This window comes from Manis javanica, chromosome 4 (assembly GCF_040802235.1).
Source record: "Manis javanica isolate MJ-LG chromosome 4, MJ_LKY, whole genome shotgun sequence".
NCBI classification, from domain to species: domain Eukaryota; kingdom Metazoa; phylum Chordata; class Mammalia; order Pholidota; family Manidae; genus Manis; species Manis javanica.
The window spans coordinates 126,688,590-126,832,768 of NC_133159.1; the positions used below are offsets into that span (position 1 = coordinate 126,688,590).

Consider the following 144,179-nt stretch of genomic DNA (forward strand, 5'->3'; position numbering starts at 1 on the left):
GGAACAAACTAGAGAATGCAGACATTAACCCAGACATATATGGTCAATTAATATTTAATAAAGGAGCCATGGACATACAATGGTGAAATGACAGTCTCTTCAACAGATGGTGCTGGCAAAATTGGACAGCTACATGTAGGAGAATGAAACTGGACCATTGTCTAACCCCATATACAAAAGTAAACTTGGATCAAAGACCTGAATGTAAGTCATGAAACCATTAAACTCTTGGAAAAAAACATAGGCAAAAACGTCTTAGACATAAACATGAGTGACCTCTTCTTGAACATATCTCCCTGAGCAAGGAAAACAACAGCAAAAATAAACAAGTGGGACTATATTAAGCTGAAAAGCTTCTGTACAGCAAAAGACACCATCAATAGAACAAAAAGGAACCCTACAGTATGGGAGAATATATTTGAAAATGACACATCTGATAAAGGCTTGACGTCCAGAATATATAAAGAGTTCACACGCCTCAACAAACAAAAAACAAATAACCCAATTAAAAAATGGGGAGAGGAAGTGAACAGATGGTTCTCCAAAAAAGATATACAGATGGCCAACAGACACATGAAAAGATGCTCCACATCGCTAATTATCAGAGAAATGCAAATCAAAACTACAATGAGGTATCACCTCACACCAGTAAGGATGGCTGCCATCCAAAAGACATATAACAACAAATGTTGGCGAGGCTGTGGAGAAAGGGGAACCCTCCTACACTGCTGGTGGGAATGTAAATTAGTTCAACCATTGTGGAAAGCAGTATGGAGGTACATCAAAATGCTCAAAACAGACATACCATTTGACCCAGGAATTGCACTCCTAGGAATTTACCCTAAGAATGCAGCAATCAAGTATGAGAAAGACCAGTGCACCCCTATGTTTATCGCAGCACTATTTACAATTGGAAGCAACATAAATGTCCATCGATAGATGAATGGATAAAGAAGATGTGGTACATATACACAATGGAATACTACTCAGCCATAAGAAAAGGGCAAATCCTACCATTTGCAGCAACATGGATGGAGCTGGAGGGTATTATGCTCAGTGAAACAAGCCAAGTGAAGAAAGAGAAATACCAAATGATTTCACTCATCTGTGGAATATAAGAACAAAGGAAAAACTGAAGGAAGAAAACAGCAGCAAAATCACAGAACCCAAGAATGGACTAACAGGTACCAAAGGGAAAGGGACTGGGGAGGATGGGTGGGTAGGGAGGGATAAGGGGGGGAAGAAGAAAGGGAGTATTATGATTAGCATGCATAATGTGGGGGGTGGGAGAAAGGGGAGGGCTGTGTAACACAGAGAAGACAAGTAGTGATTCTACAACATTTTGCTATGCTGATGGACAGTGACTGAAATGGGGTATGTCGGGGGGACTTGGTGTAGGGGAGAGCCTAGTAAACATAATATTCTTCATGTAATTGTAGATTAATGATAACAAAAAAAAAGAGAAAGGAAAGGGGGATTACTCCTTGATAGGATAAAACTAACTGCAAATCAACAATTAATGCATGCTTTACATATCCTTAATTTTGATCTTTTAAAGGGTGTCAGATGATCAGCTGTGGAAGTACATTTTTCTGATAATATTCCTTTCTCTTAAAAAAAAAAAAGCAGTTCCTGTGTGGTGAACTCCAATAGGTTCTTCACAATGGTATAAATGTCATATCAAAGTGTGGGCAAAGGGTTTGTTTGTGTTTATACAGAGGATCAAAGCCTAATTTGGCTACCCAGAAAACGAATTAAGATACGATATGAAGAACTTCCAACATCAACATCCTCTGGAAGAGTCATTCCAGAAGATGATCGTCAAAAAACTTCAACAAAGATCCTGGCGCTGTTGCAGTTGTAACTGCATTCATCCCACTGGTTCCTGGACTTGCCATTGGAATGAAGAAGGAGATATCTAAGTTGGCCTGTGCATACAGTAAAACAACAAATTTGACTGGATCTATACTGTCAGAACTCAACCAAGAATTAGGAGAAGTGCAAGTGGCAGTGCTCCAAAATCATGCGACTATAGACTATCTAGTGTTAAAAGAACATATGGGATGTGAACAGTTCCCAGGAATGTGTTGTTTTAATTTTTCTGATTTTCCTCAAACTATTCAAATTCAGTTAGACAATATCCATCATATCATTGATAAGTTTTTGCAAATGCCTAGGGTACCTAACTGGTTTTCTTGGTTTCACTGGATATGGCTGGTAATTGTAGGTCTGCTTTTGTTATGTAGCTGTATTCCCATTATGTTAATGTGTGTATGCAATTTAATTAGTAGTTTAAAACCTATACATGCTGAAGTTACTCTACAAGAAGATATGTTAAAGAAATATTCAATCTTCCCATGTTTTCTTCCATCTGCTACCTCTATAGATTTTCTTCTTACTTCCTAATTACAAGCCTTAAATAGAATTCAGCCTCATATCGAATTCACCGAGTATCATAATTCCTCCATGTGGTAAAGATACCTCAAGACAAATGCTGGGCATAGAAGCCACAGGGCATAAATCTGCAAAGAAGTAAAAAGCTAACCTTTTGAACGAATATGGCTTCTCTCTCACTTACCAACTTTACATTTCCCTGTATGGCCCTGGAAGATGACTGGTTAGCCAGAGATGGGTAAGATTCCTCAAGGGAGGAACAACCTAAGACAGGCACAGTCACAGGGGGGCGATCAGGTGAGAAATTGGGGATCAACAGAGGTGAGGCTTAGAACCTCACCTCCCCTGTTTTGAGAGAAATCTTCTGCTTCCGTGGATGTTTTGTTGCCCTTGTCTAGCTTGGATTAATACTTAGTCTATAGGCACAGACCTGATCATCTACATTTGCCCTCTTACAGCACTATATTATGTTTTCTACCTTTATCTTGCATCTACCTACCACTTCAGCATTTTATTTCAAAAAATAATAATAATAATAAGGGAGAAATGTGGGATTCACATATAAATCAAGTATAAAAATCAAACGAATAAAAAAAATCTTATTTGGCAAATGTATTTTTTGAAAGAAGAAAAAACAATCCTCAATTGCTTCCTTTAGGAATCTCACTATAGTCATTATAGCAATGGCTGACAACTGAGTACCTGATCTGGGCCAGGTTCTACACTAAGAGCTTTACATTTTAAACTTCACAAGGATCCTGTGAGGTAGGATCTTCAACAACTCACCACTACACTCAAAAATAACATCATTTGCATGTATGTATATATTTGTGTGTGTATGTATGTGTGTATCACACACATATATAAAACAAGAGCAGGTATACAATACATAATTAAGAGAACAGGAGGTAAGCTGACAAGGAAAACTGGATCCTGGTCCCAGCTTTGCCACATTTCCCCTCTCTTCCTTCCATATTGTCATCTATGAAAGGAGATGCCAAGTCTGGCTCTGTGGTTCCAGAACATACCTATGCAAATCAATAATAAGGTACAATACACTTCCTGCCAAGTGTGGAGTATAAATGGTAAATACTTTCGGAGTTTGAACATGAGAGAAATTACCATTGGCTGAGGCACTCAGACCTGACAAGGCTGCATCCAGGGGTTAGTTACATCTTGGGCTGAACCACGAGGTTAAAGCAGACCTCTCATTCCCACAGGAAGGAGGAGCAAATTCTATACTCTGCAGAGGTACAGGGAGCCAGCAAAGCTGAAAGGAAGGTGCCTTGCACATTTGACTGGTGCCCAGAGCAGAAGCATAAGGCAAAAGACAGTAGGGATGAACGGAATCTGGTTCTGCAGAGTCTTCAACACGAGAATAACGTTAGGCTTTTTAAAGAGAACTTTAGAGCTGTATGGGATACTTTTGTATGCAAAGTGAGGCCTTGGAGATGTTATATGAAGTATTGAAGGCCAAAATCCCAGATGTCTTACCTGATCCTCATGTTCTCACTTTAGCCCTAAAGAACAGTGGTTCTGAAGCTTTGCTATACATTGGGATCACTGAAGAATCTTTAAAAAACAAAATAAAACATAAAACTATTCTTGGCTCCCACCCCCAAGCACTCTTGACTAAACTGGTATGGGGTTTGCCCTGGACGTGAGCTGTGTGAGCTCCTCAGGTAATTCCAGTCTGTAGCAAAGTCTGACAACCACTGGCCTAGTGGTAATGGACAACCTCATCATAGTATTAAGCACACAAGCGCCTAAAGTACTAGTTCAGGAAAATTAACGTGAATTCCATTTACCTAAATAGTTGGGAATGAGAGTAGAGGGGCAGGGAACTAGTAGAAGACTTGTACAGCTGTTCAATTCCATAACTAGTCACCAGTATTTACTATCTGTAAGTCAGAAGGCAAAAAGGACGGGACTATAGCAGAAAAAAACACAGTATAAAAGAGACATTAGGAACATTTAAAAGAAAAAAACAAACAAAATCAGTGAATAATCTGATGTGAGGAGTGAAGAAAGAGTGGATTATTAGAGTTTTCAGGCCTGTAGGACAAAGAGGATGGTGATGCCATGACAGAAACCCAGAAACTAGAAAGCGGAGCAGAAAATAAGTGTCCAGACTATGAACTGGGTCTCTGTTTGATCACAAAAACACTGGCTGTACATTATATTGACATATATGTATATATAAGATTTACTTTAAAAATACACTTAAAAAGATGTAGAAGGCAGAGTGGAAACAAGAATGGCAGAATATTGAACATTATGAAAATTGGGTGATGAGCATAAAATGGCCTATTATACTATTCCACTTGGTATTTTTTTACATTCCATAATATATACTTTCTAATATAAAGAACTCCCACCCCAAAAAGCCCAACTGGAATAGAAAACTGTTAAGGTTTAACTTATTAAATTTTTCCAGAAATAGTCCATCAACAAATAAGTTGTCCTAGCAGTAAAGCTAATTAACTTTAGCAAAGAATCAGACAGTAAGCACTTGCTATTTCTATAAAAAGTGAACTGACCACTTACTTTGATAAGCTATTAAAACAGTAAGAGCTATATTACATTTCTAAACATCAGAACACTAATAAGCATCATTGACTTATGATTTTCAATAGAATGAAGGCAAAGCTGTAGTCCAGTCTGTTTTTTAAAGGTTTCCCAAAGTCTCAGTCCATACTCTTTTTTACCTTCCTGACCACCAACTGACTAGGCAAGTTCGTAGATGCTAGCGTAGCAGATGTGCACACTGTTTCACTTTCAACAGTCAAAAAGAAAAACAGTGAGTCAAACTACTTGAGAGTTAACAGGAAAAATTATAAATGCTTTTTCAGCATTAACTTTGGAAGAGGCTTGGGATCCAGTGGTAGCTTCCACCAGTCTAAATGAATAGCGTGGTACCTCTCCCTTACCTCTGAGCTTTATTTCCTACCTCCTGTGTAAAGGGAGGGAGTTAGCTTCCAGGAGGTGGAGGGCAACTTAGCAAGGGCCTTAAAAATGTTCATACGATTGGACCCCAAATTCCACTTCTAGGAAGTGAGCCAAAGAAATAAGGTATGAAACAAAGGGGCAGTCTTTGCAACAGTTAAAAAACAAACAAAAATACCCTAATATTACAAGAGGTATAAAGAGGGGAATAATTTAAAAAATATGGCCATTTGTATGATGCACTACTATGCACCATAAAAAGTCATGTTGTCAGGAAATGATTTGGAAGAAGGTTTACTGTTTTGTAAAGCATATATATGCATATATACAGACATATTATCTAAAGCAATAAATTCATTAAAAACCAGTAGTGGTAATTATTCCAAACGACAGCGTTAAAGATGGGTTTTTCTTCCCTCTCCAAATATTCAGTATTTTCTAAATTTTCTATCCATGTGTATAGATAGTTAAAATTATGAAGGAAAAAATTCGTGTTAAACCAATTAAGCCATTGACCCAGGTTAACCTAGATCCCCAGACAATGCTATCTTCGACCGTGCAATCCATTCTCATACACATATTGTCTGCAACTTAAAAAATTATAAATTATATTACAAACACCAACATAAGACATACACTCCAACAAGAACTTTATAAAACTGTTATATGTTTCCAATTATTAAACAAAAATCTCAAGACTGATATGGGATAACAATAGGTTCCCTGGGACCAGAACTTGTGTATTTCATCATTACTCCTTGGCACTTAATTTTTGAATAAATGACCTTTCTGGCAGTTATTGTTTTACTGCATAAGTTGCTGCCCTAGAAATAATCTTCATGATACTGACTCAGTTAACTATAAAAAGCCTTATTAAAAAATGCGTAATTTCTCTGCCAAAGTCCTACAACTTTTTTGAAGGGTCCAGAAGATCTAGGTCCTAGCGCCAACTGGTTACTAACGGGCTTGCTTGACCATGAATTCTCAACTTCGTTTTCTCCACCAGTGAAATAACGGGTTCACCAGATAGGCTGGCATTCCACAAAAAGGTTACTTGTTTTCACAGGAGTCCAGGGAAGCCTGCCCCAGCCAGCTCCACAAGCAGGATGGGCGGGAAATCACCGCGGCGAGATGCAGCCGATATGGGCTGGAGAAATGTTCAGAGATTCGCCACTTAGCCTCCGCTTCCCGGGAACACACTGTCCTTCCCAGGCCACACCTGCAAGTACCCAAGGGTGGCGGGATGGGGCAAGGTCCCCCTCAGCAGGGAAAGGGTCCTCGCCGTTCTTCCCTTCATCCCGAAAGTCCTCTAGCCCCAAAACCTAGCGTTCGCCCAGTCCCAGGAAGCCCGGCCTCCCCCAAGGGATCTGCGAGCGCGGCGGCCCTCACCCGGGGCTCCCCAGGAGTCCGGGGCCATCCTGCAGTCTCCGCCCACTCCCCGGACACTTCCTGTTCGCAGCAGCTGAATACGGCGCCCCGCGCGGCTCAAAATCCGCGATTAGGCCCGTGAGCGACCGGAACCTGGTTTGCAAAGTAAATATACACTAAGGCCTCAAAACTGTGATAAAGAAAGGAAACCGGACCCCCATGGAACATTAAGTTGGAGCGGACTGCTCCCACTAAGAGATGTGAACAGCTGGGTGCAATGAAAGGAAAACGGGTGTTGAACAAAACCTAAGCATTTTCCTGAGAAAGTGAGAGCATCTCAAGATGCTTAAAATTTACCAAATTTTACTTGTTACTCTAGCAGTTTAAGTTTTATCCTGCTTAAAACAGAAAAAAAAAAACAAAAAACCTGGACTGTAGCGATACACAACTGTATGGATCTACCAAAACTCACTTAAATGAATTTTGATATGTAGATTATACCTCAATAAAGCTTTAAAAAACTTCGGCTTCAAACGGAGACCCAAAGAAGTACACTATATATTATTTGCTAGCAGCCTCCCCTTAAGTGCCATTAAATGGTGCTTTATTATATAGTTACCAAAAAGGTGACGGACTCTTTAGATACAGAAGGAGGGAATTTATTCTGTGCATTTAGCACCTGTTAAATTTCCAGAGAAATAGGAAGGAAAAACCCCCTGCTTTTGGTGAACGCAACTCCGAACTCCTCAGGAGCGCAGGCGTGGAGCTGGCGCGCATGCGCAAAACCGTTACCATAACGACCTAAAGACGCTGCACGGGAGGCTGAGGAAAGTGAACTTAGTCTCCGCGTGATGGAGAAACAAATTTCGCCCGATGCAAACGTGGCCGATCTGGAGCTAGAGGCCGTCATCGGCTTCAATGGTGAGGCTTCGAACAGAACCTCGGGATCTTGTGACACAATCAGGAGCAGTAAGACACCGGGTGCCACCTGGAAGGCAGTGTGGGACACTGGCATGAGCACGAGCTAGGGCCAAGCACAGGGGGCGCAGACAGCCTCTCCAGGACAAAGTCTCAGAGTCACCTCCTTGCCCCGAGCCTCAAGGAGTGGGATGGTTTTTGCCAGCACCTAAAAGGAGCCAAATGCCTCCTCTCAGGGCTGGAAGGATGAATACGGAAGGTTGTGGCCCTTATCCCATTAGGTCAGCTCTCCCGTAGCTCTATTTCCTACGCAGCTCGCAAACCTTCCCGCCCTTTCGAAACCACTAGGTTATGGAGTCTGTATCTGCCGCTGGGACCAACTAACTTCCAAAATAGCAGCTGACGTATCACTGAGAAAGGGCGGGGGAGGGAACGTGTATTTGAGCAACCGTTTGAGAAGGTCTTGTCCTCTAACCCGAAGAAAGGATTCTAACCGTCGATTTCAGGCGATGATAGGAGGTGAAGGGGACGCCAGGGGTAGCTGGAGGGGAAAGATGCTTTGTTCAGAGGAGGTTTGGTTGGTCTGCTCAAATTTTATTTATGCTGCGCATTTGAACATCAAGGGGGAAAAAGGCTGTTTGGTTTTTTTGTGTTTTTTTAGAAGAATGAAAACAAGTATTTCGGTATTTCAGAACGAGCAAACTTTTTAAAAAGTTCATTGTGATTCCTGAAAGCTATAAAATTTTAATAATGTATATGTCGATTAATCAATGACTAAAAATGCTTTAAGCACATTCTGGGACTTAGCTCTTGACTCTGTTTACTTTAGTAGTCTCTAATAGAAAGTGGGCACTTAGTACAACTGAGATATTAGCCATCTTTACAGCTGTTTACCAGACCATTGGTAAAGGAAGTGAGTGACTGATAGTGAGTGCAAATGGGGCACACTGGTTACCAGGGTGGAACCTCAAACAGCTCTGCAACTGCACTCATGCTGTTTTGTAGAGCTCCTAGCATAAATATATGGTATACTGTATCGTGATGTCTTCCATGGCAATTACTAATGATCTTGATCTTTTAAAATGTTCCAAATTAATTAAACTGTTCATACTTTGTTGGTTTTGTGACAATTGATATTATTTCATATAATCAAATATACAGTTGTATGTACATGCTCAATACTTAACTATGCACTGAGAATACAGGGGTAACTACGTACATAAGAAGGGGAGTATAGAAAATTGGAAAAATACAGTGAAACCAAAAGAAAAATCAGCCATTGTTACATTTCCCAAATATATCACTGTTAAACTTTTGGTGTGATCGTTTCAACTATGTATTTACATATAAATATTTCTTATACAGTCTTATGAAGGCTTCAGATGAACAACATTGTGGTTTCAAAATTCACCCAGATTATCAAATCCCCCCCCATTGCAGTCACTGTCTATCAGTGTACTAAGATGCTATAGAGTCATTACTTCTCTGTGCTGTACTGCCTTCCTAAGACCTACCCATATTGTGATTGCCAATTATATTGCCCATTAATCCCTCCCCAACACCTTTCCTATGGTAATTGCTAGTTCCTTCTCAGAGTCTGTGAGTCTGCTGCTATATTTGTTACTTCAGCTTTGCTTTGTTTTTATACTCCACGAATGAGTGAAGTTCATTGGGTACTTGTCTTTATCTGCCTGGCTTATTTCACTATGCATAATACCCTCTAGATCCATCCATGTTGTTGCAAATGGTAGGATTTCTTTTTATGGCTGAAAAATATTCCATTGTGTATATGTACCACATCTTCTTCATTCATCTATTGATAAAAACTTTAGGCGTTTCCATATCTTGGCTATTGTAAATAGTGCAGCCATAAATATAGGGGAGCATATGTCTTTTTGAATCAGGGATCTTGTTTTCTTCAGATAAATTCCTAGGAGTGGAATTCCTGGGTCAAATGGTGTTTCTATTTTTTTGTTTTTTGAGAAACCTCCATATTGCTTTCCACAATGATTGAGTGAATTTACATTCCCACGAACAATGTAGGAAGGGTTCCACCTTCTACGCATCCTCGCCAGCATTTGTTGTTTTCTTTTGGATGTTGGCTGTCCTAACTGATGTGAGGTGATATCTCATTGTCTTTTTAATTTGCATTTCCCTGTTGATTAGCGATGTGCAGCATCTTTTCATGTACCTGTTGGCCACCCAAATTTCTTCTTTGGAGAAGTGTCTGTTCATATCCTCTGCCCATTTTTTAATTAGATGATTTGGTTTTTGGATATTGAGGCACGTAGATTCTTTATATAATTTGGATGTTAACCCCTTATTGGATAAGTCATTTATGAATATGTTCTCTCATTCTGTAGGATGCCTTTTTGTTTTGCTGATGGTGTCCTTTGCTGTACAGAAGCTTTTTAGTTTAATGTAGTCCCACTTCCTCATTTTTTATTTTGTTTCCCTTGCCTGAGGAGATGTGATCAGGAAAATGTTTATATTCAATAGATTTTTGCCTATGTTCTCTTCTAGAGCTTTATGATTTCATGACTTACATTCAGGTCTTTGATCCATTTCGAGTTTACTTTTGTGTATGGAGTTACACAGTTATCCAGTTTCATTCTCTTATATGTAGTTGTCCAGTTTTGCCAACACCAGTTGTTGAAGAGGCTGTCATTTCCCCATTGTATATCCATGGCTCCTTTATCATATGTTAATTGGCCATATATGCTTGAGTTTATATCTGGGCTCTCTATTCTGTTCCATTGATCTATGGGTCGGTTCTTGTGCCAGTACAAATTGTTTTGATTACTGTGGCTTTGTAGTAGAGCTTGAAGTTAGGGAGGGTAATCTCTCCTGCTTCATTCTTTCTTCTCAGAATTGCTTTCACTATTCGGGGTCTTTTGTGGTTCCATATGAATTTTAGAACTATTTGTTCTAGTTTGTTGCAGAATGCTGTTGGTATTTTGATAGGGATTGCATTGAATCTGTAGATTGCTAGGCAGGATGACCATTTGACAATATTAATTCTTCCTATCCATGAGGACAGAATGTATTTCCACTTATTGGTGTCTACTTTAATTTCTCTCATGAGTGTCTTGTAGGTTTCATGGTATAAGTTTTTCACCTCCTTGGTTAGGTTTATTCCTAGGTATTTTACTCTTTTTGAATCAATTGTAAATGGAGTTTGCATGATTTCTCTTTCTGCTAATTTGTTGTTAGTATATAGGAATGCAACAGATGTCTGTGTATTAATTTTGTATCCTGCAACTTTGCTGAGTTCAGTTATTAGTTCTAATAGTTTTTTGGTGGAGTGTTTAGGGTTTTCTATGTATAATACCAAGTAGTCTGCAAGCAGTGACAGTTTAACTTCTTCCTTACTAATTTGGATGCCTTTTATTTCTTTGTGTTGTCTGATTGCTGTGACTAGGACCTCCAGTACTATGTTGAATGACAGTGGTGAGAGTGGGCATCTTTGTCTTATTCCCTATCTTAGAGGAAAAACTTTCAGCTTTTTGCTGTTAAGTATGATATTGGCTATTTTGTTGTCATATATGGCCTTTATTATGCTCAGGTACACACCCTCTATACCCATTTTGTTGAGCATTTTTGTCATGAATGGATGGTGAATTTTGTCAAATACTTTTTCAGAGTTTATTGAGATGATCATGTGGTTTTTGTCCTTCTTTTTGTTGGTGTGCTATATGATGTTGATTGATTTTTTAATATTGTACCATCCTTGCATCCCTGGAATAAATCCCACTTGGTCATGATGGATAATATTTTGATGTATTTTTGAATTTCATTTTGATAATATTTTGTTGAGTATTTTTGAATCTATGTTCATAAGGTATATTGGTCTATAATTTTCTTTTTTTGTGGTGGCTTTGTCTGATTTTGATATTAGAGTGATGCTGCTGACCTCATAGAATGAGTTTGAAGTATTTCCTCCTCTTCTACTTTTTGGAATACTTTAAGGAGGATGGGTATTAGGTCTTCTCAAAATGTTTGACAAAATTCAGCAGTGAAGCCATCTGGTCCAGGAATTTTGTTCTTAGGTAGTTTTCTAATAACCAGTTCAATTTCATTGCTGGTAATTGTATGTTCTCATTTTCTGTTTCTTCCTGGATCAGTCTTGGAAGGTTATACTTTTCTAGAAAGTTGTTCATTTCTTCTACATTGTCCAACTTTTTGGCATATAATTTTTCATAGTATTCTGTAATAATTCTTTATATTTCTATGGTGTCTATTGTGATTTTTCCTTTTTCATTTCTGATTCTGTTTATGTGTGTACACTCTCTTTTTTTCTTGATAAGTCTGGCCAGGGATTTATCTATTTTGTTTATTTTCTCAAAGAACCAGCTCCTGCTTTCATTGATTCTTTCTGTTTTTATTCTTCCCAATTTTATTTATTTATCCTTTGATCTTTATTATATCCCTCCTTCTACTGACTTTGGAGCTCATTGTTCTTCTTTTTCTAGTTTAATTGTGAGTTTAGACTGTTCATTTGGAATTGCTCTTCTCTTTTGAGGAAAGCCTGTACTGATATATACTTTCCTCTTCAAACTTCCTTTGCTGTATCCCACAGGTTTTGGGCTGTTAAGCTGTTTTAATTTCTCTTCATATATTAATTGATCTCTGTTTTAATTTCGTTATTGATCCATTGATTATTTAAGAGCATGTTGTTAAGCCTCCATGTGTTTGTAGGCTTTTTTTGTTGTCTTTGAATTATTTATTTCCAGTTTTATACCTTTGTGGTCTGAGAAGCTGGTTGGCACAATTTCAATATTTTTGAAATTACTGAGGCTCTTTTTGTGGCCTAGTATGTGATGTACTCTTGAAAACATGCCATGTACACTTGAGGAGAATGTATATCCTGCTGCTTTTTGGAGGAATAGTCTGTAGATGTCTGTTAGGTCCATCTTTTCTAATGTATTGTTCAGTGCTCTGTCTCCTTACCTGTTTTCTGTTTGGTTGATCTGTCTATGGGTGTAACTGGTGTGTTAGTCTCCAAAAATGAATGTGTTGCATTCTGTTTCTCCCTTTAATCCCATTAATATTTGTTTCACATATTTAGGTGCTCCTATATTGGTTGCATAGATATTTATAATGGTTATATCCTCTTTTTTAGACTGACACCTTTATCATTATATAATGTCCTTTGTCTCTTGTTACTTTCTTTGTTTTGAAATCTATTTTGTCTCATATAAATACTGCTACTCCTGCTTTTTTCTCCCTATTGCATGAAATATCTTTTTCCACCCCTTCACTTTTAGTTTTTGTATGTCTTTGGATCTGAAGTGAGTCTCTTGTAAGTAGCATATAGACAGGTCTTGGTTTTTTACCCATTCTGCAGCTCTTTTGATTGGTGCATTCAGTCCATTCACATTTAGGGTGATTATCCATAGATATGTACTTATTGCCATTGCAAGCTTTAGATTTGTGGTTACCAAAGGTTCAAAAATAGCTCCTTACTATCGTAGTCTCTTAAATTACTTTATTAGTCTATTTTAAACACAATTGAAAGGTTTTTTTCTCCCCTTCTTCTTCCTCCTCCACTCTTTATTTATTAGGTGTCATATTCTGTACTCTTTGTGTATACCTTGACTAACTTTGTGAGTAGTTTATTTAATTTTGCATTTGCTTAGTAATAAATTAGTCTACTACCTTTACTGTAGGTTCATTTTCTCTGGTGACAACTATTTAGCCTTAGGATCATTTCCATCTAGAGCAGTCCCTTTTAGAGATCTTATAGAAATGGCTTGGTGGTGATGAATTCCATCAATGTTTGCTTATATGGAAATTGTTTAATCCCTGCTTCAAATTTAAATGATAATCTTGTCTGGTAGAGTATTGTTGGTTGAAGGCCCTTCTGTTTCATTAAATTAAATATATCATGCCACTCCCTTCTGGCCTGTAAAGTTTCTGCTCATAGCCTGGGGGGGTTTCCTTTTTAAGTGATCTTTTTTGTCTCTGGCTGCTTTCAGTACTCTCTCCTTGTCCTTGTTCTTTGCCATTTTAATTATGATATGTCTTGGTGTTGTCTTTCGAGGGTTCCTTTTGTTGCATGATCTTTGTGCTTTCATGACCTGAGTGTCTATTTCCTTTGATTGGGGAAGTTTTCAATAATTATGTCCTCAAAGACACTTTCTATCCCTTTGTCTCTCTCTTCTTCTTCCAGTACCCTTATAATGTGAATGTTGTTCCATTTGTATTGGTCACACAGCTATCTTATTATTTTTTCATTCCTAGAGATCCTGTTTCTCTCTGTTCCTCAGCTTCTTTGTTTCCTTGTTCTCTAATTTCTATTTCATTTACAGTCTCCTGTTCCTCATCTAATCTACTTTTAAATCCCCCCATTGTATGTTTCACTTCAGATACTGTATTCTTCAGCTTTGGTTGGCTTTTTTTGAGGATGTCTCTCTTTGTTGGAAGTCCTCCCTGAGATCTTGAATACTTTTCTGTAAATCTGTTTATGACTTTTATTTTGAAGTCATTACCATGAAGATTGGTGATTTCAGTTTCACTGAGCCCTCTTTCTGTTGTCTTTCTTGAATTTTTGTTTGGACCAAATTCCTCTCTCTTCATTTTTTTTTTTAGTGTTTCTAATGGGGTAATAGATTTGTGTAGGAGGCTTCTAGTACTCAGAAGCTCAATTTTCTGTGTGGGAGCCCCAGCTGTTGGTATGCAGTGAGTATGGTACCTGTCTGCCTTGCTCATAGTGTTCTGATTTCAGGTGGGTTGTGTGGGCCATCAGCTGATCACAGGAGCAGGGAGAATAATACTCTATGGAGCTGATGGGCAGAGCTGCCCTCACTCTGTCCTGCAGCAATGGCCGGGCGGAGACCGCAAGTGGGACCTGTGCCTGTGGGGAGGAAATTGCTCCTGGGGCTGGGCTGCTCATGCGCGATGGGCTGCAGGGCTGGAGCTGTTGTGGGCTGAGCTTCCCTCCAGGCAGCCTGCTGTGATGGTGGTGGCTGGTGAACAGGACCAGTGCCTGCCAGGAAGAAAGAGCTCCCAGGGATGGCTCTTGCATACATCTCCCCAGCTGGTCCAAAATAAGGCTGAGCAGGCTGGGTGTTCTCATCCTGCCTATCTGGAAATAAAGTGTGATTTCACTGCCAGCCAGCAGGCCATGTGCCACTTCAAGGAGTCTCTAGGCTGAGTTGCTAGAGAGGAGGATGGAGCATCTGAAGCTCCTGATGGCTCCTAACCTGTTGGGCTGAGGAGGGCATGCTGGGGAGGTATTGTTCACCTGACCTTTCTCCTAAACAGAGAGCACTGGGCAATCCTTGCCCTTCTGGCACCCCTCTCACTGCTGGGAAGTCTTTTCAAACTGGCTGCTCTGCTTTCCTTCTCAGGGGGGCCTGTAGAGTGACTTATCTCCACAGGTGGCTGGGTTCTCAGCCTCCCTGACTGTTCCACCTGTCTGTGTTGTCCAGCCTCACCAATCACCAAGGCACTGTGCAGTGTGGGCTTATGTTCCTGGAGCTGATCTCCAGGGCCACATGTACAGGGTCCTGGGCGTCTACTCCCTCTCTGCTCCGTTCCTCTTCCTCCCACCTATGGTTGGGGTCAGGGGAGGAATTGGATCCCACTTGATCATGGCTTTGTCACGTTATCCCTTTTTGTAGGGTCTTCTCTTCTTTCCCAGATGTAGGTGATCAGTTTTTCAGTCTTCAGGTTGATTTCAGGCCTAGTTGCATTTGCTTTATTTTTGTGTTCTATGTGATTTTGGTAGGAGGTTTTTGCCTCGCCTTCCTACACCACCATCTTTGTTCCACAACATTCCATATAAATATTTTAAAAATAAAAGTGGACTCATGCTATATATATATTCTCTTATAATCAGACTTTTTCCCAGTGCTGTATGTATGCTCTCATAATCAGACTTTTTTCCACTTAACAATATGCTTATAAATATTTTTTAGTGGTACATATACTCTATGCCATGATTTTGAACATAATACTTTAATATAATATTCTGTTGCATAGATATGTGACCATTTATTTAAACAATGCCTTGTTCTTAAGAATTTAGCATAATTTCCATTGTTTTGCATTTATTTTTAGATGATACAAAGAGCATCTGCATAGCCAAACCTTAACTCTAACTGTCTCCTTTAGGATAAAGTCTGAATTCCTCTTAAAGACTTTTAATAAGCCTCCAAATGCTATAATATATGCAACAGAAATGTGTACTAATGTGGAAATATTTATAGTAGCATTATTTCACATAGCTAAAAACTACAACCCAAATTTCCATCAAAAGTAGAAAGGACAAAGAAATTGTGTTATATTCATACAATAGAGTACTCTGCAGCAATGACAAAAAAAATGACCTACTGCTACATGCAACAGTGTGAATGGAGCTCCCCGACATAACATTGAATGAAAAGATTCAGACACAAAAGAATACCTACCATATAATCCCATTCATATGAACTTCTAAAATGAGGAAAATTAATTTATGGGAATAGAAGTCAAAACAGCAATCACCCTTTGGGAGATGTAGACTGGGAGAAGGCACATGGGAAATGGCTGGGTTGTGGTAGTAATCTACTTCTTGGTCTGGGCTATCATTAAATTGGTGTGTTGGTATTAATAAGTTTTCTGTATTTTTGTCTTCAGTGAAAAATGTTTACTTAAAAATGCTATAGTCCTCATTAAAGAGAATAAGCAAAACGTTATGAAAGTTTGGGAGAAAGATTCTATTCTAGGCTTGAGTGAGGTCAAGGAAGGGTCAATTCAAGTAATCTTTAAAGCTGGGTAGAAGTCAGTGGGTAAAGACTGAGGAGCAGAATATTCCGAGTAGCAAGAATAGTGTGAACACAGGAAGAAGGTGGAGAATGTGGGGCCTGATTGGGGAATGGCAAAAATGGCCTCGGTTTCAGAGACCGGCAGGATTACATAGGAAAGAGGGCTTGAAATTTGATTTCAGAGGCCTTAAAACCAGGTGTGGAGAAAATGGAAATTTCTGACCAGGATTCCCCTGGCCTTAATAGCACCTATTGTATATACATTTATATAAGAGCCTGTTCACACATCTATGGGGCCCTTACTGGGGACAGAGAGGCTCCTCAGTCTTGGGAGTATTGGCCTAGGGGAGAGGCGGAAAGAAACACCCATTTTCTCAGGTCCTCAGTTCCTTGCACATAATTGGTCAGGCATCTGCCAGTCCTCAGAGGCCCACTCACAGAGCTCCTCCCAGTGCTAGGGGCGGGGAAGTAGAGGGCCCTGAGAGCGGGGAGAGAGTGGTCTGAACAGGAGCCGTGAGAATGGGAGAGAGCCAAAAAGGCAAGTGTGGAGGGAGAACTAGGAGAGAATGGCGGCTGGCAGAGGGAAGCCGTGGAACCCCGGAGCTAGGAGAGGAGTAAGCCTGTGCTGGAGAGCAGGAAGGAGCAGTGCCCGAGCGAATGAACGTGGCATGAACCCCTCCTGATGCCCCAGCTTCCTGCCATTGCCTTTATTCTGTCTCACCAGATTTATAGGGAACTTGCCCTGGGTGGGGAATGTCCTCCTCCTGGATCAGTACAAGGTAATCGTGTTTATTTTTCATGTGGAAACAAATGAGGAGCAAAAACAAAGCCCCTTTTATCATTGTGACACTAGAACACTCATTGTAGTTATGCAAGTTTATGAATTTTAACTTGAGAGTATAAATATATAACTGTACTTTATTCTTCTAGGTATTGTCTTTTGACAGGAATTTTTTATTTAATCAAACCAAATATAGTTGTGTTGCCTATGAAAACATTATAAAACTGTAGTTCCTAAGAGTTTGTAATGACACAAGAATAGCCACATTAATCAATTAACTGGAGTAAATAAGCCCATGATTTTCCTATTTTGCAGAGTCCCTAAACTGAAAACAGCAACAATAACTATATATAAAAAATGTGTACATTAACAAAGTAATAAACATACTATATATATCTATACTATATATAAACAACTTATATTATATACTATACTATATAAACATTATATACAAAACAATTTGCATGTTTTATCTTACATAAATAGCAGCATATTGTGCACATGTTGAAACCTGCTTTTTTCACCTGACATTATTTGTGCAATGTATCGATGTTGATTCATGTTGATTAATTCATGCTAACCCCACTATTCCCTTGTGTATACATGCCAATATTAGTTATCTATTTCCCTCTTGATGCCTTTTAGTTTATTTCTAACTTTTTGCTAATATAAACAATGCCACAGTGCACACCGGAGTAGAGGCCCACGAGTGCAATTACAAGTATTTCCCTAGGTTATATACCAAAGTGGGGAATGGCTGGATCCTAGTGTATGTGCATATTCAACCATACTCAATATGAACACGTTGTTTTCCAGAGCAATTCTACCAGTTTACCCTCCCATGAATCAGAGTATGTTCCATCCACTTCACATCACCACCAGTGCTGGGTGTTGCCAGCCTTTTTAAATTTAGTCATTATGATGGAGATGAAGGGGTGTCTCATTTTGGATTAATTTGCATTTCCCATTGGTTACTTGTGAAGTTGCATATCTTTCATATGTTTATTAGCTTTTGAATTTCCTCCATCATAAATTGCCTGTTCATATCCTTTGCTCATTTTTCTGTTGGGCAGTTTGTGTGTTTCATATTTCTTTGCAATAGTACTTTGTGTACCCTGAATATAATCCTTCATCTGTTATATTGCTAGTATCTCTGGTTTGGATTTTTCTTTTCATTTTCTCTTTTGTCATTAGAAGTCTTTAATTTTTAACATAAGTGCTTGAATATATTAGCCTTTCTGTTAGGATTTGCTCTTTCATGTCATGTTTAGGAAGTAATTAATTACTTACTACAACGTGTATATACATCAAGTCTTGTTTTTCTCATTGATATCCTTGGTCTACCTGGAGTATATTGTTTTAGGATGGTGTGAAATAGGGATCTAACTTGACTTTTTCCATATGGATAGCCATGTGATTGTTTATAAGGAGACTGCAATTTAAAAAAAATATATATATATACATACATTTTTTTAAGTAGGAAAAGATCACTTCCACCCAAACGCAACCTTAGTATTATGAGAACTTAGTATATAAAAAGGGAATGATCACAATTAAAATGAAAGAAATCATTTATTCACTAAATACATTGGCCTTTTGAGCAAAAAAAGAAATCTGTTTAGCTACTAGAATCACATTATGCACCAAAATAAACTCCAGAGGGAGTTAAATACAGAAGATGAATTCATTAAAAGACCAGGAGACTATATTAATACATATTTATGACTCTTTTGATGTGATGGAATAGGAAATAGCAATAAAAAGGATTTAAAAATACCCAGGAATAAATATAATAATACATGTAGGAGCTCTTTATGAAGAAAAATTGAAAATGCTACTGGGAAACATAAAAGGAAATTTCATGGAGAAACTTACCCTGGTTTAGAAAGGAGATATAATGTAGTATATAAAAGTTATTTTGCCTGAAATTAATCTATACATTTAATACTATTCCACTAAAAATGACTTTTAACCAATCAAACTGACTTTAAAGTTTATACTATAAAATAAGTAGGAATAACCAAAAGATTTCTGACCAAAGATGAGTGATAAGGGGGAACTTATGTCTATTGCATATTAAAATATTACTTTATTTTATTACAAATTATTAGAAAATAATTACACATTACAAAGGTTTGTAATTCTGGCGATGATTCTTGGCAAACAGCTGAAGGATGGGGTCCTGGAAGACCCCACTGGAAGAGGTCCTGAGTTTCTTCAGAGTGCCAGGTGGTGACTGAGAACTGAAACCAAGTTTTTATCTTAACCAAACTTTTGCCTGAGATAGTAAATTCACGTTCTCCTGATGCCATGCACTCACCTCGTCAGGATGCTTGGGATCAAGCCTCCTGTGTTTCTTAGGATTACAAGAATTGGCACTAGGGCCTTGCCTTCCCACTCCAGTGTCAGCATCACTTGGAAGCGTGTCAGAAATGCAGAATCACAGTCCCGTTCCAGACCTAAAATCAGAGTCTACACTTTAACTGGATACACTGGGGGGTTTATGGTCATTAAAGTTTGTGAAGTGATCTACAAGACCTAACTTCCTGTCGGGAGACTAAAATTACCTGTTAACCCCAAACATAAGCACTTATTTTAGTTGAATTAGGACTTTTTTTCAAAAGTTTTATCTTCTGTACTCAGTTTTTGTAAAATTTACCAGCCACTTCTGCACCCTAGTATTATTATTTTTAATTTCTCTCTTGTAGGACATGTGCCCACTGGTCTGAAATGCCATCCTGACCAAGAACATCTGGTTTACCCTCTGGGCTGCACAGTCCTCATTCAGGCAATAAATACTCAAGAACAGAATTTCCTGCATGGACACGGCAACAACATCTCCTGTGTGACCATCTCCAAGAGTGGGACGTACGTTGCCTCTGGACAAGTCACATTCATGGGCTTCAAGGTGAAAACACTGAAAATAGCTCTTAGTGAAGGGATTTAGAGGTGCCTCCCTAGAAAAGCCACCGGCTTCGGGCTGGCTCTGTGCTGCCTCCTGTTTTGACTCTTCCTCCTCCTCTTCTGCTCGGCTTCTCCTTGAACTGATTCCTTTCTCAGGCTGAGAATGAAGGAATCTGGTGTTCGTACACCCGATACTGCAGCTTGTGGCTGATAATGCCCGGTCCCTGCTTAAAACTCTTTCTGTTTTGTTCCTGTCATATTTGTAAGCCATGTTCTAATTTCTAGAAAAGTGATGTTCCTGGTTCCTTTTCACTGAGAGAGGTAGCGATCTCCTCAAAGCCTGTCTATGATCTGACCGTGTGTTCTTGCCTCCAGGCAGATATCATTTTGTGGGATTATAAGAAAAGGGAGCTGATTGCTCGGCTGTCACTTCACAAGGGCAAAATTGAAGATTTGACCATTTCACCCAATGATTTGTACTTGGTATCACTAGGAGGCCCAGACGATGGAAGGTAATGAGCAAAACTTACTTACGTATTTTACATCAGGCATATTTCTAGATGTATCAGGTCCTCTCCTCACCTCGAACATTCCCTCTTGGCCCATCTATATTTGAGTGGGTGTTGTGTGAAAAGCCAATGCAGAAAATACCATAGAATAGCAGTTTTGCAGTCTGGCTGTGCACTCCACTGGGGAGCTTCAGGAAATGACTGATACCTGACTGCACCTTCAGAGAGTTTGATTTGATCGGCCTGGGCTTTAGGAGTTTAAAAGCTTCCCCAGTGATTCTAATATGCAGCTAAATTTGAGAAACTTTGCTGTAAACAAAAGATGACATCATCATCATCATCAAAGACAACAGCTAATTTTGGGGGAGCGCTTACCATGCAATGGATGTGTGTTGAGCACTTTAACTGCGCTATCTCATTTAAGCCTCACGACTCCGTGAGCTGTGGTGGCCGTGACAGGTGTGGAGCTTATGTCACCAGCTGGTAAGTAGCAGAGCTGGGAGACAAACCCTGGCACTGTGATCCAGCGGTAGCACTTTTACCTTGCCTTGCCAAGACATGAACTTTGCCCTCAAGTAACTCACAGTCATGTTTAGTAGGCAGAGAATACATACAAATGAAACTGGAGGAGTGGAGGGGAGTTTTCAAAAGTGTTTTATTAGGGAGAACAATCAATGCAGCATATATTCCTATGTAAATGCTAAAGGAACATAGTCTGCTTAAAGAAAATTGGGGGGTGTTGAGAAAAACATTCTAAAGAAAGTTTCCTTTCTGAAACTTTCCTGTATTAGAAAAATGCAATATAGTCATCCCTGAGTAGTCACGGCGGACAGGAATATGGGGTTCTGCGAATTAGTTTTGGACAATTAGAAATCAACCCTGAATCTGTGGGCAAGTACATTCTATGCAAACCACCTGGCTTCTACACAGAGAGAGAGAAACAGAAGGGATGCAGTGGATATTCTACAGTTTGCATGTGCATATATATATATTTTATTAAGGTATCACTGATACACACTTTTATGAAGGTTTCACATGGAAAACATTGTAGTTACTACTTTCACCCATATTATGAAATCCCCTCACGCACCCCTTTGCAGTCACTGTCCATCAGCATAGTTAGATGCCATAGACTCACTACATGTCTTCTCTGTGCTATACTGCCTTCCCCATGACCATTTTGTTGAGAATTTTTATCATGAATGGATGTTGAATTTTGTCGATTGGATCATCTATGGAGATGATCATGTGGTTTTTCTCCTTCTTTTCACTGACGTAGTGGATGATGTTGATGGATTTTCGAATATTGTACCATCCTTGCATCCCTGGAATAAATCCTACTTGATCATGATGGATGATCTTTTTGATGTATTTTTGAATTTGGTTTGCTAATATTTTGTTGAGTATTTTTGCATCTATGTTCATCAGGGATATTGGTCTATAATTTCCTGAGGTAGGCCTGTATTACAATATATTTCCCTCTAAGCATGGCCTTCACTGCATCCCACAGATTTTACAATGTTTAATTATTGTTGTCATTTGTCTCCATATATTGTTTGAATTTTTATTTGGTCATTGATCCATTGATTGTTTAGGAGCATGTTGTTAAGTCTCAATTTGTTTGTGAGCTTTTTGTTTTCTTTGCATAATTTATTTCTAGTTTCATACCTTTGTGGTCTAAAAAGCTGATTAGTATAATTTCAATCTAAAAATTTTTTAAAATTATTTTGGTATCATTAATATCCACTTACATGAGCAACATTGTGGTTACTAGATTCCCTCCATTATCAAGTCTCCACCACATACCCCATTACAGTCACTGTCCATCAGCATAGTAAGATGCTATAGAATCACTACTTGTCTTCTCTGTGTTATACTGCCTTCCCCGTGCCACCCCCCTACATTATTTGTGCTAACCATAATGCCCCTTCAATCTTTTTTAATTTACTGAGGCTCTTGCCCTAGTATATGATCTATTCTTGAAAATGTTCCATGTGCACTTGAGAAGAATGTGTATCCTGCTGCTTTTGGGTGGAGTGTTCTGTAGATGTCTATTAGAACCATCTGTTCTAATGTGTTGTTCAGTACTTCTGTGTCCTTACTTATTTTCTGTCTCATTGATCTGTCCTTTGGAGTGAGTGATATGTTGAAGTCTCCTAAAATGAATGCATTGCATTCTGTTTCCCCCTTTAATTCTGTTAGTATTTGTTTCACCTTTGTAGGTGCTCCTTTGTTAGGTGCATATTTATAATGGTTGTATCCTCTTGTTGGACTGACCCCTTTATCATTATATAATGTCCTTCTTTGTCTCTTGTGACTTTCTTTGTTTTGAAGTCTATTTTGTCTGATACAAGTACTGCAACTCCTACTTTTTTCTCACTATTAGTTGCATTAAATATCTTTTTCCATCCCTTCACTTTTAGTCTGTGTATGTCTTTGGGTTTGAAGTGAGTCTCTTGTAGGCATCATATAAATGGGTCTTGTTTTTTTATCCATTCAGTGACTCTGTGTCTTTTGATGGTTCATTCAGACCATTTACATTTAGGGTGATTATTGATAGATTTGTACTTACTGCCATTGCAGGTTTTAGATTCATGGTTACCAAAGGTTCAAGGGTAACTTCCTTCCTATCTAACATTCTAACTTACCTCACTTAGTATGCTATTACAAGCACAATCTAAACATTATTTTTTTTATTTCCTACTTTTTCTTCCTCCTCCATTCTTTATATATTAGGTACCATATTCTGTACTCTTCGTCTGACTGACTTTGGGGGTAGTTGATTTAATTTTTCATATTTTGATTAGTTAATTGTTCTACTTTCCTTACTTTGGTTTTATTTTCCCTGGTGACAGCTACTTAGCCTTAGGAACTTTCCATCTAGAACAGTCTCTCCAAAATACACTGTAGAGACAGATTGTGGGAGGGAAATTCTCTCAACTTTTGCTTATCTGGAAACTGTTTAATCCCTCCACATTTAAATTGTAATGTTGCTGGGTAGAGTATTCTTGGTTCAACGCCCTTCTGTTTCACTGCATTCAATATTTTATGCCACTCCCTTCTGGCCTGTAAGGTTTCTTTTGAGAAGTCTGATGATAGCCTGATGGATTTTCCTTTATATGTTATCTTTTTTCTCTCTCTGGCTGCTTTTAATCCTCTGTCCTTATCCTTGATCTTTGCCATTTTAATTATTATTTGCCTTGGTGTTGTTTTCCTTGGGTCCCTTGTGTTGGGATATCTGTGCACTGCTATGGCCTGAGAGACTATCTCCTTCCCCAGATTTGGGAAGTTTTCAGCAATTACCTCCTCAAAGACACTTTCTATCCCTTTTTCTCTCTATTTCTCTTCTGGTACTCCTATAATGTGAATATTGTTCCATTTGGATTGTTTGCACAGTTCTCTCAATATTCTTTCATTCTTAGAGATCCTTTTTTATCTCTGTGCCTCAACTTCTTTGTGTACCTGTTCTCTAATTTCTGTTTCATTTACTGACTCCTCTACATCATCTAATCTGCTTTAAAATCTTTCCATAGTATGTTTTACTTTGGATACTGTATTTTACAAAAATTTCTATCTCATTCTTGAGTTCCTCACTGAGTTCTTGAATATTTTTCTATAACTCCATGAGCATGTTTATGATTTTTATTTTTAAGTATCTTTCAGGAAGATTGGTGAGTTCAGTTTCACTTGGCCCTGTTTCTGGTGCTTGTGGGATTTTGGTTTGAACCAGGGTCTTTGACGTTTCATATTGGTACATGGCACCCTCTAGTGCCCAGAAGCTCTACTCTCTGGAGATGCCCAGCCCCTGGAGCAATGGTGGTGGTTGCAGGCGAGCAGTGCTGGTGCCTGCCAGGAGAAAAGACCTCTTTCCTGCTTCCCCATTGTAGTGCCTGCCTCCACTGTCAGGGCCAGTGGGCTGAGTGTGCAGGGAGGAGCCTCTATGCTAGGCACTTGTAGCTGCCATAGGCAGGGCCACCCTTTGGCTGGTCTGGTGCAATGGCAGGGGCAGCTGGTTTGCAAGCCGATGCCAGCCATGAGGAAAGAGCAGCAAGCAGGCTGCCTATCATGGTGGGAGTCCTCATAGCTGAATTTCCAGCCATGGGGATGGAGCGCCTGAAGCTCCTGAAAGTTCCCAACCTCCTGGGCTGAGTGTGCCAGGATGATTTTGTCCTCCTGTCCTGTCTCCTGAGCATCAAGCTCTGTGCAATCCTTGCTCCTTTTGCAGCACTCTCACTGTTAGGAAGTCTCTCAGACTGCCCACCTTTCTTTTGTCCCAGAGTGGCTGGTTGTGGGTGCCTGTTCTCCACAAGTGACTGGAATCACAGTCTCTCCAAGTATTCCACCTGTCTTAGTATTCCAATCCCGCTAATCTCCAGAGCACCATATAATGTAGGTTTGTGCTCCCAGAGCAGATCTCCAGGGATGGGTGTTCAGCAGTCCCAGGACTCTCCCCGCTCCATTTCTCTTCCTCCCACCAGTGACTGGTGTGGGGGAAGGGCTTGGATCCCACCGGATCAGGGCTTTGGTACTTTACCCTTTTCTGGTGAGGTCTGCTCTGTTCCCCAGGTGTAGACAGTCCGCTACAGCCTTCTTTTCTGTTGCTCTTTCAGGATTAGTTGTTTGGTGTATTTTCATATTATATGTGGTTTTGGAGGAGGTTTCTGTCTCACCTCTTACACTGCCATCTTTAAGCCTATCTTCCCATATATTTTTTAATATATTGTAATCTATGTATGAAAGTTTTTTGCATTAATGTTATCACACTACTAATGTTGTAATACTATCTGCTTTTTGATCAACTTTATACCAAGAACATTGTCTATACATTATGTATACATAGAGACATATATCTCACTCTTTGCAATGGCTGCAAGGTATTCCATTACATGGCTGAGCTACAATTTGTTTAGCTAACTCTATGTCTGTGCCTTTTATTTATCTTTAAATTTTAAACTTGTTTTTGAAAAATTAAAGCTATACCTACCTTTACATGGTTAATAAAGAGCTATGAAGAGTTCTATTCTCAGGAGGTAATTGGAATCCTTTTTTATAGCTTTATTGAGATCTATTTCACATACAATGAAATACCCTTAAGGTGTACAGTTAAGTAGGTTTTAGTATAGTGATTAGTTGATTGGGGTTTTGGGCTTTTTTTTCCCAGAATCCTTCCTTAAGGAAATGTTGTGTTGTGCCACCATCACTACAATCAATTTTAGAACATATTCAACACCCCAGAAAGAACTGTCATGCCCATTAGCAGTCACTCCCCATGCCTGTTCCATCACTACACATCCCAGCCCCAGGCAACCCTAATCGACTTTATGTCTCTGTAGATTTGCGTGCTCTTGACATTTCACCTTAATGGAATCACACAATAAATATGTGGCCTTTTGTGGCTTCTTTCACTTAGCATAATGTTTTCAAAGTTCATCTATATTGTGCTATTTATCAGTAGTTCATACTTTTTTATTGTCAAATAATATTCTACTGTATGAATTTACCACATTTTCTTTATCTATCAGTTGTTGTGTTTTGGAGTCTTTTCTACTTGTTGGTTATTTTTAGTGATGCTGCTGTGGAGAAAGTGGATGTTCCTATGTCCAGGATCCTCACCTGGCCCTAAACTACTTGATGATGTAATTGGCCTACTGCTAGGCTAATGCTCCCACACCCATAGGCAAGGAGCTATTATCGACTAAGTCACTATATAAAGAGCTCCGCCCAGTGCTCCAGACAGAGGCAGAGACGGAAGTGGATTACAGACCTGCAGACTGCTGGATACAGACATGATTCTACTGCTTGACTTACCACCATGAGAATAAAGCTGGATAAACCCTTTTACCCCAAGAATGTTCCATTGTCATTTCCTGATCTCACTGAATCCATAGTGAACTTGTCCAAAGCTGAAACTCTAGTACATTCATGTACTAGATTTTGTGCAGATGAATGTTTTCATTTTTCTTAGGTATAAAGTGTTTGGTTTTAAGAGCCTTTTTTCAATTCACCTAGTTTTCATAACTTTTTAAGTGATATGCCTCCCCCTTTTTTCCACTTTAGATGGTATCTATCAATTTCCTACTAAGAAAAAAGAATTTATGGCTCTTACACTACCTACTGTGCCCCCCATTTCTACTGATCTTGGTTATACCTTGATTTTAGACCACCCATGTATTATATTCCACATGTAGAAAAATTTGGGAAATACAAAGGTGGCATGTTTTTACATTAGCAAGGTTTGTAACATTTGCATTCTTTATCTTTAATATTTTTATTCAGATGTTAACACAACACCCTCTCCCCAGCATTTTTGGTGTTATTATCCAAACACCATTCACCTTAGGACTTAGTGTATGTCTGCACCCAGACAGAAGGAAGTGGAACCTAAAGCAGTGCTTCTCAATGCGTGGTTCCCAGACCAGCAGCAGCAGCAGCATACTTGGGACATTTTAGAAAAGCAAATTCTTAGGCCTTCCCCCAGAGCTGCTGAATCAGAAGCTCTGGGAACAGGTCCTAGCTGTCTGTTCAACATGCCCTCCAAGTGATTCTGATACACATTCAAATTTGAGAACACTATCTTATGTATCCTCTTTATTTCATTTTTTTCTGAAGTATTCCCCAAGGTAATTTTTACACAAGATGAATGGGTGGTAAACTTTTATGCCTCAAATATCTGAAAATACTTTTATTTTCATATCTGACTTGATTGATGGGCTCACTGGTTTCTAGCCTCATGATCAAAGTTCCTTGAAAACTTTTTAAGTCTCACCACTTTTTATCGTCTAATATCCAGTGTGATTGAGGAGATGTCTGGGGGGTGGGTGTTAATGTAATTCTTTCATTTCTTTGTAAGTCACCTGTTTTTTTCTTTATAGAACCACTAAAAGAGCTGCTTCTTATTTTGAAAGCCTTCCTTACCCTCCTTACCCTGACTTTTCTGTCCGCCTCGTTTCGGCAGTGTGGTGGTGTGGAGCATAGCCAAGAGAGAAGCCATCTGCGGCAGTCCTGCAGCGTGCCTCAATGTTGGGGACGCCACAACAGTGATCTTCTCGAGGTGCCGGGACGAGATGTTTGTTACTGCTGGCAAGTGTGTGTCTGCAGTCAGGGTTTTCAGAACTCACAAGTCACTATATTTGCTTGTGCAGAAACCACAGTCATTCTAATTTGGGGGCACGTGTTTTTAGTCCTAGAGAAATATATACCTTACATTATAATTTTCATGATTTTGTAGTCTTTACAGATCCTTTCAACTGCAAGTCTCTTAAATATGGTTATTTGAAAATTCTATGCTTCCTGCTGAAAAGGTTCTGTTTATCTGCTAAATTCGTTTCAGGTTCATATCTGTTTGTTACTGATAACACATAGCCTGCAATCCATGCTCATCAAGTAATTTGCACAGCTGCACAGATTCACTTACTGGATGATGTTTCTTACCACCTGTTCTTGATTTAGGTCTCATGAAATGATAGGTCACAGATGAACTGTGACAGGAAGTTTCAGATGTTTGACTATTAGCCTTATGAGATAATTTCCAGTAGAGTCAGCTTTAACCAGCTAATGGGGCCCAAGCTGAGGGTCTGAACAGAGGCCAGCATCTGTCTAACAGAAGAAATTAATTTACAGATTCACCAATCAGAGCCCTGCTTGGAGTTTGAAGGGAAAGTTAAGCCTGTTCTCTTTTATATCATATACCAGTTCAAAAGTAAAAAATCTGTGCATGTAGGGTTGAGATATATGCTGGTGGGACTGGCCTTTTCACCCCATCTGTGTGTCCTGTCTGTGAAAGGCACACATTGGTGGCCACTTTTCCAGCCAGAATAAAGAATTTGTGCTGCTCTATATCTGTACTGTTTCCTGTCCCCACCTTATGATATGCAGCATACATTTGTTCTGTGGCTAATTGAGGAAGGATTTCTCCAGAGGCCATGAAACTACCTGGCTATCATGAAAGCCAGTTAGGGAGCAGATGCTATTAGGCCAGTACTCTGATCCTAAAGCAGCTGACCATGTCCTACCCTGTTGGGAGGCCACTGGTGACCAGGAAACTCTTAAGCTCTTTCAAGGTTCAGCTGCCTTCAGCTGCAGAGCAGTTTCACAAGGCCTTTGTTTTATGGGGGTCTATCCACTCCTCAGCAGCTGCTTAAGCAGCAGGCATCAGTTCATTCTGATAGCCATGGACAAGATTTCTCCAGGCGTCAAAACTTGAATATAAGTTAAAAAAATTGTTTTAGGAAAATTTCTATACTGCGTCTGCTTTAATTTCATGTGACACTGATAACTGAGAAAATGTAAGCACCATTACATAACATTTCTGGTATGGTGCCCACATGCCCTGGTTGACCATATGGCCCCAATTTCAGGGATCCCATTATGTTGTGTCCCCCATGAGATAACCTGCAAACTCCAGTATCTTAGCAGCCAAATGATGTTTGCCAGGAAGGACATGGAAAAGCTGATTTTTTTGGAAAGTACTCAAAATAAGTATGTATATAAGATATATGTGTGCATTCAGATAAAGAATTCAAAATACTTATTGAGCACTTACTTTGAGTGTAACTCTGGAGGCTAAAGAAAAAAAGGAAAACTGAACTTAATTGATACATTGTTTAATTAGCCTTTTCTGCCTTAGGATATTAGCTGAAGTCTTTGTGATATTGACTGTAACATTTTTCTACAATTATTAATTCAGATTAACTCAACATACCATGATTAAGTACCAATTATATACCAAGTCTTGTGTTAGGTGCTGATTTTGACTCTTAGTTGCTTAGTTTCATTTATCCTTCCTTGAATGAAGTGCTTCCCTTTTAAAAATGTCCTCACAACTCAATACCTTAAAAGCAACATACTTCATGAACCCGGGTTTGTTTTTCATTTGTTTATTTGTTTACATTTATGTTGGTTCATATTACAGTAGAGAGTATTCACTTTAAAGTGAGAGAAAGGTAGGTGTGAATCCCTGCCGTGCTGTGTGTAGGCTCTGTGTTTTCTCATTTGGAGACTGGGGATCCATAAAATCTGCCCCATCCAGTGGTTGTGAGGACTGAGTGGAAGATTGTAGGCAGAGTGCTAGGCCATCACAAACCCTCAAAAATACCTAGTTCTGTTCAACTTGTTCTTCAAGAGAATACAGAAAACAGAGATGAGAGGAAGCAGCTATTCAATGGATATCCATTTGATTGTGAGTTTTTTTGCAGTGGAACAATTCGAGTATGGGAACTGGATCTCCCAAATAGGAAAATCTGGCCAACTGAGTGCCAAACAGGACAGATGAAAAGAATTGCCATGAGTATTACAGTAAGTATTACTTTAAGTGTTATTGTAAGTAACGATATTAGTACAAGGTCCTAACATAACTGACCAAGGCATGTGTGTGTATGTGTGTACATACATGTGTACATGTGCCTTGGGTGGGGGAGTAGGGAAGTGAGGTCTGGACACATGGGATGTTAATTGAGAGGCACAAGTGAGGGAGAGTCTTACTTCCAGGACTAACTTCAGAAGTTAGAAAGGAGCTGCCCAGACACAGCCCTGGGACTGTCTTCTTTTACTGGAACTGGACTGTCATTAGACACTGGGAACCTGCCTCACCTAGAGGGAAGCAGTGTAGCCAGTGGGTACTCAGAGGCCACAGCACATCCCTATGCCACTTAGGTTATTTCTGCCACTGGAAATGAAGTGTCTAAAATAAAACTCATTGTTGAAATGCAGCCTCTTGTGTAAAGAGGAATTAGTCATGTGTTTTTAATGTGGACTAAAACATTCATACATATAACTCCATTTTCCATTGACTTGTTCCTTCTGTTTAATGCATAATCATTTTATGAATATAGACTTTGGAAAATGAGATAAAGCGAATGCATAATGTCTCTGGAAGAGCACACCTTCATCTGGGGAACCCTTTGGAGGTGTCTCAGGAATTGAACTGGCAGGGTATGCATACACATCAGACACAAATAGGCGTCAAGTGAAATGCACAGGCTAGTAGGAGTCCAATATTTCCTCCAGGTCTGAGTCTAGCCCTGATTCTGCTCCCTCAGAGTTTTTCTTACCAATCTTTGAGTCTGAGGAAGTGAAAGTAGCCGTGAGCACCTTTGTAGGTCTTCATGGGGTTTCAGAGAAAGTTCTTCCCATCCCTGATCAGGGGCTCATGGCATCACTGGGGAAACCCAGTCTTCAGGTTGCTTTATTCTCTCTGATCCCCAGATGGCCAGTGATGACAGTTTTTTCTACATTGGCACCACAACTGGAGATATTCTGAAAATGAACCCAAGGACTAAACTGCTGGTAGACACTGGGCCTGTGAAGGACAAATTCAGTCTGGTGAGTAGACAACATCACATCAAATTCTGCTCTGGCCTCTTGTTATCTAGTGATTTCTTGCCTCCGTTGGTAGCATAGACTTACATTAAGAAAAAGTTCATGGTGTATCCAAAGCCCAAAACCACCAGGGGCATTGACTGGTTCCCTAAGCCCTTGTCTCTTGTTATATTCAGGACAGAGGTATTCCTAAGGTGTCCTCAGTTAGGGAATCAGAACTACACCTTTTCCCACATCTGCAAAGCATAGGCCTGTGGCTTTGTGATTTGTACCTACATTGGGTCCAGCATTTGGGCAGGCTTGTTGCCATGTGTATGAGGACTGTGATCTTTGATCTGCAAGACTGTCTATATGTATATATATATATATATGTATATATAAATTTTTTTCTAATCTTAGATTAGAAATAACTATATCTTATGTTTTAGCCTCAACCACTGTTTTATCATGAATAAGACCTAAACATTTTCAATTGTTTCTATTTGCAGAATTCCTAATGATTCTAGTTAAAAGTTCTATAAAAGACTGACATTTAAACCAAAATAAAAAGCCTATGATCAAAGGGTGAGTTTTCTGAATAAGTGCTTCTATTTTTAGTACCTCCAGAGAATTACAAGGGTTGGTTCTACTAAACTTTGAATCTGAAAGCTGTGCTAGGGTCTGCACCTGCCTCTCTCAGGTATGGTAATAGAACAGGTGGATCCAACTAAGCTTAGATACTTTCCTACTTAGAAGATATTCCCAAGAAACTGAAATATTGCACCATGTTCCTGGAAGATATCAGAGTTTTCTTAATCACACAACCATTTAATAGTCAAGATTTATGGAGATGCCTACGAGTGGAAGAAAGCTATAGTAGTGGTAGAGAAGAGTTTAGAAATAATCCTACAGGACATCAAGGTATAGACTAGTTCACTGTTTTTCAAATTATTTTTAGGAAAGAGATTCTAATATATTAAACACATCAGTTTACAGGAGGGTAAGGCTTAGAGCCCAGCCACTTCCCACTCCTGAGACACCTCCAAAGGGCTCTGTAAAACACTTTGTGAAAAATACTGATCCAGCTCTTTTTGCCTCCCCAGCACTTGGTATCTAAGTGCCTTTCCAAAGAAGATGCCAGCTCTCTCAGTGTTCCTCAAACTTTGGTACTTAAATGCCATCCTTGGTGGCACTATGGATGATTTAATTCCTAACCATTCCAGTCTGATGGTAAATTCTACAAAGTAATGGTTCCAAGATGCATTTTCTTCACATGGAAAGAAAATAATTCTTATGGGATGAATAGATAGGAGGCATCATTGAAGACATTTGGTTGGAATATCATGTCCCTTTGGGCAGTTACCCATTTTGAAACTCTACTTTAATGTTTGCTCTATGGTTAGAGAGGTAAAGAATTGGAATGGTGTCCAATGGACCTATTAGGCATACAGCACTAGAATGAAGATGATGATGATGCTAATAATAATAATATTAAAAAAACAGTACATGGTCAATAAATGTCCAGACATGGAGCGAAGCACCATTATCTCATTCGATCCTCACCACAATCTGATGGGATAGGTACCATTTCACCCCTGCTTTATGGATGAAGAAAGTGAACCACATACCATTTGAGATCTCATGGCCGGCAAGTAGTAGAGCTGAGATGTGAACTCAGGCCGACTGGTTCCAGGACTTCTACACTGAACAATATCATCTATAGTTCCAAAATGGTGTATTTGGGAATTACACACAGGTGACTTTGAGGCTCCATTGAACTCTTTATCCCTGCTTCCCCATACTTCCGAACAAATGCTAATAAGAATATTCAGTCCAGAGATGATTCCTCACTGGCCAGGCATTCATCCCCTCATCTTGCTGCGGCACTTTTAGAATTGGGTGAAGCACATAATTCTGATTCATACCTTCATATTCTTGAGCCTTGGCTTCTCTTTTCAAACATCATGAAATGCCCTTTAAACTAGAACAGGTAAAATACAATATAATATAACTCGAAAGGATGTAATACTTGTTTCATGATATCAAGTGTCATTAAGACACAAACCCATAAAGTCATTAGCTATATTATTATTGAAAGTTTTAAAAGAAAATGTTGGTCATGCACAGTTTAAAATTAGAGCTCCAGAGTAGGTGCTATAAAAAGGCCATCGTACATCTGCAAACTTTGAAGATGACTTTGAATTTGAACATTTCCTGTTATGGTGAGATTATGTACTGCATGCTTCAGTTCAGGAAATAGAGTCACCAGCAATATGGAGTCTGTCATGCTTTCTTTGGATGTCGAATACAGTCTCTTTGCTCTAGAAGAATTAAGTTCTGGTGCAAACAGTGGCAGCTAAGGAACTAATGGCGTGGCTGTGCTTACTTACGCCTTTTGCTCTAACTTTCTTTGAGTGCATACAAAGTGCTAATTCTTAATACATTCAAAGCACACAGGTGGTTCCAAAGGGAGGAAGTTTGGGAAGCCTGTTTGCTCCCTGCAGGCCCAGGAGGGCTACTTCCAGTTGGTACCGAGCCCTTTTGGCTGGCCCCACGGTGCACCCCAGGTGGTACCACCAGGAGCTTCACCCAAGAAATGTGTGGCTTCATTACATGTCCCCGCCAGGCCCATTGTGTCAAGTTTGCATTGATTCCTAAGGAGGAAACCCTTTGTGCTTTTTCTCAATGCTGTTTCTCCCCACAGGGAGTGTCAGCTATCAAGTGCCTGAAGATGGGGGGTTTGTTAGTGGGTTCTGGAGCCGGACTGCTGGTCTTCTGTAAAAGTCCCACCTACAAACCCATCAAGTAAGTTCCAGGCTCCACAGGGGGTGGGATGGGGAGAGACTCAGCAGAGGGAGGTTTGCTTAAAGTCAGCAACTAAGCTATACTGGCAAAGTGGTATTTGGTTAAAGAACTCCTCTTACTGTTTAAATTAGTATTTAGAATCACAACGGATGGTGGTTTCTTTACCGATGAGAAGACAATGGCTTATGCTGAATCCAGCCAAAGTAGCTCACTATTGCCCAGGGAGACACTGCCCTTCTAATAAGTGTGTAAATTATTATTTAGCTAATACATTGAGCAGTGACAGAGAAAATATGCTGTTATAAATGTATCCAACAAATAACCTCAAATTTCAGACTTTCAAAATTTTTTTATTCAATGAAATTTATTCTGCAATGGGTACCTATTACATAGGTAGATAGCAGTCACTATGCTAATAGCCAATACATTTGAATACAAATTTTAATACAAATAGCCAACATTACCAGCTATTACTATGTACCAGATACTATGCTATGTACTTTTCCTGGCTTATCTAATTAAAATAAAATGAAATAAAGCTTTATACATTGTCATTAACAAGTATTTATTGAGAATCTCCATCCAAACTAATGTACTAATGCTATTAAAACATAAAATAAGATATGGTCTTTGCCCTCCCAGAACGCAGTCTGGTTTGGAGATAAAAGTCACGTGAAAAAGTCACTATAATGCAGGATAACATAGAAACACAAATCTGATGATCCAGATAAAGTGAAATATATCATGGATGTTGTAGAGAAGATCAGAGAAGGGAGTGATCTTGTTGGATAGCGAGGTCAGGAAATATATTTCAAGGAGGTACAGAGGCAAAAGTTGAACTTAGCTTCGACAAAGCCAGATTCCCCTAGATGCACTCCATGTGGCCTCTGCCGGCTCGAAGGAGGCCCGGGGTACCTGCGATACCTTGCAGAAAAAAGCGGATGTGGTGTATGGGCTGTTTTCCTTCAGATCTGTATGGAGCACTCACTAGGTACGGAGGGCTCTTCTGGGAATGTGTGGGGTATGCCAATGGCTAAAGCAAACAAAAATGAAGAAAAACCCCCTGCCCTCATGGAGCTTACATTCTAGCAAGAGGGAAAAGACCGTAGAATAAACCAAATAAACAAGCAGTGCATAGTATTAAAGGGTGACAAGTACAGTGGAGACAAGTGGAGCAGGATGTAGGGAGACGGGAGGTCCAAGTTTGAAGTGGGGGACAGGGGACAGGCTGCAATTTTAAATTCAGAGCTCAGGATAAGCCTTACTGAGAATGTATTTGGACCAGTTTTGTGTTTGTATGAAGGGAATAGGAGAGAGAGGCAACTTAAGAACAATGTTAGGTAGTCTGTGAATAGGTGAGGTAAGTATAAAAAATTAACCACTACCCCCCAAAAATAAAAAAAATTAACCCCCTAATTTTTTAATTCCTTGTTTCTAATATACAAAAATTCCCACTGGAATGAAGATAATTAGATTCAAAGCAGTTATTACAAGATTTCTAATATATGTTCCAAACTAACCTTCTGTGACAGCATAGGCTCAAATTGGATGGAGAGATTTCTGCCTCTTTGGGTTTTAATAGACTGAGGATGCAGCTCACATGAGGTCATGGAAACGAGAAAGGGAAGTAGAAAGAGAAAACAGACCACCAGATCCCTGACTTTACCCCTAGAGTCCTGGGCTTTATCTTGTCTTCTAGAGAGGCCAGATGCCAATAGCCAGTATTTCCTGACAGCGCTCTATGGCCGCATGTACATTACCTCCATGATCTCCAGTCTTCACTACGACTCTGTAGAGGAGGAGTTATTCTGTAGTTGAATAAACTGAGGTCCAGAGATTTTTGGCAGCTTTTCTAGAGTCACAGAGCTCTAGTTAGTGAGGAAGCTGGGATATGACTTGGGGGTCCATCCTTTCTTCATTAACTGTTCTGTGTCCCACCAACAAATTAGTCTTTGTGAAATACTGCATTTCCCATGCTGGCTCCTTGAACTAGAATCCCCACTGAATTCTTATTGTCGAACTAACTTAGTTGCAGAGCAAGGATGGGTCTCTAGGGTCACATTCATTTATACATTCTTATTTTAAAAAGTTCATATTCATTAAACATTTGGTGAGCAGAGGGATCTGGAATCTGGAAGATAAAATAATGTTTATAAACTTCAATGAGTCTAGCCACTATTAGCACTTTGTTATTTCTTCTTAACTGTGTTATTCATATAAATGTTAAAATAATTGTACTTATTTTGCATATAAAACTTTATATTCTACCTTTTTTACTTGATGTAAACATCATAAACATTTCCTATATCACTACATAACCTTTTTTTGTTATTGTGGTAAAATATGCATGTACTCCATAATCACTTAATCATGGTTTTAAAGAACATTTAACTTTTTCATTACAATTGAATGTTTAGGTTGTTTCCAACTTTTTAGTCTTTTAATATACAATTATAATAACATCCTTTAACATAAAGGTTTTCCCCCCAAGTTTTGGATTATTTCCCAGAAATGGAATTAATCAAGTATTTAATTGCATGGTCATTTGTGTCCATGAATGTTTTTTCAATGCAAATCCCACCTGTGCTGCATAACCTATTTCATACTATATCTCACAGATGAAGCAGTGTAAACTGCTGGCCTCTCCCTCTACTGACCATGTGTACCCCAAATTGTGTATAAACTGCTGCCTTTCCAATTGTGACACCTCCTTGAAGGATGTCCCAGGTCACACGCCTGATTTATGTCCTCCGTCATACTTTAGATGGCTAATAAATATTCATCGACTTAATGGGTCTACTTCACCTCTTTGCTTTTCTTCAAAGGAAAATCCAGTTACAAGGTGCCATCACTTCTATCACTCTTCGAGGGGAAGGACACCATCTTTTCATAGGAACAGAAGAATCACAGATTTATCGTGTCAACTTCACAGATTTCAGAGAGACTCTCATTGCAACTTGTCACTTTGAAGCTGTCCGGGACATTGTCTTTCCATTGTAAGTAGAAGAGGAAAATATTTTTGCCCCTAAAAACAATAAAAAATGAACATCTGATGCAGTGTGCAAGAAAACTTCATTTTATTAATGTATTTCAATATCTATTAGGATAATTATGGTTTTTCTCCTTAATTTTCTAGTAGGGTCAATTATTTTAATATTTGTTATTTAATATCATCATAATATATAACACATATTTGATTATCATTGTTGTTTAATTTTTATTAACAAAGATTATTTAGATTGCCTTCACCATGCAGATACATTAGTTTTCACAATTCAAATTTGGGCTTCTTTGGAATGTTGGGTTTTCTAACAAATCCATCATGGAAAATTTAAATAGATGGCAAAACATTTCTGTTGTCCCACTGCTGTCTGGAAAAAGCTTACTGGCACCTTTTTTCAAACTTATTTCAAACCCTTTATTTATGTCTCTTGGGTCTTTCAGGTATGGGATTCTTAATGGTAGTGGGTAAAAGAGGTCTTCTGGATCTAGTTGCTGTAATTTTTAGTCAGTCCCACAGCAAACAACTGAAACAAACAACCACCAGCAGTTTTGATATCAAAAAGAGCTTCAGTCATAGTTTGCCACTCTCTGATATTGAAACACATTATAAAACTCAAAATCATTTTTTTATAGGTAGAAAGACTCCTTTGAAAACTCCATCTTTAAGATCATGAAATGTATTTTCAGTTCCCTGAGTCATGATTAGATTCTTGTAAATATTTCTAATAGTGAAAATGGCTGGTGGTGAATCTTTTTTGAAAATTGATTGGTCATTTCCTTTCTGTCTTATTTTTTTCCTCTTTTTCTAAGGAGCTTGGTGGAATCAATCTGTAAAATTATTTGATCCTGGTGCCTGTTATGAGTAGACTTTTAACTATCTTTTCAATTCTTCAATAGTCATTGAGCTATTCAGGTTTTGTAACTCTTCTTGTTCTTTCCTTTTTTTTTTTGAAAACAGCTTTATTGTAATATAATCTAGATACCATAAAGTTCACCCATTTAGAGTATACAATCGACTGTTTCTTGGCATATTTACAGAGTTGTGTAATCTAATCAGCACAGTGTAATTTTAGGGCATCTTACTACCCTAAATGAAACCTACTAACAGTCACTACCCCTTCCCTGCTTGTATTCTCCTCCTTCTTTCTACACTACTGAGTTGTGGAGAACCCTGGGCTAAGAGGAAGAACATGGAGTAGATGAGTATCATGTACAAAACTGTATCCTTCCTTTACTTCTAATTTAGCGGTGTTAATGTACTTTGTTTTCAACTGCTATTACATTGTGTACCAAAGCATTCATATATTGGAAAAAATATGTATGAACAGATGCAACTTCTGCAATATTCTGCTATCATTTGCCTATTTACCAATTGCATATAAGCTAATATTTATTACAGAACATCCATTGTAGCAAAAGAAACTGAACATCTTTTTCCATGCTATTTTCAACCTATTAGCATTGCTTAGTTTTAGATAAGTCTTGGTCTTTTAATAGAATCTAATCCATTCATACTTATTACTATCTAATAAGCTTATAGATGTTTCCTATTTAATATGTTTCTTTTTTTGATTTTTCCTTTTATCTTTCAATGCAGTGATCATCTTTTTTTTGATCCAGTCTTTCCTTTCTCTAATGCCCATGATTTGGAATCTCTTCACTTTATTTTTATTCATTTGGTGACTGCCCCTGAATTTTAATATCATACTTAAACATTTTTCTGGCAAAGACTATAGTTAACCAACATTTGTATCAGATTTTCCAAAGAAGCAAGAGTTTCAGTATATTTCACTTCCCTCTTTACTTTCTCTCATCATCTCCCATGCTAACATTATTTGGAATTATAGATTCAGATTATATTATTATTGTTTTTTTACAATTAATTACTATGACTTCTGTTTTTCGCTTTTATCACTGTTTTTTTTTTCTCACACATCTCCCTCTTCTTTTTTTTTTTTTTCATTTGTTTGGTAATTCTTTCAGAATCTCTGTATAGGAAATGTAGTCCTTAACTTACTTGAATGTATCTTTGTTTTCCTCTCAGACTTGAGTGATAATTTGACTAAGTTAAAAAGAATTTTAATGAACTTTGTACTGAAATATAATGTACATGCCAAAAGTACATAAATCACAAGGAAACCACCTCAATGAACTATCACACTTATATGACTATCACCCTAGTCAAGCAATAGAATATTTCCATCACCCAAAAAGACCCCTCCCAATCACTACCCTCATCCTCTTTCCTAAAGATAATCATTATCCAGACTTCTAGCCCTATGGATTAATTTTACCTGCTTTAGAACTTTATGTAAATGGAATAATTCTAGTGTACTTTGGAGGTAATTTCTTTTTCTCTATGGAAGGTTTTAATGTTGCTAATGTCATACAGATCTTCCTATCCTTAGTGATTTTTTGTTTACTTGTTTTATTAGTTGCTGAGAGAAATGTCTTTAAGTCTCAAGTAATGAATGTAGATTTCTCCCTTTATTTCTGTCATTTTTTGCCACCTACATTCATAAAGCTCCGTTATTAGGTGTAGGTACATAGATATGTATACATATACGATGGTTTTTATATCTTCCAGATGGTATTGACATTTTTAAATCTCTGTTAAGTATTCCTCTTTGTCTCTAGTAATTCTCTCTGATTTGAAATTTCTCTTGTATGCTAGTAATATATTCATTCTAGCTTTCTTACTCTTTGAATTATATTACTTTTAAAATATCTTTTCATTTTCAGTATATATTTTTAATATTTGGATCTTTATATTTCAAGTACATCCCTTGAAATATCACATAATTAGTCTTACTTTTTCTATCCAGTCTAATAATCTCTACTTTTTATTTGAAATGTTTAGTCCATTTATATTTAATGTGATTTTTGATATGGTTGTATTAAATCTTCCATTTTGTTATTTGCCACCTTTTGTCTCATCTGTTCTTTGTTCTTTTATTACTTCTTTCCTGCCACTTTTGTTTTAATCAGAAAAATTATTTTAGCGTTCCATTTAAAGTGTTCTACTGACTTAATTGCTATCTTGGCTTTCTAGCTATATATCTTTGCATTAATTTTTTTAGTGGTTGCTCTAAGGGTGACAACATATATCTTTAACCTATCACAGTCTGCTTAGAGTTAATGTTGGAACTACTTGAAGTAAGATACAATATAGGAACTTTGCAACAATATATTTCCCTTAATACCGCTGTGATCTTTAGTGCTACTGTTTCCATGTATACTGATTCATATTATAAATCTATCAATGCAATATTATAATTTTTGATTTAACAGTAATAAACTTCTCAAGAATTTAAGAGAAGAAAAGGAAATAAAAAGATATGCCTTTTGTGCTTACGCACATATTTGAGCATTTCTGATGCTCTTCATTCTTTCTTAAATATCTAAGTTGCCATCTGGTATCATTTTCCTTTCGGCCTAAAGAACTTTATTTAGCATTGTCTCTGATGAAAAATTCTCCCAGTTTTTGTCTATCTGTAAATACCTTTTGAAAGCTTTCACTTTTGAAGAATAATTGTTTTACTGGTTATGGAATTCTTCACTGATACCTTTTATTCATTAATTTGAATACATCATTACAATGCCTTTGGCTTCCATAGTTTCTAATAAGCACTCATGATGTATATTCTTATCATTCTCCTCTTTGTACCATGTGGTTTTTCTCATTACAACATCTATTTTCAAGATTTTTTCTTTCTTTTGTTTTGTTTTCATTGGGTTGACTATGATAAGTCTTGAGGTAGTTTTTTTTTGTGTTTATCCTGCTTAGGGTTTGTTAGGAGCTTTTAATCTGTAAACTGATGTTTTCACCAAATTGGAAAGTTTTCAGGTATTATTTCTTCAAGATTTTTCACATTTTTTCTCTCCTGTCTTGAGATTCAAGTTGCACATGTTAGAAATTTGATATTGTCCGACAGATCTCTAGGCTCTTCATTTTTCTTCAGTGTTTTCTGTTTTTTTCATCATATAATTTCTATTAAATCTACCTTTAAGTTCACAGATTCTTTTGCTATCTCCAGTCTGTTAAGCCCATCTAGTAAATTTTTTATTTCAGTTACTGTCCTTTTCATCTATAGAACTTATATATATATATATCACATATATATACATTTTTAGTTTCTAGTTCTTCCATTCATTAATATCAGTTTCCTTTAATACTATGAATATATTTTTGATAGTTGCTGTGAAGTCTTTGGCAATCCAATACCTCAGTCTACTTAGAGTTAGTTTCATTTGATTGCCTTTTTCCTGAACCATACTTTCCTATTTCTTTGCATGCTCAATTATTTTTTGTTGAAAACTCAGTATTATAAATACTATGTTATAGTAACTTTGAATTCCATAGTATTCTCTGAGGACCTTTGGCCTGAACACAAACTGCCAGCTTGTCTTCCTCATAGCATACAGAGGCCAATGTTTTCATGGCTTTCCATTGCTACTATTTTACACTGGTTTTGGGTTTTCCTGTGAGCTTGCAAAATTAGTCACCCAAGGATTTATGTAGAGATGAAGCTCATCCTCTCCCTGGTTTCCTTGCTTCTAGGGATTTCTCCCTAATTCCAGGTGTTGTTAAAACCTTAGGCTCTGGCTTCTGACAGTTTAAGCCTATAAGCTTCAGCTTCCTGCCACTGTGCCAAGCTGAGCACAGTTGATGAATGTATTTAGTTAAAAAGGCAAGAAAGACTGAGATTGATCGCATGTGGGTCTATCTGCAAAAACAGTATCCTAAAAATAAGTAAATAAAATTAATGGAATAAAAGAAAATTAGAGTCATTTCTGGTCTCTGCCTGGTTTTTCTTCCTCCTGGAATAAACTCAGCAGACAGGAATCTGGGCAGTGTTTGGAATCTGAATTTAGGTTCTACTCCTGTTGTTGTCATGCTGCCAGGATTTGCCCTTAAAATTCCAGCTGATTTCCAGCCCTTAACTCTAATTTCTGGCCTGTTTAGCTGGTAAGGCTATGGGTTTCCTGCCACCTTTTTCTGCAGACACCATAGCTATGGGAGTTCTGGGCACCTTCAGGGTAGAAAGCACAGTAACAATTGTTAACCCTTTCCAGTTGCACTTTTACAAGAGCAAACTCTTCTTGATTTCTTCTTTTAAATGTTTTCAATGACTTTAGGATTTTTGGTTCTGGCAATTTTACCCAGTTATTGTACTTGTCATCTGTGGAAAGGTAATATGACCACTTCACTGCTCCTACATTATAAGAAGTACCCTCTTCTTGTCCTTTTGAGCTGTTTTTCTCCAGTTCTGTTTCCCTATATATCTTAATCTGGCTGATTTCTGTTTATTCTCAATGTTTCTGGCCTATATGATGATAGTCTTTCTTGCTTTCCTGTATTATTAAGGGAAAAAATGTATATGTATATATATATATATATATATATATATATATATATGCTACATCATTTATCTCTACCCTTACTTCTCAATCTTCATTTCATGGGATTTTAGGTGGGAGGGAGGAAACATGTGGGCCTAGGGTACCATCATGATCCAATCTATTTTTTTCTGGAACTTAGCCTTTCAGATTCTAAACTAAGGACAATGTTCTACTCAGATGGCTCATTTTTTGGACTAAATTCCTGAGGAATTGGACTAACCATTAGGTTAGGGAGAGTTTGAAAAGTTCATTAGGTACATTCATTCCATGACATTTGACATTTATGATGAGTCCATACATGGCTTTAAGAGCTTAATTTTCTCAAAGAAGGAGCTCATTCACTAAAGGCAATATCTGATATCAAACATCTCTCCTTTTAAATTACTATCTTCTATGGTTTGATTTGATCTCCGTTAATCAGGACTTTCTGGCAAAGAACCCCATCTCATCTGTTGTCTGTCCCAGCATTTACTCTTTCTAAGTAACCAGAATTATAATTTTTTTTTGATAGGGCATCTCATATTTATTGATCAAATGGTTTTTAACAACAATAAAATTCTGTATAGGGGGGTCAATGCTCAATGCACAATCATTAATCCATCTCAAGCCTAATTCTCGTCAGTCTCCAATCTTCTGAAGCAAAACGAACAAGTTCTTACATGGTGAATGAATTCTTACATAGTGAATAAGTTCTTACATGGTGAACAGTACAAGGGCATTCATCACAGAGACTTTCGGTTTTGATCACGCATTATAAACTATAAACAATCAGGTCAAATATGAATATTTGTTTGATTTTTATACTTGATTTATATGTGGATCCCACATTTCTCCCTTTGTTATTATTATTATATTTATTTTTAATAAAATGCTGAAGTGGTAGGTAGATGCAAGATAAGGTAGAAAACATAGTTTAGTGCTGTAAGAGGACAAATGTAGATGATCAGGTGTGTGCCTATGGACTAAGTATTAATCCAAGATAAACAAGGGCAGCAAAACATCCATGGATGCAGAACATTTCTCTCAAAATAGGGGGGGGGGTGACGTTCTGAGCCTCACCTCTGTTGATCCCCAATTTCTCACCTGATGGCCCCCCTGCGACTGCGCCTGTCTTAGGTTGTTCCTCCCTTGAGGAATCTTACCCGTCTCTGGCTAACCAGTCATCTTCCGGGCCATACAGGGAAATGTAAAGTAGGTAAGTGAGAGAGAAGCCATATTGTTTGAAAAGGTTAGCTTTTTAAACTTCTTTGCAGATTTATGCCCTGTGGCTTCTATGCCCAGCACTTGTCTCGAGGTATCTTTACCACCTGGAGGAATTATGATACTCGGTAAATTCGATATGAGGCACGAATTCTATTTAAGGGTTGTAATTAGGAAGGAAGAAGAAAAGCTACAGAGGTAGCATATGGAAGAATACATGGGAGGATTGATTATTTCTTTGACATATCTTCTTGTAGAGTACCTTAAGCATGTATAGGTTTTAAACTACTAACTACCTTGCACTCACATATTAACATAATAGGAATATGGTGACATAAACAAAGCAAATCTATAATTACCATCCATCTCCAGTGAAGCCAAGAAAACCAGTTAGGCACCGTAGGCATTTGTGAAAATTTGTCTATGATATGATGGATATTGTCCAGCTATACTTGAACAGTCTGAGAGAAATCAGACAAATTAAAGCAACCCATTTCTGGGATCTGTTCACATCCCATATGTTCTTTTAACTGTAGATAGTCTATAGTCATAAGATTTTGGAGTGCTACAACTTGCACACCTCCCAACTCCTGGTTGAGTTCCAACAGTACAGATCTGGTCAAATTCGTTGTCTCACTGTATGCACATGCCAGCCTAGACATCTCCCTCCTCATTCCAATGGCCAGTCCAGGAAACAGTGGGGTGTATGCAGCCACAACCGCAGCATCGTCCGGATCCCTGTGGAGGCTTTTTGATGATCATCCCCCGGCACGAGTCCTCCAGAGAGTGCTGATGCCGGAAGCTCCTCCTCATATCGTATCTTAGTTCATTTTCTGGGTAGCCAAGCAAGGCCTTGATCTTCTGCATAGAAACAAACAGACCCTTTGCCCACACTTTGACATGCCCTCTATACGACTGTGTAGAACTCATTGGAGGTCAGCACACAGGAACTGCTTTTTTTTTTTTTATTAAGAGAAAGGAATATTATCAGAAAAGAGTACCTCCGTAGCTGATCATCTGACACCCTTTAAGTGATCAACATTAAGGATATTTAAAGCATGCGTTGATCTTTGATTTACCAATCGTTTTATCCTATCAAGGAGTAATCCCCCTTTTCTTTCTTTCTTTCTTTTTTTTTTAATATTTAATCTACACTTACATGAAGAATACTATGTTTACTATGCTCTCCCCTATATCAGGTCCCCCCTAAAAACCACATTACAGTTACTGTCCATCAGCTTAGCAAAATGTTGTAGAATCACTACTTGTCCTCTCTGTGTTGTACAGCCCACCCTCCCCTTTCTCCCTCCCCACCCCATGCATGCTAATCTTAATACCCACCTTCTTCTTTCCCCCCCTTATCCCTCCCTGCCCACCCATCCTCCCCAGTTCCTTTCCCTTTAGGTACCTGTTAGTCCATTTTTGGGTTCTGTAATTCCGCTGCTGTTTTGTTCCTTCAGTTTTTCCTTTGTTCTTATACTCCTCAGATGAGTGAAATCATTTGGTATTTCTCTTTCTCCACTTGGCTTATTTCACTGAGCATAATACTCTCCAGGTCCATCCATGTTGCTGCAAATGGTTGGATTTTTCCACTTCTTATGGCTGAGTAGTATTCCATTGTGTATATGTACCACATCTTCTTTATCCATTCATCTACCAATGGACATTTAGGTTGCTTCCAATTCTTGGCTATTGTAAATAGTGCTGCGATAAACATAGGGGTGCATCTGTCTTTCTCAAACTTGATTGCTACATTCTTAGGGTAAATTCCTAGGAGTGGAATTCCTGGGTCAAATGGTAGGTCTGTTTTGAGCATTTTGATGAACCTCCATACTGCTTTCCACAATGGTTGAACTAATTTACATTCCCACCAGCAGTGTAGGAGGGTTCCCCTTTCTCCACAGCCTTGCCAACATTTGTTGTTGTTTGTCTTTTGGATGGCAGCTATCCTTACTGGTGTGAGGTGATACCTCATTGTAGTTTTAATTTGCATTTCTCTGAATAATTAGCAATGTGGAGCATCTTTTCATGTGTCTGTTGGCCATCTATATTTCTTTTTTAGAGAACTGTCTGTTCAGTTCCTCTGCCCATTTTTTAATTGGGTTATTTGTTTTTATTTGTTGAGGCGTGTGAGCTCTTTATATATTCTGGACGTCAAGCCTTTATCGGATCTGTCATTTTCAAATATATTCTCCCATACTGTAGGGTTCCTTTTTGTAGAACCCTTTCGCTGTACAGAAGCTTTTCAGCTTAATGTAGTCCCACTTGCTCATTTTTGCTGTTGTTTTCCTTGCCCGGGGAGATATTTTCAAGAAGAGGTCACTCATGTTTATGTCTAAGAGGTTTTTGCCTATGTTTTTTTCCAAGAGTTTAATGGTTTCATGACTTACATTCAGGTCTTTGATCCATTTTGAGTTTACCTTTGTATATGGGGTTAGACAATGGTCCAGTTTCATTCTCCTACACGTAGCTGTCCAGTTTTGCCAGCACCATCTGTTGAAGAGACTGTCATTTTGCCATTGTATGTCCATGGCTCCTTTATCAAATATTAATTGACCATATATGTTTGGGTTAATGTCTGGAGTCTCTAATCTGTTCCACTGGTCTGTGGCTCTGTTCTTGTGCCAGTACCAAATTGTCTTGATTACTATGGCTTTGTAGTAGAGCTTGAAGTTGGGGAGTGAGATCCCCCCTACTTTATTCTTCTTTTTCAGGATTGCTTTGGTTATTCGGGGTCTTTGGTGTTTCCATATGAATTTTTGAATTATTTGTTCCAATTCATTGAAGAATGTTGCTGGTAATTTGAGAGGGATTGCATCAAATCTGTATATTGCTTTGGGCAGGATGGCCACTTTGATGATTTTAATTCTTCCTAGCCATGAGCATGGGATGAGTTTCCATTTATTAACGTCCCCTTTAATTTCTCTTAAGAGTGACTTGTAGTTTTCAGAGTATAAGTCTTTCACTTCTTTGGTTAGGTTTATTCCTAGGTATTTTATTCTTTTTGATGCAATGGTGAATGAAATTGTTTTCCTGATTTCTCTTTCAGAATTATAATTTTATCCCTGAGCCGCAAAGATACATATATAGAAAAGATCCACTTATTTCCCTATTATCTACTTATTTTCCAATGTGAGTAGATTTTAAAATAAGAGATAGTGAATAAACATATACTCTTTTTTTTTTTTCTTGCAATGCAGTTCACTTTTTAGGCCCACAGAATTGAAATACAAGAAAAATAACAAATTTGTTATACACCAAAGTCAGGATATGATTACTGCCAGAGAACCAGGAAGATGAATGGAGTCTGGGAGAGGCTTATGAGGGCCTGTCGTTAGGGATTAAAACTGAACAAATGCGACAGAATGTTAAGATGACAAAAGCTGAGTTATATGATTGTTCATTATGTAGTACTCTATATGGGTTAAAAATTGAGATAAATTTAAAAACTTGTCCATTTTTTCTTTATGCTGGATCCCTTAACTATTAGATTAATTATGACTCCTTAACATTTAAAAAAATTGAAGTATAAGTAACATACAATAATATATTCTTAGGTGTTCAGTTCAATGCTTCTGACAATTTTATATACCTGTGTAACCACTACATAAGGGGTAGAACATTAGTTAATTCTGTCTTCACATAAACTATAACTGGAAGTGCATACTTACAAAGGAGATAGTATTTCTTGTATTCCAGTATTAACCCTTTTTCCCTCAAAGGGAAGTGCAAATTGGAATAATCTGTAATTTTTTTACATATTGGGATTTTTCATTCTATTCGCAAGTTGTCCTTTAAAAAAAAAACCTGACAGACCAATTATTCTGGGATTCTCTTTTTTTTGTCCACAATCTCATATTTTCTCATAACTAAGCAAAATCATATTTTGGATTATCTGCAAACATGAATTCATTTTCGACTTCGAAATTTTAAGTTATCTACTTTAGGAAAAGTTTTGTTTAGGCTCTTTTAACGTAAATATTCCACGAAGTGTATTTTACCTCAAAAATGTTACTATCCTCCAGTCCACCAAGGCATTAAAAGACTTTCAAACTGACATTTCCTTTTTGAGTAACTTTGTTCCAACTGTTCCCAAAGGGAAGGGACTACAAAAGATGGTCCACATGTGATTCATGGGCATCAAATGCCATTTTATACAAGAAATCTATAAGGCCATTATATAAGGCCATTAAGCCTCAAGATAATTTATGTCTAAAAGGCTTCCTTCCCTATATCCTTATGGAACTCAAATGTGTCAAATACGCATCTAAGAAACACTGTATTTTATGGCTGCATCTCTTATTCTCCTGGGGGCTTGCTTCTTCACAGTGGCACTGCTGAGCTGTTTGCCACCTGTGCCAAGAAAGACATCAGGGTGTGGCACACGCTGTCCAACAGGGAGCTGCTGCGGATCACTGTACCCAACATGACCTGCCACGGCATTGATTTCATGAGAGACGGCAAGAGCATCATTTCGGGTAACGTTGACATACCAAAGTTTGGCTTTGGGCTCTGGCTTGTGGCTTTGGATCTTGTCATTCTCCCCGTATGCTAGTCTCTACACGTGGATAACCTGGAACGGCCTTCTACTGTCCACCTCCTCCTTACTTCCCATCTAGCCTCGCTTTGGAGTTCCCTTCCAGCTGGGAGACTTTCTGAGCTAGGAATTACCAAGTCACAATTTCCCTTCTCCCACATTTTTGCATATAACATGTAGCTTCCACTCTAGTAGGGAAATTTATTAATTCAATTACAAAATGGACTGGAGGCCTTAGTACAGGGCACTTGTGTTAGAACCCCTTTTGTTGTTCAAGAGATTAAAAAACCTGACTTACTCTATGTTATGCCTCAAAGGGAATTTATTTTATGCCAAAATATTTTAACTTTAAACATCATTATGTTCAATCCACATGCAGATTTCCTCAGGGCTCAGAAATTAAACTCACTTGTTCACATCTATGCAAAGTCAAGTGGATCTTTCAGTACAGCTATTAAATGGTGATACCAGGAACCCATTTCATCCCCATTTTTATTGGCTTTGTTTCCTCTGTGTTGGCTTCGCCCTCCACGTAGTGGCCCCAGGAGCTCTTGGCTTATATTATACTTAGAGCTAACAAACCTGCAGTTCAGAATCTTGGAGTCTTCACCTCCCCCTTTTCTTTTACACCCCATATCCATTTGCCCCAGTGGCTCTCCCCTCAGAGCATACCCAAGATTCTGTCGCTTCTCATCATCTCCAACCTGTGTCAGCCATGACCATCTCTCTCCTAGACTATTCTTGTAGCTTTGCACCAGGTCTCCCTGCTTCTACCCTTGTCTACCACCCTTCTCTCCAGTGTATTATCAACACAGAAGCCAGGGATCTCTTTTAAAAACATAAGTCAGATCAAACCATTTTGGGGACTCATTTCTAAGTTTCCACAGTTGCCTACATGACCTTCTCTCTTTCCCACCTTCACCTTCTCACCTCAGACTTTGCCTCCTACCACTCACCCCTCTCTAGTCATATTTCCTTTTCTTTTGCTGTTCCTCAAACACATTGTGCATAGGGCCTTTGCTCTAGCTATTTTGTCTGCTTGGAATGTTCTTTCCCCAGTTAGCCTCATAACTCCCTCCCTCACCCCCTCACTTCCTCAAGTCTTTGCTGGAATAGGATCTATCTTGAGCGTCTTATTTAAAAATGCTAAGGTCAAGAGGTGACACTAAAGCCCAGAGAAGGAGCGAGTCACCTAAGGCATAGGGAATGGGCATTCCAGGCAGAGGGAACAGTAACTACAAAGGCCCTGAGGTAGGAAAACTGATTAGCATATTTGAAGAAAATAAAGAAGACCAGTAGTGTATCTGCAGCTTAGTGGTAAAGCTTGGGTCAGAACTGGAGGAGAGTGGTACAGAGGAAGTTGAGGTGGGTAGAGAGAGACTAATATCTGTGGAGGATAAGGTGTTGGGTTTTCACTGTAGATGGGAAAGGCTTCTGAAAGTTTGATCAAGGAGGTAGCATGATTTTAAGAAGTTCACCCTGGTCCCTGCATAGATATTTGGTTGAGGGGAGCAAGAGTCTAAGGCCAGGGAAGAAGCTGTTATAATAATCCAGGAGAGAGATGCTGGTGGTATGGACAAGGGTGGTCCCAGGGGAAGGGTTGAGAAGTGGTCAGATTCAGGATGTCTTTCAACTGTAGAGTTGATGGGACTTGCTGATGCATGGGGTATTGGCTTGGGTTGGACAATGGAATAGAGAAGATTCAAGGATGACTCTGAAGTTCTTGGGTTGAACAACTGGATGGATGCCACCATCATTTCATTGAGATGGGGAAGATGGTGGGAGTGGGGGAAGGAGCATCAGGATCAAGGGGAGGGGGAGGGATGGGAAGCCACCATTGGGGAGGGATGGGAAGCCACCATTTATTTGAAGGTGTTAAATTCTATGTCCCAGGTGCAATATCAACTAGCTAGTTGAATTCACAAGTTTTGCAGCCTGTGAGAAATGTGAGCTGGCCTCACTCCTTCCTCCCCACTTCAACTTCTCTCTCCTGGACTGCGGTGCACCTAGAGGCAGGTTCAACTAAGGCAACTCATTTCCCTCAGTTAGGTGTGACCAGTTCGAGGAGTCAGAGAAAAGGGGGTGTGATTTCCTGGCAATTGGGGGATGACCAGCCTCTTTCCTCCATCAGCATGACTGCCTCCCAATCCTGAATCTCATTTATGATGTAACAGCCTACGGAAAGAGCATGAATACACTGATCTTCGCCTTTTGTTTCTCCTTCATGCCAGGATGGGACGACGGGAAAATCCGAGCTTTCGCCCCAGAGACAGGCCGGTTGATATATGTCATTAACAATGCACACAGGATTGGAGTGACGGCCATCGCCACCACCAGCGACTGTAAAAGGGTCATCAGTGGCGGTGGGGAAGGGGAGGTACTGTTCTTAAAGGTAGAATGTTTTTCAAATAGCCCTTGACTTAGAGTAACGGCCTTATAGGAGGCCACTTACTTGATTTTTTAAAACTGTACTAGGAGTGAAGCAGGACCAAATTCAGATTTGGATGAAACCCTAAAATATATGATAAACTGAAGTTCTGATAATGTAAATATGCATATAAATGTATCTGTTCATAGAAAGTACATTTCAGATACAAACATAAAAGCGTTCTCCATGGAATCAAGGTTGGCATTTTGCCAGAGTTTTAGACTGTTTGCTCTTTTCCTTCAAAGACCACAGTTACATAAATTGTCTTTATCTTATCTTTTAAAGAAGATGCTATTTTTAGAATAAATTCTTCAATCTACCCAGACATTTTGACCATTCATTTAAAATTATTACACTTGACCTTTTCCTTAATCATCTCAAGGCTTCTAAAACATCTTTCACTCACACAGTCATCTCAGGGTTTCTCCTGCCCTCCTCCCCAGCTTTTTTGCTATTTAAAAGCCTTCCCTTTCTCAACATAGGGTATTTTCTTTTCTGTATGCTATCACGGGAATAACTTACCAGGGAAAGAAAGATACAGCATCTTAATGTAGCCTTCAGAAGACTTTGGGCCAATCTGATGCATGGCTGAGTGTTTGGGATCCAGAGTCATGCTGCCTGGGCCCAAATTTCACTTCTGCCGTTAACCTTCTGTGTGGTCTTTCTCTGCTCCATTTCCTGCGTGTAAAGTGAAGATAACAACACTCTTATTAATGAGATATTTTACACTCTTTATCTTGTATTAATTCTTCAAAATCTGATGCCCATTTTACCTTCAGAGCCCGTGGTCATCGGGACTAGGCACATTCCAGGTGCTCTATAGACATACTCAGCCTCAGACCATCTGCCTGCTCTCCGCCTACCACCACCGTCACTGCTTTACTCCCTTCCCTTATCCCTTCGGCCGCGCTGCTGCTGACACCCTCAGCGCCCTTGCTTGCTCTTCCAGTCTTCTGGGACATCTGCCTTGCTGATGCCTCAACTGGGTTTGAGCCAGACCACTGGCGTTCTAGGTGCCTGAGCCCAGGCTGATGAGAGCTGCTGAGGAAATCACACATTACCAATTCACTGCCCTTGGCCCCGCACAGCTATCTTTTCACAGAACAATGTCAGCTCCTCTTCCCATTCTCCATGCAGCCATTGCAGACTTTTTCTTCCAAAAGACATAGTCTGGAAGGTCTTTGTAATTGCTAGAGACTAGATTTGTAGCAGGTGTGCACTGGTATGAATGCAGTAGTTGCTGAAATAATCAACTACCTTCATTTTCACTAGCACATGGCCATTGCCAGAATTTGAAGACCCCGGTCCCAACACCTTGTCCTCTTCCCTCCATGCATGCCCACACCTCCCTGCAATCCCGCTTCTAAAGGGCTAATGCCCAGCACATCTAAAGTTCCAGTCACGGGCTCTTTGGCTGGTGCCCACACCATAGCAGTAAGAAAATTAGAATATCACTCTTGCTAAAGAGTGAATGTATGCTTCCAAATGCAGTGGGCATTTAAGATGGGAGATTTGTTTTCTTTGGCAATAGTCGTTGTCCCATCCCAGGTCAGAAACAGGGAATCATTTGGACACTATAGAAATGAATCTGGCCCAGCTCATTTGAGATAACCTCATGTTTCCTCATCTTCTTTACTAAGAAAGTATCTTAGAATGTTTTCCTTCCTTCATTGAAGCTTATTTTTCTCTTACCAGGTATAAATACGTTAGTCTGTTATTACTTTATCCTAACACTAGTTTTTACTCTAGTGTTCACCTCGACTACGGTTCTTTCACACAAAGTAATTTTATTTCTCAAAAAGCCATTCCTCCTCTTATTTTTCATAAGTCCAACATATTCGCTATAAGATGGTATATGCATCTGACTAAATTATTATGTTTTCTGGTATAATTGTGACAGTGATTATTATAAGACATAGATAAATAACTTCCCTTTTATGTATCCTTTTTATTGCCAACTAGGGCTTCGTATGGGTTGTTGTGGAATTTTTTTGTGAGTAGTTGTATTACCTATGGGTTTCATTTCAGAATAGTAAAGGGGTGTTGGAAAATACTCATTATAGAAAGTGGGTATTGACTGTGACAAGGTTGAGAACTGATGATTCTAAATGATTAAAACTAAGCAGCTGATGTGCAAGTTAAATATGGCTATGGGTACCCAAGAGATTTCCTGATGGCACCAGAAATTTGAGAGCAACGTTTAGCAGAAATGAGTAGACACATTACTTCCCTTGGTTTAGCAGCAGCCCTGGCAGTGTGGGTTTTAGTAGCGGGTATCTGATAGATTTCTCAGCCCTCAAAGTAGAAGCAGGGGCAGGACCAGTGGTAGCATTTTCCTGGCTCCACGGATGAATGCTCCTGCCCCACAACTTAGCATTCCTACCCCGCTCAACTGTGATGAGAACAGGGAGCTAAAGAAAACAAGTCCAGCACAGCAGAGGTGAAAAAGCTCTTGGAATCTTTTTATCCCTTCAAAAGTGCCCATCTGTACTGAGCCTGGGTGTGTGGCTCTCAGGTGAGGGTGTGGCAGATAGGCTGCCAGACCCAGAAGCTGGAGGAGGCTCTGAAGGAGCACAAGTCATCTGTGTCCTGCATTCGGGTGAAGAAGGACAACGAGCAGTGTGTCACCGCCAGCATGGATGGGACCTGCATCATTTGGGACCTTGTGTAGGTTATCTATGATCGGGAGGGCAAAGTGACACAAAATGCATTATTGAACTTGACAGAAGGTTCACACACAAGGTGGGAATCTTATTTAAGGCGACAGTAAAGGGGTGCTCACTGGAAGCTATTCATCTGCATGCCTGCGCAGGGTTCACAGATGCTGGCAGAAAGGGTGTCGTTTCCAGGAAGAACAGGACATTAGATATTTCTGGATGGATGGAAAGTAGCTTTATGGATACACACAGTGATGCATGATTGAACTTATACTAATGCAACTCTGAGAATCCCCCAAAAAGGGAGAAGGGAAATAACTTAAATAATGTAGGCAGTTCCTCTTGGCATTCTACCCAGTCCAGTCAAACCCAGAATGAGCTTGCCATGGGGGACAGGGTAGGAGTGGGGGTGAGGGGTGTGAACTTGCCCTTCCTTCATTCTTGGGGACCTCTCATGTGTTACGCGCACTGCTATCCCTATAGAGGGGCTGACCCCAAGGTCACTGGACCAAAATGTGAACTTTAGTTTTGGAGTAACTCAAAGGATTTTCAATGACAGTGTTTTATTTTATTTTATTTTATTTTATTTTCTATAAGCATGTTTGTTGCTTGTTTTTACTTAGAATTAGACCCTATTCTTCTAACCCCTCTCCCTGCCTAGCACCCCTCTACCATTCCTAAGATGCCTCCCCCCCATGATAACTGTATTAGAGACTTGGATAAGCATGGAGCTGGGAGAAAAGAGATAGGGATATATAGTTATAGATACAGATATTGTATTAAAATATGAGATGGTCTTGATTGAAGAGAGGAGAATGAAACTAAAGGCAAAGACAGAATACTTTTTATTTAATGCATTAAAAAAATCCCAAACTAAGCAAACCTCTGTCTTCTACTTCCCTGTGTCTCTAACCTTGATGTGCACAGTAATCACCTGGGGAGCTTGTTAAAATGTAGATTTTGATTCAGTAGGTCTAGAGTGGTGCCTGAGATTCTGCATTTCTAACAAGCTCCCAAGTGATGTTCCTGGTGCTGGTCCAAGGGTCGCATTTACAGGTCATGTTCACATTACTCCTGAACTTACCATTGGGAAAATACATAATGAGAAGGGCATGTCTGAACTTACTTCTGTGGATGCTTGTGACCACCTCAAATCTTTAAAGCCTCCCTTTTATGTAGCAGATATATTTGGTTAATTTGTACCAAAATCTTCTAAAAATGCTCAGCTCAGATACCCTACGTGAAAACTTCCCTAATGAGAAGGAACTGCAGAAGGTGGCTTTTTGCAGCCAGCAGAGCCTGGTCTGTGAGATGGTCACCTATCTCTTATGGAAGGAGAAGCTTGATTTACATATTTCTCAGTACAATAGCTAAAGCAATGTTTCTCAAACTATTGTGCACGTGGAATCACGTGGTACTGATTACCATGTAAATGTATGGGCCTCTCCCAGCCTCCTAAACCAAATCCCTAGAGGTAAAGCCCAATAATATCCACCTTTAAAAAGCCCTTCTCCACCCTTTGATGCCCAGCTTGTAAAGGCATTCAGTTCAAAATGGTGGCCTCCGGAATAAAGTACCTGGTATGGAGACAGCAGATTGACCCGAGGTCAGCCTCTGCTGCTTCCTTCTCACAGGAACTTGAGGCTTCCCATGGAGTTCTGTGCTTTATCTTTAAAAACGGACCCCACCCAGCATGCTCTGACTGGCCCTGGTAAGGTGCATTGCGAGGACACAGAAGTGGAGTGGACAGTTAACAGGAAATCTGTTTGGGATAGACAAATCAACCCAAATCCAAGCTTGTACCAAATCTAGTTTGAATAGTAAATGTCTTCTAGGAAAAAGAAAGCTGAGTTTCACAGCTCTTGAGTTTATTTTTCAGGCGTTTTAGGAGGAATCAGATGATCCTGGCCAACACCTTATTCCAATGTGTTTGTTACCACCCTGAAGAGTTTCAGATCATCACCAGTGGGACAGATAGAAAGGTAAGTACTGTCAGCAAGAGTCAAGATATTTCTGGTACAACAGAAAAGCGAAGTACGGTGGCTGAGAGTGCAGGCTCCAGAAACAAGCCATACCAGTACAAAGAGGGAGGCTTTGCCGTTGATCCACCATGTGGCTTTGGAAATGCTACCTAACCTTTCAGTGCCTTTGCTTCCTCATCTGTAAAATGGAAATGATGATGCTGTCAACCTCATAGAATTGCCATGATAATTACAGCCATGCTCACGTACTGCTAATAGCAGGGAGCCTGGAACAGAGGAGGTGCTCAATAAATATCAGTTTTTATTATTAAGAAATTTCTGAGGCTGGAACAGAATTGCTGTGCCCAAGCCAGCTGTCACTTTTACTAAATTCAAATCGAATGACAGTAGAGCTCCTCATTTCTCATTGCTCTACTTCATCAGTATATCAACAGTTTCTTTAGCTGGGGAGTCCATGTCTTTGGGTAAAGATCAGTCCCTCTATTGGGGGGAATATTTCCTCTTGGGACAAAAAAAAGGCTTCAGGAGAGAGTCACATGGAGGGGCACAAGGATGCCAGGGTGTCATCCAGCTGTACAGATGAGCCAGATCTTGGTCTAATTGATGGATTTGGACTCCCCTGATTCGGATTTGAGATGACTTTGAGATCATTGAAGAAGGTGCATATTTATCTTTTCACTAGTTACAGAAAAGGCTGATAAGTGAAAAGTATAAAAATATAGTAGGAAAAACACTAAACGTGCCTCTCCACCTGCTGCCCCCTACAGAATTAGAATTTAGGAGTGGGGCTTTTTTCTGCCTGAGCTTTCCATGTGATTGAGAACTACTGCTCAAAAAACAAACCCAGATGGAATGTTGTGGGAGGGCACGGAGATTGGCTTCCCTTCTAGTCTCTGCAGGTTGGCCTTCTCAGTTTGTGTCTCATTGGCCCAAACGGGATTAAAAGCCTGCCCACCCGCCAACCCCATGGCGCCCCTGTGGTCTAAATAGGCTTCCTCTTCCAACTGGCGTGGAATGGATATTAGGGAGTTCATCACAGCACCTCTATAAATGTTTTGCTCTATGGTTCAAAATCTTCTGCCATATTCTAGGTTTCAGTTCATGAGACTTGAAGCAGCCTGCTTCCTTCTTATTGGCATTTTCACCAGAGTACTCAAACCATACATCATAAATCTGTCAACCTATTCTGAGGGTTGGGGACAGGACACTGTCCCTGCTGTCACAGAGCTTACATCCTGTGGGGAGTTATTTTGGGTGGGAGGGAACGGGTTGTTCAGTACACATGTAAATGAATACATAAATGGACTATGAGTAAGAAATGAACAGAATGATAAGGTTGCTGAAAGGCCTAAAAAGAAAATAGACTCGGTTGTACTGTCTGGGTGGAAGGAAGTTGCTTTAGTGAGGATGGTCAGCGACGCCTCCCTAAGGAGATCAACTTGAGCTGAGGCCTGAGTGACAAGGACCGAGCCACACTTAGACCTCAGGGAAGACCAGCCCAGGTGGAGGATACCTGGGAAAGCCTGAGGTGCCATAAGGCTGCCCAGAAGAGCGTCACTTTGATCTTTTTGCCAAGAAAGCAGGTGGTTAAGCACCAGATACTAACGTAGATATGGTTCCTGAGAAACAAGGATTTTGGCAAGCTTTTATACTCTTTTATGCTTTTACTATGAAAATAGAACATTTTCTTGAAGTATTTAAGTGCCAGTCAAAATTATAAAGCAAAAAAAAAAAATACACATTTTTAGCTAGATTCTGAATACCAATTCCTGACATAATTAGTGGCCCATAGAAAGTTTCCATTAGCATCAAACAAACATTGTATTTCACAAACAAGGGGGTGAGATGTGAGTTCACACTTACGATTCCTGCTCAAGAGCACTTTGTTTGGAAAGGAATTTTATTTTTGAATAGGTTGTACATTTACAAAGTTCAAAGTTCAGAAAGCATAAAAGCAGTATATTCAGAGCAAAATTTTCCTCCCTTGAGCCTGTCTCCCCCCCACCCCCACCCCTAACCTCCTTCCCTCCCCCAGGAGGGGACCTTACTATCAGTTTGCCTTTAAATCCACCCTGTGGAATATTTTATTGCTTTGAGTCTGAAGAGAAAGGTGGGAATAAGGGTGGGCTGAGGAAGAGGTCGGGGACCAGCTGCAGTGGGAAGGGGACTTTGGAAGGCTTGGTCTCCAGAACTCTCTGCAGGCTCGTTCCCCAAGCTGAAGGAAGGAACCGCTTCCCCTTCCTGCAGGCCTGAAGCCTCCCTCTCCTAGGAACACACACAGGAAACTGGATTCTGTGGTGGTTTCCTTCCTCCTTTTACCGCCTGCCTCAGATTCAATCTGCTCAGTCTAAGCAAAGGCACTTTCTGTCACAATCTGGTTTTAGCAGCCCATCAGCATCTCTGTAAATAGATGCGAATTAAAAACCCAATACTAAAAATATTAAAATGGTTTCTCCACCCCCTCCTTTAACCTGTTGATAATTTCAGCAGATATATCACCCAGAGTATATTTTTGCTACCTTCTATTTAAAGTAGAACCATCTTTTGTTAGCCTGGGTGTGGATGATTCCACTGAGCTGATGCCTGCCGATTGCTTCTTTCCTGAATTCCAGGTTGCCTACTGGGAAGTATTTGATGGGTCAGTGATCAGAGAGCTGGAAGGTTCCTTGTCTGGGTCAATCAATGGCATGGATATCACACTGGAAGGAGTGCACTTTGTCACAGGTTAGTCCCTGGCATAAGGACAGAGTCAAACCCAGCTGAATTAAACGGGAACTAGGAACCTGCCAGGCAGGAGGCAGCTGGAAGGGACCAGACCACAAAGGGATCCAAAGGGCAACGTGGTCAGATTCAGGCCTGAAACGCTGCCCTAGGTGTGGCCGCCAAAGCAGAATGCAGAAATCCCATTTCAGTGAGAGGGAATGTTTTCCCATGAGCCTCAGGAGGACAAATAAAAGCCAAGCCTTACATTGCTTGTTTTTTTGTTGTGGGTGTTAATGACCGAAGTGGGACTTTAAACGGTTTGGGCTGTCCAGCGTGCCTTGCTTTGTTATTTCCTACTGAAGCATTAAACGCTAGGCCTGTAAGTCATTTCCAGGGGGCACTTTCCACACAACATGCCTGTAGGAAGGAATACCACCAATATTATTTCCTGCTGGCCTCTTTGAGTCTTCAGGCCGTTAACAAATAAATGCTCCAAATGAATTCAAGGCTCACAGTCACATTTACCTAAAGTACGATACAAAACCGGACATGATGTGATCCCAATCACATATACAGATGTATACCTGTACACTTAGACTGGAAGGAACTAAACCGAGATGTTACTGGTGGTTACTTCTGTGTGGTGGGATCAAGGGTGATGTCACCTCTCTGTATTTTTTCCCCCCAATTTTGACTACAATACACCTAGAATTTTATAATCGAAGAAAAGAGTTATTATAAAGACAGGTTTTTCTTCCTTTAAGCAGGCACACAGGGAATGTACTGAAAATAATCCAGTGATTTGAGGTCAGGGCTATTTATTCTATTGCTGCAGTGCCACAGAACTGTTTGACTTTTTCAGGTGGAAATGACCATCTGGTCAAAGTTTGGGATTATAATGAAGCTGAAGTGACTCACGTCGGGGTGGGACACAGCGGTAACATTACCCGCATCCGGATAAGTCCAGGAAACCAGTACATTGTTAGTGTAAGTGCTGACGGAGCCATTCTGAGATGGAAGTACCCCTTTGCCTCATAAGCTGCAGGCACATCCCGGGTGCCAGGCACTGCCCACAGTTCTGTTGAAGGCTGAATTTCGATAACCAAGAATGCTCTTTGATTTCTTACCTCTGTTTTTGTTCTTTAGTGAAAATATTTTATCTGAGTTTCTCCTTTTTGGAATGCATTGCACTCTTGAATTGTATATTAAAATTCAGATGTGTTCAAGGATAATTGTCCAGACTGTAATTAAAAGTTTATTATGAATAAATCCCCAGTTGTTGGTTTCCTGTTACATCTCTCTTCTATGACTGCAAATCCCACAGCCCTTTCTCAGTATTTGTCCACAGATATCATTGCTGTCACTCTCTTAAAATAAGAATGGTGAGCTTACCTTCTTTCCAGCATTTCACTGATCAAGCTGCATGGGGCAAGACTTGGGTTTGAATAATGTATTAAAGCATCAGCAGAATTCCTGACACATCATAGTTAAACATGAATTAGTGTTTTCTCAAAGAAAAGGTGTGCTGTTGGGGAGCTTGGCATGATTATCAAAGATGAAATTTAAGAGATGCTTTTCTGAAGTCCGCCATAAAATTTCCAGTGCTTACCATCAGAAGGTCATGAAAGGACCTTGTGCATTCAACCAGGTATCCTTTTCCAGAGAGGGAAAATTTTGGCTTTTTCTGGAAACACTTAAAGTATCCAATTCACAGGGCAATCTTTCGTTCTAAGCATCTGTAGCCTTTAACTCATGCTTCTTGTTTGTATTAGGTAACCTGCTGCTGCCCTATTTGACATATCAAGGCAGGTATTCAAAATGATCACTTATTTATCAAGTAATAAGTAACATTTCAGAGCATTGATGTAATAATGCAGCCGGCTGATATCCTTTTTTAGCTAGAAATTTGATGATTAGTTCGTTTTGCAAGGCTTTACCGGATTCACCATAGACCTGACAGTTTATAAAGGATAGCGAGTGGAGGCCCCCAGTCAACCCAGGGAATCACGGGCGGGGCCGGGCCAAGCCAATTCTGATTGGGCAGCAGTTCCGCAAAGATTGTGCTGTACGTAGTGAACGAGAGACCTGAGAGACCTCGCAGAGGGCACGCCTGAGAGCCGGGAAACTTCCTGGTAAGCAAGTACTGAGGTTGGAAAGTGCCAACCTCTAAGGCTGATAGTCCACTGACCTGGGTCGAGTTCCGGTTTCTCTGCTGTCGGGACTGTGGCCTCGGATACGGTGCGTATACCTCTCTGAGCCCGCCTTCCCGCCAGTGAAAGCGACGATGACCGGTCTCACTTGCAAGTTTTGGGAAAACGACTTTAACCTCGCCTGTAGGTTAACCAAGCAAACCGCAGCCATCCCGGGTGTTTCATCACAGGGCGACACACGGCTCCGAGGTCTACACTCAGGATGCTGGGTCCGGGCACAGGCTGCCTCCCCTATTCGGCAAGAAGGGCTTGGAAGGAGGTGGCGTCACCTGTCCGCCCACACCTGAGCCAGCGGAGGACCCAACGCGGCGCAAAATCGCTCCCCACCCCTCCCCTGCTCCCAGCGCGCGCCTCTCACCACGTCGGAGGCTGCCCTTTGGAGAGTCTTCCTGTCCTTTGTCTTCACAGTCACCTCGAACTCGGTAATTACAAGAAACTTAGAAATAGCCAGGGCTTTGCCATTTACTAGGCGCTTTCAAATTTATCATCTATTGTTTCCACAGCTTGAAGGCTGGGAGAATAGGAGCAGAGGTTAAATTCAGGTCCTTGGGCTTACGGAGGTCAGAAAGGGTGGGGAACGTGAATCCGGCGGTTCCCAGTGCCCGCACCCCAGTCGGCGCGGCTGTGTCCCCGGCGGGCGAGGGGCGCTGCCCTGGGGCGGGCCCTGAGGCCCGATTCCCGCGCGGGGCGGAGCGACCCCGCCCGTGGCTCCGCCTCCGCCTGGTCCCGGCACACCTGGCCGGCAGGTAGCTGGCGCCCGGGCGCGGTTCTGAGGCTGTAGGGGTCTGCGAGCGGCTGGGCCCGTCCGCCTAAGGGAAGCGCGCCGGCAGAAGCCATGGACCCCGGCCTGGGGGCCCCGACGGCAGCGGAGGGGCCGCCCGCTCCCCGGCCCCGCCGCCGCCGCCGCCTGTCCCTGCGTCGCCTGTTAAGCCGCTTCCTGTTGGCGCTGGGCAGCCGCTCCCGCCCCGGCGACTCGCCGCCCGGGCCGCAGCCCCAGTCCCAGCCGGGCCGCTGCGACGGCGACGGTGAGGGGGGCTTTGACTGCGCCCCGGGCCCAGCTTTAGCAGCGCCCGGGAGCCCCGGGGAGGAGAGCCCGCCGGGACACCAGCCCCAGCGCCCCGCCGGCGACGGCGCGCGGCCCCCTGGCGCGCAGGGCTTAAAGAACCACGGCAACACCTGTTTCATGAACGCCGTGGTGCAGTGTCTCAGCAACACCGACCTCCTGGCGGAGTTTCTGGCGCTGGGCCGCTACCAGGCGGCGCCGGGCCGCGCCGAGGTCACCGAGCAGCTGGCGGCGCTGGTGCGCGCGCTCTGGACCCGCGAATACACGCCCCAACTTTCCGCGGAATTCAAGGTAGGCGGCACGCTGCAGACGGCCGCCCTCGCCGCTAGGCGGCGGTCTCGTTCCGGTCCTTCTGGTTTCGCTTCTCGGAAAGACTGCTCCATCAGGAAAGGGGTTTTCTTGGGGCCTTCTTTAGGTGGCATTTGCCAGTTCATCCTCAGGTTACTGCCTTTGTCTTGAGTTGACTTGTGCAGTCGCTAGTCCATGTTTTCCTTATGACTCTCTCCCAGGTATTTTGAGGGGGGTGAGTAGATTTGAGTGGGTTCAGCATTTTTGCATTCAGCAAACATTTTGTTGAATGGCCTCTGCGAAAGGCAGAGTTCTAACACCAGGCATAGTTTGCAGTTTGGAGGGATGCGGTGTAGGAAGTCTGACTTTGAAGGCCAAGGCCTGGGAGAAAGGAGGTGATGCTTGCATTGAGATCTGAATGATGAGAAAGGTCGCAGCCAGGTTGAGATCTAGGAATAATCCAGGTAAAGGGAACAGCGAGTGCAAAGGCCATAGGCCTGCAGTAGCTGGGAACAGAAGGCACGGAAAGCAAACTAGTGTGGCTGGAGCCCAGGAGGGTAGAGTGGGGCGTGGAGGTGGTTGGTCAGATCGCGCAACGGCTTGGAAGCAATGGTAAGGAGTTTAGATTTTATTTTAAGCCCAGTTGAAACAGAACCGGTTGCCCAGGTACTGTGCTGAGCGCCCAGGAGAGGCAGTGGGTGAGCTCCATCGGAGATGGCATTCTTTTTGTTTAGTGTGCGTGAAATCCCCTGCGATGCTTTGGCCTGGTGGTGCAGCCACAGTCCCCAGGGTCGCTGTCCACTTACTGGCTTGCCACAGGGTCATGAGGATTTGGACGTTATGTGTATCACTTCATCCAGGGTTAAATCAGGGTGTTTCGGGTCCCAGTTAAAGAGTTCCTGATAATTGATGCGCTGGGCTGGCTTCCTGCTAAGAAGACCACAGCTCTGGACAGAGAGCTGAAGCTCCCTGCAGACTAGTGAGTGATGTTCTTGGGTGAGGGGGAACCTGTCAGTGTTCATTCCATAACCACCACCACTCTCTAGTTTCTGCCTGAGAAGCCAGTCCTTGCCACGTGACCCACAAGAGTGCCAATCTCTATTATCCTCCTGTTTCCACTAGGGAAGCACTGTTCAGCAAGAGTCGGTGGGTCAAATTGGTGTCATTAGTATCTCTTTTTGGCAACATTTGCTTTTTAAATATGAAAGGTAGTACACTAGCCCCTGCTTATCCAAGGGGCATATGTTCCAAGACCCCCAGTGGATGCCTGAAACCGAAGATCATACCAAACCATATTCACACCCTTTTTTCCTATACCTACATGTACTTATGGTAAAGTTTGATTTATAAACTAGGCATGATCAGAGATTAATAGCAATAACTAATAATAGTACAACTATAACAATATACTATAAAAAGAGTTATGTGAAGATGGTCTCTCTCAAAGTATCTTATTGTACTGTATGCACCCTTCTTTATGGATGTGATATAATAAAATGCCTACTTGATGAGGTCAGGTGAGGTGGATGATGAAAGCATTCTGACTTAGCCTTAGGCTACCACTGACGTGACAATTTGTTGGAAGGAGAATCATCTGCTTCCAGACCTAAACCCCGGAAAGTGAAACCTCAGGTGGAATGGGGAGGGGTGGAGGATAGAGCTCTGGTGCATAGCACAGTGGTTAACTGCAAGGTCTCTGGAGCTTTGTGACCTTGAGCAAGTTCTCAAATCTCTCTGTGCCCAACTTTCCTCATCTGTAAAATGGGACCATAGTGGTACCTACCTTATTATAAGGTGTTTTTTTTTTTTGTGAGGATTAAATGACTTATAGGTACAGCACTTAGAATGGGCCTGGTCCTTAAGAGGTATTTGTTTTTCCCATTATACCTGCTCACCTGCAGAGACCCAGAGCAGGGAGAGAGGTCACCTCTATGTGCTTCTTCCCATGCCAGGTACATGCTCATCTGTTTACTGCATCGATAGGAGAGGCAACAGTAGTTTTAAAAAATCTTCCAAATCAGTAATCACCTTCGGTGACTCACCAAGATTTCCTACCTCACTCCTGCTCTTAAATCTCTAGGGCCTGGGAGCCTTGGGGAATTGAAGGATGATCTAGTTGTGAATATGTTAACAAGGGTGATATTATCTGGGGTTTCCTGGACTTCTGGGGTAGCCAGCCTTGGAGGGAGTGGAGGATTCCAGAATCTGGGCTTTTAAACCCTGCTGATTGAAATCGAGGTGGGCTCTTCTTATTTTATAGATGAGGAAACATTCATTCATCCAACACATACTTCTTGAGTGTCCAGACACTGTCCTGGGAGCATGGAATACACAAGAAATACAAAACCGGAACCTGGGGCCACTGTCCCGAGTTTATAGTCCAGCAGGAGGGATAGGTGAGCATTAATGAGAGAATCACACAGGCACGGGATAACAGCTGGTGACAAGCGCAAGGCAATAAGAAGTCAGGGCGCTCTGGCAACGCTGGTAGGAAGGTGTGATTGATTGGGGCAGGTGCCCCCTCACCCAAGGTGTCCCAGAAGAGGTGACGATGGAGTTGAGTTCTGGAGGATGAAGGGTCAACTAAGTGGGAAGGTGAGGAGGTGGGGATGAGGGGGCCCCCTGCTGGTGGTACAGAATAAATGACTGATGAAATGAATTAATGGAAGCCCATGTGGCTGTGGGAGGAGCTGAAGAATTGACTGAGGACAAGCCACATAAGGTTTTCTTAAGGAGTTTGGTCTTCAGGAGGGATTACTGGCTTCAGATAGAGGAAGACAGGAAACTGAGAAGGGATCTCCATGCTGGAGTGAGTTACCCCCATCCCAACCAGGCAAATGGAGTGGGTTGTGGTGTCTCCCCTTCCTGAGCCTGGTGCCACCCAGTCTCCCAAAGGTGGTAGGTCCACTATCTGTTTTAACAACAAGTGAACGAATACATTTTAAGAAGTCCTGTCCATGGGATTGTCTATAATACTTTGCTTTTCTAATGATGTAACTAAATATGCGTATAGTATACAAAATTGGAAAGTGCTAAAATGTAAAAAATTGATCTGGAACTCCACCTTCTAGAGATAACCATCATAAACATATTGATGTATTTCAAAGCATGTACAAACAATTGGAAATTCCGGTTTTCTATCCTGCTTTTTTTACTGAAATATTTTCATAAGACTTTTTCTTGGCATTAAATATTCTGTAAAATTTAATTTTTAATGCCTTGAAGTGAAATTGCATGGTGAAAGCAAAGATATGACCATTTTATTATTTTTTATGTTTTTTGCTTTTTAAACCAACTTTATTGAGGTATAAATTATGTACAGTGAAAATGAGTTATATCTGACATACAACACTGTGTAAGTTCAAGCTGTACAACAGTATTCACTGGATGCATTTTTATTGTAATATGATTGCCATAGTTAGCATTAGCTAACATCTTATTGTCTCACATAATTATCCTTTCTTCTAGTGTTGTGAACAATTAAAACCTAGTCTCTTAGCAAGTTTAATGTTTATAATACAGTTTTGTTGTTTGTAATCACTATATTATGTTAGGTCTCCATGTCTAGTTACTTACTAGTTGCACATTTGGACCCTTAAACATCTCCTTTCCCCAACCCTCCAGCCCCTGAAAACCACCATTTTACTCTCTGCTTTTCGATTTTGGTTTTCTTAGATTCCACATATAGTGAATATTCGATAGTATTTGTCTTACTCTGACTTCTCTCACTTAGCATCATGACCTCAAGGGCTATCCATGTTGTTGCAAGTGGCAGAATTTCCTTTTTTCTCATAGCTAAATAAAAATGCACTGATTTGAAGTGTAGAATTTAATGAGTTTTGATGTGTGTATACCTAATAACATCCTAATTTAAAATGTTTACCATTTTTTACTTTTAAAATCAACTTTATTTGGCTTGATTATTTTTAGCACCTGCCTTGACAAATTCCTTTCCAAATAATTACATCAAGTTTCAAACACACCAGTGATGTATATTTTCCTGGGTGTTTGGTATCCTTTTTTTAAGTTTATTGAACCAAAAGAAAACATCATTTTTATTTCTTTGATTAGGAGTGAGGTATAGGATTTTTCCATGTCTCCTCCCTGGGTGTAAGACAGCTCTTGGAATTGTCTGTTCATTCCGCTTTGGTCTTGGTGTTCTCTTTACATACTTCTATATATTCCTCCACCCTTGTCGTATTTGCTGCAGATATTTTCACCAAAGTTTCTTCTTCTTCTCCCTATGCAGATACTGGAAGTTTTAGGTTTATTTATATTATACCTTCTAATAATATTCTGTCATGCATTTATAGTTATCCTGTGGTTATATTAAGGATTTCAACCATCTGGAATTTAGCTTATGTATGTAAGTATCAGTTTTAGCCCTACAATTTTAGGCACACAGAATGCTCAAGTGATAGATTTAGAGGCATTGCTTTTTAAAAATAAGGATGCCTTCTTCATCACTCTTAGGTTTTAGAAGTTCTGGACAAAACAGGAAGACATGAAATGGAAGTGAAATAAAAAATACTGAAAGGAAAGAAAATTACTAAATGGTTCCAGAAATTCTTATTTTAAAATTCTTGGTGTCACTGATGAGGTCAGATACAAGATAGAAAATCAAAAGCAATAACCACCTGGAATATATAAAAATATGATTTCATTCACAGAAACAACCAGAAATATGAAATAACTGGGAATAATTTTAGTATGAAATATTTAAAAAATTGTCAGTGTTGTCAAGGAGGAAAAAAACACACACATGGATAGAACTGTGCCATGTGGCAGGGTAGAAATACCAGAAATACCAAATATATTTCCATTCATCCCTCCCAAGTGAGATTTAGCTTTAATGTAATTGTAACATACTAGTAGACTTTCTGTGGGTATGTCTTTTGCAGGAATCAGTAGGTAAAGTTATTTTTTTAAATGCTAAAACTCTGTAAAATGCATCAGGTACTGTTATAATTGGAAAAAGGTAATAAAGAACAATTATTCACTGTAAAAAAAATTGGCAGTGTACTTCAATAGATGAATGGATAAAGAAAAGGTGGTACATATATACCGTGGAATATTACTCAGCCATAAAGAAGAATGCAGTCTTGCCATTCATGAGAACTTGGATGGACCCAGAGGTCCAAGAGAAACAAGTCAGAGAAAGAGAAATACCATGTGATTTTACTTACATGTGGAATCTTAAGAAAATAAAACAAATGAACAAGCAAAACAGAAATAGACCCATAAATACAGAACAAATTGGTGGTTGCCATGGTGTGGTTGGAGCAAGGGCAATGTAGGTGAAAGGAGTTAAAGTGTGCAAACTTCCAATTACAAAATAAATAAGCCACGGGGTTGAAAAAAACAGCATAGGGAAATATAGTCAATAATACTATAATAACTTTGTATGGTGACAGATGGTAAGTACATTTATTATGATGATCATTTCATAATGTGTATGACTGTTGAATCAATCAATTTGTTGTACATCTGAAACTAACGTAACATTGTATGTCAACTATATTTAAATAAAAAAAGATTTTTTCGATGTACAAATGAAAATGAAAAAAAATCATCTATGGTCCTATCCTTCTATGACAACTATTGGTTAATATTTTGCCCTATATTTTCACTCTTTTATCTTCCTGTCTATAAATGTATTTTTAAAATCTCAAATATATAGTTTTATACACTTTAAAAAAAATGACAGGATCATTTTTTTTTTCCCTCATTTCCTCAGGCATAACTTTTAAGGCCATCTGAGTGCACCATAAGTGTCCCTCAGGTAACTTTGATACATAGAACTTTGCTTGTATTTTTCATTTCCTTAGGCTAAAGCCCCCAAAGTAGAATTAATGTGTTTATGTAAAAGGATATTTTTAATGCCCTATCTTGTTGATCATTTTGAAGTTGTCAAATTCTTTCTTTATAGTGAGGCTCAGATGAAGAGAGTGGCAGTCTTCAAGGATCAGCATGATTAGCAGGAGGGGGTTGGATTTTGCATGAAAGAAAGAAAAAGTAAAGGTGTGGACTCTACATGTGGGAACACACATGTGGGGCACCTGAGTAGTTTGATGGCCTGAGACTTTGAAACACAGAGAGTGGTGAGTGACACGGATGGGGCTGGAGCAGAGAGGAAGCCTGGATTGTTAGGTGGCAGGAGTCAGGGTTTGGAGGAGGGCATGCCGTTATCCAGCTGTTCTGGAGGGAAACGGGTCTGCTTTACCGTGCAGACAGTGGGTTGGCAAGGGGACAGTCTTGGGGCCGGGCACCTTTGAAGGTGAGTATTGTCATTTGGGTTGGCAGTTGTTATACTCCACAGTGGGAAGGGGTTTTACTGAGGGGGTCAAGGCAAAGACAAATTGGAACCCAAATCCAGATGGCTTGACAGCTGACTGATGTGGGTGGAGAGAAAATGTAAAAGAAGACTGATGTTAGGAGGAAGCAAGTGCTAATTTTAGAGATTTTGAGTTGGAGGGACTGGCTGCTCCCCAAGGAAAGAATGTTGGTACTAAGCATACAGGCTTGAGGAGGACTAGGAGTTGGGTTGCTGGTGAAATAGACAATGTTCAGTTAAATTTGAAGTTCAGATCAACAATGAGCAACTTCTTAGAATAACGATATCCCAAATATTGCATGGGACAAATTTATACTAAAAACATTCATTGTCTATCTGAACTTCAAATTTCACTGGGCATCGTGTGTTTTTACTGGCTAAATCTGGCCAAGAAAAAAACACAAGACCCTACTCTGCACATCAAAGTGCAGAGAAGCTTGGAAGGAAAATCCGAACTAGATTCCCTAGTGAAAACATGCTAGTGTGATTGGAATAGACTCAGAGCCAGTATTTCAATTAATTAAATCTTGACTTTTCCTTCATCTCATCTGAAAGTTTCCTTTAAATCCCAAGAGAAGGTTAAAAGAAAGAAAAACAGCCCAGGCTATTTGATTTGATTGGTGGTGCTGAGGATTGTCTGGGGGCCATAGCCTGGCTTACATTGTTCCCTGTGGGGGTGAGAAGAGAACAGATCTGTGTGGAACAAGGCTTGAAGCCTGGCTCTGCAGTGTAAGGATGGGACAAGCTACTGTCACGTACTGTGTGCAGATCATTCTCGCTTACTCCCGGGAGCTCAGGTGCATGGGACAGTTGCTTGAGAAACTAGTAAGCCTCCCTCTGGGGAGGGGCATCTAGGCAGGGAGGGCTGGGCAGAAGGCAGACTCTTCATTGTCATCCTTCTTTATATTTTGAAATTTTCATAAGTATGTACCTATATTACCCTTTGAAATAAACTTTAAAAAATGGGAATAAGTATTTACAGAGAAAATGACAAAACTGTTCCACAGTTTAATAGGCGGAGAGCATGTAAGTGCCATGAGAGCAAGGATTCTTGTCCATCTTGTTTGTTGTGTCCTCGTCCCTAGAATAGTATCCGGCAACCTGGTAGGCACTTAGTAGGAATGAAGGACCAGCTCAACCATCTTGTGATCAATCACAGAAAGAGAAGTTTGTACTTCTTTGATTTCATGCATATTGGGAAGAGGCAGGAAGGGGGGTACATGCTTGGTATTTAAGAATGTCCACTTCACTATGAGAGGGTGAATGAAACCACTGAGGGAGAGACTTGGGCAAGGGGCTGCACCCCTGTGGGGCAGACAGAGAGAGACAGCATAGACAGAGACTGGTGGAGGCAAGCCAGGAGAGCTCACCCCCAGTGATCCATCAAGGGACAAGAGCTGTTGGGAGGGCAGAGGTCAACAGCATCCCCACATTCAACAGAGACAACCGTGTGGGTTTTCAAAAGCAGGACATACATTAACAGTCTTTCTTGGGGTAGGGGAAGGTGCTCTGTCCTATACAGAAAGCCCTTAAAGCGTTTGGGGATGCTACCCAAAAAGAGCTGGCTTCAGCAGGGAATTTCTCACTGCATGCTGCTCCACGCAGTCATTCCAGGTTAGGGCTGAATGGTGACCACTGGTAGACTTGGTGCTTATAGGCCCCTATTTGGTTGTTGGAAGGGTCACACTGACCCTCTGGCATTATTTCCTCCCTTTCAGAATGCTGTTTCCAGGTATGGCTCTCAGTTCCAAGGCCATTCCCAGCACGACGCCCTGGAGTTCCTGCTCTGGTTGCTGGATCATGTACATGAGGACTTGGAGAGCTCCTGCCGAAGGCCAGCGCCCGAGAAGGTCAGTCCCTCTGCAGGCAGCACGTTGTATTTGATTTTCTTGTTTTCACTTGAATGTATACTCAACTCCTCAAAACTGCATCTTGAAATTCAGATTCTCAGATTCCCGTGTGTCCTGGCTGCTGCATGCCCAGCGCTGTTCCGTACTCCTTTTTCTTAGCTCTGTTGTACACACAGCATGGTGGTATTTCTCTCCCTCTCTATTCCGAGTAATAGAGTGAATAGGGTTTCCTTTTGGCTTCAAGTTCGAAAATCACCTAATTGTCTATATTCTGTGCATTAGAATGGTCCTGTGAGGCCATTAAGTACCATTCCATCATTTTCTGATGGTACCATTTTAATGCTACCATTGTGTTCTCAGGTACATATCCTACAAAATCCCCAGTATTTTCTCTCAGGACACAGGTGATGGGTGACCTTTATGTGTGTGCACTTAGCATTCCCAGATTTTGGTGAAACGTTTGGGAGTAAGAAAACACCACCATCGTTTGGAGTAGCCACAGTTAATTGATTTATCAGTGATACATGTTCTTTATGGGCTTTGCCAAATAAAGATCCGTGCTGGGTCCTGCTCTACTGCTGTCCTTTAATCTCTCACTTAAGAAAGTAAGAGTGAGTGAAGTTATTATACCACAAGTGAGCAAAGTTCTTGAAACAGTGTCCATGAATACCATGCTGTAATTTAGGTGTGTTTCACAAGCTTTCATGATTAATCACATATTACTTCTGATGTGTCTCAAAATTAATCCAGGTGCAGCTCCAAGAACAGCTTTACCAGGCTTTTCTTTTGTTTGTTTTAAATCTGGACACTGTTTTTCCCACCCCTGTTGTGAATCAACTAAAAAATGCTTTGAAAGTATGTAAGTCCTTCAGCTGTCACTTTCCTGTCCGTTCATTATTAGCTTAGAGCCCATGACTCTAGAGTAGACGAATGAATGACAGCTGCACGTGGGTGGGATGTAACATGCAGCCTGATCACTACGGTTAATAGTGCTGTACCGAGTACTGGGGATCTGCTAAGAGAGTAGATTTGAGGCACTCTTGCCACACGCATGAAAAGGTAACTATGAGAGGAGATGACATACTTGTTTGATTGCAGGAATCATCTCATTCTGTATGTATATCAAATTACCATGTTGCATACCTTACATATATGCTATTTTTTTTTAAATGAATGTCTCAGGAAGCTTTTTTTTTAAACTTGATCACATAGCCTGCTATTATCTTTATTTCTTTGTCTCTTAAGGTGACAAGTTGTAATTTTAAGAAAAGGAGAACATAACCATATGTGTGTCAAATGAGCACAGACCTATTTTAAACAATATAATATGATTAAAAGTTCAGAGTATGGCAGCCACACAAGCGGTCCTCACACCCAACACAGCAGTAGGTGAGGTGCAGGGGACAAGGGAAGTAATGATTATACAGACTCTGTACTCCTTAGATCACCTTGTGGGCTGTTACATACAGTATGAGTATCTATTGTCATTTACAGAGTGCTGCTAGGGTTATTATTCCCAGGTTATATATGGGTAATGCAAGAATCAGAGAGGTTGGGTAACCTTCCCAAAGCAACAGAGCTAGAGGGACCAAGTCAGGATTCAAGTCCAAGAGGGTCTAGCTTTAAAGCCTATTTTCTTATTTAAGAAAAAACCACCCCAGGCACCCCCAAAACACACAAATGAAACAAAGAAAAACAACACCACAACAGAACCTGGGAGGACCACACCTTCAAAGGTTACAGTGGTTTCTCTGGGTTGTGGGATAATGGGGGATTTTTCTGGTATGTATAGCGACTTTCTGTTTATCTTATTCAGACCCTTTTAGTTGCAAGTGACAGAAATATAACTTGATCCAACAAAGGAAAGGACGTTTCTTGGCTTTTATAACTTGTAAATCCAAGGGCTGATCCCGCTTTAGTTTTGGCTGTACCAAGGGCCTAGATGATGTCACCAAGTCTTCGGCTCTCTAGCTCTTGTCTCAGGCTTCGTTCTCATGCTGCCTCTCCCCATATGGTGGCAGGAGGGGCCCCTGCAGTGCTCAGTCAGTCTCCAGAGCTTGGGGTTCCAGACAAAGTCCACAGTGAGTGTCCCAGTGCACTTCCCCTGTCCCTTGCCGGGCAGGTGGCCAGCGGAATGGAATATTCCGATTGAGCACAGCTGGGTTGCATGTATGTAGAGTGGGGAGCTCCACCCAAATCATACGACCAAAGAGGGCATTTATAGATTTGGGCCTCATTGCTTCTTCAAAGGAAGGAATGCTGATCAGATACGCATGTCCACCACACTGTATATTCCATAATCTTCAAGTGAACACATTTTGAAATCATAATAATGTATTTTTTTTTGTAAAGATACTCTTCATTGAATGTTATGTGTCATAACTGGATGCTTTTCATAACTTAATTTCACTATTCATGCATAAACTCTCAAATGGGGCTAATAAATTAAGGAGTTATCATGCCTTCATATTTGCAAGGACAGCTCACATTTTATAATTCATGAACATTTAAGTTAAGTGAGTTGTCCTATGTTACTCACCTTCTACTCGGGGAAGTAGAATTGAACCTGAGTCTGTCTGTTTCCACAGCAGTGTGTGGGTCTCTTTCCTATCGTGACTGTCTTCCTGCTGGCCCCACAGGGCAGGCCTCTTGTCCTGGTTCCCCCACCACCCTCCCTGGCTGTGCCAGGCAGATCTTCCCATCTGGAGAGTAAGAGGGATATAGGCAGCCTTCTAAACTGCTTTTCAGTCTTCCTCTTCTGTCCCTTGGTGGCAGGAAAGGCATCGGCCATAAGGGTGGGGAGGGCCACAGAGAGTGTAAGTAACTTGCCCTGAGTCACACAGCAAAGCAGTGGGAGAGCCAGGATCCAAAGCTGGGAACTATGGCTCTAGAACAGGGTGTCAGCCTCAGCACTTTTGAAGTTTGTGGATGGAGAGCTCTTTGTCTTGTGCATTAGAACATTTGCAGCATCCCCCTGTCCACTGAATGCCAGTGGCCCCTGCAGCTGTGACTGATAAGCAGAGTGTCTCCAGCCATTGCCAAGTGCTCCAACTGGGGGACAGAAGCACCCTCGGTTGAGAGCCACTGCTTTGTAGCCTTTGCTCCCAACTATGGTACATCCCCCCTCCACCCCAAGCTTCCTTTAAGATGGCACTGCGTCTATTTAAGCCAAGAGGGCCTGCCAATAATTCTCTCACAACTTCAAGACCCATATAAAAGCACCCGTAATTGGTCTTCCAATTTCCACTGTGCCCCTTTACTATATGTATGTTCACACTGCAGCCAGAGTGACCTCTTTAGAAAGGGAGTAAGATCACGTCACTCTCCTATTGAAATTTCTCCAGTGGCTTCCTGTTGTGTGTAGAGCAAAATCCGGCCTGCTATGTGGTTGACTGGGCCCTACTGGGCCCTACCTAACTGGGCCTGCCAACCCCTCAGCCTCATTTCAGGCCCCTCTCTGCCCCTTGCTTATTGTCCCTGGCCACGCCAGCTGCTTCCTGTTCCTCTAGTGGGCCTGGGAGCTGCCAGGGAGCTGCAGTGGCCACGAGCCAGGCAAGAACGGGGGTGGCTGTGGGCCAGAGTGAGGAGTTTGCCTGGCTCTTAATTTTTGACCTGATTGAAGCCAAAAAAGATCTTCTACTCTGTCTGGGGTCAAAGCCCCTTCTGACATTTTCTCTCAGGCAACTGGGCTGCCTGTGGAGGCCTGGCTGTGAACACTTGAAGGTAAAGAGCAGAACCATTGGGATTATTTGGTAGAAAACTTCATTTTCCCCCTCCAAGAAGGGAAGGGGACTATCCTCTGTGTAACTCTGAGTGATTTTTCTCTTTGAGGTTATTTCTGTTTCAAATGTATGAAAGCCACATAGCTAGATTTATTTGAAACGGGAAGAACCACTTTCTTCTCAGTTGTAATGTTTTCATCTGGCCAAAAGGGTGTATTTTTACTGCCCTATAGACACCATCACACAAACGATCTTGTTGCCAGTTTATCTTACAGAGAGTGCTACTCGGACAGAATTAAGAAAGGGATGAGGTTGGGGAGAGGACCAGGATGCTAACATTTATTAAGCACCTACTGTGTGCCAGGCAGGACATACACATCACCATTTTTTATTTTAATGATGGCTCCATGAGGTAGATGTCCTGCTTTTCCTTTTTGATGTGGAATGAAGCTTAGAGAGATTCAGGGCCACTTGGCCAGCAGAGCAGAGCCAGCCTGGTCTGACTTCACAGTCCATGCTTTGGGAATGACCCTCTGCTGCCTCTCACTGCAGCCTCGTTCTGGATTTTCTTTCCATACCCTGTCCCTGGGGACCCCTTCCCCTGCCACTCCCAGCGTGCTGCATCATCACCGTGATGTCCTAGCAGCCTGCAGTCAGTGTGAAGTCTCGGGTTGCAAGTAACAGCAGTCAACTTCCGCTGACTCGGAGAAGAAGGGAGTTTATCAAAAGGCCAAGGCCAGCACACATGGTCCAAGGGAAGGCTGAAGCACCAGGCCTGGAACGGTTGAGAATCAGCTCCAGGCTGTGGTTGGCAGTGGCAGGAACTGCTCTGGCTCTCTGGCCTGGACACTGCTGCTAGAATCCATGTCTCGGCCTTGTGGTCGCTTTGTTAAGGATTCAAGTGCAGGGCAGGCACGTCTCACCGGTCCAGCAGGGGTCTTGGGCCTGACCCTTTGTAAGGGAGGGCAGGACCCCTGGTTAAAGAGCCTTGCTCGCTTTCCCATGGGCTGAATTCAGTGTTCAAAAGGGGTGCTTCTGCCAAAGAGGAGGAGTGAATCCTGGGCAGCCACAAATGCCAGCGTCCCCCCTGCATCCAAGGGGGACAAGCCCTCTCTCCACTGAGCCCTTGTCTGTTTGCTGTGAGATGTCTCTGCCTGGCTGTTGATTGCCCTCCAACTCCGCAGGCCCTTTCCTGACCCACTTCTTTTGATAATTTCCTCTTCTGCTAATGGAACTTTCTCCAGGCACCAGATTGGAAGCCTAGCGTTGGCCCTGTTTCTCTCCTCCCTCACTCTGCCCCTGCTCCCCAGCAGGTGTTGTTACGAGCTGCATACACGGTTACGTCTTGGGCCAATCCCTCCTTTTCATTTTCATGGCTCCTGGTCTAGTCTACCTTGTTTTGGCCTGACCTTCAAGCCTCCTACCCTGTGTGCTCATTCCAGACTTACCTCCTTCATCCTGTGCCTGGCTATCAAGCTAAAGCATCCCTTTGTGTATGTAGCTACCGCCTAGGTCCCAAACATCAGATACTCGCCACTGTGTAACCAGAACAAACATTTATGTAGTGCTCACTGTGTGCCGGCCACTCTTCCAAGTGTTTCGTGTATATTCACTGTTGAAATGTCAAAAAATCCCTATCAGATAAATACTTTCATTCATGATCCCTTTATTACAGTTGGGAAACATTAAACAAAGAGATAAAGTAATTTATTTAGCTGAATCAGAGGCTGAATAACTCCCACAGATAAGCGGCAGTGCAGGGATTTGAACCCTGGCCATCCAAGTCCAGGCTGTAGTTCTTAGCCCTGGTACTAGGCTGTGTCCTGACCCAGGTGGTCATCCTTAGGACACTGAGGGCTGCACCCAGCATGGCACCGGACTTGCTCTCCAGCCCTGTTTTCTACTTCCCTCTGCACATCCTGTACTCTGGTCAAATTGTGCTTCGTAAAATAGAAGGACAAGTAAGAGCGACCTTTCTGAGTATTTGTCCCTCTTGTTTATCCCACTGTTTTATTATGGAAAATCGCAAGCCTATGGAAAAGTTGAATTAATCATACAGTGAACCTAGATTCTATGATTTACATTTTAATAAAATTGCTTTACCACATTTATCCATCTCTCCATCCCTCTATCTACTCATCACTCCATCCATTTTTTTCATCATATTTTTTTTAAATGATGCACTTTAAATTACATTGCAAATATTGGTATACTTCGTCCCAAACACTTCACATGCATTCCTTTTCCCGGCTCTTTGAAGATGCTGGCCTTGAAGACTGGAGCAGTGTGGCCACAAACCGTAGAATTCCCACAGCTGCCAGAAACTGGAAGAGGCATGGAGTATATTCTCAAGAGCGTCCGGAAGGAGCGTGGCCTTGCTAACACCTTGATTTTGGCCTGGGGTGCTGATTTGGGGTGTCTGGTCTCAAGATGTGAGAGGGAATAGATTTCTGTTGTTTTTAAGCCACTAGTCTGGGGTAGTTTGCCACGCAGCAAAGGGAACTGATGCAGAAGAGAATATGAGGAAGGGTCAGTAGGACTGATAAGTGAAGTGAAGGAGGTGTGTGCAGTGCACTAAGGGGCAAAGCCTGGTTTGTCTGGGAAAAACAGCCCTCATGTGAAGACTGACTCACGGGAAGATGTGGATGGGGAAGATGGGAAGATTTGGTGCAACGTCTTTGAAGTGATAGTAGCAAGCCCACATGACATGTACAGGAGGTGTCCAGAAACACAAGCCCCAGCAGGATGGAGATGAAGGATGGGATAATGAGTCCAGAGGCGGTAGTTTAGGCTGGGTGAGTGTGTGTGTGCATTCCCCAAGGTTCATGCTTCAGCTCTTTCAACACATTCTCTCTTAAGGAGGTCAAGTGAGTGGAGGAGCAGTGAATTATGGTAAATGCAACATTGAAGGTCTGGTTTCTGCTGAACTCAGGCCCAGTGAGGGACGATGTGGGCCCAGGAGTAGGCCAGAGGCTCACTGGCCTGGACGTGCTGGAGTGATAGGAAATGTATCTAATTGTGCTTCCTTTCCTCATTTCTTTGCAGATTCAGCCTGAAGCCAGTAAAACCTCTGAAAACCTCCCGTTGCCATCGGCTCAGCTTTCTCTAAGTCAGAGTTTTGTGCAAAGCCACTTTCAAGCCCAATATAGGTAAGAATATAGGTAAGAATGGACTGTGTTTAGAAGGTATCTCCCGAAGATTCAGCAAATTTGTATGCTGGCAACTAGCCTACCATTGCCACAGTTACCCTGATATCACAAAACAGCAAAAACCAAAGACACCCTCTCTTTCCCATTACAGGTCCCAGTTAACCAGTCACTTCTGTCATCTCTGCCGTTTAGTATTTCTTCTAGCCTTCTTGCTGGCTTCTGGGCTACCCATCCCCCTTGAAGGAGGTTTAATGCAAGGGTGGTTCTACAGAGTATAAATGTGGAGGCTGGGATCTATCAGCAGACAATCACTGAAAAGTTGGCCAGACCCTTCCTGTTTGTTCTTTATAGCCAGAGAGTCCAGTTTAACATGTTATCTTGAGCTCAAGATTTCCCAGCATTATGGAAGATATAAAAATATATATAATTACACACTCTTACTTCAGAAAAGTTCCCTTTGGGCTTCTATATATATCAGCATTTCAGAGATTCAAAGAAGGCAGACTTATTGTCAAGTAATAATGTTTTATTGAGAGTACTAATTGCAGTGAGCAATCAGAAAGGGGAGAAACGTCCCTGGGCTTCTTGGAGGAGGTGTGCCTTTTGACAGACTCTGAAGGATGAGTAGGATTGAATGGATTAGAATATACTCAACAAGAATGAACCCTGCTGAGAGGTGGAAATGAGCACAGTAATCAGGATTTAGGGAAGCCCCTGGTTACAGAGTGTCCATTAGGTGACATGCTCACCCCTACATTTTTTAATTTAATACTTACAAGAACCCCAGGAGGGGAGTTACAATCTCGGGTTGGTCTTTTCAGAGGACGCATAGCGAGGGCAAACCAGGGTTGGACCTTTGATAGATCTGTGAAGCACGAGGCCTGCTTCTGCTTTCTTTGGAATTCCTCTTCCGTTGCTGTTCCGTCTTGCCTTGTTCTTTTCCTGTGATTTTTCTGCTGTTACTTTAGTTGCTCAGAAACTCTGCCCTCTCATTCTTCATTATGGACACCAAAACACTTTCTATATTTTTCTTCTGGATGTTGCATTAGATCATTTTCAAAGGCACGCTTTTCTCTGAGTGTTTCATGTACTTTCACTTTTCCTTTGCTCTGCTGTGTCTTTCCTAAGTCTCCTGTTGTTTTTTTTCCTCTTATTTATATCAAATAAAATAACAGTTATTCAGTCTTCTGGCATTCACTTACTTAATGGCCATTTACTTCCATGCATTTTGGGCATTTGTATTCTTTGTATTTGAAAAGGAGGAGAAGACTTAAAATTGCCCAGAAAGTGACCTGATTTAGGATTTTTATGATTTTCAGTGATTACCAGTAAAAATAGTTGGATATGAGAAGGCTCTGTCATTGCCCAAGGAAATGCTCTCTTCACAGTGGAAAACACAGACCCAGAGTGCTACTGGCTTACAGATTGGATTGGGACTGTTCTTGTTCAGTCCTGGTATTCAATGAGTGGCTACAAATTCTACAGAGCAGAAAAAAATATTGACCAAATATTCGTTAGAAACCTCTGGTAACTTAGATGGTCTGAAATACAAGTTACATGACTTTGGCTACAGAGGAGTCTCTTCTCAAGAGACTGCTGGCGTAGGAGGGCCTGCTCACTTGGTTAACTTCAAAGGCTCAGACACAGTAGCGGGAATTGCCTTAATTAAAAAATACTATGGAACAAAAGATCCTATTGCAGGTTATTCTGTTGCAGCGGCAGAGCACAGTACCATAACAGTTTGGGGGAAAGACAATGAAAAAGATGCTTTTGAACATGTAGTAACACAGTTTTCATCAGTGCCTGCATCTGTGATCAGTGATAGCTATGACATTTTTAATGCCTGTGAGAAAATATGGGTGAAGATCTAAGACATTTAATATTATCAGGAAGTACAGCGGCACCACTGATAATCAGACCCAATTCTGGAAATCCTCTTGGCACTGTATGAAAGGTTTTGGATATTTTAGGTAAGAAGTTCCCTGTTACTAAGCACTCAAAGAGCTACAAGTTGCTGTCTCCTTCTCTTAAAATTATTCAAGGAGATGGAGTAGATATTAATACCTTACAAGAGATTGTAGAAGGCATGAAGCCAAACAAATGGAGTCTTGAAAATACTGCCTTCGGTTCTGGTGGTGGCATGCTTCAGACGCTCACAAGAGATCTCTTGAATCGTTCAAGTGTAGTTATGTTGTAACCAGTGGCCTTGGGATTAATGTCTTTAAGGACCTAGTTGCTGATCTCAACAAAAGGTCAAAAAAAAGGCCGATTATCTTCACATAGGACACCAGCAGAGAATTTTGTTACACTTGAAGAAGGAAAAGGAAACCTAGAGGACTATGGTCCAGATCTTTTCCATAGTGGGATTTTCCCATAGAATGGGAAGGTGACAAAAAATTATTCATTTGATGAAGTAAGAAAAAATGCAAAGCTGAGTATCAAACTGGAAGTAGCCTGTCATTAAGCTTTGTTTTATGACTGGCTGTGGGTACATGCTTGTGTATGTGTTTACATAAATGCACACATGTACACCCATGTGTGTATGTAATGCAGAATGTTTATTGTACAGGTGGGTGTTGTGTTTTATGGTACATGACAGCCAAATGATTTGTTCATTTATGGACATCCTGCCGTTTCATTTTTTCTTTATTTCAGTGTTTAGGTGATCTCAAAATAGGAAATGCACTTAACTGTGTATAAGATTAATGCTGAAGTAAGCTCTTTGGATCCTTTGCCAATAGATAGTAATTCAATCCGGTATTGGTATTTTCACAAATAACAAACCAAGAAACTTTTATATGTAACTGAAGATCACATAAAACAGATTTGCATAAAATTATCATTGCTTTGTTTATATTTAACTTGCATTTTTGTACAAACAAAATTGTGTAAGATTGAAAGTTTCAGTGATTTAACAGTCTTTCCAACTTTTCATGATTTTTATGAGCACAGACTTTAAAGAAAACACTTGAAAATAAATTACATTGCCTTGTGTCCATTAATCAGCAAGTAAAACACAGCCTTAAAAAAGAACTGGAAATGATGGCTCTCTTTGAGGCGATTGTTTAGTTAGGAAACCAGATAGTCTCTGAAATGTTTTGGAAGAAGGCCAGCGCTGTTCTTATGGAGCGGAAAATCCACAGCACTTGAGCAGTTCACTTACTCTGTGCCCCACTGGGAAGGAGGACCAAGTATGACAGCCAGAATGACCCCTGGGCATGTGTTCCTGCCCTTGGTTACTTAGCACATTGAGAAAATAAACTCTCTTCTAAGCAAGCCAAGCCTCATTGTTATACATGAAGGGAGGCCCACTTATTTCCTGAGAGATGTGGTACGCGTAGGGGAGACCTGGATTTCATGGCTACTGACCTTTTCTGGCCATGAAAGCTACTTGTAGGGCTTCCATCTTTTCTCTGCTCAAAGCAGAGGCTGCTTGAAACAAAAATGAGACAGGAGAAGGAGAACAGAGAAGGAGAGAAAAGAAAATACAGAAAGGAAAGGGGAGGACAAGGCAAGGGTGTATTAGACCGTGGGGAAGGGTTGTGAATAATCGCCACCAGGTACCACCCATTGGTGTCCTTGCACAAGACATTCACTTACTTCTCTGCTCTCTCATCTCTCTACCCTTTTCCCCTCTGTCCCCATGTACTCTCTTTCTTTCCTTCTTTCAAGTATTTGAGTGTCTGATAACGTGCATGATCCATTGGTTACAGCAAGGAGCCTAATACCTTACCCACGAGAGAGAAAATCTAACCAGATATGCCCATTTTTTCTCTAGATATTTAATCATGCCTATGACATGCCAGGTTCTCTCCTAGTTGCCAGGAGTTGGGCCCAGCCCCTGTTCTCATGGAGCTTACCTTCTGTTGGGGGGTGTTACATACTACACACGTCAGCAAACCGCTGTGGTAGTGGCCGGTGGAATGATAAGGCACAACTTGGGAGGTGCGGGAGGAGGCAGCCAGCATTGGATAAGATGGTCAGGGGAGGCTTCTTTGCAGAAGGGACATTTGAGCTGAAAACTAAGCTGTCTCTCAGTTCTCAGCTATTCAACTGTTTGGGGACAGGGTATCCCAGGTCGAGGAAACTGCAAAGGCAAAGGGATGGGAATATCTTGGCAAGTTCAAGGGACAAAGGGCCAGGGTAGCTGCTGCCGAGTGGTGTAGGGAGGGAGGTGAGGCTGAGGTGAATAGGTGGACGGAGATCTGGTGGTGCAGGTATCTGGCCCAAGAGTGGGCTTTAGTCTAAAGGGCACAGGAAACAACTGCAAAATTTAAAGCAGGTTGTGGTCTAGTTATTGATTTAAGAGGTCATGCTGGTTATTTTGGGTGATGCACAGAGCCGCAGCCCATGTCGCGCAGCCTCCCTGTGGCTGGGTGATGGTGGCAGCTGGGGCTCTGGAGGTAGGGGTAGAGATGGACAGAAGTGAAAGGAACATCTTTTGGATGTAGTCAACAGGACTTGCTAATGAGTTTAAGGGTGTGGCATGGATGGATTTGGGGGAGGATGAGACTGTAGGGAGACTCCTGGGTTGTATATAGTCATATAGTTGGCAAGTGCTTTGAAGGACAAATTGAGGGTGCTTTGAAGGGCATGTTATGGGGTGAAAGGAAAACCTCTTTTCCTTTGCAGTGCTCTTTACTGCTACAGTACTTACAGTACGTCTGACACCAGGTGTGCGTGGTGAGGGTGTTGCCCATGCCAAGCAACTCTGCAGTTCCTTGTAGACACCAACTGAGTGTCCTACAGTTCAACTCCATTCTGACATGTTTATCTGGAGAGTGCGTCAGATCCCACAGCCGAAGAGCTCAGTCCCATAAGACTACCCCACTTCCTCACCGGACATTACTCATAGCCCCAGGCTGTCACCTGTGCTCCTGACCAAGTGGCTACAGATCAGAGGTTCCCATGACCCTCTGAACAAATCATCAGGTTTGATAATTTGCTAGAGTGGCTCAGTTTACTCACTAAATTACTGGTTTATTATAAAAGGATCAACTCAGGAACAACCAGGTGGAAGAGATGCACAGCAGGATGTAGAGGAAAGGGGCTCAGAGCTTCCACGCCCTCTCTGGGTGTACCACCCTCCCACGTCTCCACATGGTCACCAGCAGGGAAGTTCTCCAAACCCCTTCTGTTAGGGCTTTTATGGAGGCCTCATTACTGGGCATAATTGATTTAATCATTGGCCATTAGTGATTAGCTCAACTCTGATTCCCCTCCCTTGAGGAGGTCGGGTTGGTGGCAGAGGGCTGCAAGTCCCCATCCTCCAATCCTATGGTTGGGTCCCCCGCCTTCCAGGTTCCATCCTGTGTTTTTTAGGGGCTCTCTAAGAAGCACCTCATTAACATACCTCAGGTGTGGTTGTAAGGGGTTTATTATGAATAACGACAGATGCTCCTTTCACCTTTATGACTTCCATCACTTAGGAAATTCCAAGGGTTATAGGAGCTCAGATATATACAGTTGACCCTTGAGCAATTCAGGGATAGGGGCACTGACCCCACCTACCTCATGTAATCAAAAATCCATCTATGAATTTACAGGTTCAGTGCAACCCCTTTCAGAATACTAATGACATTTTTTAGAGGAAATAATCCTAAAATTCATATGGAACCACAAAAGATCCTAAATAGCAAAAGCAATCTTGAGAAAGATCCAAGCTGGGGATATTATGCTCTCTGACTTCAAGCTATACTACAAAGCTACAGTAATCAAAACAGTGTGGTACTGGCATGAAAACAGACCCATAGATCAGTGGAACAGAATAGAAAGCCCAGATATAGACCCACACATATGTGGTCAATTAAAATATGATAAAGAAGACATGAATATACAACGAGGAAAAGACAGTCTCTTCAATAAGTTGTGTTGGAAAAACAGCTGTGTGCAAGACAATGAAACTGGATTACTGTCTAACTCCACATACAAAAGTAAACTTGAAATGGACTAAAGACATAAATATAAGACATGAAACCATAAAACTCTTAGAAGAAAACACAGGCAAAAATCTATTGAACATAATCATGAGCAATTTTTTTTGGACACATCTTCCTGGGCAAGGAAAACAAAGTAAAAAAATGAATAAGTGGAAATAAAACAAACTAAAAAGCTCTGTTTGCAAAGGACACCACCAACAGAACAAAAAGTCATTCTACAGTATGGGAGAATATATTCATAAATGATTTATCCAATAAGGGGTTAGCATCCAAAATATATAAACTAAAATGAATCGACATGAAAAACCCCAAATAACCCAATTAAAAAATGGGTAGAGGACCTGAACATTTTTCCAAAGAAGAAATACAGATAGCCAACAGGCACATGAAAAGATGCTCCACATCACTAATCATCAGGGAAATGCAAATCAAAACCACAATACGATACCACCTCATACCAGTGAGACTGGCTGCTATCCAAAAAACAGGAAATAGCAAGTGTTGGTGAGGATGTGGAGAAAGGGAAACCATCCTGCACTGTTGGTGGGAATGCAAATTGGTGCAGCCACTATGGAAAGCAGTATAGAAGTTCCTCAAAAAACTAAAAATAGAAATACCATTTGACCCAGTAATTCCACTCCTAGGAATTTATCTGAGGAAAACAAAATCCATGTTTCAAAACATAAGCACCCTTATTTTTATTGCCACATGATTTACAATAGTCAAGATGTGGAAGCAACCTAAGTGTCCATCAACAGATGAATGGATAAAGAAGATGTGGGTATGTATACACAGTGGAATATTACTCAGCCTTGAAAAAAGAAAGAAATCTTGCCATTTGGAACAACATGGATGGACCTAGAGGGTATTATGCCAAGTGAAATAAGCCTGGTGGAGAAAAACAAATACCACATGACTTCACTTAGTTGTAGAATTTAAAAACAAAACAAAATGAACAAAAATAGCAGTAGACTTAAACAGAGAAGTGACTTGTGGTTACCATCGGGGAGGGGGTTGAGTAGGTGAGTGGGGGAAGGTGAGGGGGATAAAGGGGCATAAAAATCTCAGTCATAATATAAGTTGGTCATAGGGATGGTAGTACAGCATGGAGAATACAGCCAATGATTCTGTAACGTCTTCTGTGTTGACAGTATCTGCACTAGTTGGGGTGAGGATTTAGTAACGTGTAACTGTTGAACCACTGTATTGTATAATTGAAACTAATGTAATACTGTCTATCAATGAAAAAATGAAAAAAAGTCCACATATGACTGACTCTTTAAAACTTTACAATGAATAGCCTATTATTGACCAGAAGGCTTAACAATACCATAAACAGTCGATTAACTCATAATTCAGCATGTCACACGTATTATATACTATCTTCTTCCAATAAAGTAAGCTAGAGAAAAATTTTTTGAATTGCTGCAAACATTCAAAAAATTTTTCCTCAGAGAAATCCACATATAAGTGTACCTGTGCAATTTAAACCCGTGTTGTTCAAGGGTCAGCTGTATATCTTATTATAAATCGCAGCATTACAAGGTGCCTGACGGGTATGGGTAAGCTGGGAAGATTCCTGAAGAGGTGACATTGGAGCTGATTCGATATTAAGGACCGCGAGGGTTCTTTGGGGAGATTACTGTAGGATAATGTGTGAGAAGGGAGGTATTCATGCTGAAAAAAAGGACTTGTGGCAGCTAAAAATACTGCTTTGTGTCTGATAGACTTTAGCAAAGGAAGAGTGTACTTAGGGACATCCGTCTAGGTGGGGGCTTTTGAGGTGTGGGAAGGGCGTCTGCAGTGGGCGGTGGGCACTGCTCCAAGAGGTGCCCCCTGAGTAGTGCCTCCTACTGCTCCCGACCCTCTCCGGACTTCTCTCCACCGGGGTGGGCTTGCCTGGCATGCAGAGTCACCCGGTGGCAGCCTTCCTTATGAAATTAAAAGCTGGAGGTGTTATTATAGTTAATTCAGAGGTTCCTGTTCACCGCGCTTCTCCCTCCTCCATCGCCCTTCCCCCCGCTTTTTAGGCAGCTGGGATTTTGACTTTGGCTGGAGGAGAGAAGGAGGAATAGTATCAGGGTGGTGGGTATACTAGAGGAAAAATAGTTTTTCCATACGGTTATGACTACGACCTGAAAACATCTGTAAGTTTACTGACCAAGGATTTTTGCCTATGTTAGAGTTTTGGCTAGAGGAGGGATTGTGTGCATGTGTGTGTGTGTGTGTGTGTGTGTGTGTGGTTGTGTGTGTATTGTATATGCACATATAGTTGTTCATTTCTTCATGCCATTCATAGCTTTTATTCACAGAAAGTCTAATCTGGTCCCCACTCCAAGCAGCATTCCCTTCTAGACAGAGTATGTTTTTGAAGGCTTTTCAGAACAGATCTTGGAGAGGTGACACCTGCCTTATATGTTGCAAAGACATCAGTTCCACCGCTCAGGGAGCAGGTGGAGTTGGCCGGGTCTGAGGTGCAAGATGTGTATGTGGCAGCAGCAAAAGGTCAGAGTGGTGAAACGTGCATCATCACAACTTGGGGCTCGTTTCTGGGCCTTTGTACAGTGGAAACCAAAGCAGTTCTGAGCTTTGGTAGCACTGGCCAGGTTGGCTTTGTAAAGGGCAGTTTGATGAGAATGAACACCTTCGGGAGAAAGCGAGTGAACACTGAAGGTCAAGGGGATGGTTTTCTGCCCTTTGCCCCCATGGGCACATGAGGGTTACTAGGACAGGCCTGTGTGTACTCGGAGGGGTGGTGAGGACGGGCGCTCCTCAGGCATGTTCAGGGTATCGCTGAAGCCTGGTCACACCCAGAGTACAAGTATAGCTGCCTTTCTCTCTTCCTGACCTTACTGGTCCCACTCACTCTGTCCTTATTTCTCATATTTAAAAAACAGGTATATTTCACATCCTTTCTGCAGTTTATGATGAAAATTGTATTTTCTTCAGTCTTTAAATATAAAATGAGACCGTTCTGTTTTTTTCCAAACTACCTATCTCTTGCTCCCTGGCAGAGGTCCGTGCCTCACTGTCAGAGCTGTGTCCCTGAACCAGTTTAAAAGGTGCATCTCGACAAGAAAAATGCAGCCTCGCCTAGGGCTAGCAGGCTTTAAAAAAATGATTAAGTCCAAGAGAAATACTCCTTTTCATTTGTTTGCTTAATGGAAAACAGGGATTTAGAAATTTCTCAGTGACAAAAATCCTCCGGCTAGTCTAATACTTAGTGAGGTGGGGGTGGAGATGCGAGAAGGCTGGAAGGGAAGTGGGGGCAGAGGAGACCCCACACATGTCAGGTCCCCCACTGGCTGGAGTCCAATGGCTGATACACCATTTTTACCCAAACATTTCCATGGGTTTCCCAACGGGAAATGTACCAGAGGCGGTGAGTGTGATAGAACATTGAATACTTGGGTATGTTTTTTAAAGTCATGGTTGGTGTTCTGGAAACTCGTACCCAGGAGAGCCAAATTGCTGTGACCAGATCACTTAGGGTCACCTTGGCCAGCACCCTGAAAATCTTAGGGTTTCTTGCTTGTCCTTGGTTTTTCCTGTTTTGTCTGCTCAGTGGAAAACCAACCAAGCAGGCCTGGTGCTTTCCACAGAAACTCAGGAAACCTGGTTGTGATACCAGCTCTGGTTTCCTTACCCTAAAGCATGGGCTGCCAGCCAGGTATTGTCCCATAGTCCCAAGGAAGTTAGTGTAGATTTTAGGATAGGAATATAGTGTCCAGAAATCCCTTGTATTTTGGAAGAATATGGTACATTATACTATGAGGGAACCCATGTGGAATACAGAAGTTGCACTTGACTTTCAGAGATGCGTGCTCTCTCATTGAAATGCTGTTTCAGTGTTAGCTATTTGCTGCTAGTTCCTGAACTCTGTTTCTTCATTGGTACAATAAGGAGGGTGGATTATACCAGTGGGTCCCCCTGCTGGCTGAACACCAGCGTCAAACCAGTGGGAAGCTTTTGAAATTCCAATGCCTGAACCTTTCCCTGCTCTGCCTGAAACAAAATATTTGGGACTAAGGGAGTATTCAATTTCAAAGAGTTTAAAGAAATTGGTAAAACTGTAGGTACATCTGCTCTGGAACAATTGATGCCTCACCTGCTTATACCAAAGATGCTGCAGGAATGATGATGACAGTGGGCTCTGGAACCTGAGCCTACCTCCACTACTTAAGAGCTGTGTGTTGTCGGGCAAGTTACTTGACCTCTCTGTGCTTCCGCTGGCTGCTCTGTGAAATGAGGATAATACTGGTGGTTATGGCTAGTAAATGGGTTAATATAGGCACACTGCCCAGTTATTTAGTAAATGCTGTTTCAATGTTAGCTATTTGCTGCTAGTTCCTGAACTCTGTTTCTTGGTACAATAAGAAGGGTGACTATACGAGCGGTTCTCCCTGGTATAAGGACACTATTGTCAAACTAGTGGGGACCTTTTGAAATTCTGATGCCTGCACCTTTCCCTGCTCTCCCAGAAACAAAACCTTTGGGAGGAGGGCCTGGACACTTTCAACGAATTTACTGTGTGATTCTCAGCACAGTGAGGCTGAGAACCAGGGTAACAGGTGGTCCTGAGACCCCCTCCAGTCTAAAAGTCAGCATGCTGTGTTTCTGTTTGGAGAGGTTATAGCTTCCCTTCCCATACTCAGTGCACTAAACTACATGGGATTACTTTTTTTTTCCTTTTTTAAAAAGGTGAGGTGATGGCATGTAGTGTAAAATTAAAGATTTTGAAGCACACATCAGCGGCATGTACTTTCACAGTGTTGGCAACCACTGCCTCTTCCTAGTTCCTAAACATTCTCATCGCCCCAAAAGAAAGCCTGGGACCCAGTAAGCAGCCAGTCCCCATTCCTCCCTCCTTCCGGGACCTGGCACCACCAGTTTGCATTCTCGTCTCTCTGGCTTTACCTGTTTTGGATATTTTTTATAAATGGAATACAAATATGTGGCCTTTAAGTGTTTGGCTTCTTTCACTTAGCACATTTTTGAGGTTCATCCATGCTATGGAACGTCAACACTTCATTCCCCTTTTTGGCTGAATAATACTCTGGGTGTGTATAGCACATCTGTTTACCCATTTATGCCTTGATGGGCACCTGGGTTGCTTCCACCGTCTAACTGTTGTGAATATGCTGCTATACACATTTGTGTAGTTACTTCTCTGGTCACCTGTTTGCAGTTCTTAGGGGTTGTGATGACGTGAGCTTAACTCCTTTCAGGTTCCCGGCCCCGATTCCAACCTGTTTGTTGGAGAGGGGGCCTTCCCACATGCACAACACCAAGCGATTCTTGCACACCAGCAGGGTGTCAGAGAACTCAACTCCATCCTGACGCTACTTGCCTGGAGACAGCACCAGATTCCCCAGGGTGAGGGCTCCGTCCTACAGGACTGCCCTCCACCCCCTACTCCAGACCCTGTCAAAAGCCCCAGGCAGTTACCTGTGCTTCTGACCTACAGGCTACAGATCAGAGGTTTCTATGGCCTCCCCCTCAGGTTTGATTAATTTGCTAGAGTGGCTCACAGAACTCAGGAAAACACTTAAGTTTACCAGTTTAATAAAGGATGCTGTAAATGATACACGTTGACAGCCAGATGAGGAGATACATAGGGCAGGGTCCCAAGTAAAGGAGCTTCTATCCTCGTGGAGTTTGGGGCCTGGCTCCATGGCACATGGAGGCGTTCTGGCTCCCCAAGCATAGAAGCTCTCTCCAACCAAGAAGCACGATCCAGATCCAACGGAGCAGAGCAGAGAGCACAAGCTCTTCTCAAGGGTTTTGTGAGGGCTTCACTGCATAGTCATGCCTGACTAAATCATTGGCCTTTGTCTGATTCAGCCTCCAGCCCCTGCCCTTGGTGGGGGGAGTCCAAAAGTCTCTCATTAACATGACAGTACACCCGATTCACCTTCAAGACTCTGCAGTGTTTTCAGGAACTGTGGATGAAGACTAAATATACCTGGAAAATATTCATTCATATGACCAAAAATGTATTTATGATTTATTTTATTGCAGGGGTATATACCTTGGAGTGGAATTAATGAGCACAGAATTGGAAAAATTCTAACTTTTTGAGGAATCATCAAACTGTGTGATAAACTTTAATCTATATTTGGCCCTCACAGATCTTCCTTGACCTGTCCGCACTGCCTGAAACAGAGCAACACCTTCGACCCGTTCCTGTGCGTGTCACTGCCTATCCCCTTGCGCCAGACAAGGTACGTGAGCATCATGCCTAGGGAACTTGACTCCATCCTTACTCCTTATTGGGAACCTTCTGGCTTTGCGTCTGCAGTTTCCTGTCCTTTGCTTCTCAGCCAGCATTTCTCTAGAAACCAGCCTAATAGCTGGGTGATGTCCAGTTATTGAATGTGACAATTAAAGTGGAAGGTCATTGTGTCTGTTTAGTTGTAGAAGGAATTACAAACAATGCTTTTGTTTATCAGCACCATTGCCAGGCTTACATCTGTGGCCCACTCACAAGCTGACGTGGGCCAGTCAGTACCATTTGGCCAGACTGGGGGCAAGCCTGAGATCATCTGTCGCCACCTGCTTTTCCCTGCCTCATTTCCAAAATCCTTTTTCCTCACTGTGAAGGTGTAGGGAAAAGGTTTCTTCAAAGAGCAAAGGAAAAGGAAAAAGATTGTTAGGGGAGATGAGAAAAAAGGAAAAGGAAGTCAGATTGGGTCAGAGGTGCGGTGGGACTTGGCTTTGTAAAAGACAAAGCGCAGGTGTCCCAAAAGCCCAGGTCTTCGCAGTGACTGTTAAGGCAACTGGCCACTGTCAGTGTCATGGAAGGTTGGTGAACTCCCACGTGGGGTGCCTTCACTGGCACTGAGACAGTGGCATTGCTTCCTTGTGTTCCCTGCCTCCATCAATACCCTTTCTCGCGCCCTCTGCCTCTTGATATCTCCCATCTTTGGGATGCAGCTGAAGATAGGACGTCTTCATAATGCCTTTCCCGGCAGTTTAATCCCTTTCTCTGCTCTGAATTCCTATGCTGTGGATCACCTGTGCCACACTATAACATGGGCTTACCCTATCATGGGTGGCACCATCAGATGATGTCTGCCGCTCGGTGTGAGCTATGGTTCCTGACCTGATGCAGCACAGCACAGTGGTTAGGACCACTAGCTCTGGGGCTGGACTGCCCAGGGTTTAAATCCAGCCGTATCAGCTCGCTGTATGAATTGGACAATCACTGCAGTGTAGAACAGGAGAAACAGGAGGTGGAGGAGTGAGCGCTGGTGTGCTGGTGGGGGTAGTAGGAAGTAGAACTAAGAAAGTTTTCCAGAGAGGTTGGGGGCTGGAGGGCTGTGTCCTGTCACCAGGGGAGAATTCCTGTAAGGACATGAGTGCATCACTGATGTGTTGAATCATACTGGAAGAAGAAGCTTGACTGCTTTTACTTCTCAAGTTCTAATCTCAAATTATATTTTTGCTTAAGATGATCAATTTAACAAACAGAACCTTGAAATCATAGATCTGTATTGTGATTCTTAATCGAATACCTTTTATCTTTAACTTGCTGGGAAAGTTTGCTCACATGAGACCCTTGGAGATTTGCTTTCCACTGCCACCTGGTAACAGTGTACCTAAAGTACAGTGACCCATCCCAGAAGCAGAGATTAGCATAAGTGCTGAACTTGACCCAGTGTCAGTGTGTGGATAACTTCCTATTTTCCAGATTCTTGAGCATCACCTTGGTCTTCCTGTCTAAGAGCCAGCGGTTCCTGCGGGTTGGCCTGGCCGTGCCGATCCTTAGTACAGTGGCAGCCCTGAGGAGGATGGTTGCAGAAGAAGGCGGCATCCCTGTAGAGGAGGTGTGGTGGAATTGCACTGGGGCCCAGTCACTGGATGACAGAATGCTGTCTGGGCCAGCTGTCTAGGCTGTTGAGGCTAATTTCTGGTTCCCAGGTGACTCCAGCATGACTCATGAGTTTCTGTTTGATTAGTAGTCCCTGGTGTCTGTGATGGCTGGGCCTTGACTTCTGCCTGCATTTTTGCAGAATAAGCAGAAAAGGACACCACTTTGTCTTTAAAGGAGGTGATGATCATTATGATCATAGTATTTCTTTCAGTAATGCTTCCTAAATGCTGGGCACCATTTTATGAACTTAATATTCAAAGCTGGTTTAATCCATAACCATTTTGTGAAGTAGATATTACAATCACCCTCATTTTACCAGTAAACAAAGAAGAGGCACTAAGAGGTTAGGTGACTTGCACAAGTTCACACAGCTGTTAAGTGGCTAAGCCAGGATTTCAAAGCAGACGGTTTGTCTTTAAGGTCCTGAGCCACTGTTGTATGTTTTCACTCCTGAGAATATAAACCAGGATACTGAGGGGACACTACCTGAAATATGAGGAGCTACTGGGGTGACTGAGGATGTGTAACATGAGAGAAGAGATTTGTGGGAGAGTGGTATGGCTATGCTCTTTTTTATTTTTAAAGAGATTGGATTCACTGTGACTCTAAGGGCAGCACTCCTAACAGGGACCCCCATGAAAGGACGGGTAGAGGTGATGGTGATGAACTTTGTGGCATGATGGGAAGGGCTTAGAATAGGGTTCGGTTAGTGATTCAGTCCATTTCTAGTTTTCTGACTTTGGACATATACCCCTTATTCCCCTTCTCCCTCCCTTGGTCTTCTATTTCTTGATTGTAAAATGGAAATTTTCTACTTCCCTGATGGGGACTTTTGCAAATTAAAAATATGTTTTTAACCTTTTTATTAAGGTATGACACCCATATAATAAAGTGTACATATCTTAAGGTTATAGTTTGCTGAATTTTTACATATGCATCCATCCATGTAACCACCATGACTACTTGTCAACCAAGAAGATGGTGATGATTATGAACATAATAATCCCAACAATAGCTAACCCTCAGTAGTGCTCACTAAGTGCTGGGAACCATTTTATAAACTTCATGTTCATAGCCACCTTATGGCTCTTTCCATCGCCCTGGGGGCCCCTTCCTGCGCCTGCCCAATCAATCCCTCTGACCTCCATCACCATTTTTATGAAGATCTCAGGTGGGGAAAAAAGTGTATCTCACTTTGTAACCTCAAAGTGCTCTATGACATGATATGACAACATTTTTTTTTGGCTATTTTATTATTTAGAAGTTCCTTCAGTGGAAGTCAATTGAGAAAGATCCAGAGAAAATAGGAAAGTGGTGAGAGCCTTGGGAAGAAATGGCAGGCATGAAAGATCTAAAGGGGGAAGTGTGAGGGAGGTAGTTCACTGCCAGGAATTCGACAGGTGTGACGTAAGTTTGTTCAGGAACAGGGATCACTTGGCATTCTTAAGTGCAGGCAAGGTAAGCATTTTGATTGGATCTTAAAATCTATTTTGGTACTTTAACTCATAGGTTTGTCCCAGTTATTATCTGTGATCATGGATATATTTGGATTTATTTATATCATCTTATTTTGTCCTTCCTATTTACTGTGCTTTTCCTTTGATTCTTTTTTCTCTCCTTTACTGTTTCTTTTGGATTGAACCATTTTTCTTTATTCTGTCTCTTCTGGTTTGGGACATAGATAGCTCTATGTTTTTAGGGGTTATTAAAATGCCAATAAGTCTTAGTTAATCTTCCCAAATGACTCAAGGATCTTGGTATGCATCCACTTCCCATATACCTTTTTTGATTTGATGTTACTATAGGTGGATATGGTTGTCCAGTCTTTTTATTCTTCTTCCTCTCTCTCCCCAGTTGTAGTAGTAGCAATAGTTGTTATTCTTATAGATTTATATAGTCAATGTATGTTTACAATTACCAATGTTTACCATTTTCTTTGGTTCATTGAATTTTCTTACAACTCAGGTTTTCTTTCTGGATTCAGTTTGTTTGCTTTTTAACCCTGAGATGAGTCTTTTACAAGAGGAGGTCCCAGCTAGTGAGCCTGGAATGAGTTATACATGCTGAGATGTTGATCCCTTCAGCCCACGAGGTGACAGAGTTGGGTCTGGGGCAGCCAGGACCCTAAAGGCAGTCACCCCTCTCCTCCAGTACAAGACCAGCTTCCTCTGCTTGCCTCAGTGTTCCATAAAAATATGTTCCACATGTGACATAATGTGAAAAGAGTTGATATAACACTATTTAAAAGCTTTTTCAGTGGAGATCTATTAGTAGTAAACACTCTCACTTTTAATCTGGAGAGGGCTTTATTTCAGCCTCAGCCAATGATAGTTTAGCTGGTATAAAACTTCAGCTCCTCAGTTTACCTCCCCACCCCATCCCTCAGCAGGCTGGCCTTCTATTATTGCAGTTGAGATCTCTGTGGTCAGTCTAGTTGTTATAACTACTGTGTGTTGTACTAAAGAGAAGTAGTATTTCTCACTTAGATAGGTAAGGTAAAAGAGGGTAAAAGAGAGATTTAAGACTATTGGACACTTTTATATTTCTTACTTGTTAAGTTCCCTTTGAGAAATCCAGAGGGAAAATGATCCTCCTCATTCCAGGTGATCTTGGTTGAACTGTATCCCAGTGGACTCCAGCGGTCTTTCTCTGATGAAGAAGACCTTAATACTATTGCAGAGGGCGATGATGTGTACGCCTTCCAAGCCCCTCCACCATCTGGCCAGGAGACGCTCTCAGGTACTGTGGTGCTTTTCAGAATTTCATTTTGTTATAATGAGTTACAGGCTTGAGAGGGTTCTCACTGGTTGCTCATAAGACATTTAGTTTTAATACTTGGACCCATCAGGCTTATTTTCTCAAATATTTGGTGTACAGATGGTTGATTACTAGAATTTATTCAATTAATGCAGCCGAGGTTCTCAAAACCTTAATGAGTATCAGAGTTACCTGGAAAACTTGTGAAAGCAGATTTCTGGGCCCAGGGTTTCTGATTAGTAGGTCTGGGGTGGGGCCTGAGGATTTGTATGTCTAACAAGTTCCCAGGTGATACTGGTCCTGGCGTCACACTTTGAGAATCTCTATTTAGAACAGGTGCTTGGGTAACCTTTGTCTTCAGGACTCTGGTGTTCAAGGTCTATGCTTGAAGTAAAATTTTTACAAATTGGAGCAGTAGGTGGCCAAAGAAGTTCAATGATTTTCTGTTAACAGTCTCACTTCCCAGTGCTTGCTTTTCCTAAACTTAGGGATGGCCAAGATGGCCAGTTCCTGACAGTCTTTCACTGCAGGTCAGTGTACATTGTGGCCCAATTAAGCCAGGCAAGAACGCCTGTATCTATAGAGGGCTCTGGCCAGTGTTACCGGATAGCCCAGATGAGTCCTGTGTCCCGGCCTGGACCGTCAGTCAGCCTAGGTGGCTGGCTGTGGGAACCAGATGTCTGCAGTTGCCCTGAGTCAACAGGGAGACTCTGGGCATGGGACGCGATATTGACTGGCCCTGATTGTAACTCAGTGAGACAAGCCCTCATTTCAAATTCAATCACAGGTGATATATCTGTGCCTTAAAAGCCAAATTTTCAGAAGTGATTGGAAATTGAGGATAGTCTAATTCTTCTTCCTCAAGGGTAAAGATTCTTACCTTCCCTGTGTGCCACTTATGCTGATTTTCTAAGACCATGGTTACTCTGCGGTTCCCTGATCAAGGCATAAAAGCAACCAAACTCATTTTGGAGTACTTTTTAGACTGGGTTTCAAACATGTTAAAATCTCTGCCCACATTTTAAAATTGCTGGCTGAACACAATAGTGAAAACCACCACGTGTGTGATCTTCATATGCCATGCCAGATGGCACAAGTGCCACAAACCTTACTATCTCTTCCCCTAACCCATTGCTAAGTGTCTCCCAACAGTGGTTAATAGATAAGTGCTCAAAGAGAAGAGGGTCCGGAGAAGCTGGGGTTCTGACCCAGCAAAGCAGCTCCTTTAGGAATACAAACTCAATTCTCTGTCTTCAGCATGTCCAGCTGGCCTGGCAGTGTCCCTGCGCTTTGCAGTCCGTGGTGGTCAGCGGTCATGCCTGCCCGTCCATTGTGAGAACACGGTGCTGATTCTCTTCTGTAACTTGGTGGGGTCAGGGCAACAGGCCAGCAGGTATGTTGAACTTCATCTTCTTTTAACATAATGTCTGGGATTTATACACATGTACTTGGAATTCTGTCTAGAATAATTCTAATTTGATAAAATGAAACATCCATTACCAAGGCTAATCAACTAGGAGTAGGCAGTTTCTGATCAGGAGGATTGGAAATAGCCGACTCAAGCAGATGGCAAACATTGCCCTTAACAATGAAGCATCAGAGGCTTTTCTGTTAATTTCAGGAACAATTATTAATTGCTTTCTCTGCTGTTCAGTGCTGTGTCATAAGTCCCAGGCAGTGTTGCAATAAGACGAGCAAAAGGAAACTGGCTGTCACAAAAGAGGGGATGTAATTACCGCTATTGGCACATGGTACTGCCATCTGCTCTAAGGGCCAGGGAGAACTGGAAAGTGATTAGAACTAATCAAAGAGTTGGAGAAGTCGTTGCACAGCAAATACACAAAAGCAGGTAGTTTCCTTGTAGAATCCAATTAAAATGTTTAAAAGATAAAACACCGATAAAAAATTTTGGGTTGATAGAATGTTTATAAAATGAGTCTAGGGTAATAAACTCATAAGAATAGTGAGAAAATACTGGGGAAAGGAGGAAGAAAGGATGGCTGTATTAAAACAGAATAAAGCTTTAAGTTTTGAAATACTGTTACAGAGGCAGAAGAATAGCCACTTAAATCAATGAACAGACTAGACCGAAGTATATTTAAGTATTTATTATATGATAAGGACAGTATATTTCACATTACTAGAAAGTGAGCAAATTATTCAGTATGTCAAGCTAAGCTAATGCTTTGTTTCTTTTTATTTTATTTAATCTTTCTTTTTACTCCTTCCATAAATTCACATGTATAAGTCCCAGATTTGATTAGAGAGGTGATTATTGCAAAAGGCCCATAAAATAACTTGAAGATAATGTAGAGGATTGTCTTTGGATCAGGGGGTCTGTTTGAACACGTAAGGCAGGAAACTGTAAAGGAAAAAGATAAGGTTTTAAATACATTTAAAATTTTAAACTAAAAGCAAATTTGAAAGGCAAAGTGCAAATGAGGAAAAATAGTTACATCAGGTGACAAGTGAAGGATGTTTATGCATCGTATAAAAAAACCTGGCTCTCAAATTAGTGAGAGAAATCTCTAGTGAAATGAGGCACAGAAGTTAGCATTAGGTCATAGAAAAAATTCAAGCCTAGGTTAAACTATTCAGCTTCATTAGCAGTAGAAGAAATTCAGTCACAAGATGCTATTGTTAACCTTTTAGATTGGCAAAGAACTTGAAAAATTGATAATACTCCTTCTGGGCAAGGGTCAAGGAATGGGGCACATGCCTCACTGGTAAATTGGTGGGGATTTCTGGCAGCAGGTTGGGAATAAATAGCTTTGGTCTTTCATTTCCACTTCTGGAACTTTATCCCAAAGAAATAGTTACTCACATGCACCCAGAGATGTAGGTGTGTATACAAGAATGTATGTAGTTCCTGCGACGTGCAGGCATTGTTTAAATAAAGAATTGGAAGCAACCTGAATGCTCAACAATAGAGGGTAAGGTAAATAAACTGATCTGTCCATTACAACAGTGGACAGCATGTAATGCCATTGCCCGCCTAGACACGCCACCTCAGATTTGTGCCTCAGAAGTTTCCTCAACAGTTTCACATTCTTGTCACGCTGAATCTTGCCACAACCTTGTGTGGTGTGGCCATGGAACAACGGGTGGTCAGTGATCTGTCCAGTGGTACCCATGTCCAAGCTGGAACTGACAGCCACAGGCACATCTGGGTTCTCAGCAGTACAATCTCCCTGCTCTGTGTTGCCTGGGTTGGGAAATGGGAGGCATTCCCAGTTATGAGAATATTCCTGACACATAAAACCATCAGCGTGTCAGCTGCACGGGGTTCCCTCTGGGTTTATCTCTGCCTGCAATATTCTCTGACCCTTCTCTCAACGATGGGGAGAACACCAGGGAAGAATGTTTCTCGGACGGCCAATCATTTGGAGCCATCTCTTTACAGTGCAGTTTCTCCATTTGTAGTGAGGTTCTCTGATGGGCAGTTTTGTGCTGTGCTTTGTGCCGAACTCATCTGATGGAGAGAAGCCCATGAAGAGGCTTGTGGTCTCATGACTGTTGGGGTTTGTTGCTCTTCCCTTTGGTGAAATAACCTGATGTCCTTGGATATTTCAGGTTCGGGCCACCTTTCCTAATAAAGGAAGACAGAGCCATTTCCTGGGCTCAGCTCCAGCAGTCCATTCTCAGCAAAGTCCGCTCTCTAATGAAGAGTGAGGCCCCAATACAGGTCAGTACACATGCATACAGAGTGTGTGTGTGTGTGTGTGTGTGTGTGTGTGTGTGTGTGTGTGTTGAGGGGTAGGGACGGGGGAGGAATGTGAACTTGTTGTCAATGAGGCTTTATATTGTTGTATAAAACAACTTTGATTTATCTGCAAGGAAGAAACCGTTTTATGGCCTGTCCTCTCTTCCTCTGCGGTGTTAAAAACCACCTTTCACAGACAGAGCTTTCTCCTTGTTAAATCTTCCCAAACACCATTGGAATAAAGAGTGGGATTTACATTATTCTTCTCAATTTTGTGTACTTAACAGTTCACCATAGTTCTTCCCAGAGGAGAGTTTATTGCAATAAATTGAAATTTATATATTTGGATCAAAAATTTCAAGGGACTTCAGATGTAACTTCCATGGAAAATTAGAATCGATGTTTATGTCTAAACATGAAAATCTAGATACTAAAGATAATTTTGTCCAGTTTTAAAAACTGAGATTAAAGACTCAAAAGAAAATACCTTTTTAGCCTTGCTCATTTATTTATTCTCAGATTAGTAGTTTCCAAATGAAAACTACATATTCTAAAACCATTCCTTTGGCCCATAGAGTTTCAGAACTATTCTGGTGGCTGCTTGGTCAAGAAGATGTTGAAATTTGTGGGATGGTGCGGTAGCCTTGACATTTATTTCCCCCCAACTATTCTTGGTGAGAACTTCTCATTCGGGGGATGTACCCAGCTTACTTCAGAGGCGATTCTTGATAATTCATGTTTCTTCCTGCTCAGAGAAAACCATACATTTGAATCAGGATTTATATCAAGTATCACTTTGTTAAAGACCTTCTCTACCTTCGTTTCCAACCTTTATCTCTAAAAGATTTTGCTCTGTGTACTGCCCAGGAGATCTACTACAGCTCCCGAATTAGAAACCCTAAGTTCTCTCTAAGTAGGTCAGAATACTTTAGCTTTTCTCCAAACCTGTGCTCCTGATTCTTGAAAGTGAATAAAACCACGTTCATGTGAACATTGTACTCAACTGTCCTTGCTCTCCACTGGGTCACACGTGTACTTGGGCCTCTGCACCTCTGTAGTCATTTTGATTTTAGAAATTGATCAAAGCAATCAGTGAGGCCAGCAGAATTCTAATACAGACATCCTACAACTAAGCTGTAGATGCTTTTCCACAGATTCATTGGTAAATGTCTAGGCTGGCTTGATTTTCTGTAGGAGTAGTGGTTCTAAATGGCTGTGAGGTGCCCAGGCTGGCCCATCCATTTAACCCATCATGCTCTTAGTACTGCATTAAATATTGGCTCAATATGGTAAAAATTTGAAAAGAATCCATTTGCAGTTCTCAACACTGAGCTGAAGAGATTAACAAATAGTGAACATATATTGCATGAATATTCAATGAATTTCCTTAGCCAAGAATAGAGGAAAATCTCTCACAGAAATAACCAATTTTCTGGTCAGAATGAATTCATGTAAATTGTGAAAAAAGAGATTTATCATTGCCAAGACATTTTTATGGTCACTTTGTAAATTTTCTTTGTGTACAGGCAGAGTAAGCTGCCTCTGCGGGAGAGGGGACTTGATTATGTTGCCATCACACAGCAAGCAATTAGGGGTGCCAGGAGCGAGTTTCAGCTCCGTACTGAAGTAACAGTTTCCTTAGGAAGCACACCCTTCTGTGACCAGCCCTGAATCAAAGAGCCTGAAGTCAGCTTGCTTCTAGCCATTGATTTTGTCGCTGTTGAAGCTGCAGGTCAACCAGAGGGTGGTTATGGTCCAGTTTGGCACATACACTCTCTGCACTTCACATTTGGCTCTTTGCAACCAGGTTCCAGTTCACCGCACCGGCCTCGTGTCCCATTGCTCCCTGCATGCGTGAGCTGTGACACCCACAGGAGCTCACTCACAGCCCACTGAGTGTGTTGGAGTCATGCTTTCTTCCATGTACAATCCCTCTTTCCTGGAATTATGATGCTCCCACCCGTCCCCTGTCTGCATTTCATCAGTGAATGGTGAATTTCAACCTGTATTTCATCAGTGTCTTTTAAGTAGAGATGTCTGCCATTTATCTTTGTCAGAGTTTGGAAGAAATTCTTATTTTTCTCCGTGTTGTAGCTAAGGTCATCAGTGGCAGTTTTAAGAACTGTGTTTTGTTCACTTGAAGATGCCATGGGTTTTTTTTTAACTGTGGTAAAATATACATATTTATTTTGATCATTCACAAGTGCCCATTAACTGTATTCAACAGGTGTTGCATTAACCATCAGCATTTTCTGTACCCGAATTTTCATCATCCCTACAAAATCTCTATTCCCATTAAACAATAGCCCCCCCATCCCCCATCCCTTAGCTCCTGTTAACCTCCATCCAGCTGTTTTGTCCCCGTGGATTTGCCTACTCTAGGCATCTCACATAAGTGGATGATTCATGCAATATTTGTCCTCTATGTCTTGGGTTTTTTTTTTTCACTAAGCCAAATATTTTCAAGATCCATACATATTGGAGCATGTGTCAGAATTTGCTTCCTTTTCAAGGCTGAATAACATTCCCTGTGTGTATAGCCCACATTTTGTTTATCCATTCATCTATTGATGGACACTTGGGTTGTGTCTACCTTTTGACTATTGTGAATAATGCTGTTTAAAACACTTCAATTTCATAAATGTTAGAGTATTAAAAAAAGCATACATCTTAGAATGAAAGCATAGGTGGAATTTCTTATATAGCTTATTTTATAGTATATAAACACTTATTAAGCATTTGGTATGTAAAATATACACTAACTTGCTTTTAGATAATTGCCTTCTTTTGGCAATTTGGTGATGATGATAAATCATCTTAAAATAAGTCAAGTTACCTATTAATAATTGACATAGTTGATTGATTTTTCCATTGACTATGCCAGCACCTGCTCCAGTTACACATGTGTGACTGAAAAACAGCATGATCATCATTTTGGAAAATTTAATGTGTTCAGCAGTGTTAGGTCACTATGTTGGAAGGTACAGTGTGTCTCTTCTTAAGAAAATGAAGCCCTTTTAGCTCCAGGTTTTGAATATTAATTATTAAGAGAATATTCAAAATAGACTCTAGACAAAAGAATTACAATTTTGAGTAATTTATTTGCCTGTAGGAGTCTAATTTAAACAAGCCTGATGACCCACCTCCTCCGTCTCTGTCTTGGCAGAACCCAGGATCTCTGTTTGCCATCCGGGTTGTGGGGCTTTCTCTGGCCTGCAGCTACTTATCCCCACAGGACAGCCAGCCCCTCTGTCACTGGGCAGTGGACAGGTAAGGGCATGTTCCAGATTTTGTAAGAGAATGAGTGCGATCTCATTCGACTAGATAAGTGTCCATATGTGTCAGTCAAATTGGTTGCAATCTCCTGACTCCCTGGCAGCAGCCACTATGCCAGGTTTGTGCACTTCCTGTGCTTTCAGTGCTTATGTCTAGAGCGGACGGTGACACGGCCACCTCAGAGGTGAGGGAACATCGCTGTTCCCAGAAATAAGTTAACTCGCTCACACTTGCACAGCTAGTTATGGCCAAGCCCAAATTTGAACCCAGATTGGTCTGACTGAAAAACCCATTCAGTTAAGTCATGCTACTGAATTCAGCCTATATGTCCCCTGTAGGGTAGGGGAGCCTTCTGCCCCTCCACCATTGGCTCCAAACTCTAGATGGTGGGCTCTAGCCAGGGGATAAAGCCAGTGTGGCCATGTGTCTGTGGGTCTGGCTTCCTGATTCTCCAGGTGCCCACCTGCAAGGCCTTCCACTGCACCTGGTCTTGCGAACCAATCCACAGGACCAGCTCAGTGTCTGAGAGGCAGTTTCCCTGTCCGGGTCTTCTGCTCATTTTCCCACAGACACAAAGTTCTCAATAAACATTTCTGATTTCTTGGCTTGGTTAACCAAAGTTGACAATCTATGATGTAGGTGTGATATTGTGTACAATAAAAATATAACTCATGGGGGGATGACAAAATACATGTTCAATTTTCAAAAAACTATGTGTTATATAAAATTGTTATGTATTCACTGTATTTTTTTATTGAGGTATCATTGCTACACAATCTTCTGAAGGTTTCACATGACCAACATTGTGGTTACTACATTCACCCCTATAAGGAATACATATTTGGTATTCTGCCACAGAGCTCATAAACCCCTTGGAATTTCCATAGTGATAACAGCAATTGAAGCTGTCCTGTTATTCATAAGAAGCCTGTTTCAAAAGCACCTGAATTTATGTTAATGAGGTGACTTTGGGGAAGTACCTAAGGATGGGGGCTGGTTTGGAACTCTGTGGCTCCTGGTTTGGAACTTTCAGACCTTGGAGGAAGGGAGAGGGACTGGAGAGTGGGCCTGATCACCTGTGGCCAGTGATTTAATCAATCATGCCTAGAGAATGAAGCCTCCATAAGAAGCCTTTTGGCTCAGGGTTTGGAGAGCTTCCGGGTTGGTGAACACATGGAGGTACTGGGAGGGTGGTGGGCATGGTGGGCTGCACCATCTCCCACGCATGCCCTGGGGCTGTTCCTGATTTATGTCTTTTCCATCCAGCTGTTTTCTGTCTTATGCCCTTTGATAGTAAATCTGAGAGACCCAGCTGTTCCTGAGTTATGTCCTTTTATGATAAACTGGCGATCTAGTAAGTAAAATGTTCATCTGAGTTCTGTGAGCCCTTGTAGCAAGTTAATCAAACCCAAGGAGGGTTATTGGAACCTTTGATCTATGGCTGGTTGGTCGGAAGCCCAGAAGACAACCTGGACCTAAGGACTGGCTTCAAAGTGGGGAGGCAGGGGCAGGCCCGTGGGATCTGACGTTGTCTTCCCAGAGATAGTGCTAGACTTAGTTAATAGCTTGATGGTGGGGAAAAAGCACACATTGGAATGGTGTCAGAATCATAGTAGAGACGGGGCCCCTCCTGTGACAAGGAGACCAGGAACCAGAGTAGGAAGCAGGGCAGAAGGTTCTATACCCTGTGCCCCACCCGCACCCTCCCTGACGAGCAGCTGCTTTACAGAATTAGGGAGGCAGAAAGTGTTGGCCAGGACCTGCTTGGGTCTGACAGGAAAAAGGGGACACGGTGGTGGGGAGGTTTCGAGAAGGGCCTGCTTAGAGCACAAAGAGGCCCCTCACGGCCCTCTGTCTTGGAAGAGAGAACCGTGCTACTCAGAGTGCGTGCCCCAGAGTATATAAACAAAGCAAACCTGACGTAACAAGCAGCAGCAGACTCACACTGAGAAGGGACCAGCAGTTACCAAAGGGGAGGGGTGGGGAGGGTGAAGGGGATTCAGGGGCACTGTGATTCACAACACAACAAAAGTAGGTCATGGGGAAGGCAGTGCAGCACAGAGAGGAGAAGTAGTGGCTATAGCAACTTACTACACTGATGGGCAGTGACTGTAATGGGGTTTATGGGGTGCACTTGATAATAGGGGTGAATGTAGTAACCACAATGTTGCTCATGTGAAACCTTCAGAAGATTGTGTAGCAATGATACCTTAATAAAAAAAATACAGTGAATACATAACAATTTTATATAACACATAGTGTTTTGAAAATTGAACATGTATTTTGTCATCCCCCCATGAGTTATATTTTTATTGTACTTTATAAAAGTATCTATAGTGGTTTAGAAAGAAACCAGTGAACGGGTCCTTCATCTTAGCTAGTTTGAGAAGCACAGGAACAGAGTCTGGTTGCACAGCAGGCTGATCATGCTGAAGATAGTCCTGCCTGTGGCCACAGTCCCTGTCACACCTTCTGTCCACCCCATGTCCCCTGGCAGTTAATGGCCCCTGCCTCCACCCCCACCTCACGAGGACAGCGCTCCCCAGAATCTGATACCGTTGATCCCTTGCCTCCTTCACAGAGCCCACATTCAGCTCCGGGGCCTCCCTAGCCTAGCACCACCTTGCTCTAGAAATGTCTCTCTTTTTTAAAAATTGTGGAAAAATGTGCACAACATAAAATTTACCATCTTAACCACTTTTAAGTATACAGTTTGGTGGCATTAATTCCATTCACATTGTTGTACGACCATCACCACCATCCATCTCCAGAATGTTTTCATCTTCCGAAACTAACACTCTGTCCCCATTAAACATTAACTCCCTTTTCCCCCTCCCTCAGCCCCTAACAACACTGCCCTACTTTCTGTCTCTGAACATGACACTCTTGGCATCTCATATGAGTGGAATGGGATGGTATTTGCAGTTTGTATCTTTCTTATTTCATTTAGCAGAGGATCTTCAAGGTTCAACCATGCTGTAGCATGTGTCAGAGTCTCCTGCCTTTTTGCGGCTGAACAGTACTCCACTGTATGGCTCTACCCCACTCTGTTTACCTCCTAGAAGTTTCTTTGCTCCCTTGCTGTTCTCCTGCTCAGGGGCCCTCACATGTGGTCGGGCCTCGGCGCTCCGCCGCGGCATGCTTCCCTGGTGTTCCATCCCTGGATGACCTCGCTTCTGTCTACCACCTTTAGGTCCAGGTCTCTCGGATTTAGATCCAGTCCAGATTTTTCTCTGAGATGCAGACCTTCCCATCCTACCTAAATGTCTCACAAACATGCAAGCTAAATGTTTGTCAAGGCAAATCTTCTTGCTTAAAACTTTCCTCTTGTGCCTCCTGTGTTTAGATGCTGACAACCATATCTACTCAGGATCCCAAGCTAGTGACCTGGGAATCACCCTTCATTCCTGCTTCCTGATTTCTCCTTACATTCAGTCCATCATCAAGTCCTCTTGTTCCAAATCCTGGTGGTTCCTCAGACCTGTTCCCTCCATTTACCACCATTGCACACGTCCAGGCCCTTATCACCTCATTCGGACGCCCCAAGAGCCTCCGCTCTGCTGTAACTGCCTCTAGGCCAGTGGCTCTCTCATCCATCTGCTTCCATACCTGTCTGTTTAAAACCCTTGGGTGGCCCACAGGGTAAAGTCCACACTTTGCAGAGTGGCGGTCACAGCCCTGCCCTCTCACCGTGTGGCCGGCCTGCTGAGCCTCTGCTTGTCGGTCCAGCACACACCCTACACTTTGCTCCTGCTGAACCTCTGCCTGTACAGCCCTTTCCTCTCCCTACTCGCCCTTCACCTGGCCAACTCCCACTCTTCCTGTGCAGAAAGTCTGGTCTCTGAAGCAGCTGAGTGCAGTTCCTCCAAGTCCCCATAAACACCCCGGGTACATTGCAGTGGCCTCTCTGCATGTCTCTCCCATTTATCAGACTCTGAGCTCCCTCGGGGTAGAGATTATGTTTGTATGTTGCTTAGGATCACATCCTGCCATAAATATCAAATAATGGCCTCTTTTCTGTTTGAGCCAGGGCTGTGATCAGGAGAGAAGATCACGCTGTCTCTTGCATGATTGTTCCCATGTAAGGAGTGGACTTCAGTTATACACGCACTTTGCCCCCTCTTTGTGCCCTAAGCGGTTTTGTGTAACAGAGCCTGAAGATACCGATTCTCCTTTTCCACTCCCATGTTTAGACTCCAGTTGAAAAGTAGAACGAGGAATGAGGCAGAAAGAGATCAACATGTTAGGTTTATTGGTAAGGGTGATAAGAGGATGTGGCTTAGGTATGAATCCAATATGTTCCTCGGAATGAAGTACCCCAGCTCCCCAGGTGTGGGCCTTCTGCATTGTGGGGATGGCGAATTTGGGCATCCTAAAGAAAGAGATGTAGGGATTCAGACAGGCTCCCCAGTATGTCTCCTCTTGGAATTGAATATGTGTCAGTCTGCCAGCATTCCACCTGCAGGGACACGGGTGAGGAAGAATGCCAGCCTGCTCCCATTTGGGTCGGAGGAAGGAGTAACCGGGAGGGACTGAGCCGATCACCTCCCCACAGTTCCACCAGCCTGATAAGGCACTTCTCCTCCTCTGAGGGAGTGAAGATGGCAAGGAGGGAGACAGACAGATGCCCGTATCTTAGTTACCCCCAGTCTACAGAAGGGTGAGGACGGACCGGCACTGTTTGCCCTGAATCAGCAGGGCTCGCCAAGCGGGGAGGGCTTCTCCCAGACCCACCTGGTTCCCTGCCCCCTCGTGGTGCTTGCTCGTCAGGATGACATAACGACCCCACCCCAGACCTGTCACTGCTCACCCACAGGATTTGATATGAGCTCAAAACCTGTTTTTGAATCATCTAGAAGACAGGGACTCGTGACAGGCCCAGTTTTTTCCCACGATACATTCTGAACGCTGTTAAGTGTTGCCTTTCCCATCACTTGCTGTCTGACTTCAGGACAAGACCTCACATTCTCCACTCTCTTCCTAACTTGTCTCCTCTGTATGAAGGTCAGCCAGCCTTTCTGGAAATGTGCTGAGCCCAAGCCGCTGCAAAGAGCCGCAGGTTGACTCACACTGAGAATTTCTGGGTGAGGATGAAGCCTTCAGCGGAGAGCGACTCTCCAGATACCTCCCTTGCTTTACACCGGGCTTTGGGCACATCTAGAGCATCAGGCCTGGGGCTGAGGCAGCCGCTGCACCCTGAGAGACGTGGGGAGGTGGCTCGCTGCTTTCTGATGGCTCCTTGTTCTCTCCCCAGGGCTTTGCATCTCAGGAGGCCAGGAGGCCCCCCACACATCAAACTGGCCGTGGAGTGGGATAGCTGTGCCAAGGAGCGGTGAGGTCAACAGAATTTGTCTCTGCTGGGGAAAGATGGGGCCAGCTGTGCAAATGAATCTTCCTGGACCCAGTTTCCCCCCCATGTGACCATGAGGCAGTATGCACCCCTCCTGGATGCCATGTGGCCCATGCCTGTACGAAACCCTAATGATAACTGTCTGTTATATAAACAGCGATAGTAATAGTAAGAATGGTAGTGGTGGGTGTCGCCAGCACTGGGAACAGTGACAGTAGTAAATGGTATGTGATGCTTACCGACCCAGCCCGTGCCAGTCACTGCTCTGAACACTTTATACATAGTGCAATTTATCTCATCTTCATCACACTCTGTGAAGTAGGTACTACTGTAATCCATATTTTCAGATGTCAGATGTGGAAACCGAGGCCAAAGAGGTTAAACAATGTCATGTGCTGTCACACAGCCGATGCATGGCAGAGCTGGGATTTGAACCCAGGTCTTCTGGCTCAAGTCCACACTCTTAAGCAGTAACTTGGCTGCTTGTGTAACACCAAGTGCATCTGCCCTACCTTGAAAAAGGGCACTGTTCAGTCCAGCAAGGATTTATTAATCTACTAGGTGCTGGGCCCTGCACTAAGATGAGGAAACAAAAACCCATAAGCCAAGGATGTGGTCCCTCTTGGAGCTGGTGGGGGAGCCTGAGAATCCCAGGAGCACTGAGCGAGCACCGAGGCAGGGTGTGCACAAGGCACCGGGTGGAGCACCCTCACCGCCCTGGCTCCGGTGAAGCCTCTGTTGGAGGTGAGAAGCGCTAACGCCATTGGTCTTCTGCAGCCTGTTCGGGAGCCTGCAGGAGGAGCGGGTGCCGGATGCGGACAGCGTGTGGAGGCAGCAGCAGGCTCATCAGCAGCACAGCTGTACCCTGGATGAATGTTTTCGGTCCTACACCAAAGAGGAGCAGGTGCCTCCCTGGGGGTCCACTCCTGGGCCAGGAAGGGGGCTGGTCACCTTTCGGTGGTCAGCTGTGGGCCCTGGGGGCCTCACAGTCCTGGTGGCTTCCTTGCCAGCTGGCCCAGGGCGACGCCTGGAAGTGCCCGCACTGCAAAGCCCTCCAGCAGGGCATGGTGCAGCTGAGCCTGTGGACGCTGCCGGACATCCTCATCATCCACCTCAAGAGGTTCTGTCAAGTGGGTGAGAAGAGAAACAAGCTCTCCACGCTGGTGACGTTTCCACTCTCTGGCCTCAACATGGCTCCCCACGTGGCCCAGAGAAGCACTGGTGCCAGGCCTGGGCCAGGCCCCTGGCCTTCCTGGAAGCAGCCAGCCTGTGTGCCCACCAGCTACCCACTGGACTTCCTGTACGACTTGTACGCGGTCTGCAACCACCACGGCAGTCTGCAAGGTGGGCATTACACAGGTGAGCCTCACCTTCCGACTCAGGGCTGCCAGGGCCGTGTTCGTGGCTGTGGCCTGGGCCTCAAGATGCCCGGGAAGAGGCACTCCTGGAATGCCACCTCACTCGGGCACTTGGCATGGGCTGACCCCTCACCCCAGGCACCTGCCAGAGGGTGGGGGGCTCAGGGTCCAAGCCAGAGTTGAGTTAGGTTGGTGGTTGGAATATGCAGTTAGTTACAGTCTGAGTATATTCAACCTTATGAAAAGTAGGAGGATAACTGTGAGAACCGAGAGAGTGATGTTTACCCTTGTCTGTAATTCAACACAAGGACTCTTAACAAATTTTTAAAAATTATTTCACTGAATACATTTAATTTTTACCCCTTAGAGGAACTTGAGAGAAGTAAACAAATTGAAGGACAGAAACAAACAGCTGTGTGGCATGTTCAGTTGTCCATCATCATATGCCTTGGTCCATTCTATTCTAGAATAACGCGAATCATTTCATTTAAAGATTGCTTTAAAATATTTCAGGTTTTGAAAAGTGCATGTTTCCAGTGTTCTGAGGTAGCTGCAATTTGGATAGCACTGGACTGTATAGAAATCGAGGATCATCACCCATTGAGCAAATATAAGTACCTGCTCCATGCCAAACCCTGTGCTAGGTGCTGGGGCTTCAGAGATGAACAAGACAGATATGAGTCCTGCCCTATGGGACTTGAATCTAATTTCAGACACAGTAACACAGTGCTTGTCGTGCTAGCCTTTCACCACCTGGTATCACGAAAACATGATTGACTGTGTCTGTGACAGAGGTAAGGCTTCTCTGAGGACATCACCTTTCTGTCAAGAGCTGAAGGATGAGGTGGAACTAGCTATGTGAATAATGGGAGGAAGGCATTATGGGCAGAGTCACTAGCATGTGCAAAGACCCTGGGGCAGAGCTTGGTGTGATTAAGAACCCATGACAGCCTGTCGTGGCTGAAGTGTAGTCATGCGAGAACGAGTAACAAGGTGCGGCTGAGAAGAAGACACTGGAGGCCATGCACAAGAGTTTGCATGTTTTCCAAAGGGTGATGGGAAGTCATTCGATGGTCGTGGGCAGAGGAGTAAAGACATAGTCTAGTTTACAAAGTGAGGTCGTAGCTCTGCCCTATGGAGAAGGGGTAGAAGAGAGCAAGAATGGAAGTCGGAATCCCAATTAGGAGGATGTTTGTGGTTTCAAGTGAGAGGTGGTATCTGCTGGGATGCAGGCGATGACAACCAGGACACTCAAGGTACATTTTGGAAGTAGGATCAGTAAGACTGGCTTTTGGAGCAGGTGTGGGGCAGAGGTGAGTGCCTGGTGCCTGGCTTGGATAACTGCAGGGGTTAGCAAACCATGGCCATTGGCCAAATCCAGTCCAGCCCCTGTTTTTGTACAGCCCATGAGTTAAAAAATGGTTTTTACATTTTGAAAAATGTTTTAAAAGAGGAGTAGATGGCATAGACTGTATGTGGCCACATGTGACCTACCAAGCCTAAAATATCTGGTGTCTGGCCCATTACAGAAAAAGCGAACTAACTCCAGATTAGTGGGTTTTGGCACCATTCACTGAGATATGGAGGGAAAAGAGAAGAGTATTCTGCTGTAATTGCTTGCAAAGTAGTGGGAATCTTATTTATGAACATCTTCTTAAATGTTTGACTTCAGTTCATAAATAGAAAACTTTATCGTAATTCCAACTGTGCGCTTTCACTGCATACTCAATCCGAGATGTGCATTTTGAAGCTTCTCAGCAGAAACAGGTGAGTGTTGCCATTACTGTCAGGCTAAACAGCTTGAAACTCCCTGGTACTGGAGGTTTTGCCTGAGCAGGACGCAGCAGAAGGATTCAACTTAAAGTAGCGGCACACTTTATCAATTATCAGCTGAAGTGTAGCTGATTAATCTTTTCTAGTTCCATAAAATTCATTTCTGGCCCAAAATGGACCAATTTTTCTCATTCTGTTACAAACAGGCCCATTTTTTAACTATGCCAGTGGGAAATGTGTCCTGCATTTGGGGGCTTCAGTAATGGGGTTTGGGATTTGGACCTTTGCAGCCTACTGCCGGAACTCTCTGGATGGCCGGTGGTACAGTTTCGATGATAGCACGGTGGAGCCACTTCTAGAAGATGAGGTCAGTACCCAAGGGGCTTACATCCTGTTCTATCAGAAGAGGAACAGCATCCCTGCCTGGTCAGCCAGCAGCTCCACGAGAGGTAGGTGCTCCCTGTAGGGCAAGGGGACTGGGATTCACTCTAGGAACTGGGAAGATGCTCCATCAGACATCGAGGTCCAGGAGAGGTCGGCAAGGATCTGCAAGAGGAAGCTCTGGCTGCTGCTCAGAGCTTTGGGCACTACAGGCTAGGATCCCATTTGTAAGGAAGTGGGATGGACATATGGAAATCCAAGAGAGGGGAAGAGAATAATACATATAATGTTTGGTATCTGAGGTGTGTGACTCTTGGCTGATTGGGGTTTTGTATTTCCAGCTCACTCATATCAAGGCAGGTTTTAATTAAGCTTGTGCAATATAAACCTGCATCCGTCCTATTAGAAGAGAGGGGCAGTTATAAGGGACATGGGGCTTTAATAGGAAATATGGCTACTTAACCACACCCCAGCAATACCTTATTAGACAACCTCAAAGTTGCTTTGAGGAGAACAGAGGGTCAAAGTCAACCTTTTTACATTACTGATTTCACTCCGCAAACTAGCCATCCATATTTCTGGGATGACAAAACTTTTTTTTTTATTACTCAAGAGTTTCTCCTCAATAGTTATTATAAAATGCCCGGATAAAACTAAGATGATTTAGGAGGCCTAAATCAACCTTAATCTGCTTTCCACTTACAGAAGATAGATGTAGAAAGAAGAATAAGAAACAACCATATTTAGAAAACTGGTGACAGGTCATTCAGTGCTCACCAACACACCCCACTTTCTGTGCCCAAATTCCTTGCCTTGATTTTTTCCGCTTGGTCCTGTGGTTATGAATTGCAGGTTTCTCCTGGTCATTACCAAGTTGATATAATCTAATCCCACTCTGGCCCAGGGCCCAGGGCTGGGCATCTGGCCACGAGAGGCTCCTCTGGGTCCCGAGGGCTGGAGTGGGGTCCAGCCTTCCCTCTGTGCTTCCTCCCCAGGTTCCACCAGCTCCTCCTTATCTGACCACTGGCTGCTCCGGCTCGGGAGCAATAACAGCAGCACGCGGGGAAGCCTGTTGTCCTGGAGCTCTGCCCCCGGGCCCTCCCGGCTCCAGGTGCCTGACACCCCTGTCTTCACAAACAGCCTCTCCAGGCAGGAAAAGGGTATGTTTCATCATGTGGGTTAAATTCACTGATTTTATTTTCGTTTCTGTAATGACCTTCGTTCCTCATTGTTATGAACGTGCTGGCACTGCATATGACCTTGAGTGTAAAGTTTCAGTCCTTAGGAGAGATTTATTTGAAGACTGGGTCTGCCGTGACCAAGCCCTCACCTACCTCCCCCAACCCATCCATCACCCTCCATTCTTCCTCTGCTCCCTGGGTGCCATCTGACAGGGAAGACAACACTTAAACAAGCCAGTGAATATAATGCCATGATGTTAGGCAGGGGTAAGTGCCAAGAGGTATATCATCAGAGGAAGAAGATACCTAGGCTGGGAGGGGGAGGGGAAGGATGTGGAGGCTCCGGGAGATGGGGCAGGTGGGGAAGGGGTGACTTTGGAGCAGAGACTTAGTGAGCGAGAGAGGGAGCTGTGAAGCCTGGGACTGTGTTCTGGGCTGAGGAGCTGTCAGGCAGAAAGCTCTGAGGGCGACCTGGCATGGCATGCACGTGAGAGGCCAGGGGGAGCAGAGTGAAGGAGGAGGAGGGTGACAGGAGGGGAGCTGGGACCCAGCCATGAGGGACCTTTGGGCCCAGAGTACAAAGTTTGCATTTCATCCCAAGTGCAGTTTTGAGTAGGGGAATACTTCATCTGATTTATATTTTTATGAAGTCTACTTTCTGCTATATGAATACATCCCGGGGATGGGCGGCCAGAGTGGAAGCAGAAGGGCCAGTTGGAAGGAGGCTCTTTGTGGTTATCCAGGTGAGAGAGTCGTGGCGTGGACCAGCGTGTTAGGTGAGAGATAGTCAGACTGCATGTATCTGAGGATAGAGCTGACGGGATTCGCTCGTATGGGGTGTGAGGGGCAGATCAGTCAGGGGGGACTCTCCTTCGCATCTAAATAACTAGGTGGTTAGCAGTGCAGGTCATGAGGTGGGGAGGGTGAGTAGGAAGCAGGGTTGGTTTTGGAAATAAAAACAGTTGGACATGGTAATGTTGAGACTCCTGTGAGACATCCAAATCCAGCTGATAGCTAAGGAGTGGAAATAGATACTTGAGAGTCATCAGTGCATGGATGGAATTTTAAGCCACAGGGCTAGCTAAGCTCTCCTAAGGAAACTGTGAAGATGGAAATGAGTGAAGACCTGGGACCAAACCGTGGAGTCTCCAGCATCTAGAGATTGAGCAAGGGCGCAGAGGCCGTCAGTGACAGAGAAGGTGCAGCTCTACATGCCGTTTGCATTTGTCTTATTTCCTTAGCATCTGTTTCTATGTGGGCATACTATTTTATGCATTATGTTCTGACTTACCCTGTCTCAGCTTTTCTTTGCCCCTCACGTTTTCATGACCGTATGGATGGCATCTGGCAAAGAAAAGTTATTCCCTGAGTTTGTCCATCCCCATCAGCACTAGCCTCAGACGAGCTCATAAATTCATCCCAGCTCTCAAATTCATCCCAGCTCTGTCCAGTGGCGTAGGACCCCAGGCCATTTCTCAGGTCTCCCAAGGAAAATAGTGTTTCAGACCCCAAATGAGGCACCTTCAAAAGCTGACCCAGGTTTTCAACGTGGCACTCAGACAGGAGTCAGACGCAGCTCCATAAAACTCCCAGAGAGACAGACTGGGCTGGGGTGGGAGAAAGCAGCAGAACTGCCCTCCAGATGCTTGCAGGTGTTTTTCTTATCTAGTCATCATGATCCAGAGGTGAAATTATAGCCCTTTCACAAAGGAGAAAGCCAAGCCCCAGGAGTGACTGGTCCCGAGCTCACGCCTGAAAAGTGGCTGAGGAGCAAATCCACTGGCTCCCCTGGCTGTGGCGTCCTGGCGCTGTGCCTCTAAGATGTAAATTCGAGTTTCTTCCATTTGGACACTGCAAGAGCCCTACTTCCAGAGGGAGTGTTCAGACCTGTGGTTTGAATGAAATAGTGATGGATTAGAAACTTGTTTGAGAAGTTCTTAGGTGGCTGGAAATCCAACCTTATTTTCTTGTAGTACTAAGCCTGAGCAAGACCTAAATCCAGCACATAGGTTCTCAGTCATGGTTACTGTTACCCCCTCTCCCCATGGGTATGTGGGAGAAATTTTTCTGCTGTCACAGTGAGCAGAGGGGACTACTGGCATGTAGTCCCCAGGGGGCAGGGACGCTCAGTGTGCTGTGGCGCCCAGGGATGGTGCTGTTCAGTACAGAACTGTCCCTCCCAAGTGCCAGGAGTCCTCCATAGAGGAACTCTGATAGCTTGGGAACATCATCATTCCAGCAGCTCTAGTTACGGGGCATCAGAATTGAGAAGGCATTTTAAACCAAAACCTTGGATACGAGTTTTCTGGGAACTGCAGCTTACATACTTGGGGACAGGTGTTGAGAGAGACTCTGCAAGAGAAAGGATATAAACACCTTACTTGTACAATTTTTATAAAAACGTGACCATGTGAAGAATGGCTAGGATCCTTCACAGAGGCCCCCCTGTCAGTAAGGGGCCCCAGGACTTCAGCTTTTCAGTCAATTTGAGTCAGTTTGTATGCTCCTGATGATAAATGTCCTCTGTGACCTTTTTTCCGGCCTCAAAGGTTTTGTTTTTTACATTTTCAGTGCTTTCCAGATAGTATTTATTTGTTTTGATTTCCTCTTTGCTCTAAAGGATATCTGGGAGCTTTAGTGTTTAAGATTTTTTTTGTTCACCCTTATAGCCTTTGTTTCTAATTTTGTGGCTTATGATCCAAGAATGTGGTTTTCAAAAGTTATTCCCTTTATGTGATCAAGTAAGTAGATAATTATTATTTTGTCAGTGCTCTGTGTGTACATAAAATAATGTATACTATGTTTATTTGAGGGATGCGAGCTTTATAACTACCAAATTAAGTGAGTTGATTGCTGTATGCAGGTCATTTCTTTAAACTGACCTTATTTAGGACTGCCTGGGTAGAAGAAGGTATATTGAAACATTCCTGTTTAGCCCAATTTTTTTTATTAAGTACTCCAAGAGCTTTAATAATTTTTACTATATGTTGTATGTAGGTGTTAATATGTCTTGTTTCTGGGTGGAAGTGGATGACTGTTATATCTTCTTTGTAAGTTGTTATAAGTTGTGTCTTTTCTCAGTATAATGTTGTTTTTATCCTGCTAACATTTTTCATCTCCAGTTCAAAATTCTGAACCTTTTCATCAAAAATTCAGAGCCTATCTGATCGTGGGAGGGTTCAGTCCATTCATATTAATATAAGAGCAATGAAACGTGATTTCATGTCATTTCAACATTTTCTGTCACTCTTTTTCCTTATATAGACTGATTTGATCATGTTGCCATTTGTTTCCTTTCCCCCTTGTTCATGTGGAAGCTCTGCTTTTGTTTTCCATTGTTGCTACCGAATCCTTCCCAGTATTTATAACCAAATTCATTTTCCTATTACATGGACATGAGAAGCCAGCTGGTCCCTGCGAGTCACCCTGTTTCATAGCTGCCTTCTCTCCTTCCCGTTTATAAGACCACACCTGCAGAATGCTTCCATGTCATTCCCCCCACAAGGCCTCTGAGCTGCTTCCATAGGCTCCCTCTGGTCTGTTTTAGGAATGAGCCCACCTCAATCCCCAACTCTTACATTTTGCCGAGATGGGGTGATACTCTGTTCTAGTAGTGTAATTAGAATTCCTCCTGCACTACCTTTCCCATCCCTGACACACAAACTTAGCTTTGTGTTACACATTCTAAGACCACCTATCCCCATGTGGGTGGGGATCCACTAGACACTGCTGTCTGTCACCCTTTATCTTGAGGTCGCAGTTCTGATTCTGGTCAGAGTTCTTCCCAAGTAAGCGTGGTGTGTCCTGTAACCCTGCGTAGCCACAGGTATTTCCTTTCCCTGGGAATTGGATGGTGGCGTGTCCGGGTGGAGGACTCCTGGACTGCAGTCCTCAGGCGCTCTCGGGCATCTGCAGGTGTGTTCCCACGGTCTGCCAGGCCCAGGGCTGCAGGTGAGAAACCCATTGTTTTCATGTGAGTCATGCGTTCTTCCTGGCTGGAAGCTGGTAAGAGTGTCTTTGACCTTGGAGTTAAGAATTCTACCAGAATATGCCTAGACCTTGTTTTTCTTCATCAACCTTACCTAGAGCTTGGAGAGGCCCTCCTTCACTGCATGCTGTAGAAGAACATTGCTGTAGGGAAGTGTTCTTTCTGTTTGCTCCTTTGTTTAATTATTGCCTCTCCTACTTTTCAAGTGCCTATTATTTGCCCGCTGGGTCTCCTGGATCCTCATCCGAGTCCCCGGGCCTTTCCCTGGGATTGCTGCCTTCCTGTCGTTGGGCTCTGGCTGTGAGATACTGTGTCCACACCGCTTTCAGGCCACTCACTCGAGTCTCAGTGGCAGCCCTGCAAGGCTTCAGTTCATTCAATGAATTTTAAAACTTGAAAGCCACATTTGTCAGTCCCCTCTTCAGACCTGAATCTCCTTGAGAGATTTCTGTTTCTTCCGGCAGCTCTATTTCATTAGGGGTCTCTTTGGATGGTTCTGTTTGTTCTTATTCTCTGAATGCTGAATGTTGTTATTTTTCTGTTGCTGCCCCCTGGGGCTCCCCTCCACACCCTCTTGAACAGAGGTGATTCTCAGAGTGATGGAAGCAGCAGTGGCCTAGGCCCCCGAGATGGCCTTTCCCCTCACCAGCCTCGTGCTGCTGGCTCAGTCTCAGAGATGACCAAGTCTTAGTCACCTGTGTAGCTTCTTACTTTCTCAGGGACCAGGAGAAGTTTGGGGGTTAGGCTTGCCCCAGGATGTCTCCAAATACAGATTGGGGTTCAGAAGATGAAGACTGTAATGGGGGACCCTTTTCTCTCTTGGTTACAGCCATGGAGGTCTTTTCGCTTCTCCCCTGGCCCCCAGAGCTCACCAGTGCCTCAGGGCCTTTGCACTTGCTGCTTACTCTGCTTGGGGGCTCTTCCCCCAGATCTCCCCTGGGTGTCTTCCTTCCCTTCACTCAGGTCTGCTCCCACATCTCACTCACTGCCCACCACCTCTTTCCCCCTTCCCCTGCCTCATTCTTCAGCATAGCTCTTAGCACTACGTCTCAAACCCCATAAGGGGCAGGTGCTTCGTATGTTTCTACAGCTGTATCCCCAGCACTGAAAGTCCTTGGCACACAGTAGGTTGTCCTTAGCTATTTATCGAACACATAAGTGGGTGGATGTATGAGGCACAGTGGAAGCCCTCAGAGAGACCAGAAGCACTGGACCAGGAAGAGGCTCGTGCTGTGGTAGGTGGCTGAGGACAGTGAGGAGAGGCCACCTCCCCAGATCCCGGTACACATTTTACAGTCACATTGATGCATGATTTCATCAGCCGAGAATTAAAAATCACAGAGGTGGCATTTCTCAGGGCAGCATCTGGCAGCTGCAGAGCCGCTGTGGACATGGGGCCGTGCCCACTGCTGCATAGCTGCCACCTGTGCTATGAGCGCCTGGGAAGCTCCTGTGTGTGTTCTGGGCTTACCTGACCTTCAGGAAGAACCTAACTATTCATGTACTTGATGTCACTTAAGGCTCCAGGCCTTCCTGTTCTCAGGCCAGACCGGGCGTGAGCAAGGGCAGATTCCACGGGAAGGAACTGGTGTTCCGGCTCCGCCTCTGCCTCCTGCTCCTGGCCTCCCAGGAGGCCTCCCCAGGGGAGGCGCATGAGACACTGGGTGGACGGTGAGCAGTGCATCAGCCTGGGTCCTGCCATTGCCTCCTGCCCCTATGTCACCTCTCTCTCCATTTACCCAAGGCCCTCACGCTCGCCCTCAGGTCCTGTTGGAGCCCAGCATGTAGAACGAGAGAAACCAAGGATAGTAGCGGATCCTTCCCCTGGACTCCTGAGCAAGAGGAGACCCGAGCCGCGTCAGCGCCTTTGGTCGCAGGGTGCGGAGCGGCAGAGGTGGCCCGGCCCTCCCACCGGGGAGGGCCCCTACAGGGCCGCTGCCAAGCTCTCACCACCTGCCGCGGCTACAGGCTGCCTTCGGTCATTTTGAAAGGCCAAATAATAGTCACAGCTTTGTCCTAACACAAAGCTTCTCCCTCTGCCCTGCCCAGGGCTGTGGGAGAGGGTAAAACCCGTGTACACGTCCCAGCCCCCAGAGCATTTTTTCCTCTGAGGCATGGGAATTTAATGGTGGAGCAGCAAGGGCAGCTGAAACCGAAATTGTGAAGTACTTTGGGTGAAATTGTGTCTGTTCCTGGCTCATCTAAAGAAATGCTTTAAAGGAAAAGATACCCAAAATTGCATGTGAAAACCTGAAGGTAAAAATCTCAAGGAGCCTCTGAGGTGCTGACCAAGTGCTCCCGTAGGCGTGGGTGCTGTTCCCCTTTGCCTTCCTGCTGCTTCTCCTGGGGAGCCTGGCTGGCCTGTGTATGCCCCCCCCCACCCCCCGCCAACATGCCTCGTGACTCTGGGCCTCATCCCTCAGCTGCCCTGAGCCCTGAGGCCCTGCGCCTATGGCCCTGAGAATCCTTGGTCCCCTCCAAAGGGCCCGTCCAAGCTGGCTGAGCCTCCACTTACAGGGGCCTTTGCGGCCGCAGCCCTTGCTCACACTCACCGATGAGACTGGACAGGTGAGGGGAGGGGCTGGCAGATGGCCCTGGGTCTCTCAGTAAACACAGGGACTGCTGCCCTTGTCCCACGCGGTCGTGTGCTTCAGCTGACCTCAGGGTGCAGGCATCCTGTCCATCAAGGCGTCTTGGTGGTTCAGTAACTGGTGACTGAGTGTTCCTTTTCCTTTTAACTTATTTTTATTGTGTTAAAATGCACTCAACAAAGTTTACCATATTAACCATTTTAAAGTGTACAGTTCAGTGGTATTAAGTACATTTTACATTGTTGTGTTGCCTTCACCACCATCCATCCCCGTAACTCTTTCCATCTTGTAAAACTGAACCTCTATGACCATTAAACAATAACTCCACCTTCTCCCCTCCGCCCAGCCCCTGAAAACCACCATTACGATTTCTGTCTTTATATTTTGACTACTCTATCTCATATGAATGGAGTCGTACAGTATTTGACTTTTTGTGACTGGCTTATTCTGGGTCCCTTGAGATTCCACGTGAATTTTAGGATGGGTTTTTGTTTCTACAAAGAATATTGCATAGGGATGGCATTGACTCTGTTGAATGCTTTGGGCCATCTTGATATTTAACAACATTAAGTCTTCCAATCCATGAAGAACATGGGATGTGTTTCCATTTATTTATGTCTTTTAATTTCTTTCAGGAATATGTTATATTTTTCATTGTACAAGTCTTTCACTTCCTCAGTTAAGTTAATACCTAAATGTTTTATTATTTTTGATGCTCTTGCAAATGGAATTGTTTTTGTAACTGGCTGTTTAAGAAAAAATATACAACCTTAGTTATATGTATGTTTCCCTCAGAAATGTTGAGATTTAGAAAGAATTAGGAAGAGTCAGTTGTACGCAGCACCCCCATGGCCTCCTCTATGCCTTGTTGTTTTAGGATTTATTTTGCCACCTGTTTGTTTTCATATGCATACTTCATCCATCTGCACACACATATGCACACATATATGTGTATATATTTTTGCAAGTTGCCTTACACTGTGATTTTCTAGACTCTCTTTCTCACTTAACAGTTTATATAAAAAATCTCTTTCCAACTGTAATACAGGTGTTGTAAACATACAATGAAGACACGTGGCAGCTCTGATAAAATTAAGCACATAGTTCATTTCTTTTTTAGCTCACGGTAAGGTATCTGAGATTCTTGAATTTGAAAAAAAGTACAAGCATCTAATCTGACCTGGAAAAACAGAAACTTTGGCAGAGCATTCTGTTTCATGGGAATATTTAAAGGCAAATAAAAATAATCTTATATCTGGGAGCTAAATGCCTCAGAGACTGGGCTTTCTCAGGGCTGCACTGCCTGGGCACGTAGCTACCTTTTTGGACACTGGCTCGCACTGTGGCTTCAAATACATCAATCAATTCCATGGCATGGTGGGTGAAAACACTGATGCTTCCCAGGGCAGGAACCGTATGTGTCTTGCTCTCTGCCGTATCTCCAGTGCCTCGCACAGTGCCCACCACATCTGAGGTGCTCAGTCAGTGCTTGTTAGATGGCTAACGCTGCTATTACTGTTGCAGCTGGATGGTTATTTGGGCACTGATGCTCTTGGTGTCTTTTCCAGGAGTGTTGGAGTCCAGGCCCTTGGTACGGGGTATACAAGGCCGAAGCGTCAGCATGAAGGCGCCCACCCCTTCTCAAGCCAAGCATGGGCCCTTTAAGACCATGCCTCTCCGGTGGTCTTTTGGGCCCAGGGAGAAACCGCTTGGTGCATCTGTTGAGTTGGTGGAGTATTTGGAGTCCAGACGGAGACCTCGATCCACAAGTCAGTCCATCGTACCACTGTTGACGGGCGCTGCTGGCAAGGACAGGATGGTATCAGTGCCACAGTCAAACGCCACCCCCTCTGCTGGGGGTGAAGATAGTGCGAGGGATGGCGATATGGTACTGGCTGGAGGGCCCTGCCCCTCAGGCTACCCCAAGCACTGTGCAGTTCCTGGAGTCCCTGATGGTCTAAGCACAGCAAGGAAACTCAAACAAAACACAAGTCAGGATATCCGGCTTCCCAAACAGTTTGACTTGCCCCTCGTTGTGGTGCCCACAGTGGAGAATGAGAAACGCGCCCAGCTGGAAGGCCTGAGGACCACGAACTGTACGGGCAGTGGTCAGGCAGGAGGCAGTGGTACAGCGCTGTCCCCCAAGGAGGCCCTGAGCATTGTGGCCTCTGGAAACCACACAGACAATCACCAAGATTCCTTGGGCAAAATCAGGGGCAACGCAGACAGAAGGGATGCCCGGGCAGACAGATCCCCGCAGGGGACCCTCACCCTTCTGAGGTCTGTGTTTTGGAAGAAGGAGAAGAATGACAGGGCGGTGGCTCCCCAGATGCCCCCAGCCTCCCTGGTGAGTGGCAGGCTGAGCCCAGCTGCGGGCCTCAGGATTCAGGATAGCCTGACGCAGACCCCAGCCCACCACCTGGATTGGGGTGTCCGGTCAGCCCCCAGTTCTCTGCACCTCCCTCGCAAGGCCAGCCATCCCATGAGGGCCAGTGCCCTTGGTACATCACCCAGGAGTGTTCTGGGAGAGCAGGCTTCTTTTGGCACCTTGCAAAAGGTGAAATACCACACTCTCTCCTTAGGTCGAAAGAAACCATTACCGGAGTCTAGCTTTTGAGAGTATATTTCCAGTATTGTGTGAAACTGACATTCTCACGACCACACTGACAGCACTCTGGGTACCTGTGTTGAGAGTGGGCTTTCTGGAAGCCAGTTGTCCCGTGACCCCTGAAAGTGAACATTTTGATCTCTGCATCTAGATTTCTAACATCTTGTATCCAAATTACCTTCCTGTATTGTTGGGTGCTCTTATACATCTAGGCCACAAGAGGGTGCTGTTGGAGCAATGTTACCACTTTAAGGCAAGAACTGATGTTGCCTTTAACTAATTCCAGGCCCTAAGTACCAGTACTAAAGGGCGATTTGGATGTGGGCAAACCTTAGGGCATAACTTTATAGAGAATCCTAATTAATAAGAATCTTCAATATCAAATCAAGTGTTGTCATTGGTTTCTCCTTTAAAAAAATTGTTTTTTTTTTCTTTAAGCAGTGGACTTAACAGAAAAATCTTTTCCTTTTAATGCTTCTCTGGAATAAAGCATTAAAGATCCCCAAAATGTGGGAGTGACAATAAGTCAGGATTCGGGGGGGGGGGGAAATGGGGAGAAACAATTGAGATTTTAGGAGAATATTTAATATATAACAGAATAATTCTATTAAAGATTTTTGAGGTATTTAAAGAACTATTTTGATACTAGGGTAAAAGGAGGGTCTTTTTAAAGAACATGTAAACATGAGATCTATGTACAATTTTAATAAAAGCCTGCCAGTGAAACAAGCAAGTGACTGAATTGCTCACGTGGGACAAATGATCTTGCTTTGTTCGTGCACGTAAATTTGGCTCATTATTGCTGATATTGGAAAGGAGTCCCTTGAGTTGTTTATGAAATGTTTAAGGTGCTCTTAATTAAGATGACTTGCTGTTTCTAAAGAATGAGAGGGCTTCTCCGGTCTCTCTGCAGAGGGCCAGTGTTTTCGAGGACCTGGGAGTCTGAGCCTGTCTCAGTGGACTGTTGGTGGACTGTCCCGTTTACTAGATTGCACTGGCTTCAGTAGCTGTTCTAACAGATACCCTGTCACCTCTTACTGGGAGGCAGCCATGCCTGACCCCATGCTCTGAAAATGCTTCCTTTCTGATGAGAACCATTTGTTCAAGTCACCTCACTCCAAAATTCTTCCCTCATACATACTGCATGACTCACTGGTATGTCTCCGTGACTTTTCTTAAGAAGGAAATATGAAGTCCTTTTTTTGCCCCTGTGAGAAAGACAATTTACTTTTGAGCAACAGTTCCAAGATAGAAAGAACTGAGGCAATAGAAGGAAAAAGAAGGTGGACCCTGCCCCCTGCCCCCCAGAGGGCGATCTGTGTGCCGGTAGCCCTGTGTGTGTGCGTTTCAAAGGAAGTCCAGGTTCTCTTCACACCTTAGTTGATGTAATCTCAGGAGATATGGAAGACAAGCTTGTCTATTCCTTCTTGGGTTATGGGCATCTAGGCTTCCTTCTTATCTCATTCTCTCTCCTGTGCTGATGCTCATTGTCCATCTTTAGCTCCCAGCCTCTTCCTAAGCTCAGCCTCACTTCCTTTGTCCTCTGAGGGATTGGGCTGTGACTCAGACGTGTACACCCAGGCTTCTCCTCTTTAAGTCGTCAATCTTTGGAACACCCTTGGATATCATGAGTGGGTCCCAGGTGTTAGCAGTGTTTACCATAATGCTCCACAAATTGGAGCATTTGCCCTGGGCTCCCAACCTGGAGGTTTGGAAAGAGGCCATTACACATGGACACTGGTGGATATCTGCCATCACTAGGTCTTCCACAGCCATGCATGAGGCCTCTTGGCATGCCCATCCCTGAGGTTGCTTTCTGTCTAGAGGGAGCGGGTAGGCAAGGCTATGAGAATAGAGCCTGGGAAAGGACTGGTCAGGTTTCTGTCTGGACTGGGGCATGATTTTGATTTTGGCCATGCATATGCATCCGAGTAAGCTGCGGGCATATGGTCCCGTAGTCAAGTGGTCAAGTGATGCTTAAGGAGGAAGCATGGTAGAAATACTTGGATGCTTTTTCCCAGTCACAAAAATGTCCTTGGAAATCTGTTAATTGAAGTTGGAGGAAGGTGGAGAGCCATTGAGCCAGATGTGAGCTTAGCCAGTGATTGAACTAGCTAAGTATGGAAGAGAGGGCCTCCCATTCCTCTTCTGGAAGCCCAGTGCCTGGGCCTATCCCTGCTGCTGAGACACGGTCACGTGTCTGATGGTAATGGCCCACCCCGACTCCTAGGCTGTCTCCCGGCTCTGCAGCCCCTTTCCTTGATCAACCACTCCTGCTCTCTTTCGCCAGTAGAAGGAGGGGTTTGCAAATTCAGAATCTGGGGCTGGGAGGTCAAAGGAGCTCCAAGGGCCCACAAAATCAGAGGAGAAAGATGGAAAGACAGAGGAGAGGAGACCATCTACAGGAGTTATGTACTTACAGGTCTGGGAGCAAACGGAAAGGTATATGCTAACTACATCCTGCTTTCCAGATCAGATGAGCAGGACATTACCTGTAGTGAACTGGCATCAGTATGATGTCCTGCGGGATGATGAGTTACTCAAGCACCTGCTGACTTGTTTACATCTTGGAGATAAAACATGTAATAGTTACAGCTAATATTTCTGTAGCATGTAATATGTACTTGCTATAGTGCAAGAAACTCTTCTAAGCACTTCACAATATTAACTCACTTATCTCATAATAATCCCCTGAGGTAGATATCTTTATCTCTGCTTTCCAGATGAGGAAACTAAGGTGCACAGAGAGGTTAAGTAATTTGCCCAAGGTCACACAGCTGGTAAGGAGCAGAGGCAGGATTTGAACCTAGAAACCTCTGGGGTTCATGTTATGAATCACTAGAAATAGCAAGGCTGTCCCTCTGAATTTCTACTACTAACCCTGTCCGTTGAAACCACATTGTTTCTGGTATTCTGTTCATCAAAATGGAGAAAGATGCACTTGCCAAATTAATAGCTTAAAAATGTTAGGAGCCATTTTTACTTATGCCAGAAAGGAGACCACATCTAGAAAAACCTTTGTAATTGGGCTCATGGCTGATTGAGTCTTTGATAGATACAGTTATTCTCCAAGTCCCTTTAACCTTTTGCACCATTCAGAATGAGGAGCTGGGTGATATGACAGGCGTTAGCTTTTGGAGATTTTAATCTTTGCTGTCTAATTTGTGATTGTTCCAGGGATGCAGCTTTGCTCTGATTATTTATTGGGAAGGACTATTCCAGTGATGTATGACTAATCATATCATACTTTACCCTATAAACCTTGGAGGGTCTGTTACATAACAAACACTACTTCAGGCTCTGGGAGTGTAACAGTGTATAAGATCGATGTAGCTACTGTTTTCAAGCAACTTACATTCTAGTTGGAAGAGACAGAGAGCCAGTAAACCTAACTAAGGTCACGTCAGGTGGTCTTATGTACTATGAGGTAAGCAAACAGGGTCACATCGATCCCAGGGAGAACTAAGGGGTATTCTGCTACATGCTGAGGCCAAACAGTCCATTAAACACTGAATGTTTAAATATCCTCAGATAGAGCCCAGTTTCCACTGGGCCTGCCAAGATGAGAACTTGGATCAGAACTCCATTTATCACAGAGTCACCATGTGCCCCGTGCAGACTGACAAAGGCCAGTGGTGGTCAGATCTCCTGGGGACTAGTGGCAGCCCAGGCACACGACTGCAGTTTCTTTGGGGAATGGCTGGGAGAGAGGCTCATGGGGCAGTGTGATATCATAGCAGAGTTCTTCCACGATGGGATCCAACCATCCTAACATTTAAGGAAGTCTGGTGACTGACTCAAGGAATTGGGTAAAAGGTTAACATTCCTTAATGCAAATCGTTTCCAGTTTTCCATAGCTGGAGAATTTTCAGGTATTTGAAGTAATTAAGACCTGGTTTGCCTGCCTGTTGATTTGAGGACTGGAGAGCCCAACCATAGCCAGCATGTTTTTCAAGTCATACTATCCCTGGAGATCTGATGACATGACTGTCCACTTTACGTCTGACGGTTAATTGCCATGGCCAGGGCTTAGCCATGTTAGGCTTCTCCCATTGCAACCAAGATCAAGATCCTCATTTGAAGAGCAGTCCTGTCTGGCAGCGTTCCCATTTAACTTGAGCATAGCCATTAAAGATCTCGTTCCTAGCTTATTTCCCTGATCTGTCACTTGTGGCAAGGTGGAAAGGTCTGGGCTCTGCTGGGGGACTTGCTGTGCGGGCAGAACACATACAAAAGAGCTTCACTTTCCCTGTCTCCTAACATGTGGATTACTTCTTTACTTTATGACCACAATTAGATCTGGGTTGTGTTAGCCAGATCAGCAAGCTCTTAGAACCACACAGGATGATTTTCAAGCTAGATTCGTTTGTAAATGTGTCCATATCAGTTAACTGAGCCATATCTCAAATTACATTTCATCTGTCTTGGCTGACTACTCACAGTATTCATCCCTCCCCACATCCCAAAAAATTCCCCATTTTAAAGAATTTCTAATACTTCTAGGTACCTCTCATTGCACCTTGACCCTCTCATTTCATTCTAAGGGCTGTGTTGATTTCTGACTCTGGTCACTAGGGGAGCAACAATACAAGGGGAATGAGCAGTTCTTTCCCACAATGAGGCTACCATTTAATCAGAAAAGAAGCACAATGGGGATAATTTTAGAGGAATCCAGGAATTCTGTAGAATCCAAGTCTTTTGAAACATCCCAGATATCCCAATTCCAATGGTCAGGTGCCACTCCTTATGAAGCAATTCCTTAACTTGAATGCAAGAGACCTGGTAAAAATGCCAGTTCAGCTGGTGGTGTAATCCTGCAGCCTTTGAAATCCATGAATTTATTTCTTATAAATTCTTTAAGAGTTTTAAGAGTTCTTTATATATTCTAGATACAAATCATTTATCATACATGTCTTTGGAATGTATTCTCCAAGCCTGGAACTTGTCTTTTTGTATTCTCTTATCATTGTTTTGAAGAACAATGTTTTTAAAGAAAACTGATTGTTTTGCCAATGGGTTTCAGCCTCAGGCAAGTTCGCTATGGATTCAACATGACCAAAGCAATTGACAGCAAAACATTCTTGGTAGTGAAAGGGTTATACACAACTTTATTTCCAGGTGGCAGGTCAGTCACTAGAATCCCATTCACTCAGAGCGAGTCTGCATGCAGCAAGCCGGTCTCTGCCTCTGGGCCCCTCTGCACAATCGTCTGGCACAGCCATCCTCTGGGCCCCTCTGTCCGCACAGCTGTCTTCTGGGCCTCTCTGCACAGTCTCCTGCACACCCATCCTCTGGGTCTCTCTGCACAGTTGTCCTGCACAGCCATCCTCTGGGCCTCTGTACTTGGAACTGCCACCACTCCAGCCTCTGCTCTGCTCTCCTGCAGCCTTCCAGCCCTGCCACCATGTCGTGCCCAGAGCACTGGGTGGAGCTCTTTATATAGAGTCAACAGCTATGTATTGCCCACAGGTGTGCAGTGGGCTAGTCAACCAGGGCCAGGTGAGAATCCTGGCCACAGGAACTCTCATTTTATCCACACTCCACCCCTCCAGGATTCTCTCTTATCAATCAATCTATGTGCCCCTAGTCCTCTGCAATGGTCCCTGTGCAAGGAAGCTCGAACATTGTTCTCCAGCCTCTCCAGCAAAAAGCCTTGCAGACACACAGGCCGGACTCATGGCTCTGTCTCTGACCTCTGCCTCTTTTGTCTTAATGGCTGAAACTGCTGCTCTGGTTTCAGTTGTTGCCATAGCTCTAGTAAGATCCTTTTTGGCTTCCCATCTAATTTCCTTCCATCTACTCCTGCCCATATCAAATCAACCCACATCTGGGTCCTTGTAACCCCCACGAGGCCCCTCAAATTCCTCCTGTGAGTAACAGGTCTTATTTCTTTCCGGGTTCTCATTGCTTCAGCTACTGTACATGTCACCTTGCATTTTGTAATTGCTGCCTCAAGGAGGGCTGTACTGTCAGGGAAGACAACTTTCCCATCTCTGATCCTGACAGAACAATTCCATCCACCCCTAAGTCCCACAGCCACTAGCACAGTCTGAGTATAGGGCGGACCACAGAGTGCTCCACGGCCTGGGGAGGGGGCTGCTCCTCTCCTTGGGGAACTTTCAGCTGCTGGGTCTTTATTTTCTTTACAAGCACTGGGCGGGCTTTCAATACAGGAGGGGCCAGTGCCTCCAGCACCACCCGCTCATCCTTCCGCAGCTTCTCCATTTCTGGGGCTGATGACACCTTTCTCTCCACTCCCCCAAGTGCCTCCTCAGCTATAGTGCCTCGCACAATGCCAGCTCAGTCTTCAGCAGCTCTCTTACCTTCAGCTCAATGCTTCACTCCTGACGTTCTCATGCCACCTCTGCCTGCGCTTCCCTCAGGAGTTTGTTTTTCCTTGATGGCCTCTTCCTCCTTCAGAACCCCTGGCAGCACTGCCATCTCGTCTCCAATGGCACCTCGCTGCCGGTGCTCTCGCGCTGCCTCCTCCTGCATCAAGCCATCTCCTTCCTCAGGGAATCCACAGAAGTTTGCAGCTCGCATTCTCGTGCCGCCATTTCTTGGGTGTCCTCTGTAGACCTTTTTAAGACTCTGAGAAGCAGCCAAACCACAGTCCCCGCTGCCTCCCAGGCACTCTGCTTCTCCAAGGATCTGCTTACTATACCAAGGGTCACCCCTACTGCCTCAGGTGTCACCTCCACTTGCCTCCAGTCCTGGGGTGGGGCCCAGCCCTCTAGGAGGCAAGCCACCTCAGACCACATACCCACTGGGGGCAATCCACTGTCGCCCCATTCTCAGGGGCAGCCCACTGAAGCACCCCTCCCATAAGGGCAGCCTGTCTTTTTCCTTGGTCAACAATGAATCCTGCTGACTACGCCAATTGTCTTGCCAATGGGTTTCAGCCCCAGGCAGGTTCACTATGGATTCAATGTGACCAAAGAAAATTGACAGCAGAATGCTCTTTGGGGTAAAAGGGTTATACCCAACTTTATTTCCAGGTGGCAGGTCAGTCACTAGAATCCCATTCACTCAGAGCAAGTCTGTATGCAGCAAGCCAGTCTCTGCCTCTGGGCCTCTCTGCCTGCACAGTCATCCCACACAGCCACCTTCTAGGTCTCTCTGCCTGCACAGCTGTCCTCTGGGCCTCTACCCTTGGCACTGCCACCACTCCAGCCTCTGCTCTGCTCTCCTGCAGCCTTGCAGCCCTGCCACCGTGTCGCCCAGAGCACTGGAAGGAGCCCTGTTTATGTAGAGTCAGTAGCATCATATTGCACACACATGTGTAGTGAGCTAGCCAATCAGGGCCAGGTGAGAATCCTGGCCACAGGAACTTTAATTTTATCCACAGCTGTAAGACACATTTCCAGAAATTATAAAATATGTTCGTAAATTTATCGAAAGAATGCTGGTGTAACAGTTTACAATAGTCTACTTCTCAGTGTTCACTGATAATCAAGGTACCTAATGGTTTTAAGTTCTACTTGGTAATAAAATAAATAAAAATAAAGTTATCAAGTTCTACTTAAAACCATTTAAAAGAATAAAGAAAACATTACTGCATGCTAAAGAATGTGTGTTTTGATAAGAGAAGGTATAATAAAGAGAAATGTATTCTATTGAGAGTGAAAGATAAATTTACTCTAAAGTACAGCTGTTTATTTTAAGAGAGAGAACTCTGAATGTAAAAAGAAAGTTGTAGACAGTTTGTAAAAGAATTTAATATAGTCATGCTTTGTGAAATTAAAGCACATGAGTCTTGATATCCAGTACCCAAGCAAAACTAGAATTCTTTTTTCTGTTTGTTAAAAGGACAAAGTTTTCTTAAACTGTTAGTCTGCTGTTAATGTTAAAAGATTGCAAAGGTTTTCTAATTGTTTTATCAAAGTGGTTTCTCATGCTTAAAGTCTCAAAGGGTGGAGATTCAAGGTGGCGACATGAGAGGTGAGACAGAGAACTGCTCCCAAAACCACATACAGTATGAAAATATAATTAATACAACTAACCCTGGAACAGCAACAGGAGGGAAGGCTGCACCAGACTGCATGCAGACCTCATGAACAGTGCAGACCTCACGAAACAGGGTAACGTACCAAAGCCTTGATCTGGCAGGACCCAAGCCCTTCCCCCACCCCAGCTCACTGGCAGGAGGAAGAGAAACAGAGCGGGGAGTGGGTGGAAGCCTAAAACTGCTGAACACCCATCCCTGGAGGTCTGCTTTGGACCACAGACCTACGTTGTGTGGTGCTCTGGAGGTTGGTGGGGTTGGGGAGCTGGGACAGGTGGAGTGCTTGAGACACAGATTCTGGCCATTTGTGAAGGAGGGGGATCCACATCTGGCTGGACTGGGACAAAGGAAAGGCAGGCAGTCTGAGAGGCTTCCTAGCAGTGAGAGGGTTGCTGAAGGGACAGGGTTTGCACAGAGCTTGCTGTGTGGGAGAAGGGATAGGTGAACAAGGTTGTCTGGGAGTGTTCTGCCCAGCAGGCTGGGAACTCTGAGGAGCTTCAGGTGCTCCATCCCCAGGGCTGGCTACTCAGTTCCAAGGCCCCCCCACTGTGACACGCAGCCTGCTGCACCTTCCTGCTGGCCTGCAGGCACTGGCTTGCAACCCGGCAGTCACTGCACTGGCATCAGGCCAGCAGAGGAAGGCCCTGCCTACAAGAGCTAGAGACACAAAGCACAGAGGCTTACACCTGTGTGGCCCACTGGCTCTGATACTGGACACAGGCACTGCAGACGAGAATCAGGAAACAGATCTTTCCTACCCCCAAGGCACCAACGCCACTCCTCTATGACACCCAACCTCACTCTAGGGGCTGAGCAGCTCCAGAGACTAGAGCTTCTGGGCACTAGAGGGCACCACATAGAATTATGAAACATCAAAGGAGCCTGGTTGAAACCAAAATCTCATAAACTCCAGAGAAAGGGCCACATGAAACAACTCACCAATCTTCCTGAAGGAGAGTTCAAAATAAAAATCATAAACATGCTCATAGAGGTACAGAAAAATATTCAAGAACTCAGGAATGAATTTAAGATGGAGAGAGAAAGCCCTAGACATCTAAACACACAGGTTTTCTTGAGTCCGTTGATGAATACTAAAGCCCTAATACCTTATCCAAAGGCACAGGTTGCAACTGCAAAATTGGGTGAAGAATACTCAGGAGCTGTAAATTCAATAATTCCCAGATCCCACACAGAGCAGGAGACATTAGAGTTCTGAACAGCTTTGAGTGGGGAGTCTTGTTGAACACTGGGCATTCGGAAGAGACCCCAGATGAGTCTTCCTTTATAATAAGAATAAATCAGTCCAGATGAAAAGCTACTGTAAAAGCAACCTAGCAAAGTTTCAAAACAAACCTCAAAAGGATGAGTGACCATTCAGTAACTTAAATGCTTGCTGGAAAAATCTCAACACTTTTTGAAGGAAGGTCACAGATGATTTCACAAGTATAGATATGTCAAATGTTATCAAATTACACACTTTAGCATGTGCCATTTATTATATATTTATACCTAAATAAAACCATAGATTTTTGCTTATAAAATTATAAATAAAACACATACTCATCAAAGGAAGATGACTGAATGGCCAATAGTCACATGAAAAGACATTCAACAATATTAGTGATGAGGAACGGGAAAATTAAAATCATAATGGCACACTACCACATACCTAGCAGAATGCATGAAGTCAGAGACATTGACCATACCATGTGTTGGCAGGGATGTGAATCAACTGGAAACCATACACTGATGGTGAGACTATAAAATGGTACAATCATTTTGGAAAATCGTTTGGTGGTTCCTTAAAAAAATTAAGGATACATTTACATACCTCACCCAGCCATGAGCATTCCTAGACATTTTTCCAAGAGAAATGAAAACATATGCCCACTCAAAGACTTGTAAATGAATTTCCATGGAGGCTTTATTCAAATAGCTCAACACCAGAAACAACCCAACTGTTCAACTGATGACTAGATATATAAATTATCCTATATCCATACAGTGGTGCTACTAAGCAATAATATAGCTACTGACACATGCACCAACATGGATGAATTTCCAAAACCTTATGCTGAGCAAAAGACACCAAACATGAAAGAGCTCATGCTATATATGATTCCATTTATATTAAATGGAATTAGATGCAACTTTATGGAGATCGAAAGCATGCTCGTGATGGTTGAGGACAGACATTGGGGTCAGTCGACTATAAATCCTGTTGCAATACCTTAAAATATATTTAGGACCTAACCCCTTCTCACAACCAGCCCTGCTACGTCCTGATCCAAGTCACCATTATCTCCCTTCTGGATTGATTGCATAGATTTCTAACTGTTTCACTCTTTCTACCCTGACTCTAGCTTATTCTCTGCAGAAGATACAGAGAGCCTATTAAATGGAGGTCAGAATAACTCTTCTTTTGAAACTCTGCAGTGGCTTTCCTTTTCACTCAAAGTAAAAGCCAAATGTTTTATAAAACAACAAGGTGCTGTGTGACCTGGCCCCCATTGATTCTCTGAACTCATCTTCTACCACATGCCTTGCTCACTCTGTTCCAGCCACACTGGTCTCATTGCTCATCCCTGAGCTTCCCAGGTACTTTGCACTGGCTGTTCCCTGCTCTTCACTCCAGGGATCCACATGGGACACTCTCTCACTGCATTCAGAAATACCCCCAAATGTCCTCGTATTCATTTCCTAGGGCTGTTTTAACAAAGTCTAGCAAACTGAGTGGCCTTCAATGACAGAAATTTGTCCTTTCACAGTTCTGCAGAATAGCAATCTGAAAGGCAATTGTCAGAAGGGCTGTTCTCTAGCCACAGGCTCTAGGGGAGGACTCTTCCTTGCCTCTTCTTAGCTTCTCATGGTTGTTGGCAATTCTTGGCAGTCCATCACTCCATCTAACAATACAGTTTTCCTGCCCTCTTCTACTGGAATGTGAGCTCCGTGAAGACAGGGAATTTTGTCTCTTTTGTTCACTGCTCCTTCCCCAGTTCTACTAGGGACTCAATAAATGTATGCTGAATAAACAAAAGAATGTTGTGGAAAGTTAGGTGTTTTGCTTATGGTTGCACATATTAATTCCTCCTGACTCTTTGCAGATTCATATTAATCTAAGCCCAGTTTTTCCTATATGAGAAACAACTTTATTTGGCATAAAGCTAAGAGACTCCACAAATAGCAAAAATCATTTTATTCTACACTCTTCTCCCAGGTCAGTGTGCTTGGTTCCTGCCTAACTACCATTCTTGTTCTCAATCACTTTCCCCATGATTTGTAGTTATCTTAGGGGATTTATGACTTCCATTTCATGAAAAGAACAGGATGGTCATTGCTGGGATGGGAGGAGGAAAGGGGTCTCATTATGTCTTCTTTCTGATCTATAAAGGTCACTGGCTGTCATTGCAAAGAGGAAATGCCCAAGTTTCAAAAATTCTTGTCTACGTTCATTTCCACTGCCACCCCCGCCCTCAGTTCCTCTATACTAATGCCTTTTGCAGCCCACCAGTGGGTAGCAAAATATGACCATCATTCTTAAAAGACGTAATAAAAAGGATAGAAGACATTTCAATTGTGTCAGGAAGTTTCAGCAAGCATTGTTCCCTGAAATTTTTGTTTCAGTTAGGCATGTGAATTTATGGTTTTATGTGTTTCAGGTCTTGATGTAGGAAATGTTTTGTACATTCATTCTCTTCTCTCCTTCCTCCTCCTTCATCCTTTCTCTCTCTTTCTTTTTCTTTCTCTCTCCTGAATCACTGGAGGAACCTGCTAAGAATGGATATCTGATACCTCACTTTTTAACTCTCTTAATGTTGCTTGCTGTTATTACAGTGCAGGTCAGCACCTGACCTCCACACTGGTGCACACAAAGTGCCTTTGGAGGATTGCAGAGTGGTGCTTCCCAGGCCCCACCCACCTGAGCAGCACTGACCTGATAGGTCTGGGTTGACACTCGGTTGTAGAACTTTTAGCTAACTTCCTGGAGATGCTGATGCAGAGTCAAGACCATAGTGTGCAAATATCTAGGATGCAAGAAGGAAAGGTGAAATCAATGTAGGTGTTTGTCGTTGCTAATGAACCATGCCCGACTTGTTCAGTGGGACGGCGAGAGACTCGAGGCTGACAAACCTCATGTGTGAAGAGATGAGGGAGACTCCTTTCCTCGAGACCACTTCCTCTCATTGGGGAATTATTAGTTCATCATTTCCTCCTCCTCCTTTAGGGAAATTCCACTGGGGCTGGCTTATAGAGGACTTATTCTCAGGTTTTGTCTCATGCATCAGTGTTGTAGTTCTGCCTTCAAAGATATTATGCCTCAAAGGTATAAAGGTCTCATGAAAAGCAGAGCCCACAGAACAAGGCAGATTCTATCAAGACAGTGGGATGTGGGAATCTGGGAGTTGCTCTTCTGGGAGCTGCTCTTCTGAGCCTTGGCCAGCCATTGAGGTGGTGCAACAGATGTTCTATTGTTTTCTTTGCACAGAAAGGTAGATTCTAATAATAAAGCAAAAATCCAATGTGCACAAATCATCTGCCAGTGTTTAAGCTTAGAACTTAGCAGTGCAGGTGGTGGGTTATTTGAAGTAATGGCCGAGGAACACTCCCAGATCCTCAGAAGTGTTGCCCAAATACTTTAGACTGGTAACGTAATGAATATATTCCATCTGCTTCATTGCCTCATAGGCTAATTAATGCCCTGGAATTCCCCCCATATTTGATAAATGATTGCTTATTTATAGATTTACCACTCAAAGCACCAGGAAGTGAGGAATATCCAGCATTGCTTAAGACTCATGTTGGACCTCAGACAATGGAAACATATGTCACCTGGTATTAGTATATGTCAGGCACTGTTGTAAGCAGAAAACCCATGTTGATTCATTTAATTCTCCCACATCTCTGGAGTGAGTGCCATTATTATCCCTATTTTAGGACTAAGGAAACTGAGTACAGTGAGGTTATGTTACTGACTCAAAGTAGTTGTGAAGTTGGGAGTTGAACCCAGGTAGTCTGACACCAAAGTCTATGGCATTAAACGCTATCCCTCTTAAAGTTGTTCACAGTTCATTTAGGGGAAAAGGGAGACTTTTATCCATTGTATATAAATATTTGAGCAAACATTATTTTGAATGGAGGAGTGGGAGTGGTAAGTATATAGTATGAATGGAGTATGTAACTAACTAGTCTTAAAGTTTCCAAATTCAAATATGTATAATTTATTCCAGTATTTATTATGGTACCATTCTGACAGTGTGGTTAATAATTAATCATGAGCATTTAGGGTGTGTCATCTTTTGCTCACATTTCTGGTGTGTGGCATCTTGTGAACTGGCTGGACTCAGTGAATCCCAGCAGAACTTGCTCATGTATGGTTATTCATTTGGTACTAGCGGGTTAGCTGGAAGTTAGCTGGCTCCAGTTGGTTTCACTCAGTTATTTGGTGGTTTGCTGGCTAGGAATAGCAGTAGCAACTGCTCCACATATCCATCTTCATCCAGCAGGCTAGCTCAGGGATTTTCACATGGCACACTAGCCCAGTCTTATTCAAATGATGGCAGGTTTTAAGAGAAACCAGAGAGGGAAAATCCCACTGTGCAAGCCTTTTAAGGATTTGTGACTACTTTCTAGTGTACTAGTCTGCCCTCTGCAAGATTGCTTACATTCCACCCACATGCAAAATATGCTAGTCCCATCTCTGGATCCTCTAAAATATCTTCCACTTCTTTCAGGATTAAAATATAGAATCTCCCGATCTATATCAGGTCCAGATAAAGATGAGACTTCTCTGACTATGGTTCTTTGAATGTGGGTCCCCTTGATCTAGAGACCTTGAATTAGAAAAGAGATATGTGACCCCTACACCTCTAAAATACCATAGCAATACAGGGAAGTACAACCATAAAAGTGAAAATAATGGGAGGAACATAGCCATCATGATCCAGAGCAATCTGAATTTCCTCCAGGCAGATGTTGCCCTATCCACCTCCTGTGAAGACAGGAAATGCTCCATGATTAGGACCCAGTTTAACTCCTTGAGAGGAACACCATGTATATTGTTTTTCCAGGGACCATTATTCTGGCTCTCAACCCTACCTTTTGAGACATACTTCTTTTTCCATAGGAAATGACCTGTGTTGGAAGCTGATTAGGTTTTTCCATTTGTTTAATGTCTACTTAAAGTTGGATGTCTAGAGGTCTTTTTGCAATTTGAGCATCATTAGTTAAAGCTAATGGTCCTTTTACTGATACAAGCCCCTTAACATTTTGTGGGTTGTCTATGTATCAAATTGTAAATTCACTCTATTTAATAAAAGCCTGTCTCTACTCTGGGACAATTGTTTTACAATCCTTAAAAGCCATTTCTCTAGCTGAGAATGTCTGACAGGCAGTTCATTAAATCTTTCAGAGGGCTTTACAAAGTTTCTTAGAACCATTTCCTTTGTTTATCTTTACCTTGAGACAATTACTTACTTTGAGAATCTTCTGGTGGCTCAAGAGACTAGGACTGAGAAACAGGTTTATGTGGTAATCCAGCAAATCATGACCCTGCTAGGCCTTCTAAATTCTGCTTGTAATCTGAACAATTTTTCTTTTAACTACCCTCTGTTTTCCTGTATCTTATCCCAGGCAACTAAATAAGCCAGCAGATTCTAACATTATGCCTGGAAATAATTTTGCCAAGATCCAGAAGTTGAAGTACATTTGCTATCATGTTGCACAAATGACAGAGTCGCTAATTGTTCCACCACTATCAATCCAAGGTCAACATTTTTTCGTATTTCTGTTGCAGTTTCCTCACTAATTTTCCAGACTCCACTAACAGCTTGCTCGCCATTGCCCCACTCCTCATTAACATTTTCCTTTCTTCTTCTCTAAGCTCCATGCATTGGTCCCAAAGCCAATGTCACATGTATTAGATTTTAGATACAGCAGCACCCAAGTTTTAGTTATCCATTTTTGTACCACCTTTTGTTGTGTAATAATCCACTCTAAAATTTACTGGCTTGAAACAACCATTTGGTCAGCTTCTGATTCTAAGGATCAGCCAGTTCTGGTTTGAGCCAGCCTGGCTGATCTCTGCTGGGCTTGCCATTGAGCCTCTCATCAACTGGCAGACTGGTGGCTGAGTGAGTAGTCTGTGACCTCATTCATACACTTGGAAGTTGGCAGACTGTCAGGTGGGGCAACGGGGGTGACTTGGTCATGTTTCGTTCATCATCCGACAATCCAGACCAGGCTTCCTCACATGATAGTGAAATTTTAAGAAAACAGAGCAAGCTCCAATACATAAGTACATTTCAAGTGTCAGTGTCTGCTTGCATTGCATTTGATGTTGTCCTGCTGATCAACCAGCCAAGTTATATGGCCAAGCCCGTGTCGGCACTGGAGAGGACTACACAAGGGTGTGGTTTCTGGGAAGGTAACTATGGCAGCCAGTTTTGCAAAAGTCTGACATGAATATAAAAATGGAGAGGAGGAAAGAAGAAAGGATTTGTTTAAAATCCTACCTAAAGGGTATTGTCACTGTCAGAGATTTATCTCAGTAGCTGTATGGGGCAACCAGTTTAAGAGAGTTGAAAGCTTTGAAATCTTGTCCCCATGGCTTAGCTGATGGTACCATTCACTGTCGCTTGGAAGACTAGTTATATAAAGCAATGGAATGCTAGTAACCTGAGACTTGACACCAGCCTTTGGCTGCCACATATTTGAGTCAGTGCTCCATTCAGGACACTCTGGGAGTGACTGGCCTAGAGAATTATTTTCTCTTATGCAAAGACACAGGGCTGATTTCAGTTTAAGCAGAGGGATTGAGAATTACAGTGACCTGGCTGGAGTGTCCATCCTGTCTACCTGGGAAGGACTGCAGGTGACAGGGACAGTGGAGGAAGAGGTCACGTGTTTGCAGTGAAGGCAAGAAATGCAACCTCTTGGCACACAGAGCTGGATTAGGGGGTGCATTTCCTTACCGATGCAGTATCCGAAGTGGTGGTATGGTATAAATGAAATCGAAGCCAGTACTCTACTTCAAATATAACGGAAAGTTGATAGATGCTGATTGGGTGAAGGGACTACTCTGGAAACCTACAAATTTACAAATAATTATAAATATTGTGTCTCTGTTCCAAATAAATAAATGACTTAGGAACTAACTTTTGGGTAGAACAGGGTCCTAAAATAGTGAACGTCTGTCCTTACATGTTCTTTTCCCAAGGTACTAAATTGTTCCTCTCTTAAACAATGGAATGCCTAATTATTTCTCTTCCAAATAGTTTCATGTGCAATTGCTCCTCTCAGGCAGTGAACCATTCAATCAGCCCTCTCCCAAACAATGGCGTGCACTCAATTGTTCCTCTCCTAACAGTTGAATACTCAATTGTTCCTCTCCCATGAAACGAGCCATTCAATTATTCAGGTGAATGTAGCTGAAAAGTTCCATTTCTAGCAATAAAAACAGAGCTGTGATCAGGGCAATGTTTTGGGCCCAACTTACTTAGTCAGAGTCAGGCAAGTTCATGATTATTATCAATCCCTTAGGATGATTTTGAAACTTTCTGAATAAGAGATTTTGTTGTCTCCCCCAGTCCCTCACCCTCTCCAGGCACCAAAATAGCCGATTGGATCTTCACATTCTCTGGCCAGCCTTGCAGTGTGGACAAAAATGGTCTCGTTTCTGCATTTAACATCTGAGGTTGTGGATTTCATTAGGGATATCACCACCAAGGTGAAACTGAACAAAATATTTTAATATCTGGTCCATATTAATTGAGCCCCTGCTACAGAGCTGAGTTAGTACCCTCCTTGCCCTTGGGAAGCTCACATTCTAGTTGTCTAGGGAGATACATGACGAGATTATCAGGTAGGTAGCTGCCAACTGCCCTGGTGACTCAGAGGATGGGGGCTCCACTCTGCAGAGAATCAGGGAAGTCTGCACAAGGATGACAAACCAAACCCTTGGGCCTTGAAAAGTGGGGTATTTTAACAAGGGCAGAAGGCCAGGAAGAATATGTCTAGGCAGAGATAAGGGCACAGGCATGATGTGAACGTTCATCGCGTGGGCTGGGGAAAGCTGAGACCTGATATGGTATAGATAGAGGATACCTGGAGCAGGCTAGCGAGACGGGGTAGAATTTTGAAAGACCTGGGGTCACATTCTCGGGTGTTTTGCTTTTCTTCTGAAACCCTCTAATAACACTGAAGGCAAGAGAGGGTGTGACTGCTGGCAAAGTGCCCAGAGATGAGTCTAGTCTCAGAGATGTTTAACTGAGCCCTGAGTGCCCAGGATGTGGGGGAGGGGGGTTCCCTGACGCTGCTGAAACTGATGGTTCCTGCACAGGAGTCATGAGTGTGTCCTGATCTGAGAGGAGCCAACTTTCTTGCCTGACACCAATTTCCTTGAACTTCCAGCCTCCAGGACTCTGCTGAATGTAAGATATGAAAAAGCACTCTAAGGAATGTCCTTACTAGGGGGACTCTTGACCTGTCTTGGAAACACAGATGAAGTTTCTGGCACAAACAAAACAATGCACAGAGATTGCGTGCTGATGGGCCTCCTCCTGGAACAGAAAAGGCCCCTTCAAGTTAAGCAGGAAGTGCAAACAGGGTACTGGCTACAGCTAAGCTCACCTTAAACACCTCAAGTCACCAATTAAGGGTGAAGCTTATAAAAAGTAATACACATCCTTTGTCAAAATTAGGGAAATTAGAAAACACCGAGACAAACATCACGTGTAATATCATCCTCCAGAACGAACCAGGTTAACATTTTACTGCTCTTGATCACATTCCTTCTTTTCTATGCATAGATATAATAGATCTTAAAAACATTTCAAGCAAAATTGGAATTATACTGGTAATGCAGGGCTTTGTATTTTGCATTGTCATTTTACCTTCTCTCATGAGTCCTTTTACATGTTAATATACTTTGAAAATACGTGGAATCTTTATTTGCAAAACAAATACCAAAGCATGCTTATTGTGTGCTGTTTTACATATATTAATGGATTTCTTTCTCACAGATAGTCTGAAGTAGGTACTTGCCCCATTTTTTTATTACGTGGAATCTGCATAACATACTATTTACCCTTGTAAACACCTGTAAGCATGCAGTTCAGTGACTTGAAGGACTTTCACAATGTCCTTGCCACAATCCTTCTCCAGACATCTCATCTCTCCAGAATAAGGCTCTGTACCTATTGAACACTGACTCTCTGTTCTCCTCTCCCTGTGGCCCTGGTGCCCACCCTTCTACTTTCTGTCTCTATGAATTTGACTCCTCTAGGTGCCGCATAGAGGGGGAATCATTCAGTATCTGCTCTTTTGTAACAGGCCTATTTCCCTTAGCAGAATGTCCTCAAGGTTCATCCATGCTGCAGCATGTGTCAGAATTTCCTTCCTTTTGAAGACTGAATAAAATTCCATTTATGTACATACAACATTTTGTTTATCAATTCACCCATCAATGGGCACTTGAGTTGCTTCTGCCTTTTGGCTGTGGTGCATGACGCCGCCATAGACATGGATGTGCAGGTATCTGAGCCTGTGTTGGGAGCCGGGGCTATGTCCCTTCCCCCACGTCTGAACACAGCATGGGAAAGCACAAGCTTGAGAGCAACCGGTGCAGTCCTTGGAAGTTATCTGCTCACAAAAACATATCTTGTCCTTGAAAATGGGCCAAGACTCCTCACTCTGAAAATAGGGAGACCTTGAGGATGTGTGAAAACACCTCCCCGCCGGCGCCACCTAAGGTCCAATTATCTCCTGACCCACCCCTTACTTGCTACTTGTATAAATTGAGCCTGTAAACAATAAACTTCGCCAGCTTGGTCAGACATCCTGTCTTGCTGGTCATTCTTTGTGTCTCTTGCTTGTCTCATTTCTGCAGGCGTCTCCGGCACACTCCACGTTCGTCCTGTGGGCCGGGACAACTGGCGCCCAACGTGGGGCCCTGGGACTCCTGCTGAAACATCTGCTCGGAAGCCCTGGCCAGGCATTCTTCTGAGTCATCACACAGGTATTGACCTGATGTGGACTCTGCGTTGAGGATCACTGCGGATCACCCGTCCGTAATACAGATCCCGGAGAGGTGAGTAGACGTATCACCCAAGCAAGCATCTTAAAAACCTCTTGTGAGTTCTCACTGATCCCCTCCCTCTAGTTTGCTGCCGCGATTTATTCCTTGTTTTGTCCTCTGGTTGTTCCTCTCTGAAAACCTTGTGCTTACTTTGGGCTAATGGTCGTTCACCTCCAGGGCCTGCACAAGGGACTCTGACTACAGAGTCCCTGCCCTAGAGGGTCCGAGCAAGCGGATTATACTTGCCGACTGTCCTACGTAAGCAAGGGCTCGCCTGAGCTGATGAGAGTGCCTCCAGTAGTTCAGAACATTGGCGTGGTTGCGGCTGCATTAGTATAATTCCAAGTTACCTAGAGTTGAACTCCCAGCCGTCCTAATGGGCAACTCACTGAACTCCCACGAGGTATTTCTTAGCGGACTCAGGGAGTCCCTCAGGACACGAGGAGTAAGGGTTAAAAGAAAAGATCTTAGACAATTTTTTTCCTTTATTCATGAGACTTGCCCCTGGTTTCCCCTCGAAGGCACTATCAATCATAAATGTTGGAAAAGAGTCTGGTGATCGTATAGAAAAACCAGCTAAAGCCCAGAAATACCACCGCCTTAACCTTAAACACTTAAAAGACTTAAAAACAGCTGTTACCAATTATGGCCCCACAGCTCCTTTCACATTAGCCTTAATTGAAAGCCTGAGTGACCGGTGGTTGACTCCTAATGACTGGCTTTCCCTAGCTCGAGCCGCCTTGTCAGGAGGAGAGTATGTTTTATGGTGCACTGACTTTGTAGAAAACTGCCGTGAGATTGCGCAGCACAACAGTGAAAGTAAAACTTCACGCGCATGGACAAAAGATAAACTGCTTGGGCGAAGCCCCTATGAAACAAATGAAGCCCAAGCAGCCTTCCCCCCAGGCCTTTTAGCTCAAGTCCAAAATGCAGCCCTTAAAGCCTGGCAGCGCCTCCCTCCTAAAGGCTCCGCTACTACCTCCCTAGCAAAAATCCCGCTCCCAACAAGCCTGCTTTCAATTTTTTTGCTGTCTACCCAGTTGTGGGGTTGCAGGATCATACGGTAATTTTATTTTTGATTTTTAAAATAATTTTAAAATTTCTTTCTAATCCATTCTTCCCAGTTATTAGGCATATTGTCATTTTGTATTAATTAGAGTTCTCCAGAGAAACAGACTCCATAGGAGATGGATCTATTTGCCTACTTACTTACCTACCCACTTCCCCCTACCTTACCTTCCTGTCTATCTATGTGTGTATTTATCTCCCAGGAGACAGAAAGAAAGAGATTTATTATAAGGAACTGGCTCACACAATTACAGAGGCTGACAAGTCCCCAGAGATACAGTCAGCAAGCTGGAAACTTAGGAGATCCAGTATTTCGGTTTAATCTGAGGGTAGGAAAAACCTAATACCCAGGCAGTCAGGTAAGAGGAATTCTCTCTTATCTGTAAGTAACAGCGTCAGCCTTTTTTGTTCTAGTCATGCCTTCTGTTGATTGGATGAGGTGCACATTAGGAAGTCTAACCTCACCCAAAAGCACCCTCACAGAAAGACCTAGAATGATGTTGGACCAAATGTTGGTGCACCCTGTGCACCATGTTTTGAGGAAGGCAGTATGATATCCATTGTACCCCTGAGGAAACTTAGGAAGAACATTTAAGTGGTATACGCATGGTCATGTGGCCAGAAATTGGCACAGCTGGGATTTGAACTCATCTAAGTTAGACCAGCATTTCTTGCTGTTGGCCTCTGTACCATGCTGAATGCATTAAAATATGTGTTAGCCCCTTCCTCCTATGATGAGCATGAAATTAGCATTTCAACATGAAGAATAGCATGGTCTCAAACAGCATTGTAGATGGGTGTGTGTTTCTATTTGTTTTATGAGGATTAAGTTGGAAAAATAAAATTAAGACAAGAAAGGAGCATGAACCTTTAAAGATCTTATGTAGACAGATTGCTTTGTTACCCTCCAATATGGTTTTACCACTCTTCTACCAGCCATAAATGGCACCACTTATTTTATTATGCCCTCATCAGTATTGAGTACCTGATATTTAAACATGTCATCCACAATTTAATAGGTTAATATGATCTGAAGTTTTGCCCTTTGAATTATTAGTGAAGTTAAACATTTTCTTCCCAGTCATTGGGCAAATGTAGTGCCCATCAGTGACCTGATTTTTCTTTGTTTTCTCAATTGCTTCTGAGCTTTTGGCAGGGACCTGTGTGCAGTGATGCAGTGGATGTCAGTAGATGACAGTAGATGACAAAGTAGACATAGAAGGCAATTTCTGGTGACAGTGCCCTCAGGATGAACCCAGGTGCCCAGAGCACCTTCATAATGATAGTCTATCACTTGCTGGGGAATAGTTCACTAGACCTGGGGGTTTATGGAGGCAGTCATAGGTTAGCGTTTTCTGGACCACAGCTACTCAGATGGGGGTCTCAGCACCACCTGAGAGCATGTTAAAAACACAAACCCGGTAGAATAAGAGTCTCCCAGAAACTCAGCAGAAAAGAAAAGAAAGAAACAAACTCCTGGCAAATGCTGTGTCATGAATGAAGTGCAAAAACATGACCCTAAGTGAAAGAAGCCAGACTCAAGACACCACATGTTGTGTGATTCCATTTATATGCAATGCCCAGAAAAGGCAAATTTATAGACCGAAAGTAGATTTGTGGTTAAGTGGGGCTGGGGTGGGAATGGGAATTAATTGTTAACAGGCATGAGGATGCTTACTAAGGGGATGAAAATATTCTAAAACTGATTCATACTGCCATTCAGGAAAGTTACTAAAAATCATTGAATTGTATGCTTGAAGTGGGTGAATGTTTATAATATGTAAAATATACCTCAATAAGGCTGCTTAAAAAAAAACCTCAAACAAGCTCTCCCGGTGATTCTGATTCTCACTTTAACTTAGATGCAGTGACTTCGATGCACAGACCTAAACGTGTTTCCCAAGCCTGTCTGTAGGGAAGCCTCATCTGGAGCGTTTGGTGAACACAAAACCAAAACCAGAACAGATTCCTAACCCCCAACCTGAACCTACTGAATTAGAAATCCCACTGGGTGGGCACGGACGGGTGTAGTGACTCTCGTCATGTACTGGACATTGTTGGGAAGCACTGAAGAGAACTTAAAACATGGCCATGCAGTGTAACCCTGGCTTTAAAAAATACAGATGCCCACAGAGGTTCTAATTTAATTATTTGGGCCATGGGGAGTTTAATGCTGCCAGGTGATTCTAATGTGCAGCCATGTCGAGGACCCCTGCTGATGGTCATTACGTCAGCTTTGTGACTGCCAGTCTTAGGACACAATGCTTGGGGCTAATCCTCAATCTAGGATGGTTGATTGAATTCCAGCCCTCACATCCATGTTTCAGGAAGTAGGGTGGAGGAAAAGGAGATAAAAGACAGACATATCCTCTTACTTTCAAGACGTAGTTGCTAACTGCCCTCTTACATGTTCACCAGATAGAACTTAGTCACGTGGCCAAGCAGGAAAACGGAAAGTTAAGGAAGGTCGTCATTTAGTTGGGTAGCTGAAGGCTACATTTTCTTGCTGTTCTCATTCAATGATGCATTTTTGAAATCTTTTCAAGTCCTCAGACAGCTTTAACTTATTTCTATAATGGACTACATAGTATTCCATGGTGTGGATGCACCACAGTTTACTCAGCCATTTCTCTGTTGATGGATATTTACTTTTATTTCCAGTACATTGTACTTAGAACAATACTGAAGTAAACAAATGCCCTAGTTTCATGTTCTATGTACTTATGATTTTATGTCTGTAGGTTTATGCCCTGAATTGAAATGGCTGGGTTGGAGGATATGTGTTATTAAATTTACTTGATGTTGGATATTATTTTACACAAACACTACAGCCTTCACATTTCCACCAGCGATTCATGAAAATATCCTTCTCAGTTTATCCCCACTGGCAGCACTACATTAATTTGATGTCAGGAACCTTATAGTACAGTCCAATATTTGGTTGCCTCCTCCTCCTCCCTTTTGTTCCTCTTCTTTTTATGGCTTTTTCTGGGTATTTATTCTTTCATACAGTATTGAAATTTGTAGAGATGACAAACTTATCAAGGTAATAGAATAAAGAATCCAGACATCAATCCCAAAATATTTGAGTTCAATCAGTGGAATAAAGAAAGGTTATATAAATGGGATTGGTTATGTACCTGGGAAGAAAATAATGGATGCCCATAACAGACTATCTTAGTTTCCCTGGGCCACCATAACAAAACACCACGTCCTAGGAGGCTTAAACTACAGAAATTTGTTTTCTAAAGTTCTGGAGTCCAAAAAAGTTCAAGACCAAGGTTCTGGGAAGGTTTGGTTTCTGCTGGGGATTCTCTTTCTGGCTTATAGATGACCACTTTCTCACTGTCCTCCCACATGGTGGAGAGAGAGTGATCATGCCTCTTGTGTCGCTTCTTATAAGGGCACCAATCCTATGGAGTCAGGGCCCCACTCTTAAGATCTTATATAACCTTAACTACTTCCACATAGGCCCTGTTTTCAAATATAGTCAAATCAGGTATTGGGGCTTCAGCATATGAATTTGGAAAGGACACAGTTCAGACCATAGAACATACTGTGAGGACAAATAAATTCCACATACATAAAAGATTTAAATATATGTATAAAAATGAATAAAAGCCATACAAAATGTCCAGGAAACTGCATGTACAATATGAGACCTTGAGAACTTGCTAACCATAGTGATAGGCCCAGAAGCCTTAAAACGTAGACACATTTGTCTATATAAAAATTTTAAACTCAGTATGATAAAAGATACCATAAATAAAATCAATGGACAGAATCAATAAATAAGAAATCTGAAACATTTAATATTGCTAATAGATCAAGATGTGATATCTATAAAACAAAAATTTGCTTACAATTTGAAAAGAAAAAAGATAATATAATAGGAAAATGGCTTTGAAAGGGCAGTTCAATACTTTTCTCTCTTATTGAAGTCTGCCTTACATGCAGTGAAAATTTCAATGAATGTTTACAAATGTATATGAGTGTATAGCTGCCATACTGATTAAACTACAGGAGACCACCAACACTTCAGAAGAGTCCTTCCTACCTTTTCCTAGTCAGTATCTTCACCCCAGAGGTAACTTTTGTTCTGAATTCTATCGCCATAGATTACTTTGGTCTGTTCTTGAAAATCTATGAATGGGATCATACAGTATATACCTATATCCATAGGGTCCAACCAAAAGATGGTAACTACTGGGTTCTTTGGCTTGATCTAAAACCTGTGAGATTCATTCATGTTGTTGTATGTTTGGAGAGTTTGTTCCTTTTTTATTGCTGTGCAGTAGTTCATGCTAAATATACAAAATATCACTTTTCCTATTGTTGGACATTTTGATCATTTCTAGGATGTGGATATTATGAATACATTTTTATAAAAATTTGTACGTGGTGGACAGCTGCACTCATTTCTTACACACATATGTAGGAGTGGAATTTCTTGGTCACTCACAACCCAGAAGCTCTACACTCTTGCTAAAATCTGGAATTATCTTTTCGGTTTTAGCTATTCTGGCTGGTGTTGGCTAGTGTCCCATTGCAATTTTAATGTGTCTTTCCCTGATATTGAACAACTTTACATGGGCTTATTGGCCATTTGGATATTCTCATTTGTTAAGTGCCTATTCAAATTTTTAGATTCTTTTAAGTTTTCAAAAAATTTATTTTCTGGATATGAGTCCTTGTTATATTCAGAATGTCTTCTAGTCTACAGCTTGCCTATTTACTTTCTTGATCATGTCTTTTGACAAATGGAAGTTGTTAATTTAAAAGAAGTACAAATTATTTTTGTTTTTCATTTATAGTTAGTATTTTCTGTGTCTTGATTAAGAAAATTTTGCATTCCCCGTCATAAAAATATTCTCCTATGTTTTTGTCTAGAAATTTTGTTTTTCCCTTTAATATTTAGAGTATGAACCACCTCAAATTAATTTTTAATGTGAGATAGGAGTCAAGGTCTTTTTTTTTTTCAAATGAATATCCAATTGCTTCAGAACATGTATTAAAAAGACCATCCTTCCCCCATTGGGTTGCACTGGGTC

The 144,179-nt window shown here is 42.6% G+C and overlaps 2 protein-coding genes, 3 long non-coding RNA genes and 1 pseudogene across 9 annotated transcripts in view; 4 read left to right on the forward strand and 2 right to left on the reverse strand.

The window, feature by feature from the left end:
• Positions 1 to 5,973: 5,973 nt before the first annotated feature.
• On the reverse strand, positions 5,974 to 6,807 carry LOC140849030 (uncharacterized). The gene is made up of 2 exons (XR_012130481.1): positions 6,730 to 6,807; positions 5,974 to 6,559 (listed from the first exon to the last, which is right to left on the reverse strand). It is a non-coding gene; the product is annotated as an uncharacterized lncRNA (long non-coding RNA).
• Positions 6,808 to 7,476: 669 nt separating this feature from the next.
• Positions 7,477 to 58,924, forward strand: LOC108390216 (cilia- and flagella-associated protein 52). Of its 3 annotated transcripts, none has more exons than XM_073234827.1 (14): positions 7,477 to 7,629; positions 19,866 to 20,065; positions 20,437 to 20,573; positions 27,526 to 27,654; positions 29,765 to 29,864; positions 30,774 to 30,890; positions 33,571 to 33,671; positions 36,497 to 36,667; positions 47,607 to 47,755; positions 50,046 to 50,206; positions 52,758 to 52,909; positions 54,779 to 54,881; positions 57,494 to 57,605; positions 58,447 to 58,923. In XM_073234827.1, the coding sequence occupies exons 1-14, from the start codon at positions 7,560 to 7,562 to the stop codon at positions 58,620 to 58,622; spliced, it is 1,878 nt and encodes a 625-aa protein (XP_073090928.1). In that variant the 5' UTR covers positions 7,477 to 7,559; the 3' UTR covers positions 58,623 to 58,923. The 3 variants fall into 3 exon arrangements, with proteins under 3 accessions (XP_073090928.1, XP_073090929.1, XP_073090930.1); XM_073234828.1 differs by having other exon boundaries at positions 50,046 to 50,191; positions 58,447 to 58,922; XM_073234829.1 differs by lacking the exon at positions 7,477 to 7,629 and adding an exon at positions 8,036 to 8,145 and having other exon boundaries at positions 58,447 to 58,924.
• LOC140849033 (uncharacterized) lies at positions 34,010 to 60,300 on the reverse strand. Its single transcript, XR_012130482.1, has 4 exons — positions 59,773 to 60,300; positions 50,765 to 50,920; positions 36,477 to 36,696; positions 34,010 to 35,802 (listed from the first exon to the last, which is right to left on the reverse strand). It is a non-coding gene; the product is annotated as an uncharacterized lncRNA (long non-coding RNA).
• A 187-nt stretch (positions 60,301 to 60,487) lies between these two features.
• Positions 60,488 to 120,284, forward strand: LOC140849031 (ubiquitin carboxyl-terminal hydrolase 43-like). Of its 2 annotated transcripts, none has more exons than XM_073234825.1 (15): positions 60,488 to 61,148; positions 69,198 to 69,329; positions 76,097 to 76,200; positions 88,271 to 88,363; positions 89,833 to 89,968; positions 92,619 to 92,754; positions 94,030 to 94,165; positions 96,346 to 96,457; positions 99,642 to 99,745; positions 105,006 to 105,083; positions 105,879 to 106,005; positions 106,112 to 106,460; positions 108,523 to 108,681; positions 109,609 to 109,773; positions 117,942 to 120,284. In XM_073234825.1, the coding sequence occupies exons 1-15, from the start codon at positions 60,630 to 60,632 to the stop codon at positions 118,988 to 118,990; spliced, it is 3,399 nt and encodes a 1,132-aa protein (XP_073090926.1). In that variant the 5' UTR covers positions 60,488 to 60,629; the 3' UTR covers positions 118,991 to 120,284. The 2 variants fall into 2 exon arrangements, with proteins under 2 accessions (XP_073090926.1, XP_073090927.1); XM_073234826.1 differs by having other exon boundaries at positions 106,112 to 106,445.
• On the forward strand, positions 76,821 to 80,324 carry LOC140849237 (nicotinamide phosphoribosyltransferase pseudogene; annotated as a pseudogene).
• Positions 120,285 to 137,809: 17,525 nt separating the features above from the next.
• Positions 137,810 to 144,179, forward strand: part of LOC140849034 (uncharacterized) — a 23,486-nt gene continuing 17,116 nt past the window's right edge. For both annotated transcript variants that reach the window (XR_012130483.1, XR_012130484.1), the window contains exon 1: positions 137,810 to 138,072. This is a non-coding gene — a long non-coding RNA (uncharacterized lncRNA). The remainder of the gene's footprint in view (positions 138,073 to 144,179) is intronic.

Coding starts and splice junctions, on each gene's coding strand:
- LOC108390216 (XM_073234827.1), top strand. CDS start 7,560: ATGGAGAAACAAATTTCGCCCGATGCAAACGTGGCCGATCTGGAGCTA. Junction 20,574..27,525: donor GGAGGCCCAGACGATGGAAG/GTAATGAGCAAA, acceptor TCGTTTCGGCAG/TGTGGTGGTGTGGAGCATAG. Junction 57,606..58,446: donor AGGAGTGCACTTTGTCACAG/GTTAGTCCCTGG, acceptor TGACTTTTTCAG/GTGGAAATGACCATCTGGTC.
- LOC140849031 (XM_073234825.1), top strand. CDS start 60,630: ATGGACCCCGGCCTGGGGGCCCCGACGGCAGCGGAGGGGCCGCCCGCT. Junction 61,149..69,197: donor AACTTTCCGCGGAATTCAAG/GTAGGCGGCACG, acceptor CCTCCCTTTCAG/AATGCTGTTTCCAGGTATGG. Junction 89,969..92,618: donor GCGGCATCCCTGTAGAGGAG/GTGTGGTGGAAT, acceptor TCCTCATTCCAG/GTGATCTTGGTTGAACTGTA.